The sequence below is a fragment of the Gorilla gorilla genome, chromosome X (assembly GCF_029281585.2).
Source record: "Gorilla gorilla gorilla isolate KB3781 chromosome X, NHGRI_mGorGor1-v2.1_pri, whole genome shotgun sequence".
NCBI classification, from domain to species: domain Eukaryota; kingdom Metazoa; phylum Chordata; class Mammalia; order Primates; family Hominidae; genus Gorilla; species Gorilla gorilla.
In genome coordinates this window covers 57,954,389-58,095,876 of record NC_073247.2, presented here as the reverse complement: position 1 = coordinate 58,095,876, position 141,488 = coordinate 57,954,389, and the positions used below count along the sequence as shown (strand labels likewise).

Below are 141,488 nucleotides of genomic sequence, written 5' to 3'. Positions count from 1 at the left end.
CTGAGTATATCCCATTAGTCCTTTATAGTATTGAGCCATATCTGCTTGCAACAAAGTAGAGTCTAAAATAAGGGATGTGATGTCCAATTTCATTGGTCTGGCTGTAACAAGTTCATAAGATAACAATCTATGTTTGCCAGAAGAACACCAGATGGTCAATTGGGCTAATTGGAGAACCTTAGTCCAAGGTAATTATAAGTCTTCAGAGAGTTTAGCAAGTTTTAATTTTAAAGTACCTCTCCAGTTTTTTCTGAGGATTAGGGATGGTAAGGAAAGTGTAATTTTTGGCTAATAGGCAGCACCTTACAAAGTTCCTTAATTATGGTCCCCATAAATTTAGTATCTCGGCCAGTAAGAGAAGTAAGTAGGGAATTCCCAAGTAGGAAAGACAAAACCTATTGTTTTTAGCCACAGAGCCACTGCTTTTCAACCAGGGGAAGCTTTTGGCCAACCAAAGAAAAGGCAGAAAACAGTAAATATGTATTCAGATCCACATGACGTAGTGATGCAGGAATTCTCTCGACCCCTTCATTGGACTTGTGACGGGGTGCCCCACTTACTCAGCCCACCACACTCAACCCCTTATGAGAGGGAGAATGCTAGCAAGTGAGTGTGGGATCTGGCCAGCTGCTTTGGGCACCAGGAGGAACAAGCTCCATGTGGGCCCTGTGGCAGCACCCAGGTGGGAGTGCCTGCAACCCCTGAAGCCCCAGAGGGCATATTATAATGCTCTCTTAGCCCTGTCATCCATGGACAGCAGTGTGTTATCAGCTCAGTGGTACCTTTGCCTCATCACATGGGGTGGCTGTCCTCTGCCAGCAAGAGCAAAGGACCATTGTGACAGCCTTTTTCAGGTACCTGCACTCGGTGAGTCCCAAGATTTTGTCCAGTGCCCAAGAAGAATGAGGTCACACTGACAAATTGAGGGACAGTGAATGCAGAGAATTGCTTTGAGTGATGAAAGTGGCTCTCAGTGGGAGCTGAAAAGGGGACAAGACAGACAGGTAATCTTCCCCCATAGTCTGGCTGTCTCTGGCCAGCTCTTCTCTGAAGTCCAGCCATCCCTCTGAAATCAGGTTGCCTCTCTCTGAAATCAAATTGTCTCTCTCTCTTCTACCAGCTGAGTCTGAGGTCTTTATAGGCACAGGACTGCGGGGGTGGGGCGGGCCATGGCTAATCTTGGAAAAAGCAATATTTGATTGGTAAAAAGGCATTATTCGGAAAGAACCAATTGGGAGAGAGTGGGCGAACAGGGATAGAAGTTTTCACTTTAGGCCATGGGTTTCAGGCTTTTCAGCTCAAAGGTGAGGTTTTTGGCAGGGACCCTACCTTGCCTGCCTCTATCAGTAGGAAGTTATATAAAGTCCATTTGTCAATGTTCAAAAAGTCCTCAAGACTGTAGTTCCTATGTCCCATTTTTATAGTTTTTCCAGGGCTGTGAGTCTGGCAGGCGGAATGTTCATTGGAGACCTCATCTACTACCTGATTAAAATTTCCCCACCAATGTTGCCCCAGAATAGTTTTACATTTTCTTGACTATGATGGGCCACAGTGTGCAAATTTTTACCAACTCTCATCCCAGAGAATGGATAACTTCTGGAGAAATCAAGCAACTGTTTTGCTGTCTCCATAAAGAGCACATCCAGTTCTCTCCCAATATCTTTTTTTTCTGAATCTGTTACTTATTTGCGACTGCAATTTGCTGAAGATTTCGTAGAAGTAATCTGGAGTTACCCAGTCATCTTTAATTTGGTGAACTAACTGAATTCAGGTGAAATGAATTCCATGGGGAGGAGAAAGACAACTAGAAATGCTCAAATGTGCTCACTATGCTTAAGAGTACCAGCAGCAGTTAGGAAATCCTGTTGTTGCCATATCATGTGGCAATCATAAACCACACCACACGTATACCTGCAATCTGTGTATGTGTTAGCTCTTTTATCCCTTGCTCACTTCCAGGCTGAAGTCCAGCCTGTAACTTCACTTCCTTTTGCTGACTTGACTTCAGGAAGGGGATTGAATTTAATAGGCTCTTAGAAAGTTGTTACAGCATATCCAGCTTGAAATTATCCTTGTTCAGTCTTAGATATGACCCATCTACAAAGAATTCTAAGTCTGAGTTCTGTAGAGTAGTCTCAAGGAGGTCAGAGTGAGGCATGAAAAGTTATTTGGTTAAAGTCATAATGTTCTCCTAACTTTGGTGGAGGGAGTAAGGTAGCTATACCTATTTATGGTAAAATAAGCTGGGAATAGAGCCACCAATTCATAGGAAGTGAGGCCAAATTAAAATATAGAGAAAATATTTGAACACACATTTCACCAAAGAAAATATACAGATGGCAAATAAGTACATGAAAAGATGCTCAATATCATTAGTCACTAGGAAAATGCAAATTAAAACCACAATGAGATAACACTATACCTGTTTGAATGGCTAAAATTAAAAAGACCAACCATACCAAGTTTTGGCAAGGATGCAGAGGAGTGGAAGTCTCCTACACTGCTGGTGGGAATGTAAAATAGTACAACTTTGGAAAACAGTTCGGCAATTTCTTTAAAGGTTTAACATATACCTACCACATCACTTAGCCATTCCACTCCTAAGTATTAACCCAAAAGGAAAGGAAATATGTATGCATACAGAAGCATGCATGCAAATGTTCATAGTAGTTTTATTTAGAACAGCAAAAACTGGAAACAACCCAAATGCCCATCAACAGGTAAATGGATAAACAAATTCTGGTATATCCATAAGATGGAATACTACCCAGCAATAAAGGAATGACTTCTTGATGTACGCAAGTTTGATGAATTTTAAAATAATTACGCTAAGTGAAAGAAGTCAGACTCAAAAGACTACATAATATATAACTCCCTTTATACACACATCTAGAAAATGCAAACTAATCCATGGTGACAGAAAGCAGGGCAGTGGTTGCCTAAATATGGGGAGATAGGAAGAATCTCAAAGGCATATGAGAAAACTTTTTGTGTTGATGGATATGCTCTTATTTTTACTGTTATGGTTCCACAGGTATATACACATGAAAAAATATATCGAATGTACTTTACATATGTGAAGTTTATTATATATCTTTAAAAGATACAGAGGTAGAGATCTATTCATTCCAAGAGGATGATAGGCCCCTAAAGAAAACTACACCAAGGCCCACCATAATTAAAGTGTAGAAACAAGTGATTGAAAATAGGAAATATTTAAGGAAATCAAAGCAAAAAGATACACTATCTACAGAGAAACATAGATAAGAAAAACAATAGGCTATTTATCAGAAATAAAGCAAGCCAGAGGACATCTTGAAAGTATTAAAGCTCTCGACCTAGAATTCTATGCCCCATAAAAATATCTGTCATAAATTAAGATGACCAGCATTACAAGAAATATTAAGTGAAATCAGAAGGCAGAAGGAAAATGTTAAATAGGTGGGTGTCTTCACTTGGGCTGCTGTAACAAAATACCATAGATAGACTGGGTGGATTAAAAAACAAACATTTAATTCCCAATTTCTGGAGGCTGGGAAGTTCAAGATGAAGGCACCAGCAGATTCAGTGTCTGGTGACTCTCTGTCTGATGGCTGCCTTCTTGCTGTATTTGTGGTGGAGGAGGAGAGGAGGAGAGGAAGAGGAGCTCTCTTCTTATAAGGGTGTTAATTTCAGCATGAGATCTCTACCCTCATGACCTAATTACCTCCCAAAGGCCCCATCTCCAAGTACCAACATACTGGAGGTTAGGGCTTCAACATGACTTTTAGGGGAACACAGTTCATTCCACAGCAGTGGGTAAATATAAAAGACATCTTTATCATGTTTAAATTCTTTTAAAATAATTGTTTAAAGCAAAAATAGTAACAACGTTTTATGCAAAAATTACACTCCTCAGTTAAAAATTGTTTCTATGTCTCCTGTCTCAGATTCAATAAGCAACACATAAATGTAGAAATGAAAAGTCATCAACCTGTAAAAATAATTGTGTATATGAGCTTGAAGCCACAAATTACCGGAAAAATTGTCTTTAAAAATCTAGTTTTGGCCAGGTGCGATGGCTCACGCCTGTAATCCCAACACTTTGGGAGATTGAGGTGGGGGGATCACTTGAGGTCAGAAGTTCAAGACCAGCATGGCCAACATGGTAAAACCCCATCTCTACTAAAAATACAAAAATTAGCCAGGCGGGGTGGCACATGCCTGTAGTCCCAGCTACTCGGGAGGCTGAGGCAGGAGAATTGCTTGAATCCAGGAGGCAGAGGTTGCAGTGAGCTGAGATCATGCCACTGCACTCCAGCCTGGGTGACAGAGCCAGATTCTGACTCAAAAAAAAAAAAATCTAGTTCTTTACCAAATTCAGTACAGATGGTCCCCGGCTTAGACTGGTTCAACTTATGATTTTTTTTTTTACCTTATAATAGTGCAAAAATGATATGCATCCAATAGAAACCATACTTTGAATACCTATACAACCATTCTGTTTTTCACTTTTAGTACAGTATTCAATAAATTATAAGAGCTATTCAACACTTTATTATAAAATAGGCTTTATGTTAGATGATTTTGTCGAACTGTAGGCTAATATAAGTGTTCTGAGCACATTTAAGGTAGGTTAGGCTAAGCTACAATGTTCAGTAGGTTAAATGCATTTTCAACTAGTGATATTTTCAACTTATGATGGGTTTATAGGGATGTAACCCCCATCATAAATGGAGAAACATCTGTATTAAGTACACATCCTCTTTCCCCATGAAGCTTGCATTTTTCCTATTATGTGTTAATACAACATTTATATGTGCTTCACGGAGCACAGAAGTGTCCGTTGCTCTAAAAACTAAATTCCAACCTCACTACCTGTCTAGGGAGATATAATTTGTGCATTATGGAAAAGCAACAATTATAGTATACAAAACTTACAATATATTCTTTACCAAACTTACCAATAATTTACATTTTACCCCATTTGCTTATATACGTATAATTTTTTCTGAACCATGAAAAAGGGAACATTGTTTCCTTTTATTCATAAATATTTGAGTGTGTATCTCCTAATAACAAGAATATTCTCTTAAGATAAATGCAGTAAAATTATCAAAAGCAGGAAATTTAACATTGATACAACACTATTACCGAATCCATATTCCATAATGAAATTTTGCAATTGTCCCAAATTGTCCTTTATACCTACCTTTTTCATACCATTAAATTAGGCCTATTGTTAAATACCCAATGCCATAAAAGGAGGCAAGAGAAGGCCGGGCACGGTGGCTCACACCTGTAATCCCAGCACTTTGGGAGGCCGAGACGGGCAGATCACGAGGTCAGGAGATCGAGACTATCCTGGCTAACACAGTGAAACCCCGTCTCTACTAAATATATATATATATATATATATAAAATTAGCCAGGCGTGGTGGCGGGCACCTGTAGTCCCAACTACTAGGGAGGCCGAGGCAGGAGAATGGCGTGAACCCAGGAGGCGGAGCTTGCAGTGAGCCGAGATTGTGCCACTGCACTCCAGCCTGGGCGACAGAGCGAGACTCCATCTCAAAAAAACAAAAAACAAACAAACAAAAAGGCAAGAGAAAAATCCAGTCCATAGAGAGCTGTTGCAGAAAATCAGGAAATGAAATTTCATACATAACTAAGGAAAGTTCTTCCCAACAATCATTAAGTGGAAGGAAATTCTAAATCAACATCCCAAACAGAATGAAACCATGGCTTTCAAGTCATCATGAGAAAGTATCTAACTATGACTCAAAATCCACAGGCAATCAAAGATGAATATATTTGACTACATTAAAAATTGTTTAGTGTGCACAGAAAAGTATAAACAAAGTCAAAAGACAACTGACAAACTGGGAGAAAATACTTGAAATATATATACCTCAGACAAGGGCTAATCTCTAATGTATAAAGGAGGGATCAACAAACTTTTCCTGTAAAGGGCCTTTTGTAATGGTCTAAATGTTCCCCAAAATGTATGTGTTGAAACTTAATCTCCATTGTGGTGGTATTAAGAGGTGGGGCCTTTTGGGAACTGATTAAAGTAATGGATTCATGACTTATAAAAGGGCTGGAGGGAAGTCACTTAGGCCCTTTTATGCCCTTCAACCTTCCCCACTGCATGTGGGGAATGCAGCAACAAGTCACCATCTTGGAAGCAGAGACTGGGCCTTCACCTTGATCTTGGACTTCCGGCCTCCAGAACTGTGAAAAATACATTTCTGTTGTTTATACATTACCCAGTCTGGGGTATTCTGTTATAGCAGCCCTGTTAAGACAGGGCCTGATAGTAAATATTTCTGGTTTTGTGAATCATATGATCTCTGTCATACCCAATCAACTCTGCAGTTATAATGTAAAAACGGTATAGACAATATGCAAACAAATGAGTGTGTGTGTGCAACAATAAAACTTTATTTATAAAAACTGGTGGGTGGGCCAGGCGTGGTGGCTCACGCCTGTAATTCCAGCAATTTGGGAGGCTGAGGCAGGCAGATCACGAGGTCAGGAGATTGAGAACATCCTGGTTAACACAGTGAAACCCCATCTCTACTAAAAATACAAAAAATTAGCCTGGTGTGGTGGCATGCACCTGTAGTCCCAGCTACTCGGGAGGCTGAGGCAGGAGAATCACTTGAACCCAGGAGGCAGAGGTTGCAGTGAGCCAAGATCACGCCACTGGACTCCAGCCTGGGCGACAAGAGCGAAACTCTGTCTCAAAAATAAAACAATAAAATAAATAAATAAATAAATAACTGGTGGTGGGCCAGATTTAGCCTATGGTCCCTCATTTGCTAACCCCTGATATAAAGGGCTATTAAAATTGAGAGACAAGGGCCTAAAAACATTACAGACAAGCGGGAAGAAGACATGAACAGGCAATTCACAAAAAAAGATATATGATGGTCACCAAACATACTTTTTATTTTTAAAATAAATTTTATTGTTATATTTGAGGTTTACAACATGATGTTATGAGATACATATAAATAGTAAAATGGTTACTGTAGTGAAGCAAATTAACATATCCATCATCTCACGTAGTTACTTTTTAGTGACAATAGCAACTAAAATCTACTTATTTAACAAAAATCCCTATTACAGCACAATTTTATTGCCTATAGTCTTCATGTTGTACATTAGATCTCTAGACTTGTTCATCCCACATATCTGCTTCTTTGTGTCTTTGAGCTACATCTCCCCATTTCCTCCCCACCCAACCCCATCCCTGGTGATATGGTTAGGCTTCGTGTCCCCACCCAAATCTCATCTCCAGTTGTAATCCCCATAATCCCCATGTGTCAAGGGTGGGACCAGGTGGAGGTAATTGGATCATGGGGGCGGTTTCCCCCATGCTGTTCTCGTGATAGTGAGTTCTCATGAGACCTGATGGTTTTATAAGCGTCTGGCATTTCCCCTGTTTGCACTCACTCCATCCTGCCTCCCTGGGAAGAAGGTGCCTGCATCTCTTTGCCTTCTGCCACAGTTGTAAGTTTCCTGAGGCCTCCCCAACAATGCGGAACTGTGAGTCTATTAAACCTCTTTCCTTTATAAATCATCCAGAGTCAGGCATTTCTTCACAGCAGTGTGAGAATGGACTAATACACCTGGTAACCACTGTTTTATTCTCTTTATCTGGATATTTTAAGTTTTGTTTGTTAGATTTCATACATAAGTGAAATCATGCAATATTTTTCTTTCTGTATCTAACTTATTTCACTTAGCATAATGTTCTGCAGGTCCATCTATGTTGTGGCAAATGGCAGGATCTCCTCCTTTTATATGGCTGAATAATATTTCACCACCTAGTGAAAATATCTGCACTCCCATGTTCATTGTAGCATTTTTCACAATAGCCAAGATATGGAAACAACCTATCTGTCCATTAATGGACAAATGGATCAAGAAAATGTGATATATATATATACACACAATGGAATATTATTCAACCAAACATATTTTTAAAGTTCAAACTCATTTATAATTAGAGAAATGCACACTAAAACAACATTGAGATTTCATTTCTCATCTTTTGGACTGGTAAATATTAAAAGTATGATAAGATATTATGTTGGTGAAGCTGTAGGGGAACAGTCACTCTTGCATATTTCTGTTGAGAATGAAAACTGGCACAGTCCTTCTGGAGGGGAATTGGAGAATACTTAACAATATCTTGAAGATACATCAACAATAGCAAAATACAATGCACAAAGTTATTCATTACAGCATTGTAATTACAAAATATAAATATCTATACATAGGAGAGTAGTTGAACAAACTAAGGTATATACACACAATGGAGTACTAGGTAACTGTTAAAAAGAGGAATATCATGAATTAATACAGAATAATTTCTAGGACATATCTGTAAGTGAAAAAGCAAAGCTCTAAAGAATATCTACTGTATGCTATCCTTCACAGAAAGAAGGGATATAAGAAGACATACATGTACCTGCTCATTTGTGCAAAAGAAATACAGGTGAATAAACTATAATAGAAACTAAAGAGATTACTTATAAGGGGATGGTGGGAAAGGGACAGGATAGTAGGGATGAGATAAGTGGCACTTCTTTGAAGAGACCTTTTGTGCAGCTTTTTCTCTTGGAACCATACTGTTTCACATACCCTAAAAAAATCAAATTCAAAATGGACTATGATGTGGGGGAAACTCTAAATGGCATACAAACTAACAAATGAACATACATGTATTAAAAATGAATAGCATAGTGACACTGAAGAACATGGGAAACAGAAGAATTCACCTAAATGTTCCAATTATCAGTAGAGGGCACTAGAAAGACTTTGGAAGAGGAAGAGATTTCTCTTCCTGGTTCTCATGAGCTCCCCTCATCAGGCTCCTGCAGCATCTGCAGCTTACACAATGCATCTCTAGGTGGCCAGCAGTGCCCAGTGGCCAGCAGCATGTGGCACATCCCTATGAACAGCTTCCCCCGGCAGCCCTCTAGTGACTTTGCTGTGAGTTCCAAAGCATGACTCCTGCCCATGGACAGCTTCCTTCTGCATTACAGAGAGCAGATTTCAAAAGCACCCCAGCAATCTTCTCTGCCATCCAGTAGGTCACAGTGGAGCTCTTTCCAGTGAGGTCTGGTTCTGAGAGGGGGTGGAAAGATGGAGAGTGGCCTCTTTCTTAGGCACTGGGGACAATGGCTACTCCCTAAATCTGATATTCCTCCTTTGTTTTGGGAGCAGTGAGGGTTCTTCTTACCTCTTACTAGCCAATCCCCCATTTCTCCAATCTCCTGTTATAGTTAATAGTTATATTAAACATTCTCTATTTAAACTACCATGTGGTTTCTATCTCTTGATTGGATTCCAGGGATACATTAAAGTAACAGTGGAACACAAGTTGAACACTTAGTCCCCAGATCTTGGCTTCTCAATACCATTCTCTAAGAAAAAGAATCAGAGGTTCTTGGAGAAGTGGCTGAGTCCAGGACTGGAGCAGGGAAACTACAAGATGAGCCTGAAATGTCTTGTGGGGTCAGAAAGTAAGACAGTGCTCACAGAAGGACAGGGCATGTCTGAAGGATGCAGGAACCAGCATGAAGGAGCTCCCCATGGCCAAAGCTGGAATCTGAGGAACAAAATAAACAGTGGTAGTACTGGCTTATAACCCACAGAGTAAAATAAATGTCCATGAGTCCGTGCTGTTGTAAACACAAGATTGAATAAATTAATAAACAGGAGAGATGAGACAAATCCTTTGGAAAATTCCAAATAACTTGTGTAAATAGATAACCCCCCTTCCAGGAGGTGGTAGTTAACCTCCCACTCCTCCCCCAGATATGTGTGTGCTTAGTGACTTGCTTCCAAGGAGCAAAGTATGAAAAAGGGAGAACAAGGAACGTTCAGTGGAGAAATCTGGCAAATGCCTGCCAGGTGATCAGGGTTAATATTGTCAGTGCTAAGTCATGTTGATGGCATGTACCCCTGATGTGAAGTGATGAGAAGGGTACTTCACTTCTGTGGTATTCTTCCCAAAATCCAAAGCCCCAGTCCAGTAATGAGGGAAATAGCAGACAAATCTAAATTGAAGAATATTCCATCAAACACCTGACCAGTACTCCTCAAAACTTTCAAGGTCATCAAAAACAAGAAAAGTATAAGCAATTGTCACAGTCTAAAGGAGATTGTGGAGACCGAAGAGATGTGACAACTAAATGTAATGTGGCATCCTGGATGAGATCCTGGAACACAAAAAGGACATTATTTTAAAACTAGCGAAATCCAAAGGATGTGTGTAGTTTAGTCCACAGTAATGTACCAATGATGGTTCATTACTTGTGATAAATATACCATAGCAATATGGAAGGTTAACAATAGGGAAAACTGGGTAAGGGGTATATGAAAACTCTCTGTACTATCTTTGGAACTTTTCTATAAATTTAAAACTCTTCTAAATTAAAAGTTTATTTAAATATTTTAAAAGGACACGGGAGTCAACCTTAAGGAGCTCCCAATTACCACAGATGGAATAATTTGAGTAACACAATAAATAATGATAGTATTGAAGAATAACCTGTACAATAAAATAGCCACACGTTTATAGTGATGTAAATTTAAAAGTTGAATAAATAAATCAGAGAGAAAGAGAAGGGGTAGCTTTTTTTTTTTTTTTTTGAGACAGGGTCTTGCTCTGGCACCCAGGCTGGAGTGCAGTGGCACAATCTTAGCTCACTGCAGTCTTGACCTCCTGGGCTCAAGAGATCCTCCCCCTCAGCCTCTTGAGTAGCTGGAACCACAGGCGTGCATGACCATGCCTGGCTAATTTTTGCATTTTTTTTTTTGTAGAGACAGGGTTTCACCATGTTGCCCAGGCTGCTCTTGAACTCCTGGGTTCAAGCGATCCACCTGCCTCAGCCTCCCAAAGTGGTCAGATTATAGGTGTGAGTCATGGCACCCAACCAGGATAGCTTTCTCTTATAGAGGAATTCCAATTAATAAATGTAGAAGGAATGAGAAAACATAAAATTGCTATTGGGCAAGCATCACGGTAATAATTGTTGCAAGCATGATCTACCAATGGATGCTAAAATTTGCAGGCAAAAGTTTGAATAGAAACAGGATATTTGCATAATCTCAAAGTATCTCTTCCAAGATATTTATTAAATACAACAGGAAAAATAGGAACTTTACAGTGGAGAAACTGGCAGACATTACTTTAACCAAAGGATCAAGGTTAACATCGACATCACATACCTCCCAGTAAGATGCCCTAAGAACACTTCTGCAGCATTCTTGCTAAAACGTGTAACCTCAGTGTAATCATGGGAAACATCAGACAAACCTAAACTGAGAGACATTCTACAAAATACCTAAATTGTATTCTTCAGTAGTGTCAAGGTCATGAAAGGCAAGGAAGGACTGAGAAACAAAACATGGGAGGAATTCCTGAAACAGAAAAAAGATTAGTGGAAAAACTGGTGAAATTTGAATTAAGTCTATAGTTTATTTAACAGTACTGTGCCGGGGAGCAGGAACGGGGCTCTGGGGGGATCAGCTGATGTCTGTAAAGAACCGATGAAAGGGAAGGGTCCCTGCTGGGGTGGGGGATAGCATCTCCTTGGCTGTGGCCAGTGGCTGTTCCCACCCGGACCTCCCCCTCAGACACCCTGCAGGGAGCTGCCTTTTCCTTCTTTCCTAGGCCATGGAGCTAGACCCTCCACATCCCCTCTTCTCCACCAGCTGAGTCACACAGTCCATTGAAACACGCAGGGCCCTGGACGTGGCAGCATCAGCCATGTGGCGCTCACTCTCAGTGGGAGGATCCTAATCTGTCTCCAAGGCAGCAGGTCCAGAATCTGCTGCTTCCTCTGACTCACCTGTTCCTGCCCTGAGGCTCTGGGGACAGATGTCAGGTACCTCATTTAATTTAATCACAGCGACTCTGTCAGCTTGATAACAATGATTATCATTTGGCCCGTTATATAATAGTAGCAGCTGAAACGCCATATGGAACCCCATACAGAGTCGGCTCCCAATAAATGGTATTTCTATTTTCCGCTGTCTTCTAAGCAAGCGTTCCAGCTGAGGGATGATATCTTGTGCACACGAACAGATCTTTCACATATTTCAGTGCACATTCAGGGAAACCTACACAGCTCTCTCTGACAAAGACAAAAAACTCAAACTTACCTTCCCCATCCCCTTCTTTTGGTGATGGACACAAAACATCTGGTGAGCATCAGGTCCACCTATAGCTGACCAACTTAGGACTGTTGATCTTTGGTAACCTCAGGTCCCAAATCCCTGGAACCATGACCCTGATTCCTCTGGCTGCCAATCACTGACCAGCAGAATCCACCCATGGCTGAACTACAGGGACTGCAGTGGGCATTTTAAGGTCCCCCAATCACTGGCATGGCCCAGGTTCCTCCTAACATTTATCCACAGTAATAACCAATTACTATGTCCCAGAGTGGGCCATTAGCAACCTTTTATGAGAACCTTGAATAATGTCCAACAGAGGCTCCCCAATGCCATGCCCCCAGCAGGTCTTCAACCACTGATCTTTCAGATTGCCAATTACTAATCCATATAGTGTCTGAAACTGACTCATGGAGAGGAGAAACACTGACCACTCCTGAAGCAAGTTATGGTTTCCATTCCAGGAATCAACCCATTGGCCCTCATGAGTGTTCATAGCAACTTTATTCATAATAACCCCAAACTAACCATCGGCAGGTGATTGGATAAAAAACCTGAGGAACATCCATACAATGGAATAGCATTCAGAATAAAAAGGAACAAAAAATTGATACATGCAACGGCATGGAGGAATCTCAAAAGCAACGTGCCCAATAAGGCCGGGTGTGGTAGCTTACACCTGTAATCCCAGCACTTTGGAAGGCTGAGGCAGGAGGATCGCTTGAGCCCAGGAGTGTGAGACCAGCCTAGGCAACACAGCAAGACCCTGTCTGTACAAAAATAAAAATACAAAAATTACCAGGGCTTGGTGGTGCACCTGTAGTCCTAACTACTTGGGAAGCTAAGGTGGGAGGATCGCTTCAGCCTAGGAGGTTGAGGCTGCAGTGAGCTGTGATGGCACCACTGCACTCCAGCCTGAATAACAGAGCGACACCCTGTCCCTCTAATATATATAATTTATTCAGTATATATATATATATATATGTATGTTTATGTATATGTGTGTGTGGGGGGGTGTGTGTATTGAATAAAAGAAACCAGAAAGAAAATAGTACAATTGTATGGATTCCATTTACATGAAGTTTTAGGACTGGTGAAGAGGACTGACTGGGAAGAGACTATGATGGAACTTTCTGAGGTAATAGAAGTATCTTGGTAGAGATGAAGGTTATTCACATGGGTCTATACATTTGTAAAAACTCAACGTGCTATATACCCAAGATGGAAGCATTTTGTTGCATATAAATTATACTCCAATAAAGGAAACAATCAGAAATACTGTGGGAATGTGCGTTTCAGATCAGTTTGTACCAGCAAGATAGTTACTTGTATGCTTGTCTATGTGAAATGCACAAGGACACTGACTCTTGGCAAAGGTCCACTAGGAACCAGATAAAGATGGAAATTAAGGGAGCAGAGCAACAAACAGCCCCTACTGCTCCACCCTATTGCAGCCCTCCCTCCCTGAGAAAGGATTTTTCTTGCACATAAACCAAATAAGTCATAAAGAGCCACGCACCTCAAAAAAAGTCCAGGAGATGAAATGACTTCTTGGAAGCTGAGGGAGACCTACCTTCATACATTTGGCACATATTTATGGCACTAACCTCGGTCCAGGCATTGTAGTATGGAGAGAGAGCATCAAACAAAATTTATCAGTCCTCTGTACCGAGGCAGCTGCTATGTCCCTAAGCCTTTCGGGTGGGACTTCAAGCAGGGAGAGGGCCACAAGGGAGGATCCCTGCTGGTGCTAAGGTTAGAAAAGTAGAAAGAATCTGTGAAAACATTGATAAGTTTGGGAAAAAACACACCTATGTTTCTTTGCAAAGGCATGGGCTGGTATTTTTCTGAGGTAAATCCTGTGTTCTACGTTTCTTGGTTTTTGTTTTTCAGTGCCACGATTCTCAAACTTTAGTGTGTATCAGAATAACCTGATGGGTTTGGTAAAACACAGATAGCTGAGTTCAACCCCCAGAGTTTCTGATTCAGCCTGTCTTAACTGGAGTCCAATATTTTCTTTTTTTAATTTAATTTTATTTTAAGTTCTGGGATACATGTGCAGCATATGCAGGTTTTTTACATAGGTAAACGTGTGCCCTGGTGGTTTGCTGCACCTATCAACCTATCACCACCTAGGTAGTAAGCCCCACATGCATTAGCTATTTATCCTGATGCTCTCCCTTCCCCCACCCCCACCCCCACCCCCACCCCCAACAGGCCCCAGTGTGTGTTGTTCTCCTCCCCGTGTCCATGTGTATTGTTCAGCTCTCACTTATAAGTGAGAACATGCAGTGTTTGGTATTCTGTTCCTGCATTAGTTTGCTGAGGATAATGGCTTCCAGCTCCATCCATGTCCCTGCAAAAGACATGATCTCGTTCCTTTATATGGCTGCATAGTATTCCATGGTATATCTGTACGTTTTTTATTTTAACTTTTCTCTTATTGGGGGATAAAATACACAGTGAAGTATACAGTGTGCTCAAACATTATAAGTGTAATGCCTGGTTTTTGACAACTCATTCAAATCCGCATATAGAATACTCCCCCAGAAGGCTCCCTCATGCCCCTTCTCGTCTATATACTGTCTCCCATCACAGGTAACCAATGACCTTCTTTCTTCCCCTAGAGACTAGATTTGCCTGTTCTAGGGTTTTGGATAATCATACAGTACAGAGCTATGCATATGGAGTCACATAATCACACAAAATAGAGTATTTTTTGTGTGGCTTCTTTCACTCAGCATAATGCTTTTTAAATTCATCCATATTGTATTAGTCAGTAATTTTGTTTCTTTTTATGGCTGTGTAATAAATAAGTCCATTGTATGGATGAATCACAATGTGCTGACCCATTCACAAGTTGAGAGATATTTGGATTGTTTCCCGATTTTCCCAATTATGAATGAATCATAAGATTTACCAGACACATTACGACCCCATTCCCAACTTCTTTCTTGTATTTCAGATGGTCAAGAAGGGAAAACAAGAAGCCCCAAAGCCGCTGAAAGAGAAAGAAAAGTGCAACTTGGAAAGGGGTATGGTTGTGAAACTGGCTGTGATCCTCGTGGCTAACACAGCGGAGCTAGCAAAACAAACAAACAAACAAACCACATGGCTTAACAGTTTATTTTACCAGCCTCAGGAGGGAAGAGTGGGGACTTTCCAGAACAGGCTCCCCCAAACCAAGTGCCAATGTGAAGGGATTTCTACACCCCACAGAGCAAGGCTGTAGTGAATTCCTAGAATTTTATGACATCCAGTCTGAATATAAGTTGGACTTTCTCATACAAGAAAGAAGCAGGGCTTAGTCACCCTTGACACAGTCTCCAGTTATCCACCTGTTCCTCAATGTGGTCGACCCAGATAACTGCTTATACAATCACCTGCTGGTGACCACCTCCCCCAATGGACAGCTAGACGCAACCCACTTGACTCGCCCCTCTGATCCCCACACCCCATGTGGACTGCACAGATATGCCGCAGTGACCACCTCCCAGTGACGGGGTGACTCCATGGAACTTGCGCCTGCTTAAAGCGCTCTACACCCACCAATTAGAACTCTTCATGGGAAAGCTGCTCAGGTAATGCCCTAGGCCCCCAAAAAGGCTTCACCCCACAGGTCCGTCCCCACGTACCCTTCTCTGTCCCCACTCGCTGGCTGAGCATGTGTGTCGTGGACAGCTCTCTGCATCCCCTTGGCCCTGTGAGGTGTGCTGCCCTCTTCCGTCTGGACCTGAAATGAATGCGCTGCCTCCATGACTTCATGTGTTCTGTTGAGTTGCCTCTCTGCGTCTCACCTGCCCCACACACCCAAACCTAACTTCTCTCCCGGTCAGAGCTCTCCTAGAGTGGCTATCTTGGTAGGAATAAGCTGGACTCAGGTCTGACAAGAGCCACAAGGGCGTCTGCCAGAATGAACAGGTTTTCTGGGAGAGGGACACCTGGTCATGCATCAGACACAGGCACTAAGCCGCCCACCAGGACAAAGAATTCTCTGGAAGGCCCATTGTAAACACCCACAACCACATTCCCTGGAGCCCCAACAGGATGGGGTTAGAGTTTATGGCCACTCTCAGGAGACAGACCTCAAGACCAAATTAGAAAAAAAAAAAAAAAGAATGGCTTTTAGGTAGGTGATACATTATGGTTGGGTTGGGCAGGGAGAAATGTTAGGTCCAGATTCTTGTTCAGCTGATGAGAATAGAAAATGTTTAGAAATGGCTTCGTGACCAGCTTGAGCAGCAATAGCAAGACCTCATCTCTACAAAAAAAAAAAAAAAGGAAGAGGAAGAAGAGGAAGGAAGGAAGAGAAGGGAGAAGGTGGATGGGAGAAGGAAGAAGAAGGGAAAAGGAGAATAAAAGAAGAAGAAAAAAAGAAAAACAAAAAGAAGAAAGAAGAGAAGGAAAGAAAGAAGGAGGAAGGAGGAGGATGAAGAGGGAGAGAAGAAGAAAGAAGAAGAGAAGGAGGAGGAAGAAGAGGAGGAGGAAGGAAGAAGAAGGAAGAAGGAGAAGAAATGAAGAAAAAAGAAAGAAAAGAAAGAAAGAAAGAAAAGAAAAGAAAAAGAAAGAGAAAGAAAGAAAGAAGAAAGAAAAAAAGAAAGAAAGATGAAGGAGGAGGAGAAAAAGAAGAAAGGAGAAGAACAGGAGGAGGAGGAAGAAGAAATGGCAAAGGGGCTGAGAACCTAGGTGTGAGGGCTGAGGTCCCAATGAGGGCATGTTCATATCCAGTTTTTCCCAGGGTTTATGGGGCATAGCTCATGGAGGTGACAATGAGGAGACATTTGGAGCATCTCATCCTGCATAGTTGGCCACAAGTGAACACAGTATTAAAATTCTGCTAAAACAAATATGTCATTCCACTGCACATATTGTAAAAACTTCATGTGAAAACCCTATTTTCAATGGCCCAAAACTCTCATAAATCCCTTATAGAAGAACAGTGACCTTCTGGGCACCTAGAAGGGAATGACACTTTGGAAGGGAAATTACCCTGAACCTTGTCATCTGGTCCAGACAGAGCCAGCTAGGGAAACAATGGGGGAGGGGATCTTTCTACCACATGCACTATATGATTTATTCCTCACCACATCTCAAAGGGGTAGGGATTTTTATTGCCATTTTACTGATTAGAAAACTGTGACTTAAAGAGTTTAGGTTACAATGCCTGGATTTGTATAAAGTCTGTGGTAGAGTTCATGCCAAGTTTACAACCTGGATTTTTTGGCCCCAACTCTACTCTTTTGTCCTTGATTGGAAAATGATATCTGTAAGTGGTGTAGTGATACCTGAAGGTACTCACTAGCAACATAAAATCTGAGTTGTCCTCCTACATCCCAGCAAGTAGAAGTGCTCTGTGGTATCATGATAGATTTCTCATTTTTAATTCTAGAAGTTCTATCAACTTTTGTCTTGTATGTTTTGAGATCATTATATATTAAGTGCATATGATTTTTGCATTAAAACTTCTTAGTGTAATGAATTTTTTATCATTATGTAGTTATTCTTGTTTTTAGTATTTTTGGCCTTAAGATCTATTTTGTCTGCTATTAATATAACTACACCATCCTTTGACTTTCAACCTTTCTGACCTTATCTTTTAGATGCCTCCTAAAAACAGATTATAACTTGCATTTTTTAATCCAGTGACAATATTTATCTTTTAGCTGATGAGCTTAATCCATTGCATTTATTATGATTATTAACATATTTGAATTTATTTCTCCCATCTTATTGAATGTATTCTATTTGTCCTACCTTTTCTATTTTTATTTTTTTCTTCCTTTCTCGCCTTTTTCTCTGTCAAATTTTTTGTTTTTAATTTTCTCTCATTCCATTTTCTCCCTGCTCTAATTCATTTGTTCTGTATCTATTCTTGTAAAGGCTAGTTGAGCTTTTAAGCATCCAAAACTACATAAATATTTGTAACTATTTTTACCCATAGTGCAAAGGACTAGAGCATTTTAAATCCTGTCCTGAGTTTTCACCTGTTTACAAAAGGCACAACAAAAACTGAAGTTCCCAGAAGGTTAAAAATAAAAGAATGGAAAAGTAAACATGGTTAAAATTGTAAATTTTATGTTATGTATATTTTACCACAATAAAAAAAATTGAAAAAGACATACCAGGCCAGGCGCAGTGCCTCACGCCTGTAATCCCAGCACTTTGGTAGGCCAAGGTGGGCGGATCACTTGAGGCCGGGAGTTCGAAACCAGCCTGCCCAACAAGGTGAAACCCATCTCTACCAAAAATACAAAAAATTAGCCGGGCCTGGTGGTGCATGCCTGTAGTCCCAACTACTGAGGAGGATGAGGTGGGAGAATCGCTTGAACCCAGGAGACAGAGGTTGCAGTGAGCTGAGATCATGCCACTGCACTCCAGCCTGGGCAACAGAGCAAGAACCTGTCTGAAAAAAAAAAAAAAAGGAAAGAAAGAAAGAAAGAAAAGGAAAGAGATATACCAAATAAATACTGACCCAAAAAAGGCTGGTATAGTTATATTAATATTAGATAAAATAGGCTGTAAGGGCAAAAGAAATGCTGTCTATCCTTGCTGTCTCCAATTATTATCCTTCCACTTTCTCTCTGCCCCACTCCAATGAAGATTCTGCGCCTTTCACTATTCAATCGGTTTTTGACAATCACCAGTGACCTTCAGGGTGTGAAATCCAATGGTAATTCCTCATCTTACCCGACCTGTCGGCATTTGATAGAATTGATCCCTCTCTTCTTGAAACATACTAATCACTTGCCTTCCTAGATTCGCTTCTCTTCTTTCTCCTACCTCACACGCCACTCTCACAATCCCATTTGCTGGTTGCTCCTCATCTCTGCCACCTGGAAAAGGGGGAGTGTCGCAGAGGTGAGTTCTCAGCCTCTTCTTTTTGCTCCCTCTATGCGCTCCCTAGGTGACAGTATCCAGTCTTGTGACTTTAAGTACGATTTACATACCCAATACCCGCGGATTTATATCTGCAGCTATACCTCTACATCCAGATTCATGGAAAACAGCACACAGACATTTTCCACTTAGATGCCATGCAGGCAATGTCTAACTTAATATCTCAACAACCAAATTCCTCTCCCCACCACCAGCCAAGTCTCCTCCTTCCTCAGTGTTTCCACCTAAGGCAATGGAAACTATGATGTTTTCATTTGCTCATGTCAGAAACACTTGGCTCCTTTCTTTTGTGTCATTATTATTATTTTGAGAGACATGGTCTTGCTCTGTCACCCAGGCTGGAGTGCAGTGGCATGATCAAGACTCACTACAGTCTCAACCGGCCAGGATCAAGCCATTCTCCCACCTCAGCCTCCTGAGTAGCTGGGACCACAAGCATGCGCCACCATACCCTGCTAATTGTTTTATTTGTTGTAGAGATGGTATCTCTCTATGTTGCCCAGGCTGGTCTCGAACTCCTGGCCTCAAGTGATCCTCCTGCCTCAGCCTCCCAAAGTGTTGAAATTACAGGCATGAGCCACCATGCCCAGCCTTGTCTCATTCTTCACTTCTTTTTTTTCCCCCTTATATACCAGCCAACCCATCAGAAAATACTGTCAGTTCTCTCTTGAAATTATATCCAGAATCTGACAACTTACTGCTCCCTCCATTGCTGCCACCCTGGTCCAAACCAGTATTATCTCTCATCTGGATTTCCTAGCAGTCTCCTAACTGGCCTTCCTGCTTCTGCCCTCATCCCTCTATAGCCAATTTTAAATATGATAGCCATAAGGATTCCTCAAAAGCATAAGTGATATCACTGATATCTCTGATCAAAGCCCTCTAATGCATCCTACCTCGTTGGTAGAAAAAGGCAAAGTCCTTACAATGACTTATAAGGCCTTATCAGATCAAGACCTGCTACATCTCTGATTTCACCTTCTTCCATTCTTGCCTTTATGTGTTCAACTTTGGACTCACTGATGCCCTTGCAGTTGCTGGAACATCCCACGCACAGCTTCAGAGACTTTGCTCTTTCTCAACTCACATGGCTCTCTTTTCAGCTATTCGTTAACTGAGAGGTTTTCCTTGCCCAACCTGTACAGAATAGAAACTCCAACCTCCACACTTTTCTGTCTCCCTCTACATGCTCTTCCGTTGCACTTGCTTGTTGGTTTATCATCAATCTCCCACCCCACCCCACCACTCCTGCTACTAGAATGTAAGCACCATGAGGTCAAGGACTTTGTCTTATTCACTACTGTAGATCCATTGCTTTGAACAGTGCCTGGCACAAAGGAATTGCTCAACAAATTGCACATTAGTGAAGAGCATGGACTATGGGGCTAGAAACGCAGCTCAAATCTGGGCTCTATCACTTAGTAGAGTGGCCTCAGTCAAGTTGCCTCATTTTTCTCTGCCTAATCTTCCTCATCTGTAAAATGGGGATCATAATTGGGTTTTTGAGGGGATTCAATGAAATAATACATGGAAAGCCCTTGAAACAGTTCCTGGCAAATACTTTCTTACTACGAATGAATGAAAATTTATTGCTGGTGTAAAAATATGATTGCTACATAAGAATAAAAGGAACAAATAAAAAAGGGAAAAAAGAATAAAAAGAACAATTAACCAGAAAGAAATAAAGTGTCTAAACTTTTATTTATTTAGTCGCATTGCCTCAAAAAAAATAAAGAAAAAGATATCAGGATTATCTAGAGAATTATTTTTAAAATTTAACAACTCATAGTCATTAGAGAAGATTCTAACATGTCTAGCAGTAAATTACACGTATGTCTTAAACCATGTGGTCATTATATTGTATGTTCTGTGTTCTAAATAATCCTATTTGTATTATCCATAAGCAAACTTGCTTTCAAAGAATATTTGCCAGTAATCTGAAATATTTTACTTTATAAAGTCAAATAATTGCTATTTTTGTGTTTGCACAAAAACTAAATTTTAAAAGTCATTTGGCAAAATCAAATTTTCAAATGAGTGCACTGGCAGACTTTTTTAAAAGTAATTTTTTGATGAATTAACCAAGTGCTTAGTTTCAAACATAACAAAAACATAAATAAAAATAATAAATCAAAAAAGAATTTGTGTATAACCATTACAGATGGCAACATTTTAAAAAGGAAACAAATTATAAATCATTTATAAGGCCATAAATTGAAACATTTGTATACAATCAATGTCCATCAAGGCATTTTCAGAACTTAAACATGTTGAATAGACTATTTAATGAAAACAGAACTAAGATTCTAAAATTCATTAGCTATGAATTTTAAATATTATAAGATAGATAAGGAAAATCTGAGCCAGATATTTGTGGTGACAGGAATTATATTTGGCTGAGTGTAGTGGCTCATGTCTGTAACCCCAACACTCTGGGAGGCTGAGGTGGGAGGATTGCTTGAGGCCAGGAGTTCAAGACCAGCCTGGGCAACACGGCAAAATCCTGTCTCTAAAAAGAATTATTTTTTTTAATTAGCCAGGCATGGTGGCATACACTTTTAGTCCTAGCTAATTGAAAGGTAGAGGCAGGAGAATTGCTTGAATCCAGGAGGTAGAGGCTGCAGTAAGCTATGATCATGCCACTGCGCTCCAGCCCAGGTAACAGAGCAAACCCTTGTCTCAAAAATAAGGGAACATTTAACTTCTATAAAAACAAAAAAAATCACCTATGTTAGTAGGAGAATCATTTTAGACAAAATCATTTTAGAAATAACTATTTTTTAAAAATTAGCTGAGTGTGGTGGTATGTGCCTATGGCCCAAGCTACTTGGGAGGCTGAGGTGGGAGGATTGCTTGATCCCAGGAGGTCAAGGCTGCAGTAAGCGGAGATAGCACCACTGCACTCTAGCCTGGGTAACAGAGGGAGACCCTGTCTCTAAAAACGAGAAAAGAAAAGAAAAGGAATGACAACTTTTAACATTAAAGCCTTAAAAAATTTCAGAACATACTAGAATGGGATATGACTTATTCTTTCAGTTGGTTATAGAAAAATAAAACAAAAAAATTATTCCTGTTACATAATGTAAGGTAACTAAGAAATAAGTAGTGCAGTAAGCTTAAAGTGATGTCTATTTATGTAAGTGTGAATATATTTTAAACACCATCTGACTATGTTTGTCAAGTTACACCAATGGATTAACCACAGATGTCCATGGTAAGGATGCAATATTTCATCTGCTATGAGGGATATTGTATTAGTCCATTTTCACGCTGCTATAAAGAACTGCCTGAGACTGGGTGATTTATAAAGGAAAGAGGTTTAAATAACTCACAGCTCAGCATGGCTGGGAAGGCCTCAGGAAACTTGCAATTATGGCAGAAGGCAAAGGGGAAGCAAGGCACTGTCTTCACGAGGTGGCAGGAAGAAGTGCCAAGTGAAAGGGGAAGATCCCCTTATAAAACCATCAGATCTCGTGAGAACTCACTCACTATCATGAAAACAGCATGGAGGAAACTGCCTCCATGATTCAATTCAATTACCTCCACCTGGTCTCTCCCTTGACACGTGGGGATTATGGGGATTACAATTCAAGATAAGATTTGGGTGGGGAACACAAAGCCTAATTCTAAGAATTAAAGAAAGAGGAAAGAAACATGAAAGGTGGCTCAACAGTCAAGGACAGGTTTATTTTAGAGAAAACAAACCTGACAGGGAATTCTGGCCAAGTTAGATCAGAGCCCACTCTCTTACAGACTAAGAGTTTTTAAAGATTTAGGGTGGGAGAGTTTACCAGAGGCTTGGACTGCTTCTGTGTCTCTTCATTTTGCTTATCTGGGAGGGAGAGTTTTGTGTCTGTTCCCATACATCTTCCTGCAGCTGCAGGCATACCCCCCCCAGTCTACTTTTAGCTTCCCTATCTTAGTGCACCTGAAGGGAAAGGAATGTGCTTAGTAAGGCCCACTGTTTCACTGGGGTCCATTGTATGAGGGTGAAGTTCGGCAGTTACCCAGGAGACTTCCTCCCCGCCTCCCTCTGTGCCTGAGCTGTCTTATCTGTGTTTTACTGTCTGCTCTTTTCTGGCTGCTTGTAGTTAGAAAAGAAGTGATTTCCTTGAAATGCATGAAGCTAGAAAGGGAGCTTGAACTTAGAGTGGCGGTGTTTGTCCAAGATGACGGTGCTCCTGCTCTGTCATTAACCATATCAGATATTAAAGAAGAAACACATTTTTTTCTAGAAGTGAGGAAAGAATATTAAACAAAAGTGATGGGCAAAAAAGAGAACGTCATCACTGAAATAAGGGCACCATTAATAGGGAGAGCAATAATAGTACTCACTTATTGCTGCTTCAAACCATTATCTTCTATTGTTGGGAATAATGCAATAACCATTTTTATGTGTCACAATCATCACATATATACAAATACACATGTGAAAATACAGATACTGCATGGTGACTAAGCATGTTTGGAATAAATCAAGAGTCTAAGTCACGACATACATAAATCATTTATATCTAAACTGCTAATTCAAGACAGGCAGCGTGGTGTAATGGTTAAGAACATGAATGCTGGAGCCAGATATGTATTCAAATCCTGCCCCTTAATGGTTTCTCAGATATGGCACAAAAAGTACACATAAAGAACTCTTACACTTTGCTAAAACAAAATAAGTAAATAACCCAACTAAAAAATGGGCAAAGGCTGGGAGCAGTGGCTCACGCCTGTAATCCCAGCACTTTGGGAGGCTGAGGCGGGCGGATCACCTGAGGTCAGGAGTTTGAAACCAGCCTGGCCAATATGGCAAAACCCCACCTCTACTAAAAATACAAAAATTACCCAGGCGTGGTGGTGCATGCCTGTAATCCTAGCTACTTGGGAGGCTGAGGCAGGAGAATGGCTTGAACCAGGGAGGCGGAGGTTGCAGTAAGCCGAGATTGCACCACTGCACTCCAGCCTGAGCAACAGAGCAAGACTCCGTCTTAAAAAATAAACAAACAAATAAATAAATAAATATACTGCTAATTCATACTGGTACACATTTTTGTGAAACATACTAACACTTTTTAAGTGATGCAATCAAAACTCTAGTTACAAGGAAGGGAGAGACATCTGGAAAGGTTGACTAAGGAGCTTGGCAATCCTCTCCACAAAACGCCATGACAAAAGTGGACAAAATTGCCAAAAACAACCAGTTAAAGACTCTGGAAATTTACCAAGGTAATATAACAAATTGGGAAGTGGTTATTCAAGAAAATCTACTGAGGCTTGGAAGCAGAGCAAGATGGCCAAATAGAAGCTTCCACTGATTGTCCCCCGACAGGAACACCAAATTGAACAACTACACACACAGAAAAGCACCTTTATAAGAACCAAAAAGCAGGTAAGCAGTCACAGTACTTGGTTTTAATATTATTTTAAGGAAAGAGGCACTAAAGAAGGTAGGAAAGACAGTCTTGAATCACCTACACTACCCTTCCCTCACCATCTGGCAGTGGCCACGTGGTGCAGAGAGAGAATCTGTGTGCTTGAGGAAGGGAGAACACAGTGAATGTGGGACTTTGCATTGGAACTCAGTGCTGCCCTGTCACAGTGAAAAGCAACATGGGGCAGAACTCAGCCGGCGTCTATGGAGGGAGCATTTAGATGAGCCCTAACCAGACGACATCCATCCCAGCAATCAAAACCTGAGTTCCAGCAAGCTCTGCCATCACTGGCTAAAATACTCTGAGGTTCCTATTTCTCCACAGCCTCACCAGCATCTATTGTTTCTTGACTTTTTAGTAATCACCATTCTGACTGGCGTGAGATGGCATCTCATTATGGTTTTGATTTGCATTTCTCTAATGATCATTGATGTGGAGCTTTTTTTCATATTTTTGTTGGCCACGTAAATGTCTTCTTTTGAGAAGTGTCTGTTCATATCCTCTGCCCACTTTTTGATGGGGTTGTTTGTTTTTTCTTGTAAATTTGTTTAAGTTCCTTGTAAATTCTGGATATTAAACCATTGTCATGTGGGTGGATTGCAAAAATTTTCTCCCATTCTGTAGGTTACCTGTTCACTCTGATGATAGTTTCTTTTGCTGTGCAGAAGCTCTTTAGTTTAATTAGATCCCATTTCTTTGCTTTTGTTGCAATTGCTTTTGGTGTTTTAGTCATGAAGTCTTTGCCCATGCCTATGTCCTGAATGGTATTGCCTAGGTTTTCTTCTAGGGTTTTTATGGTTTGAGGTTTTACATTTAAGTCTTTCATCCACCTTGAGTTAATTTTTGTATAAAGTGTAAGGAAGAGGTCTAGTTTCAGTTTTCTACATATGGCTAGGCAGTTTTCCCAGCACCATTTATCAAATAGGAGATCCTTTCCCCATTGCTTGTTTTTGTCAGGTTTGTCAAAGATCAGATGGTTGTAGATGTGTGGTTTTATTTTACACTTTTGGTGGGAATATAAATTAGTTCAACCATTGTGGAAGACAGTATGGTGATTCCTCAAGGATCTAGAACAAGAAATACCATTTGACCCAGCAATCTCATTACTGGGTATATACCCAAAGGAATATATATCATTCTACTATAAAGACACATGCATGCATATGTTTATTGCAGCACTATTCACAATAGCCAAGTCATGGAACCAACCCAAATGCCCATCAATGATAGACTGGATAAAGGAAATGTGGTACATATACACCATGGAATACTATGCAGCCATAAAAAGGAATGAGATCATGTCTTTTGCAGGGACATGGTTGAAGCTGGAAGCCATCATCCTCAGCAAACTGACACAGGAACAGAAAACCAAACACTGCATGTTCTCACTCATAAGTGGGAGTTAAACAATGAGAACACATGGACACAAGGAGGGGAACATCACACACCAGGGCCTGTCAGGGGGTAGGGGACAAGGGGAGGGAACTTAGATGACAGGTCAATAGGTGCAGCAAACCACCATGGCACATGTATACCTGTGTAACAAACCTGCACATTCTGCACGTGCATCTTGGAACTTAAAGCAAAATAAAAAATATAAATAAAAACTCTGGGGTTTTAAATAAACTTGAAACGCAGTCTAGGCCACAAGGACTGCAATTCCTAGGCAAGTCCTGGTGCTGTGCTGAGCTTAGAGCCAATGGACTTGGGGTGCATGTGACCTAGTGAGACAGCAGCTGGGGTGGCCAAGGGAGTGCTTGTGTCACCCCTCTCCTAACCCCAGGCAGCACAGCTTGGAGCTCTGGGAGAGACTCTTACCCTCTGCTTGGGGAGAGGAGAGTGAAGAGTTAAAGGGACTTTGTCTTGCAATTTGGATACCAGCTCAGCCACAGTAGAATAGGGTATCAGGCAGAATTCTGAGGCCCCCATTCCAGGCCCTAGCTCCCAGGCATTTTAGACACACCCTAGGCCAGAAAGGAACCTGCTGCCTTGAAGGGAAGGATCCAGTCCTGGCAGGAGTCATCACCTACTGACTAAAGAGTCATTAGGCCCTGAATACTTAGAGGTGATAGCCAGGCACTACTCACCATGGGCATTGGATGAGATTCAGAGCCATGCTGGCATCAGGTGTGACCCAGCACATTCCCAGCTGTGGTGGCTATGGGGAGCGACTCCTTCTGCTTGAGGAAAGGAGAGAGAAGAGTGAAGGGGACTTTGTCTTGCAGCTTGGGTACCAGCTTAGCCACAGTGGGGTAGAGCTCCAACTAGGTTCCTGGGGTCCCCGATTCCAGGCCTTGGCTCCTTGACCTGCCCTGGGCCAGAGGGGAGCCCACTGCCCTGAAGGAAGAGACTCAGGACTGGCAGCATTCACCACAAGCTGACTGACAAGCCCTTGGGCCTCGAATGAACATCAACAGTAGCCAGGCAGTACCTTCTGCAAGCCTAGAGTGGTGGTAGCCACAGGGAGAGATGTCCTTGCTTGAAGAAAGGGGAAGCATGAGTAGGAAGGACTTAGTCTTACAACTTGGGTGCCGGCTCCACCACAGTAGAATAGAGCACTAGGTCGATTCCTAAGGTTCCTGACTCCAGGCCATGGCTCCTGGATGGCATCTCTGAACCTGCCTGGGGCCTGGGGGAACTCACCGCCCAGAAGGAAATACACAAGCCTGGCTGGATTCACCACCTGCTGACTGTAGAGTCCTTGGGCCTTGAGTGAACATAGGCGGTACCCAGGCAATGGACACCACGGACCTTGGGCAAGACCCAGTGCTGTGCTGGCTTTGGGTCTGACCCAGCGAAGTCCTAGTTGTTGTAAACACAGAGGTGCTTGTGTCACCCCTCCCCCAGCTACAGGCAGCTCAGCACAGACAGAGAGACTTCATTTGTTTGGGGAAAAGTAAGGGAAGAGAGCAAGAGTCTCTGCCTGGCAATACAGGGAATTATCTTGGATCTTACCCAAGATCACCAAAGAGGTACCTCTACCATTCTGCAAAAGTCACAGCATTACTGAGCTCAGGGTGCTCTCTAATGCAGATATGACTGCAGTGGCCAAAGACTTAGATCACAAAACCCAAGTTCCTTTGAATACTTGGAAAGCCTTCCCAAAAAGGACAGGTATAAACAAGTCCAGGCTGCAAAGACTACAATAAATACCTAACTTTTCAATGCCCAGACACCAGTGAACATCCTCAAGCATTAAGGCCATCCAGGAAAACATGTCCTCACCAAATGAACTAAATAAGGCACCAGGAACCAATCCTGGAGAGGCAGAGATATGTGACCTTTCAGACAGAGAATTCAAAATAGCTGTTTTGAGGAAGCTCAACAAAATTCAAGGTAACCCAGGGAAGGAATTTGAAATTCTATCAGATAAATTTAACAAAGAGATTGAAATAAAAAGAATCAAGCAGATATTCTGGAGATGAAAAATGCAATTAACATACTGAAGAATGCATCAGAGTCACTTAAGAGCAGAATTGATCAAGCAGAAAAAAGAATTAGTGAGCTTGAAGACAGGCTATTTGAAAATATACAGTCAGAGGAGACAAAAAACCTTACAGGCCAGGAGAGAGTGGCATGACATATTTAAAGTGTTGAAGGAAAAACACCTTTTACCCTAGAATAGTATATTCAGTAACAATATCCTTCAAACATGAAGGTGCAAAACTCACTGGTACTAATAAGTACACAGAAAAACACAGAATAGTGTAACAATGTAACAGCAGTATGTAAACTATCTCTATCTTGAGTAGAAAGACTAAAAGATGAACCTATCAAAAATAATAATACCACAACTTTTCAAGATAGAGACAGTATAATAAGCTATAAATAGAAACAACAAAAAGTTTAAAAGCTGGGGAATGAAGTTAAAGTGTAGCATTTTATTAGTTTTCGCTTCGATTGTTGGTTATGACAAAAACCATATGATCATTTCAACTGATGCTAAAAAGCATTTGATAAAATTCAACATCCCTTCATGACAAAAACCTTCAAAAACCTGGGTATAGAAGGAATATACCTCAACACAATAAAAGCCATATGTGGCAGACCCACAGCTAGTATCACACTGAATGGAGAAAAACTGAAAGCTTTTCCTCTAAGATCTGGAACAAGACAAGGATACCCACTTTCACCACTGTTATTCAACATAGTCCTGGGAGTCCTAGCTAGAGCAATCAGACAAGAAAAAGAAATAAAGGGCATCTGATTTGGAAAGGAAAAAGTCAGATTATCCTTGTTTGCAGATAATATGATCTTACAGTTAGAAAAGCCTAAAGACTTCATCCACCTTATACAAAAATCAATTCAAGATGGATTAAAGACTTAAACGTTAGACCTAAAACCATAAAAACCCTAGAAGAAAACCTAGGCATTACCATTCAGGACATAGGCATGGGCAACGACTTCATGTCTAAAACACCAAAAGCAATGGCAACAAAAGCCAAAATTGACAAATGGGATCTAATTAAACTCAAGAGCTTCTGCACAGCAAAAGAAACTACCATCAGAGTGAACAGGCAACCTACAAAATGGGAGAAAATTTTTGCAACCTACTCATCTGACAAAGGGCTAATATCCAGAATCTACAATGAACTCAAACAAATTTACAAGAAAAAAACAAACAACCCCATCAAAAAGTGGGCAAAGGACATGAACAGACACTTCTCAAAAGAAGACATTTATGCAGCCAAAAAACACATGAAAAAATGCTCACCATCACTGGCCATCAGAGAAATGCAAATCAAAACCACAATGAGATACCATTTCACACCAGTTAGAACGGCAATCATTAAAAAGTCAGGAAACAACAGGTGCTGGAGAGGATGTGGAGAAATAGGAACACTTTTACACTGTTGGTGGGACTGTAAACTAGTTCAACCATTGTGGAAGTCAGTGTGGCGATTCCTCAGGGATCTAGAACTAGAAATACCATTTGACCCAGCCATCCCACTACTGGGTATATACCCAAAGGACTGTAAATCATGCTGCTATGAAGACACATGCACACATATGTTTATTGCGGCATTATTCACAATAGCAAAGACTTGGAACCAACCCAAATGTCCAACAATGATAGACTGGATTAAGAAAATGTGGCACATGTACACCATGGAATACTATGCAGCCATAAAAAATGAAGAGTTCATGTCCTTTGTAGGGACATGGATGAAATTGGAAACCATCATTCTCAGTAAACTATCGCAAGAACAAAAAACCAAACACCGCATATTCTCACTCATAGGTGGGAATTGAACAATGAGAACACATGGACACAGGAAGGGGAACATCACACTCTGGGGACTGTTGTGGGGTGGGGGGAGGGGGGAGGGATAGCATTGGGAGATATACCTAATGCTAGATGACGAGTTAGTGGGTGCAGTGCACCAGCATGGCACATGTATACATATGTAACTAACCTGCACATTGTGCACATGTACCCTAAAACTTAAAGTATAATAATAATAAAGAAAGAAAGAAAGAAAGAAAAAAAAGATAATTCAAAAGATCAGTCTGAATGGAAGAACAGTAGTTGTAAAAATCAAAGGAAAATAATCAGAAGAAGTCAAGTTTTACTTAAAATGAAGAGCAGAACAGTTCATTAGAGACTATTACAATTTCCTACCTGTGTCAATCCTGATGCTTTGAATAACTCCTGTGGTGATCTGCTTCCATAATAACTATTTGGAGAATGAAGTGACAACAGTCTGCTATATATTTTGTTTCTAACCTATAAAAAACAGCATTTTATACTTTAAAAATGAATCAAGACAAACTTGGAAGATTATGGTAGTCACAATAGCTGTATTGAGAGACAATTCACCCTTTTAAAGTATACAACTTAGTGTTGTGTGTTTTGTTTTGTTTTGTTTTGTTGAGACAGTCTCTGTTGCACAGGCTGGAGTGCAGTAGTGTGATCTTGGCTAATTTTTTTGTATTTTTTGTAGAGATGGGGTTTTACCATGTTGCCCAGGCTGATCTCAAACTCCTGGGCAACAAGTGATCCTCCCACCTCAAGCTCCCAAAGTGCTGGGATTACATGCATGAGCCACCACACCTGGCTTCAGTGGTTTTTTTTTTTTTTTACTATATTCAAACAGTTGTGTGACTATCACCATTATCTAACTTCAGAAATTTTTTATCACCTCAAATAGAAATCCCATAGTCACTAACAGCTACTTCTCAATTCTGCCTCCTTCCCATTCCCTGACAATTAGTAATCTAATTTCTGTCTCTATGGGTTTGCCTGTTCCGGACATTTCATATAAACAGTAGATTATGGTTTTAATTTCTCTATTGTACTTGCTGAAATCAAGCCATGTATGTTTACAAAAGTTATCATGTATAACGGAAATATTATTAGACTTGGAATTAGAAAACTTGCTCAAGTATACTTCAAATTTAGTTATGCAATTTACTAATCATCTTGGCAAATAAATTAAATTAAACAAAAAAAAAGACTTCACCAAAAAACTACTAGAACTAATAAACAAATTCAGTCAAGTTGCAGAATACAAAATCAACATACAAAAATCAATAACATTTCTATATGCCAACAACAAACCATCTGAAAAAGAAGTCAGCAAAGTAATCCCATTTACAATACCTACAAATAAAATAAAATATCTAGGAATAAACTTCGCCAAAGAAGTGAAATATCTCCACAATAAAACTGTGAAACAAAGAAATTGAAGAGGACACAAAAAATAGAGACATATTCCATATTCATGGATTGGAAGAATCAATATGGTTAAAATGACCATACTACCGAAAGCAATCTACAGATTCAACGCAACGCCTGTCAAAATACCAATGACATTCTTCACAGAAATAGAAAACATAATCCCAAGCCTGGGCAACATGATGAAACCCATCTCTAATATATATATATAATATATATATATATAAATTATTATATATATATAAAAATTAGCCAGGCATGGTGGCACATGCCTGTAGTCGTAGCTACTCAAGAAGCTGAGGTGGGAGGATTGTTTGAGCTTAGGAGGTCAAGGCTGCAGCAAGACAAGATCAAGCCATTGCACTCCAACCTGGGTGACAGAGTGAGACCCTGTCTGAAAGAAAGAAAAGAAAAAAAGAAAGAGAGAGAGAGAAAGAAAATCTGTATATTGAAGAGATATCTGCACTCCCATGTTTATTGCAGCACTGTTCATAATAGCCAAGATTTGGAAGGAGCCTAAGTGTCCGTCAACAGATGAATGGATAAAGGAAATGTGATACATATGCACAATGGAGTGCTATTCAGCCACAAAAAAAGAACGAGATCCTGTCATTTGCAACAACATGGATGGAACTGGAAGATATTGAGTGAAATAAGCCAGGCACAAAAAGACACACTTCACATGTTCTCACTTATTTGTGGGAGCTAAAAATTAATGCGATTGGACTCATGGAGATAAAGAATAGAATGATGGTTCCCAGAGGCCAGGAAGGGTAGTGGGGTTGCAGGAGAAGTGGGGATGGCTAATGTGTACAAAAATATAATTAGATAGAATGAATAAGATCTAGTATTTGATAGCACAACAGGGTGACTATAGTCAACAATAATTTATTGTACATTTCAAAATAACTGAGACTATAATTGGATTGTTTGTACACAAAGAAAGGCTAAATGATTGAGATGATGGATACCCCATTTACCCTGATGTGATTTTTATACATTGTATGCCTGTATCAAAATATGTCATGTACCCCATAAATATATACACCTATGTACCCACAAAAAATAAAATATTTTTAAAAATCAATATATTAAGTGTTCTGACAAGCTCTGATAGGAAAAAGTAAAAGAAAATCTACTGAAGCTCAGATCTCAGTAAGAATAGTAGGTGCCTGTGGTGTTTTAATCTAGAGCTGTTACTATCTCCTCCAGCTCTGAGGCACAAAAGCTCCACCAACAAAGGGCAGACCCAAAGAACCAGCAGCTCTGCTGCAGGAGAGGGCTGACTTTATTTAGAGCAGTGAGGAAAATTCTATGCACAAGAGCAACACTTAAAACAGTGATCTCAGGCTGAGGCAGGAGAATCGCTTGAGCCTGGGAGGCAGAGATTGCAGTGAGCCGAGATTGCGCCAGTGCACTCCAGCCTGGGCGACAGAGACTTAATCTCAAAATAAAATAAAATAAAATAAAACAAAACAACACAACACAACACAACACAACAGTGATCTCAGGCGGGGCGTGGTGGCTCACACCTGTAATCCCAGCACTTTAGGAGGCCAAGTGGGGGTGGATCACTTGAGGTCAGGAGTTCAAGACCAGCTTGGCCAACATGGTAAAACGCTGTCTCTACTAAAAATACAAAAATTAGCCAGGCGTGGAGGAGCACGCCTGTAATCCCAGCTACTCGGGAGGCTGAGGCACGAGAATTGCTTGAACTCGGGAGGCTGAGGTTGCAGTGAGCCAAGATTGTACCACTGTACTCCAGCCCGGGCAACAGAGTCAGACTCTGTCTTCAAACAAACAAACAATAAAACAACAGTGATCTCAGTGGCTAACAACCAGGAAGGGTCAATATCAGAGACATTCTGAGGTCTTGATACTGACTGGGGTTAAGTAATAAATCAACAGTTCAGTAATAAATTTAACAGGGAGATACAGGGAATGAGACAGGCAAAAAAGGCCTTGATAAGATCCTACTTATCCCAAGCGGTCTGGAAGACAGCACATAAGCAAATCTGCATGCATGTTCAGGAGAAAATGGAGGGGGCCTGCTATAGTCTGAATGTATCTCCCAATATTCGTAGATTGGAACTTAATCCCTAATGTAGCAGTATTAAGGGGTGTGGCCTTTGGAAGGTGATTAGTTCATGAGGGCTCTGCCATCATAAAATTTCCAAATGAAAATTTTAGAACTGAAAAATACTGTCAACTAAAGAAAAAAATCAGGCTTTTAAAGAATTAAAGTTATTTATTTATTTTTTTTGAGACAGGGTCTCTGTCACCTAGGCTGGAGTGCAGTGGCACAATGTCGGCTCACTGCAGACAGACTCCATCTCTTGGGCTCAAGCGATCCTCTCACCTCAGCCTTCCGAGTAGCTGAGACTAGAGGTATGCGCCACTGTACCCGGCCAATTTTTGTATTTTTGTGGAGACAGGGTTTGGCCATGTTGCCTAGGCTGGTCTTGAACTTCTGAACTCAAGAGATCCGCTCACCTCAGCCTCCCAAAGTGCTGGGATTACAGGTGTGAGCCACCGTGCCTGGCCTAAGTTAATTTTATTCAGAACTCTTACTGAAGATTGCAACCGGAGAGAGTCTTTCAGAGAGTTTCTGTTAAACTGCTCCAACTGTTTTAGGCCACAGTTTATACACAGGTGGTGGCAGCTCTGCATGTAGCTTAGAAGTTACATCAAATGTGCTCAGAAGTTACATTAGAGCAAAATCACATCAAGGCTTGGGTATGAGGGCACATCTGGTTATAGATTACAGAGGCCTAATTATTAATCCGGTCAGATAATCCTGTTATCTTCTGTATAGGAAGAGGCCAGGATTAGGATCGCTGAACTTATCCTTTCTAAAACTGCTGTGATTCACACAAGGGACACGGCAGGCTGTCCTCCATACTGCTGATCATCTTCAGAACATTCTTCCAGTGGGTGGTGCTGAGTCGCTGAGTCACTGAGTCAGGGGCTTTGTAAAATTCCACTGATAAGGGATTTTGTGAAATTCTGCTGGTAAGCCGAATGAGCAAACATAGCTTCTTACATATGGTACTTTGTCTCACAATAACTGAATCGAAAGCTCAATGAATGGGTTCAAAGGCAGAATGAAGAGGACACAAGAAAGAATCACGAATCATGAAGATAGAACAATAGAAATTACCCAAACAGCAGAGAAAAGTAGACTGAAAACCAATGAATAGAGCCTCAGGGACTAGTGGAACCAAATATTCGATCATTTGTGTTATCAAAGTCCAGAAAAGAGAGAAGAAAGAGGAAAGAGCTGAAAAAGTATTCAAAGAAACAATGTCTGAAATTTTGCCATATTTGGCTAAAAATATAAACCTGTTGAATACAAACAGATTCAAAAGGCTAAGCAAACCCTAAACAGGATAAACGTAAAGAAATCCATGCTGAGGCACATCAGAGTCAAACTTTTGAAAACTAAAGTCAAAGAAAATTTTTTTCTTTTTTTTTCTTGAGACAGAGTCTTGCTCTGTTGCCCAGGCTGGAGTGCAGGGGCATGATCTCGGCTCACTGCAACCTCTGCCTCCTGGGTTCCAGCGATTCTCCTGCCTCAGCCTCCTGAGTAGCTGGGATTACAGGCACGTGCCTCCACGCCCAGCTAATTTTTGTATTTTTAGTAGAGATGGGAATTTCACCATATTGGCCAGTCTAGTCTTGAGCGCCTGACCTCAAGTGCTCTGCCCACCTCAGCCTCCCAAAATGCTGGGATTACAAGCCATTATGCCTGGCCTAAAGACAAATAAAAATTCTTGAAAGCAGGAGGAAATGACATCTTATCTACATAAGAAAAATAATTTTAATGACAGTGAATTTCTCATTGGAAAACACGGAAGCCAGAAGGAAGTGGCACAACAGTTTTCAAGAGATGACATAAAAGGAATACCAACCAAGAATTCTTTAGCTGGCAGAAATGTCCTTAGGAATGATGGTGAGATCAAGACATTCTCAGATGAAGGAAAACTAAGAGAATGTGTTACCAGCAGACTTACCTTGAAAGAATGGCTAAAGAAAATCCTTACAACAGAAGGGCAATGATATAAGAAGGAATCTTGGAACATCAGAAAGGAAAACAACAAAAGGAGCAAAAATATCAATAAATAGACTTTATTTTCCCTCTCAAGTTTATTAAATGGTGCTTGATGGTTGAAGTATAAATTACAACATTGAGATGGTTCCCAATATAGAGAGAGGAAATATTTATTTAACATTTAATGTTATAAAGGGGGAGGAAAAGGGACTTAAAAGGAGTAAGGACTTTACATTTTACTGAAATTGGTAAGAGAAATAAACAAAATGTGGCATATATGCACAAGGGACTATTATTCAGCCATAGAAAGGAATAAAGTACTAATAAGTATTATAACATGGACAAATGAAACTTAAAAACATTATGCTAAGTGAAAGAGGCCAGGCATAAAAGGCCACATAGTGTATATGATTCTATTTATTGAAATGTGCAGAATACAAAAATTTTTACAGATGAAATTAAATTTGTGGTTGCTTAGGGCTGGGGTGGGGAGAACACACTGAGGAGTGGGTACAGGAGTTCTATTTGGGGTGATGAAAATACTCTAGATTGCTGGGCGTGGTGCCTCATGCCTGTAATCCCAGTACTTCAGGAGGCCGAGGTGGGTGGATCGAATGAGCTCAGGAGTTCAAGACCTGCCTGGGTAACACAGTGGAACCCCATCTCTACAAAAAATACAAAACTTAGCCGGCGTGGTGGCACATGCCTATAGTCTCAGCTACTTGAGGGGGTGAGGCAGGGAGGATCACTTGCGTTTGAGAGGTTGAGGCTGTAGTGAGCCAAGATCCTACCACTGCACTCCAGCCTGGGTGACAGCGTGAGACCCTGTCTCAAAAAAAAAAATTATTAAAAAAAAAAGTTAGATTGTGGTGATGTTTGTACAACTCTGTGAATATATTAAAAACTGCTGAACTGTATACTTCAAATGTGTGGGTTTTATTGTATGTGAATTACATCTTAATAAAGCTGTTTTTTAAAAACGGATCACAGATTTAAATATCAAGCATAAAATTAAAAAACCTTAAAAATAAAACACAGGAGAACGTCTTTGGGAGCTACGGCTTGTGAAGAGTTCTTAGACACAACAACAAAAGCATGATCCAAAAAATGTTTTTAAATCAATAAACTAGACTTCAAAATTAAATGTGTTTGCTCTAACAAAGACCTTGTTAAGAGGACAAAAAGACAAACTACAGCCTGGGAGGAAATATTTGCAAACCACATATCTGACAAAGAACTCATACCTAGAATATGTAAGGAACTCTCAAAACTCAAGTTTTTTTTTTTTTTAAAGCAATCCATTTGGTAAATGAGCAAAGAATGTGAAGAGACATTTCACCATAAAGGACATGTAGATGACAAATAAGCACATGGCAAGATGTTCTACATCATTAGCTATCAGGGAAATGCAGCCTCCCCTGGGCCTTAGTCATTTCTTGCTCTTCTTGGGAAAAGGCAAAGACAGAGACCTATGAGTCAGAGCTGGGGGCAGGAAGTTGGATGGAAAGGAGAGAAGATGCAAATGCAGACATAAGAGACACAGTCCATCTCATATCTTGGAGCTGGAAACAAGCTGACTGTGTCTCTCATATCTCCCAGAAGCACCAGCCTGAAAATGTGCACCCATAAGCCAGGTTAAGAGGTTGCCAGTGGAAGCCAGGGAGACCCACCTGGTTAGAGCCCCAACCTCTGTATTGGTGACAGACATTGTACAGAGCAGGGGTTGGCAAACCTTTTCTGTAAAAGGCCAGATAGTAAATACTTTAGGATGTCCATACCATGTGGTCTCTTTGGCAACTACTCAACTCTGCCATTATAGCGTGAAAGCAGTAACAGACAATATGTAAACGCATGAGTGAGACTTGTGTTCCAAGAAAATTTTATTAATGGACACTAAAATGCAAATTTCATATAATTTTGATGTCACAAAATATTAGTTTTACTTTTCTAAAGCCCTTTAAAGATGTAAATAGTATTCCTAGTTTGCAGGCTATAGGAAACTGTAAAGGGTCAGCAAACCAGGGGCCATAATTTGCTGACCCCTGATATAGAGCTTAGATGAGGAGGTTCACTGTTATGCATACCACTGTCACTCAACACTTGATTTACAATGCAGTGACCTCCCTTAAATCCATAAATTCGGCCGGGTGAGGTGGCTCATGCCTGTAATCCCAGCGCCCTGGGAGGCCAAGGTGGGCAGATCACTTGAGGCCACGAGTTCGAGACCAGCCTGGCCAACATGGTGAAACCCTGTGTCTATTAAAAATACAAAAATTAGCTAGGCGGCATGGTAGTGTGTGCCCATAGTCCTAGCTACTCCAGAGGCTGAAGCAGAAGAATCACTTGAAACCAGGAGGCGGAGGTTGCCATGAGCAGAGATCACACCACTACACTCCAGCCTTGGCAACAAAGTGAGACTCTGTCTCAAAAAAAATCTATAAATTCTACTTCTAGGAACTTATCACAAGGAAATAATCATGGCTCCGCACAAAAATTTGACAGCAAAGACTTATCCCATCCTGGTTATAACAACGAAAATATCTGAACACATTCAAATATCCAGTGACAGAGGAGTGGCTCAAAAATCTGAGGCCATCCAAAGAATGGAGTGCTATGCAGCCATGTCAACAATTATCCTATGGTCTGGAAAGAAAGCAAATGTGATCAAATATTAACAACGAGTGAATCCAGGCCGGGCATGGTGGCTCACGGCACCCTGGGAGGCCGAGTTAGGCGAACTGATTGAGCTCAGGCATTCGAGACCAGCCTGGGCAACATGGTGAAACCCCATTTCTACAAAAAATTAGCTGGGCATGGTGGCTCATGCCTGTAGTCCCAGCTATGCAGGAGGCTTAGGCGGGAGGATTGCTTGAGCCCGGTGGCAGAGGTTGCAGTGAACCGAGATCACACCACTGCATTCTAGCCTAGGCAAGAGAGCAAGACCCTGCCTCTAAAAAAATTTTAAAAATTCAAAATAAAACAACTGGCGAACTTAAGTGCAGGGTATATGAGTGTTCACTGTCAACTTTTCTGTAGGTTTGAAATGTAAAAATAAAGTTGGAAATATATTTTTAAGTAAAAAATTCTTTTTTGTGAAATATAAGTTAATAGACTTACACAGACTCATCTCCAGCCCATCAGAATTGTGTTCTCTTTTAAGTAAATATAAGTGTCTTCTTTTCTCTCTTTTCACAGGAAAGTGGTATAGATTAACTAGATAATATTTTTCTACCTAGTATCTATTCCAATCACACTCAATGTAATTTAAACTATATGTAACATGAGATTTACAGACCAAAAAAACTAATCTCAATGTTTTCATTTTACAATTATCTCGTTCTAAGGGCAAAGAAAAGCTTAACTTGGCCAGGTGTGCTGGCTCATGCCTATAATCTCGGCATTTTGGGAGGCCGAGGTGGGCAAATCACTTAAGCCTAGGAGTTTGAGACCAGCCTGGGCAACACAGTGAGACTTTGTCTCCACAAAAATTTTTTTAAAAATTAGATGGGCGTGGTGGTGTATGCCAGTAGTCCCAGGTACTCTGGAGGCTGAAGCGGGAGGATCACTTGAGCCTGGGAGGTTGAGGCTGCAATGAGTCATGATCATACCACTGCACTCCAGCCTAGGGGACACAGACCCTGTCTAAAAAAGAAAGAAAGAGAGAGAGAGAGAAAGCAAGAGAGAGAGAGAGAGAAAAGAAAGGAAGGAAGGAAGGAAGGGCTTAACTTGCTTGGGTTTTGAGCATTTGAAAAAAAAAACTTGCTTTTACATGTGAAACACAAATTATCTGGGAAGACTTCCTTGGTAGGGGTGGGTGCTCTAGGCTCTACAGATGGAAATAGCATTTGGGGATTCATCCCATGGTCTGGATTCTTCTCCAGGCAAAGGCCCATTCTTGCTGGGTTATAAGTTCTTGTTTGAAAATCTAACCTGAAAAATAAATTCACTCAGTCACTCTAGTGCATAAGAATAAATTCACAAAAACCTTACCATTTAAATAAAAACATGGGAACTATGCCTAACTACAAGATGGCCAATCTTCGGCAGAGGACTTCAGCCACCCTCTCCATTTGACTATCAAACGAGGTGATTAGACAGAGAGTGTTGTCAATTTCCATTTGAGCCTCACTTATGGGTTGCGGGTGCAGAGCTGCAGTTATCAAAGATGAATTTTAGAAAATCTGTCTCTGTTTAAAACCTTTTAAATGCTCATACTCAGTCCCATTGCCAGGAGTGAAATCCAAACCTCCCGTGTGAAAAATCAATATCCAGGCCGACAGATCACACGGGATCTTCCTTATTTACCAGAACCATAGTCAATTTTTAGGTCCTTTTAAATATTAAACTCTTCACTTCCTCTCTCTACCTCCACCTGGGCGTCGCGCCTACCTTAGAACCCACCAAATCCCATTAAATCCCACCCCCACCAGCCACACACGGTCTCCATAGGCTCCAGGCGCCGCTTTTGCAGTCCCCCATTGGCCGGTTTATTGCCAGACGGCCCCTGCTCGCACGCCCTAGTCTTCTTTGATCTCCTCGGATTCCGTGAAGCCCCGCCCTTCTCTTCTCCCCTTTGGCCCGTCTTCTTCCACTCAGGCCCGCCCCTCCCCAACTGGCTATTTGGTTGGCCAGCGCGCTTGCCACTTACGTCATTCACCCGCGCCACCCGGAAGCCGCGGTTCCTACCAACCGTTCTTATTGCTGGCGGCCTGAGGTAAAGGCCGCGCTTGGGTGTCCCTGGGTGGTCGGGTCCCCGAGTTGGGAGGGGCGGAAGGCTGAACCTCCAGCTTGAGCCGGACAAGCCGATTCCCAGCGTTGAGAGGGTAGAGATGAACTGTGTGTGAGGCCAAACTGGATCGGTCAACATGGTCTTCCCCCTCCCCACTCCCCAGGAGCCCATCATGGCGACGCCCCCTAAGCGGCGGGCGGTGGAGGCCACGGGGGAGAAAGTGCTGCGCTACGAGACCTTCATCAGTGACGTGCTGCAGCGGGACTTGCGGTGAGTGACAGTGCGGGGGGCGGGGCGTTTGGAACATTCCACGTGGTGGGTGGGGCGTTCAAAGTTAGGGCCAACCCTTTGGATTGGCGGGCGAGGCGTTCAGAGTCCGGCCCCGCGCTCCTTGGAGCGAGAAGTGGGGACGACATCCGGGGTGCAGTTTGGCTGGGACGTGGCGTTCATGGCAGGGGCGTGTCAGCGCATGCGCGGCCTCCGATGTTTAACGGATTAAGGCTTGTTTTCTGGAGCCACAGTTCTCGGGTTCGAATCCTGGCTCGGCCATTCTTCATCCTTGTGAATACGTCCTACCTCGCCTTTCTGTGCCCTATAAACTTTACTCTTCTGTGAAATGGGGAGTTTTCTGGAACCTTCCCCATGCAGTGGTTTTGAGTTTTTGATGTGTCCCATCTTTGTAAAGAATTTAGCATGGATGCCTGAAACATAGTCGAGATTCAATGAGTATGAAGAAATATTATTGCAATCTTTGTTAATCTAAGCAGGAAATAAGGTGTTCAGAACTAGGCCTATGAGCATCCTAAAAGGGATGGAGGATTTTTCTAGGGTGAGGATGGGACATTATGATTGGAGTTCAGTATTGGGAGTGTAATAATAGTAATAATAACTAACATGTATATAGAGAGTTTACCATTTGATAGGCATTATTCTAGATGCTTTGTAGTAAATGCTCATTTAATCCTAATGACTCTACAAGGTAATACTGTCATCTGTATTTTATAAATGGGGAAACTGAGTCCCAAACAGGTTATTTACTTGCCAAAGTCACACATCTATAAAGGATAGAGCCCAGATCCAAACCCAGGCAGTCTGACCCAGAGCCCAAAATTAACTTATGCACTAAAAAGCCTTTTCAATGTATGGTGACATGAGAGTCTCAGAGGGTCATGATATGAGGTATACTAGGAGGAATGGGGCTGCCTATTGGTCACCATTGTACTTTCGTCCCATCAGAAAGGTGCTGGACCATCGAGACAAGGTATATGAGCAGCTGGCCAAATACCTTCAACTGAGAAATGTCATTGAGCGACTCCAGGTAAAGACTATGGGATTGGGTACCATTTTTTTGGTATGTGTGGGCAAGGGAGGGAAATGGGAAGAGAGACTCCAGACCCAACCCTGTCACCTGACCTAAGAGTTCACCACTGACCCCTACCTCTTTTTCCCTGGCCCCACAGGAAGCTAAGCACTCGGAGTTATATATGCAGGTGGATTTGGGCTGTAACTTCTTCGTTGACACAGTGGTGTGAGTGTCTACCCGCCCCTCTGAGCCCACAGGGTTCAGCTTACCCCTTCCCTCATGCAACATATATTTTTTTGAGTATCTTCTATGTACCAGGCACTATGCGAGGTTTTATATCCCAGTAGGATATAAGCTAGGTGCTGGGGATGTGACAGTGAATAAAATAGGACAAAATCCCTGCCTTCCCAGAGCCTCAATTTGGGGAAGGGTGGGGAGCAAAACATAAACTATGCTAAACAGTGATAAGGACTTCTCCCCACTTCCTCTAACCTCTCTTTCCTCAGCCCAGATACTTCACGCATCTATGTGGCCCTGGGATATGGTTTTTTCCTGGAGTTGACACTGGCAGAAGCTCTCAAGTTCATTGATCGTAAGAGCTCTCTCCTCACAGAGTAAGTCCATTCCATGAGGATAGTGTGTAAAAACACCACCATTTCCAACACTCTTCTCCCTTTACCCATGGCTGCCTGGAATGATACTTAAGGACTCATCTCCCCTCCTCTTCAGAGCTGGGGCTGAAGAAATGGGGTTGCAAAGCCCATGTGTAGCACATAATAAGCACTCAAAAAATGATCTTTGTATTGTTCATTCACGCAAACATTTATTGGGCATCTTCTGTATGCCAGGCACTGTGCTTAGCAGTGGGAATGCAGCAGTGAACAAGACAGAAGAGTTCCTTGAAGGCTTACAATCTAGAAGGACTATACTGTTATACATAAATACAATTATGACCAGATCCATGAGGTCTCAGCCTGTTAGAATTGGTAACAAGAAAACTAGTTACCTATGATTTCACTTCCTGCTAATTTTACTATTCATTCACTGTGTTCCTGCCACACTCACCTTCACATGCTTCTTTCAACACCCCAAGAATGATCCCACCCCAGGGATATTGCCGTAGCTGTTCTCTCTGCCTGCACTGCTCTTTCCCCCAGTACCCACATGGCTTCCTTTCTCCTCACTCACTCGTCTTGCTTAAATGTCACTTCCTCAACGAGGCCCTCTGTAACCTAACTTTCAAATTACAGCCCCTGGCATGCTTGATTCCCCTCCTTCTACTTTTTTTCTACTAACACTTATCACCCCCTAATATTTACTATGTAATTTCTTTCTTTCTCATGTTGTCTCCTCCAATTAGAATGTAAGTTTTACAAAGGGGGAGATTTGGTTTATTCCCTTATACCCAGGTGACTAGAGTAGTACAAGCATATAGTAGACACTCTGTGTTTTTGTTTTTAAGAGATGGTGTCTCGCTGTGTTGCCCAGGCTGGAATGCAGTGACTGTTTACCGCTGCGATCATAGCATACTACATCCTCAAACTCCTGGGCTCAAGCAATCCCCTTGCTTCAGCCTGCCAAGTAACTGGGACTACAGGCGCACCGCTGTACCCGGCTTTGTGTTTGTTGAAATAATTTGAAATGGTATGCTGGAAGCATATTAAAGTGGTTATTGAAGCAGATCTGTGTTGGGGGTGATGGGGAGAGAAAGTGTGGGCTCCAGTTGAGTTTAAGGCAGGAGTGTCCAATCTTTTGGTTTCCGTGGGCCACATTGGGAGATTTGTCTTGGGCCATACATAAAATACACTAATGCTAATGATAGCTGATGAGCTAAAAGAAAAAAGTTGCAAAAAAAATCACATAATGTTTTAAGAAAGTTTATGAATTTGTGTTGGGCTGCATTCAAAGCCGTCCTGGACCGCATGTGGCCCACTGGTTGCGGGTTGGACAAGCTTGATTTACGGTTTTGTGCAGGGAAGGGCAGTTGGGAGCATAGATGAGGGATTTGAAATGTAGCTAGGGAAGGCCTCCCAGAGGAAGGGACATTTGAATCATTTGACTGAGTGACAAAGCCATGGGGCTATCTGGCGAAGAGCATTCCTGGCAAGAGGAATAGTGTGCCTGGCATGCTAGTGAAACTACCAAGAGAGGTGAGCTTGGTTTCAATGGAATGAGCATGGGGGCACTGAGCAATACACTTAGATTAACAACATCTCACAAGTGTGAGTACCATTGATTTAAACTTCTTTGTTGGTTATGTTTATGTCTGTTCCTACATTCATTTTTTCCAGAGTTGCCTCCCTTAGAGTTTCAGTAATTTTTATCTTTTCAAACCTTTCCAGCCATGGGAAGGACTAGCAGGTGCTAGTGGACCCAAAAGAACCTCAGACCTGCTGAGATTTCTGATTCTTGGTGTTCAGACCAATTAGCAAATAGTTTAATTAAACGGCCTGCTTTCATGGTCAACACAGTTCTGAACTGGTGGTCATTTAGACCAAGTCCACTTTGTTTTTGAGATGGAATTTTGCTCTGTCGCCCAGGCTGGAGTGCAGTGGTGCGATCTTGGCTCACTGCAACCTCTGCCTCCTGGGCTTAAGGGATTCTCCTGCCTCAGCCTCCCAAGTAGCTGGGACTACAGGCACCCACCACCACTCCCGACTAATTTTTGTATTTTTAGTAGAGACAGGGTTTTGCCATGTTGGCCAGGCTGGTCTCAAACTCTGACCTCAGATGATCTGCCCACCTCAGCCTCCCAAAGTGCTGGGATTGCAGGTGTGAGCTACCGCGCCCAGCTAAAGTCCAGTTTGTATAAGAAGGCTTTCCTTGTTATGTCACAGGATTCCTGAGCCTATCAAATAGATTTTAATGTTTTGAGACTCCACGTACTTCCCCAAAATGAAGTATTTAAATTGTCAGTGCCTGCCCCCTTGCCTGGTCTTTTTGATGTACTGACCTGGTCTATTAGTGTGATGAAAAATATGGTTGACTCTTACTGCTTTATTGTAATTAGTAGGACTGTCTAGAAGTTTAATTTTTCTAAGAGATGAAGATTTGAGTCTATGTAGCTGGCTGTCCTTTAAAATATTTGGTTACTTGGGATATACTTTGAACTAACTTTCTGGTCATTTTATGTGATCAAAAGTGTCAGCTCTTCCTGTTCTTAGTATATTTCTTTGGGAAGTGGAAGGGATGAAATCTCTGTATATTCTTTCCTGATGACACAGAAAGGAGTACACATCCACATCTCATGAATAGACATGTAATTATAGAAGAAACAGCCTAACGGCCGGGCGCGGTGGCTCACGCCTGTAATCCCAGCACTTTGGGAGGCCGAGGTGGGTGGATCACGAGGTCAGGAGTTCAAGACCAGCCTGTCCAAGATAGTGAAACCCCGTCTCTACTAAAAATACAAAAAATTAGCCGGGAACGGTGGCAGGCGCCTGTAATCCCAGCTACTTAGGAGGCTGAGGCAGGAGAATCGCTTGAACTCGGAGGGTGGAGGTTGTAGTGAGCCGAGATCACGCCACTGCACTCCAGCCAGGGCGACACAGTGAGACTCCATCTCAAAAAAAAAAAAAAAACAAAAAAACAAAAACAGCATAACCATATGACTATTCACACTGCCTTACATACTAAATCAGTAGTAATTTGCTTCTCACATAGCAAATAAAAATAAATCAGCAGTAATAAACATATCCCTTTTGTGTTACAGCTAGCATTTGGTGAACTCTGTATTTTTCTCCCTTTTAAAGTGTTGAACTCATAGGTTTTCATAAGGTAAGCTTACACCATTAACTAATTTTGTTCTCTTTTTTGATGTTAAAATTGTCCCTTAGGAGCTGATCAGGTTCATTCTTCTGTTCTTTAAGCATTACCCCCAGAATATTCTTGAAAGTATTCTTGCTCTCTGGCAACAACACCCATACTTCATTTATTTCCTGTCCCTAAACATACACTCAACCAACTTCAGGTTCCTTTGAATGGAGTAGTCACTTATTCATTCAACATACGTTGGGTGCCTCCTCTGTGCCACACACTGTTCTGGTCCCTGGGGATAGAGCAGGAAACAAAAAAAACCAAAATCTGCCCTCATACAGCTGACATTCTAGTCAGGGGAGACAAACAATAAACAAATGAATGATGTAGTATGTCAGATGTTGACAGTGCTATGGAGAAAGCATATCATGGAGATCAGAAGCATTACCTGCAATGGAACAGTCATGATTTTAAGAAGAATGGCTGACTGGATGTGAAGTGTGAGAGAGAGGAGTCCAGGTTTTTGGCTGAGCAACTTGAGGGATGGAGTTGCCATTATCTGAGATGGAGAAGTTAGGGGAGGAGTAGATTTGGAGGGGAAGGTCAGGAGTTTAGTCTGGAACCTGTTAAGTATGAGGCACTTATTAAACACTGAAGTGGATTTTTAGAAGATGTCATTAAAACTAGTCAAGTTCAGGAGAGAGTTCTGGGCTAGAAATAAAAATGTGGGAGATATTGGTATATATATGGGTTCATACTACTTTTTTTTCCAATTTAACATCCTATCTTATTGCTCTCTACTTTTCCAACAGTATTTAGTTTCATTTACCCCTCAAACTGACTCGTACATTGACAGCACAATAAAATCCACATTCCTTATTATATTAAGACCCTGTGTGATCTAACCTCCTCCTATCTCTTGGACCTTGTCTTAGGCCACTTTCCCTCCCCACTCACTTAATTTCTAACACTCTGACCTCACTGCTTCTCAAACAGCTCTTTGTTGCCTCTTGTCCTTTTTGTGGAAAAGGCCTTCCTACTGCTTAATTAACCATTAGGCATTCTTCGATTCCTTCTCATTCTTCATTCTTGAGAAAGGCCTTCCTTGACCCTTTATATCAATTAGGATTCTTTTGGGCGAGATCTGATCCAAACTGGCTTAGAGAAAAGGAGTCAACTGACTGGTTCATGTAATTCAACCTCCTTCCTCCGCTGCAACCTTCCCTTGGCTCCCATCTCACTTAAGGTCAAAGCCAGGGTCCTTACCATGGCCTTGTAGGCTTCACACAGTCTGTCTCCCTCGTTACCTCTCTGACCTCACCTCTTACATTCCCCCTTCACTTATTCTTCTCCAGCCAGAGTGGCCTCTTTGCTGCACCTCAAACATGCCAGGCACACTCCCACCTCAGTGCCTTTGTGTTTGCTGCCCCTTGTGTGTGGAACACATCCTCCATATAGCCACACTACTCAGAATTCACTGTCTTTAAGTCTTTACTCAAATGCTTCTCAGTGAAGCCATCCCTGAGCCCTCTATTTAAAATTGCAGCCCCCCACTCCTGTACTCCTTATTGTCTCTCATTTTTAATTTTTGTTATTGTAGTTAGAACCATCTGACACATAGCTTTTATTCCACTGGTTTTTTGTTATGTCTTTCTTTACAAGAATTTGAAGTCCATCAGGCCGGGAGTTTTGTTTGTTGTGTTTGCTGCTATCTCCCAGTGCCTAAAATTGCCTGGCATACAGTAGGCATTTAATAATCTCTGAATCAGTGAAAACCAGATGGTGGCTTGGCATTTCTGCATAGGAATGAGCCAGGTGGAAATCATCCAGGATATAAGTAGATCTTGAAGTGATAAGGAAGGGTCATCCTCATAATCATAAGTGGGGCCCATTTTGCCCTTTCTTGTTTCTTTTCTCTAGGCTCAGCAACAGCCTCACCAAGGACTCCATGAATATCAAAGCCCATATCCACATGTTGCTAGAGGTGAGAGCAGCTCACCCCACTACCAGACTCTGTGTTTAGGGTGGTGACCTGAAGAAGGGAGAGAGCGAAAGAAGGGAAGGACCATCTTTCCCTCTAAACTGGAGTCAAGGGAGGGAGGTCAGAGCAAGCCTGGGGGCGTAACCCAGACCCAGTCTTTGTTCAATCTCTTCTGTCCTCTTTTTCAGGGGCTTAGAGAACTACAAGGCCTGCAGAATTTCCCAGAGAAGCCTCACCATTGACTTCTTCCCCCCATCCTCAGACATTAAAGAGCCTGAATGCCTTTGAGTCACATGGCCCTTCTTTTTCCCCATAAACCCTGCTAGTTGCCACGGGGGCCTGTTCCTAGGGCACAAAGTTACTGAGAGACCCAGAGATCCAGTCGCTCTGTGGAACCTCTAAAATGCCCCAGCAGTCCTGCCTCCAGCCTGTTGCCTGGCAGTATTTGCCAGTTGACCTTATGCACTGCCCTCTCTTCTGTCATCTTGGCAACCTGGGCCCCCCACCTCACCCTTTCTTCCATTCCTTTTCCTAGACGCCACCCTTTGAATTGCCATAGAGAATGGGCCAATTCATGGTGGAGGTTTGTTCGTTCCCACAACAATCAAAGGGCCCTAAGGTTTACCCTTTCACACACCCAATCATTCCCCAGGTACCCTAAATTACACCCAAACCCTAACTCAGCCCTACCTTGTCTTAGCCCCTGCTTGTAAGTGTTCCAGCTTCCAATGGGCACAGACCTGGATCCCGCTCTCCCTAGTCGGGCCCCTATTCTAGGTTGAGTCCAGCCACCGCCAATCAACGCAGAGCCAGATTCCTCCCCTTTTTAACTCTGGCCGCAGTTCAACCCTGCCCTCTGAAAGCATTTCGTTTCTGCCACTCAATGCTCTTTCGTGTGCCTGACAGCCATCCTGCCCTCCTACCTCCGCTGTGTTCTAAATTCGTCTTCTACCCAGCTCTATGGTCTTGTCTAACCGTAGAGCTGCCCTGCCCGCCTACGCGGAGCCCAGTCCGACCCACTCCCGCCGGCTGCTACGCCCATTGCTATACAAGTCCTACTTCCGCTGAGCAGCATGGCGTGCGACACCGCCCCCTTGGTGTTTTGGCAGGGGTCTAGAAGTCCTTGTCCGCCAATCAGAGAAAAACAGGGCCACCCACCCCCGTCCTTGGGGGCTGTCTTCCATCAATCCCATGTAAGCCAATCAGTGTGAGGCAGACCCCCGCCCCCCCGACACAGGCCCCGAGCCTCTTCAGTTGCTCACAGTCCGTCAGTCCTTGAGCCAATCGGCGTGGAGCACCGTGAAGGCCGAACGCGCCTCCTCGGGACTCCAGGGGCCGTGAGCGTTCCATCATTTCCCCTTACGCCAATCACGGCACAGCTCTGTAGGGAAGGGCCCGTCCCCCAACCCCTCGAGGCCTTGCGGCCGATTAATAGCGCTTTGGCCAATCAGCGAGCGGCGGGACATTGGGCTCCTCCTCCTCGGGCCCACGTGAGCTGTAGGGAAACGCAGGGGCGGCTTCTAGGTGCTGCCGCCGCCGCCGCCACCGCCACCACCACCACCACCTCCACCGCCGCCTCGGAACCCAGGCCTGGGGGGCGGTGGGGCCGCGTATGGAGCCCCCGCCCCCCGGAGCTGCCAACATTGCCAACGCCACCGCCACGCTACACACAGGTGAGCTCTGGGCCTGGAGGGTGGAGGGCCCAGTCCGTGACCCCACGTATCCTTCCCGCCCCCGCGCAGAGGATGTGGCTTGGCCGGTGGCCTGCTGGTGTTCGACTCCCCGCCGCCACCACCACGGCTGGTGGACCTGCGTGTGGCATTGCTCAAGCCCTTCGTCCCTTATAGTGGATCTGACCGTGGCCTAACCTCCCCCTCCCGTTGTATAATGGATCGGTCTGCGTGCTTATGTTTTTCCCCACGCCAACTTAGGGTGGACTCGTCCATAGGCTTTCCCCCTACCCCTACCCCCACCCGCCCCCCACCCACCCCCACTTATAGGGAGCTAGCCTGTGACAGTGTTCAGCCCCCTTAATAGTAGGTGTATCTGAGTGTTTGGATTTCTCCTAGCCTCAACTTTCAGGAGACCCGTCCGTGGCCTTATTTATTCCACCCTTCCTGTACATCGTAGCGAATCAATCCGTGGCGCCGCACTCCTCCGCATCCCTCTTTAACAGTGAGTCTACCTGAGTTTGTATTCCTGCCTCCTCCAGTCCCCCAATGCATCAGTCCATGGCTTTTTTCAAAACCACCCCCCCCCCCACCACCACCACCATTTTATAGTGGATCAGTCTTCATGTTTGGATTCACGTCCCTTTAGCTATCAGTCCATTGCCCTATCTGTCTTCTCTTTTTCGTAGACTGTCGCTCTAGCGCTTGGGGTTCTCTCCTTTTTAATAGTGGGTCAGTTTAGTGCTTTACATCTCCCTATTTTCAGTAGCTCAGTCCATAGCCTTTTCCCTCTCTGCTTTGAATCAGTCTGTGTGATGGCTTTTCTCTCCTCTCACTGTGGTGCAGGAGTCTGTAAGGTTTTCTGCTCCCCTTCCCCTCAGACGATGAGCCTCATCACCCCTCCCTTTGCAGTGGATCTGTTCATTGGCCTTCCTCCCCCACACCCCTGTATGCTTGCACAGTCCCCCGCATACCCTCCCGTGAGTCCAGTGCTTTGTAATTGGGGGAAGATCGGCCGTGTACTTTCAATTTCCTTCTTTTTTTTTTTCCCTTCCCAGAAGAGAACGTGCTGATCCTCTTTTCCTTGTGATGGAGCACTGTACGGCCTTCCCTGTCCTCCACCTCTTAATAGTGGGTCAGCCTGGTCACACTCGTAACCACAAAGACGTTCTGCCTTACTACAATAAGTGAATACATTAGCGCCAGTGATGATAGTAATGCCAATAGGAGCTAGCGTTTATTGAGCACCTGCCGTATATCAGGCAGAGTGTTTCATATGAATAAGTTCCTTTAATCCTCACCACAACCCCATGAGATAGGTAGTGAGGGAGTTGGGCCATAGGGAGGTTAAATTCCTTACTCAAAGGTGGCCCAGGAAGTACTCAGGACACAGGATAATTTTTGAGGCTCCCCTCTTAGATCCCATCCCACCCCACGTGAGGCCTCAGTCCTTAAAAACCAAATTAGTTCTCACCTCCAAGCTTTTGTTCTTGCTGTTCCCTCTGCCTGCAGAGCAGTCTTCATTCCTCACCTTCTCTCAGCACCCACCCACCCCCCAATCCCAGCAGCTGTGTGACCTTAGATGAGTGATTTAACCACTTCCTCTCTGTGCCTTTTTCTTCATTTGTGAAATGGGGGATCAGAACTAGAATCCCTTCCAGTGTAAATAAATATTAACTGTGAATTAGTGGTAAAACAAGTAACCTTTCTAGCATTACTGCCTATACCTTCCCACCCCCTTACTGTGCTCCAACCACACTGGTTCCACCACACAGCTCCTCAAACATAGCAGGCATGGACCAGCCTCAGGGCCTTTGCATTGGCTGTTCTTTGTGCCTTGAACACCACCCCCAGATCTCTGCATGGTTCCTTTCAGCACTCTGTTCAAATACCAACCCCCAAAGGATGTTTACCACACTGTGGTGTGTGGAATGCAGTATAAAAAGATACATGTATGAAAGATGTTTCTAAGAATGCCAGTTTATATATGAGTAAGGGTTTTCCTCCTTTTCAAAAGGATGTGTTCACAAGACTGAGGTACGTAATATGCTCTGTAAAGGCATAGGTATAAAAGCTGTTTCTAAGAGTGCTAGTTGTATATGTGAATAAGGACTGTGTTGTTGCATTGAAAGAATGTGTTCACAAAACTGTGGTGTGTAGCTGGGCACAGGGGTGTGCACTTATAGTCCCAGCTACTCGGGAGGCTGAGGTGGGAGGATAGCTTGAGCCCAGGAGTTCCAGGCCAGCCTGGGCAATATAGCGAGATCCCTGTTTCTAAAAAAAAAAACCCAAAAAACAACCACTGTGGTGTGTGTAATACACTCTCTTAAAGGCACAGGTGTAAAAGATGTTTCTAAGAGTGATTTGATTTTGTTGTACCTGGGTAGTGTTATTTCATTAAAGGTTGATTGTCACACCATGGTACTTAGAATATACTATACAAAGGCACATGTATAAAAAAGAAGTTCCTAACAATGCTACTTGTAAAAACAAAAAAAGTCAACCCCTCCCTGACCATCTGAAGCTGCACACCCAGCAGGGCTCAAGCCAGGTCCCTGCTTTGTCCCGTTGCCCTTTATCACTGTCTGACACACTGTGTGGGTTACTTGTTTGTTGTCTGTCTCTCCTCATTAGAATGTGAGTCCCATGAGGACTCAAGTTTTTGTCTGCTCATTCACTGCTATGTCTCCAGCAACTGAAAATGTACCAGGTAAACAGCAGATGCTCAATAAGAATTTATCCCATGAATAAATGGGAAAAAGATAATTTGAGACACCAGTGTAGGGGTCAGATGGGGAAGAAGAAGGGATATGAGAGCTAATTAGTTGGGACTGTTCCTGCAACCAACCTTTACTGAGCCCCTTGTGAGTACCAGGCACTCTTCTAGGTGCTGGAATATGGCAAGGAACGAAACAGGGCGAAATATTTGTGCTTGTGGAGCAGACATTTATTAAAAGTTGGGGAGGCTGGGCACGGTGGCTCACACCAGTAATCCTAGCACTTTGGGAGGCTGAGGTGGGTGGATTGCCTGAGCTCAGGAGTTCGAGACCAGCCTGGGCATCACGGTGAAACCCCATCTCTACTAAAATACAAAAAAATTAGCTGGGTGTGGCGGCGTGCGCCTGTAATCCCAGTTACTTGGGAGGCTGAGGCAGGAGAATTGCTTGAACCCAGGAGGCGGAGGTTGCAGTGAGCCAAGATTGCACCACTGCACTCCAGCGTGGGTGACAGAGCGAGACTCTGTCTCAAAAAAAAAAAAAAAAAAAAAAAAACAAGTTGGGGAGACAGACTATGTGAACAAAATAAATAAGTAAAATTAGCATAATAGACAAATGCTGAGAAGAAATAATGAAATAGGGCAGGTAGGAATCGAGTATTGGGGGTGGTTGAAATCTTAGGCATAGGGAAGGTGACTCTCGAATTAGGGCCTCACGGTGGAGACGGAGAGAGCCTTAATGTCTAGGGGAAGAGCATACCAGGCAGAAGGAAGCGCCAGTTCAGAGGCCCTGCGGTGGGATGGTGCCTGCCATGTTCAAGGAACATCAAGGCGGCCAGTGTGGCTGGAGCAGAGTGCGGGGAGGGGTAGAAGGTGAGGTCACACAGGTGATGGGAGCCAGATAGTGCAGGTGATACATAGGATAGGATTGCAGGGGCAGGGGGAGAAGGATGACACACTAGCTAATAGCTAATATCTGTGGAGTATCTGCCACACATCAGAGGCACTTTTCTGTTCAAATACCAACCCCCAAAGGATGTTTACCACACGGTGGTGCCTGGAATGCAGTACAAAAAGATACATGTGTCAAAGATATTTCTAAGACTGCCAGTTTATATATGAATAAGGATTTTCCTCCTTTTCAAAAGGATATGTTCACAAAACTGAGGTATGTAATATGCTCTGTGAAGGCACAGGTATAAAAGCTGTTTCTAAGAGTGCTAGTTGTATATGTGAATAAGGACTGTGTTGTTGCATTGAAAGAATGTGTTCACAAAACTGTGGTGTGTAGCTGGGCACAGAGGCTGAGGTGGGAGGATCACTTGAGCCCAGGAGTTCCAGGCCAGCCTGTGCAACATAGTGAGATCCCCGTCTCCGAAAAAAAAACCCAAAAAATAACCACTGTGGTGTGCGTAATACACTCTCCTAAAGGCACAGGCGTAAAAGATGTTTCTAAGAATGATTTGATTTTCTGGCACCTGGGTAGTGTTATTTCAGTAAATATTCATTGTTAAACACTATGGTGCTTGGAATATACTATACAAAGGCACATGTATAAAAAAGAAGTTCCTAACAATGCTACTTGTAAAAACAAACAAAAAAGTCAACCCCTCAAGTCTTTTACAGAAGTATTTTACAGAATTGACACAGTTAATCCTCACAGAAGCCTTGGAGGGTAGGTGTACTTTTGAGAATATTTGACTTTGAGAGTAAAATATCCCCATTTTACAGATGAGGAAACAAGCAAAGAGAGGCTGAGTAACTTGCTCAGGGTAACCTTGAGCCAGAATAGCCAGAACAGGGGCAGAGGAACATAAGGCTGAAGACTCAGAAAGAAGAACAGATTTGCAAGGGCAGGCAGGTTATTTGGCACCTTTGATCACGCAGAGGAAGAATGAATTCTTCCTGGAATGCGATGATTGTGTAATTGAGTCCATGAAGTGAGGGAAGAGCTCTCCCTGCGGGGAGAGCAACCCGTGCTTACCCTCAGAGGTTGGAACTGTCTCAGGAACGGTAGATAGTTCAGGGTGGCTGCCTCAGAGCCTTTGTACATGCCGTTCGCTCCGCCTGAAGGCCCTCCCCCACAGAGGGCAGCCTGGCTTGCTACCTCCCCTCCTTCAGGCCAGGTGTCACTTCCTTGGGGAAGAACTCCTTGTACACCCTGTGTAAAAACAGCATTCCTGTCACTCTCTAGGATCTTACCCTTCTCTGTTTCTCTTCATGGAGAACTGGTGGTGTAAGGTGATTGCTCACTAGAGCCAAACCACTTAGGTTTTGAATTCCGGCTCTGCCAACTTCCAGCTGTGTGACTTGGGGCAGGTTACTTCTCTGTACCTCCATTGCCTCATGTGGAAAATGGGGGAAATGATAATTCCCCACCCTTTAACAGTGGTTTGAGGATTCAATGAGTTAAATGATTCAAAGAGTGTGCAGCCCACGGTAAGGATCGTATGCCTGGCTTGCATTTTTAAATGATTAAAATGTATTCATAGCATACCCGTAGATGTCTGACAGGCCTCTGAAACTGACCATCTCCAAAACTGGCGTGACCCCCCTCAAAACTTACTCTCCTGCAAGGCTCCCACCTCAGCTGACCACAATGCTGTCTTTGTGGGTGATTAGGCCACAAACCTAGACTCACCCTGGACCCTTCTCTCACCTCCCCCGGGCATGCTATCTGTCAGCAAGTCCTATTCTGTGTTCAGGCTTTCTCCAGACCCCAGCTACTTCTCGCCAGCCCCACTGCTACCACCATCATCTACCGCAATGGCTTCTTCAGCCCTGACAGTCTGTTCTTCTCACAACCGCCAGGGGGATCCTGTTGAAATCTCAGTCACAGCCTGTCATCCCTGTGTTCACAACCCTCTTGTGGCTCCTGTCTCACTCAACATCCTGACAGCACCCAAAAAAGCCTGGCTCAGTCTGGCCCCCGTCACTCTGTTCTCCTCTCCCGCTGCCTCCCTCCTCTCCCCCGAACCCATGTTGGCCTCCTCTCCCCATGTCACCTGCCAGGCACTCTCCAGCCTTGGGCCCTTCACACCGGCTGCCGCTTCCACCTGGCTTGCTGCTCTCAGATACTCACGAGCTCAGTTCCTTCACCTCCTTTTGGTCTCTGCCCAGTTGTCCCCTCCTTGGTGACTACTCTCCCCTGACTCTGCATGTAAAAGTAACAGCTCTCCCCTGCTTGATTTTTTTCCCATAACCCTTACCACCATCCGATGCACTCTTGTACATGTTTACCTTTTTTCTCATCTGCCTTCCCTGCTAAGATGTGAGCTCCTCTGGAGCAGGGATTGTTGTCTGTTGCGTTCTCGACTGTATCCGCAGCACCTGGCCCACAGTAAGCACTCACCAAATGCTTGCTAAGTGAAGGAGATGGAAAGAAGTAAACATATCTAAGCAAGGCAGATTACTAGAACTCTTACGAGGGGTCAAGTGGGAGAAATAACAAAATACAAAGCCCTGTGTGCTGTTGAAGCTGGAAGCCCACCATCACCTTTCACTCAGCTGATAGGTTCTGTTGCAGCTGAAAGAAGAACTGGTAAAATTGCCTGTCTTTGCCACCAGGAGTCACTCTGAACTCCTTGGACTTCTGAAACAAACCTGCCTGCAAAACAAATTCAGTGAGGTCTCTGGTGACAGGACTCTCTAATCGGACACTTCATGGCTTTGTGACTTGTATAATTGAACAGGAAGCTCATGTTTATTTCCAGTTTGCTCTCAGGAAAGAAAGCAGTAATGGGGTGACAGGGAGGATCCTGTTCTTTGAAGGACATGCTGAGAGGGAGCAGTCGGTGTGAGGGGCTGTTTAGCCTAATGGTGAAATGCTTAGTCAACTGGAACCTGACTGCCTGGCTCCAAATGCTGGCTCTGCCACATGTGGCCTGTGGAAGGTACGTAGACATTTGTGCCTCCGCTGCCTCATTTATGGGTTAATGACAGGAAGACTACCTACTTCTCAGAGGCATGATCAGGGATAAATAAGTCAATGCCCATTAAAAAAAAATAACAGTACAGGTGTACATGCCCTTACCCAAAACCCCTGGGGCCAGATGTGTTTCAGAATTTCCATTTCTTCACATTTCAGAAAGGTAACATGATGCATATACGATGTTACATAACACCCCTTAGTAAGCTCTGTAATCGGCTGTGTTCATATTTCTTCAGTGAAATGTATGAACACTCGCAATAAGTGAGATTCAATAAAGACCAGAAAGGGCCTTGTTTCATTTCAAATCAGGTTTTGCCACCAAAAGAGTTATAAGAAGCTTTCTGCCCTTAGAGCATTTTGGATGTTGGAATGGCAGATAAGGGACTATGAACAAATCAGAAACTAATATTTAGAGCTTATCATACACCTCAGGCATACAATATTTAATCTGTACAATATCTCTGTGAACTAGGTATTGTTATCCCCATTTTACTAATGGGCATATCATTATCCCTGTTTTACACATGAGAAAATTGAGGTACAAAGAGGTTAAAGAATATCAGCCAAGCGTGGTGCCTCATGCCTGTAATCCTAGCACTTTAGGAGGCCAGAGAGAGAGGATTGCTTGAGCCCAGGAGTTCAAGAACAGCCTGGGCAACATAGTGAGACCCCATTTCTTAAAAAAAGAAAAAGAATATGCCCAGGGTCACACAGCTAATAAGTGGCAGAACCAGGATTCAAACACTGGCAATCTGGCCCTAGTGCCTGGGCAGTTGTCCAGCAGGCCATATTGCCTCTCTGCTTAGAAGAGTGCCTGATGTGTATTAAGCTCTCAATAGATGTTAATTATTGCTGTCATCAAGAAAGAGAATATTCAGGGCCGAGCACGGTATCTCACACCTGTAATCCTAGCACTTTGGGAAGCCAAGGTGGGAGGTGGGTGGATCACTTGAGGTCAGGAGTTCAAGACCAGTCTGGCCAACATGGTGAAACCATGTCTCTACTAAAAATACAAAAATTAGCCGGGCGTGGTCGTGGGTACCTGTAATCCCAGCTATGCGGGAGGCTGAGGCATGAGAATCGCTTGAACCTGGGAGGCAGAGGTTGCAGTGAGTCAAGATTGTGCCACTATACTGCGCTTCAGCCTGGGCAACAGAGAGAGACTCCATCTCAAAAAAAAAAGAAAAAAAAAAAGAACGAGAACATTCAGGGACAGTAACAGGACAGAGAGATCAGGCATTCATTCAGTTTTAGGACGGCTTCATAAAGGAAAGGACCTTTGGGCTGGAACTTGAAAGATAAGAAAGACTGCTAGGCGGAAGAAGGAAGCCCCACGTGGAGTGAGCAGCCTTTGCAAGGGTCTGGCAAAAAAAAAGAACCTCCTGAAAAACTTGACATTGATATGGTAGAAGATACAGATAATATTCAAATGAGGAGGATGGAACTAGTTTTCTATTCTTGCTGTAACAAATAATCACAAATTTAGCTGCTTAAAACAACACATTTGTTGTCTTACAGTTCTGTAGGTCAGAAGTCCCACACTGGTCTCAGCTGAAATCAAGGTATTGGCAGGGTTGCGTTCCTTCTGGAGGCTCTAGGGGAAAATCCATTTCCTGCTCATTCAAGTTGTTGGCAGAATCCAATTCCTTGAGATTGTAGGACTGAAGTCCCTGTTTCCTTACTGTCTGTCAGCTGACAGCCATTCCCAGCTTTAAGAGGCTGCCCACAGTCCTTGATTCTGAGCCTCCTTCCTCCATCTTCAAAGCCAACAATGGCAGGTTGAGTCCCTCTCACATTTTGAATCTCCCCTGCCTCTTCTGTCATCACATCTCTGAGCTACCTTTCTTTCTCCATCATCTGCTTTTCAGACCTCATATGATTAGATTGAATTTCATCAAATAATCCAGAAATAATCTCCCTGTCTTAGGGTTTGTAACCTTAATTTCATCTGCAAAGTTCCTTTCTGCTATGTAGTGTAAATAACATACAGGTTCCGAGGATTAGGATGCGGAGCAGGGGTGGCATCATTTGGCCTACCACAGTCTGCCCTCTGACCCCCACAGATTCACATTTGTTTCACATGCAAAATACATTCACACCATCCTAAGATACCCATGAGTTGTATCCCATCACAGGGAGCATCCCAAGCAAGACTGGGGAGCTAGAAGTTAGTCTGGGAAGGTTTAGGGAATGATGGTAGGGTTTGAGGACAGAGATGGAGAAAAGATGACAAAAAAAGGAATCCTCCTCCTGCTGACCTCTGCCCCTCCTATGTCTGCAGCCTCTCAACTCAGCTGTTTGCTCTCCAGGTACCCCTGGGATGGCGTGAGCACTCCCCCAGCGATGGACCCATCTGTGACGCTGTGGCAGTTTCTGCTGCAGCTGCTGAGAGAGCAAGGCAATGGCCACATCATCTCCTGGACTTCACGGGATGGTGGTGAATTCAAGCTGGTGGATGCAGAGGAGGTGGCCCGGCTGTGGGGGCTACGCAAGAACAAGACCAACATGAATTACGACAAGCTCAGCCGGGCCTTGCGGTACTACTATGACAAGGTACAGTCTCTCAGACCAGGGCTGGGAACCCCCCTGACATTTATATCAGAGATTTTATTTTGTTTTAATTGCCATAGCTATGACTTTGAAAGCAATGTTAAAATTTATCAGTTTTTAACCCATCCATTGGTACCCTCAGACCAGTATTGGGCCCCTAAACACTATCTCACCTACTTTCTTGTCTTACTGCTTGGGCGAAAACCATCACTGCCTTATTAATACTGACTCTTTCTACTCCCACTCTGAGATCCCCAAAGTGATGCTGCCCTGCCATGCACAACGTTTCATTTTCCTGCCGTATTCCGATAGCCAACATCTTGAAAACACGGTTAATAATGGCTGGTCCTCATTCTGTCCTCTGGAACCCCTGGACCAGTGCTGGGCTTCCCTAGTTATTTCATAGTCTTCTCTTATTCCAGAATATTTCATATTCCTAGAATCAAAACCTCCCTGATAGTATTATACCAACTTTTGCTTACTTCGTCCTCTGGGACCCCCAACATTTTTAACTAATTATTTTCTTCTCTTATTCCTTAAGCTAAAACCTCTGAAACAACATGTTTAATGCCAACTTCCACACACTATCTTCTTAAATTCCCAGAGCAGCACTGGTCTACCCCAATATTTATATCAATTGTTTTCATTATCTTATTCCTACAGCTAAAATTTAAAATTTCCCCCATCCTGCCCTCTCAGACCCCCAGGCCACTGCTGGGTTTCTCCTCCCCCCAATATTTATACCAGTTATTTCATTTTCTTAATCCTTCTACTGAAATTTCCCAAACAATATTCATGAATATCCCTTTTTATTCCTCTTCCGAGAAACACAGGCCCACCCTGTGACATATCTGACCAGCACTAAGACTTCCACAGAATGCCCTAGTGCCTCCATACTCCCAGAACTGCCCTGGTCATATGCTGCACACCCTTCATAGTTTATGGCATTTATTCCATTTTCATATTTTATTCCTGGAGCTCAACCCTCCAGAGCAATGTTAGTAATGAGGCTATCTCACTCTGCCCTCTGGGAACACTAGATCATCTCAGACCTACCAGACCTGAAAAACCCCAAACATGCTCTGTGACCCAGCAAAGCCAGCCTTGATATAGGCCCCCTCCCAATATTTATACCAGTATTTTTAATATTCTTGTCTAATTGCTGTTAGTTACTTCATTTTCTTACCGTTTTAGCTTCAACCTCCACAGTGGTATTAATAATGAGGCCTCCTCACCCTCTCCTCTGCAGTGACCTTGCCCTGTTCCACTTCTGTATCATTAGCTTCAAATAATCCTCTGTATTAATAATTCATCACCCCATCCATCTACATTAATTTACTTTCTTCCAACATTTATATCAGTTACTTCATTTTCTTGTCTTATTGCATTTGCTAGTCTCCAAAACTGTGTCCTGACAGTCACCCACAAGGCCTGGCCCTGTGAACCTCTGGTTCTTGGAGCCAGGAAGAAGACCTGCTCCCACACCTACTGCCTGCCCTTCATGGGCCCCATTGTGAAGAGGAGCTACAGTGTGGAGGGAGTGGGAAAATCAGATAGACGGACCTGGAGAGTGACAAAGGGAGGCTTGGAAAGGGGTGGATGGGAAGGGGCTTAAAGAAAAAATTATTGTGGAGAGAAGAGAGAAAGGGGAGGAACTGGGGAGGGATATAGATAAGGGGAATCTTGGGGGAGAGGAAAGAGGTAGAAACCAATGGGAGAGGAAATGGGCTGAGAGAGAAACTTACAGAGGAGGGACGGGAAAGCCGGAGAGGAGCAAGTGGGAAGAAAGCCACTAGGAGAAGAGAAATGCCACTCCACCCCCTTCCTGCCCCCTGACACCCTGCCTCCAGCCTGCCCCTTTCCTCTAAGGCCCTCTGTTCCTCTCCTCCCTTCCTAGAACATCATCCGCAAGGTGAGCGGCCAGAAGTTTGTCTACAAGTTTGTGTCCTACCCTGAGGTCGCAGGGTGCTCCACTGAGGACTGCCCACCCCAGCCAGAGGTGTCTGTTACCTCCACCATGCCAAATGTGGCCCCTGCTGCTATACATGCCGCCCCAGGGGACACCGTCTCTGGAAAGCCAGGCACACCCAAGGGTGCAGGAATGGCAGGCCCAGGCGGTTTGGCGCGCAGCAGCCGGAACGAGTACATGCGCTCGGGCCTCTATTCCACCTTCACCATCCAGTCTCTGCAGCCGCAGCCACCCCCTCATCCTCGGCCTGCTGTGGTGCTCCCCAATGCAGCTCCTGCAGGGGCAGCAGCGCCCCCCTCGGGGAGCAGGAGCACCAGTCCAAGCCCCTTGGAGGCCTGTCTGGAGGCTGAAGAGGCCGGCTTGCCTCTGCAGGTAAGGACTGGAATATAGAAATTCAGTAAGAGGAGGCAGTAAAGAGGAGGGATGTGTAATCCCCGGATGACGAGGGAGGCTGGTAGAAGAGACATAGCTGTCCCGTTAAAGGAGATAATGGTGGAAGGAAGACATCCTCTTAGAAGGAGGGGTGGGGCAGAGAGCTACACAAATCCTGAGACAGAAAGGGGAGAATACTGTGCTACAGTTAGTAGCTGCCGAACATGTAGGTGCCTGGAATATGTTTAGTGCACTGGTTCTCACACTCTAGTGCTCATCAGAATCACCTGTAGGTCTTGTTAAACCACAGATTGCCAGGCACACCCCCAGAGTTTCTGAATATGTGGGGCTGGGGAGGGGCCCAATAATTTGCATTTTTAACTTGTTACCAAATGAGGCAGATATTGCTGGTCCAGAGGAAGGTAAATTTTTGAGAACCACTGTTTTAATGAATGAGGATGGTATCCCTCAGATTCCTACCCGCTTCAGGTTGTCTCACCCCAAGTCCCCTGTCCCATAGGAGGACCTGCCCCAGAGGAAGCCCTACTTCCTTGACGAAGTCCTATGTCCTGTTGGAGGACTTGCTCTGATGTGCAGTCATGCCCTGAGTACCAAGTGCCACCTTCCCGGGGAAATCACTGGGTGGCCCACAGGAGAATCCTGTGGTCCCACCAATCCTTACACACCCTTTTTGTGCCTGCTCCTCTCCCAGGTCATCCTGACACCGCCCGAGGCCCCAAACCTGAAATCGGAAGAGCTGAATGTGGAGCCGGGTTTGGGCCGGGCTTTGCCCCCAGAAGTGAAAGTAGAAGGGCCCAAGGAAGAGTTGGAAGTTGCGGGGGAGAGAGGGTTTGTGCCAGAAACCACCAAGGCCGAGCCAGAAGTCCCTCCACAGGAGGGCGTGCCAGCCCGGCTGCCCGCGGTTGTTATGGACACCGCAGGGCAGGCGGGCGGCCATGCGGCTTCCAGCCCTGAGATCTCCCAGCCGCAGAAGGGCCGGAAGCCCCGGGACCTAGAGCTTCCACTCAGCCCGAGCCTGCTAGGTGGGCCGGGACCCGAACGGACCCCAGGATCGGGAAGTGGCTCCGGCCTCCAGGCTCCGGGGCCGGCGCTGACCCCATCCCTGCTTCCTACGCATACATTGGTGAGTGCCTGCGGAGGGGTGGGGTGTGTGGGCGCCAGCACCAATGGGATTGGCATGTGGCGGGTGACTGACAGGAATCAGAGGAGGGTGAGTGTGGTTGTCCCTGAAGAGGGTGGAGCCTTTGAGTGTGATTGACTGGGCTGATGCTGGGCTGGAGGGATGGGGTTTGATTAGTGAAGGGCAGGGCTGGGGACTTTTGTGGGTGGGACCGAGGGTCTTTCTGTGGGACTGTTTCTAGGTTGGGGTGTGGCTTAAGGAACCTGAGCAGGGCTTTTTGGTCTGGGATGTGCATATGGGGTTTCATGGGTGGGACATGAGTTGGAAGTTGACCCTGAGCTGTTGGGATGGTGAGTTGAGAGGTTTGAGAGCAGCATTTGGATAGGGTCTTGTGGGTGGTCTTGACCAATGAGGTCTCAGCAACTGAGAGTGGGCTCTCGGGAGTGGGGAGTGGGGGGTGTCTGCAGAGTTTGAGAGATCATAGGCATGGCCTCCATGGTTACCATCTAGGTGTGTGCACTTTGGGGAGTGACCCTGGGAGTGTGAGTGGGAAATCTGTGGTGGGGCCGGGACCAAGTCCCTTCCAGCGTCCCACACCTACTCTCTACTCACTTGAGCTCCGACCACCCTCTCCCCACAGACCCCGGTGCTGCTGACACCCAGCTCGCTGCCTCCCAGCATTCACTTCTGGAGCACCCTGAGTCCCATTGCGCCCCGTAGCCCGGCCAAGCTCTCCTTCCAGGTAGGATCCTCTTTCCCCGTTTTGGACGGGGTGAGAGACCCAAGAATGGCCCCCATCTGTGACCTCTCCCTCTTTTTGCCCCCAGTTTCCATCCAGTGGCAGCGCCCAGGTGCACATCCCTTCCATCAGCGTGGATGGCCTCTCGACCCCCGTGGTGCTCTCCCCAGGGCCCCAGAAGCCATGACTACTACCACCACCACCACCACCCCTTCTGGGGTCACTCCATCCATGCTCTCTCCAGCCAGCCATCTCAAGGAGAAATATAGTTCAACTGAAAGACTCATGCTCTGGTTGTGGTGGGGTGGGGATCCTTGGGAAGAATTACTCCCAAGAGTAACTCTCATTATCTCCTCCACAGAAAACACACAGCTTCCACAACTTCTCTGTTTTCTGTCAGTCCCCCAGTGGCCGCCCTTACACGTCTCCTACTTCAATGGTAGGGGCGGTTTATTTATTTATTTTTTGAAGGCCACTGGGAGGAGCCTGACCTAACCTTTTAGGGTGGTTAGGACATCTCCCCCACCTCCCCACTTTTTTCCCCAAGACAAGACAATCGGGGTCTGGCTTGAGAACGACCTTTCTTTCTTTATTTCTCAGCCTGCCCTTGGGGAGATGAGGGAGCCCTGTCTGCGTTTCCAGATGTGAGTAGAAGAGTTAGTTTGTTTTGTTTTATTATTCCTGGCCATACTCAGGGGTCCAGGAAGAATTTGTACCATTTAATGGGTTGGGAGTCTTGGCCAAGGAAGAATCACACCCTTGGAATAGAAATTTCCACCTCCCCAACCTTTCTCTCAGACAGCTTATCCTTTTCAACCAACTTTTTGGCCAGGGAGGAATGTCCCTTTTGTTCTTCCCCCTGAGAAGCCATTCCTTTGTCTGCCAACCTCCCTGGGGTCCTGCCTGTTTCCTCCCAATGGAGGGTTTTTTTGGGGGGTGGTCCCCGTCTGGGGGGCCCCTCCAGCCAGTACTCCAGGTCTCCCTGTCTCTCCCCCGCTGCCATTTTGATAGTATAATCTATTTTTAAATGGGGCTTTTCAATAGGGGAGAGGGAGTCATCTCTTCCTATATTTGGTGGGGTGGGTGGGAAGGAAGGGATTTGGGGGGGAATCTTCCTGCCGCCTCCCCCACTCCAAGTGTTTATTTTTGATACCAAACGTGAATTTTCAGTTCCCTCCCTCCCAGCCCCCCAATTTCCTGCGGGCGGGTACAAAGGACCCTTTCAATGTCCCTGGAGTTGGGAGGGAGGAATGGGGGACATAAAGCCTGTCCTGTCTCTATTCTAGGCAAGAGAGAGTGGGTTCAAAAGACTCCTGGGCTCACCTGTTAGCACTGGCCCAGCCCAGGCCTTGGGACCTGGGGGTTGGTGATTTGGGGGACGGTGCTACACTCGTCTCCACTGTTTGTTTTACTTCCCCAAAATGGACCTTTTTTTTTTCTAAAGAGTCCCAGAGAATGGGGAATTGTTCCTGTAAATATATATTTTTCAAAGTGATTCTGGAGGCTGCTGACACTTTTTCTCTGATGTTGTCAGGACTAGCTGAGCGTGACACGCATGACTGTGTGTGGAGGGTGTGAGGCAGAGGTCGATTGTGAGAGAAACGGTGTGATGGCATGTATGAGAAACAGTAGTAGGGACTGCATATCGGTAACCATGTGTGTGTCAGAGACGTGGAAAGCTGTGATTGTGTGTTAGAGTGTGCAGAAGTTGTGACCACAGACTTTTGATGGTGTGTCTATGTGGGAAATTGTGGCTGTGTTTCAGAAAATAACTGAGCCTGGATGAATAGTCAAGGTACTGTACAAGAACCTGTGATGGTATGCACAAAATAATGTCTATGAGAAGGGAACGGGGACTGCAGCCCTGTCACTGTTTGATGGCGAGCAAGACAGACTGGGTGACCAAAACCACATGTGAGAGACTACGTGGGCATGAAACTACAGTAGAGGTTGTCAGGGATTGTGGCAAAGATTGTGTAGGTGACAAACCTCACTGTAGGCGACTCAACGTTTGAGAAATAGATGATGTGCAAAACTGTTTACTTGAGGCTGTAGTGTCAGCTAAAGCTGTAAGACTGTATGGGTGCGAACTTGATTGTACGGGAGAGAATGGCTGGGAGACCAAACCAGTGACCGAGACCAAAGATACAAGAAGGTGCAATTGTGTGTATGAAAGCAGGCGTGAGAGACTGCAGCAAAGACTGAGAAAAACGAATGGCTGTGACTGGGAGAGTGTGACAGGCTGTGTGTGTGTGTGTGTGTGTGTGTACACCTGAAACTAGTTGCAAATCGATTTACCATTACTACCACAGTCTATCCCACAGGTTCAGGGACTGTGAGAAAGTGGGAGAGAAAATGACGGTGAGCCGGACGGAGTCACTGACATGGTGTGAGAGACCATGTCACTGGGCATGCAAGGGAGAGGGACAAGGAACTGTTCATGAGAGACTTGGCAGTAGCAGTAACTGGAAGTCAGAAACTGTGGGAGAGGAACTTGACAACTGAGTGATGTCAGAGCACCAGGGGGTCTGTGAAACAGTTCATAAGAAACCATAAATCAGGGGCCATACAAAAGAGCTGAGCAAATGAGACATGCCAAGTGACCACGTGACGGTGTGTGAGAAACTTGTAAAGCTGTGCACGTGCGTCCGTGATGAGCTGACCATATGAAGAAAATGATGGTGTGCACGACTGAGACAGGGCATGGGTGACTGTGGGTGACTTATCGAGGGCCTAGTGGTGATTGTGAAATACTGACCGAGTATATCAGAAGCTGACTGAGGGACAGTGATGACTGAGACAGTGGCTGAGAAACGGATTGTGTGTCCATGGGTAAAACCCTTTGCAAGAGACTTTATGAAAGGCTGTAAATCAAGGACTGAGGGTACTGGAAGCTGATTGAGAAGAAACGTGAGACTAGGTGACGACAGTGTCTGAGATACTGTGTCATTGTGTATGCGTGTGAATGTCTTTGTGGGAGAGGCTGTAATCAGGGATCGTGGGTGTGTGAAAAAGTGGCTTGAGTGAGAAAGGGGTAGGAGAGGTGATTTTTGTGCATGTGTGGGAAACTTCATGAGAGACTAGTTAGTGGTGACTATAAATCAGTGACTATTTGTGTATGTGAGAAAGTAACAGGCCAAATGAGTGGCTAAACGTTTCATGAGATTGTGTGACTGCACGTGTATGTAAGGAACTGACTGGTGAGAGAAAATATTGGCAATATTGACTGAATGAGACAGGCTGTTAAACATGATTGTGTGTGTGAAACTGTTAGGAGACTGTAGTAAGGCTGGAATCCATGACACAGAAAATGACTATGAGTGACAGAATGTCTGAGAGGCTGTGTGATTAAGAGAATATAGTAGAGGCTGTAAATCCGGGCTGGGTGCGGTGGCTCATGCTTGTAATCCCAGCACTTTGGGAGGCCAAGGTGGGAGGATCACTTGAGGCCAGGAGCTTGAGACCAGCCTGGGCCACATGGTGAGACCCCGTCGCTACTAAAAATTTAAAAAATTAGCATAACGTAGTGTTGTGCACCTGTAATCCCAGCTACATGGGAGGCTGACGTGGGAGGACTACTTGAGGCCAGGATTTTGAGTTTGAGACCAACCTGGGCAACATAGAAGGACCCTGCTGCTACCAAAACAAAAAACAAAATTACCCAGGTATAGTGGTGCATGCCTGTAGTCCCAGCTACTGAGGACACTGAGGTGGGAGGATCGCTTCAGCCCAGGAGTTTGAGTTTGAGACCAGCCTGGGCAATGTGGCAAAACCCTGTCTCTCCAAATAATTTAAAAAATTAGCCAGGTGTGGCGTGTGCCTGTAGTCCCAGTTACTCGGGAGGCTGAGGTGGGAGGATGGTTTGAGCCCAGGAGGTTGAGGCTGTAGTCTGCGATCACGCCACTGCACTCCAGCCTGGGTAACAGAACCAGACCCTGTCTCAAAAAGAAAAGAAAACAAAGAAAAGAAAAACAGAACTGTGTAGATAGGTTTAAAAAAAAAAAGAGAGAGAGAGAAAATAACAGACCAAATGAGACTGTGTGAGAGGTCTAATGCCCTGCAGACCCTCGAATGTTCCAGGCCCTGGAGAAAAACCCTCTTCTGTTTTTCCTGTTCCTCCACAGGCCCCTCCTGCTCAGTCTGCTGGGCTGGCTTCTCCTACTTCTCTAAAACTTGAAATGCTGGGGTTCCCCAGGGCAAAGCCCTGGGATTCCCTTCTCTCTTCTCACGCATCCTCTCTAGGTCATCTTATCCAGGTCTTCACACTTGAAATACTACTTATCCTCCATGGGATGCCCACATTTTTACCTCTAACTCAGACTGTCCTTCTGGCATTTTATCAGAATCTCTAAAGTTTTGTTTATTTCATTGATTGATTCATTTAGCAGATGTTTATTGAGCATCCACTGTTTCCTGGTGCCTATCTAATGCCCTGCAGACCCAGCAGTTAACAAGCCAGACAAAAATTCCTGCCCTTGTGGAACTGATATTTAGGGAGTGAGAATAACAAGAAGCAGGCAAATACATAGTAGCAGGTAGGGATGTAATAATTAAATAAGACAAGACTCTCACTCTTTGTTTAAGGAATCTGCAGTCATTTTATTGCCTAAATGTGTGGGAAAAGATAGAGTGCTGACAGTCCTCTTCCACAGGGAATCCTATGAGTATTTATACAGTTTAGAAACAAAGGAAATATTGTTAATATTATTACCAGGGCAACAGGTGGTTAAATAAAGCAGCCAGCCAGAATTTCAGGTTTCTTTCTTTCTTTTTTTTTTTTTCTTTTGGAGGGGGGGACAGAGTCTCACTCTGTCGCCCAGGCTGGAGTGCAGTGGCACGATCTCAGCTCACTACAGCCTCTGCCTCCCGAGTTCAAGCGATTCTCCTGCCTCAGCCTCCCAAGTAGCTGGGATTACAGGCATCCGCCACCACGCCTGGCTAATTTTTGTATTTTTAGTAGAGACGGCGTTTCACCATGTTGACCAGGCTGGTCTCGAACTCCTGACGTCAGGTGATCCACCTGCCTCAATCTCCCAAAGTGTTGGGATTACAGGCGTGAGCCACCATGCCCGGCCAATTTCAGGTCTCTTGGAGAGTATTTTCACAGGATAACACAGCAATGATTGTCTTGAAGTCGTAGAATCTTAATAAGACTCCTTTGTTCAAAGCACATTTTCAAGGATAGCCTTATGTTATCAGAGAACAGAGTATGTCTGTAATGGATACAGATATTAACACATACTTTACTGCCCATAAAACAAGTGTTCCTGAAGAACTTCTGTTTTAACAGCTGACCAAATTATTACATTTGAATTTGCAGAATGGTGTCTCTCCCTGCCTCCCTGAGAGCAGAGGAAATTAGGCATTGCCTTCCTATCTTTCTTGTGCTTCTTTTTGTTAATTAAAAGCAAAATAAAAAATTTAAAGTGGGCCCTGGAGTTTCATTAGGGTTTATAAAAAAAAATAAAAAAATAAAAAAAAAAGAAGGGCTGGTGTGATGGCTCATGCCTGTAATCCCAGCACTTTGGGAGGCTGAGGTTGGGAGAAAATATTGAAGCCAGGAGTTTGAGACCAGCCTGGGCAACACAACGAGACCCCATCTATACAGAAAATAAAAACATTAGTTGTGTGGTGGTGTGTGCCTGTAGTCCCAGCTACTTGGGGACGCTAAGGTGGGAAAATCACTTGAGCCCAGGAGTTTGAGGCTGCAATGAGCTATGATCAGACCACTGCACTCCAGCCCAGGTGACAGCAAGACTCTGTCTCTTTAAAACAAAACAAAAAAAACAGGTTTGGAAGCTACTGGGCTAGAGAGTGACAGGGATGCCAGACAAGGGTATGGGGAAGGCCTCTGTGAGGAGGGGCAACATTTATTATCCATCTTCTCAAGGGCCAGGATTTTTTTCTGTCCTATTCTCTGCTCTAATGCTAAGAACCGCATCTGGCATCCAGTAGGTGCTCAATAAATGTTGAATAAATTTATCAAACACAGAGCACCTACTATATGCCAGCCACCGTTCTAAAGACTTTCCAAAAGCTTAACTCCTGGCCGGGCACGGTGACTCACGCCTGTAATCCTAGCACTTTGGGAGGCTAAGGCAGGTGGATAACCTGAGGTCAGGAGTTCGAGACCAGCCTGGCCAACATGGTGAGACCCTGTCTCCACTAAAAATACAAAAATTAGCTGGACATGGTGGTACACAGCTATAATCCCAGCTACTCAGGAGGCTGAGGCAGGAGAATTGGTTGAAATCGGGAGGCAGAGGTTGCAGTGAGCCGAGATCGTGACACTGCACACCAGCCTGGGCGACAGAGTGAGACTCCATCTCGACAAAACAAACAAAAGCTTAACTCGCAATCTTTGCAACACACCCTACCTATGTTGTAGGTGCTGTCTGTGAGCACATTTTACAGAGGGGAAACAGGCTCCAGAAGGGGGGTGTTATCTGCCCGAGGGTTCTCTGATGGAATATGGCCCAGCTTATTCCCTCCTAATCACCCCAGACCCTGGTGTTGTCCCCAGCTGGGCCCATGGAACAATGGATAGACCCCATTCCCCTCCTGAATCCCTCCCCAGGCTCCTGCCACTTCCCTTTCTCACTTCCCTTGTGCTGACCTCCCCGACCACAAGCTGACCACAGGGAACCTCTCAGGAAAGGAGGGCCGAGGTTAAGGGAGGGTGGAAGGTGGAGCAACTGCCTCGATGCTCCCTTCACCCCCACGAGCAGGAACATACTGAGCACGGCACACTCACTTCACCCTGGTTCAACACCCCCACGAGGTTGACCCTGTCATTATGTTAGAGATTATGCATTTTCCACATAGGGAAACTGAGGCTCAGGGGTGTTAAGTGACTCACCCAAGGTCACACGGCTAGGAAGTTGCTGCACGCTCCTATGCTCCATTTCCTCTGGGTGAGAATTTGTCCTAGGAGCTTCTATTGAACACTGTGAGGTTGCTGGGAGGAGCGCGAGGTGCTGGGGATACAGTAACAAACAGAACAAGACCAAGAGTAAGACAGGAAATGGGGAGGGGAGAGTAGAGAAGGAGGCAGAGGGGACAGGGTGGGGTCAAAGCAGGATGCCCTCCCAGTTCCTCCTGCCTCTAGGTTCCTCTTTCCCTGCTGATTCCAGGAGCCTATCAACCCAGATAAAGCGGGACCTCCTCTCTGGTAGAGGTGCAGGGGGCAGTACTCAACATGATCACAGAGGGAGCGCAGGCCCCTCGATTGTTGCTGCCGCCGCTGCTCCTGCTGCTCACCCTGCCAGCCACAGGTGAGGGGGTGAGGGCCCAGCTGGCCCCAGGGGTGTCCAGGCCCACCACATCCCTGACTGAGCCCCACCCACCCATCCCCCGGCCCTGTTACAGGCTCAGACCCCGTGCTCTGCTTCACCCAGTATGAAGAATCCTCCGGCAAGTGCAAGGGCCTCCTGGGGGGTGGTGTCAGCGTGGAAGACTGCTGTCTCAACACTGCCTTTGCCTACCAGAAACGTAGTGGTGGGCTCTGTCAGCCTTGCAGGTTAGGGGGAGCCTGGGGTGGGGGATGGGGGGGAGGGAAGGACTGTCGGGGGGGGTCACCCAAAACTGGGCACTTTCTTTCTCTGGGACTTCCAAGGGTGGCCCTGAGGCCCTGATCGTGACCATACCTCAGGGTTTCTCAACCTTGTTACTATTGACATTTGGGGCTGGAAATTCTTGGCTGGGGGAGGGGATTGCTTACCTGTGTATTGTGGGATGTTTTGTAACACCCCTAGCCTTCCACTAGATGCCAGTAGCAATTCTCCCCACCAGCTGTGACAACCAAACATGTCAGCAGACATTGCCTAATGTCCCCTGGGGGTCAAAATCACCCCTGATTGAGAACGACTGACATAGCTCACACATATTGAGCACCTCCTGCACACTGGAAGCATTGCAGGTGGGGTGCAGCTTGGTATTTCCCTAATTTTGATGACAGCTCATGTTTATTGAGTGCTTACTGTATATGGACACACTGTGGGGGCGGGAAAGTTTGGGGAATTCAAAGGGCAGCTCTAGGCCCCTAATTATGATGACACTTCACATTCATTGAGCACTCCCTGTATACCAGCTGCATGGCAGGGTTGGGAGATGAGCTTGAGGATTTCTGAGGGTAGCTCTAGTCTCCTGATCATGATTTCCAGCTTGCATGGATTGAGCCCTTACCGTATGCCAGACCTGTTTTCTACTTGCTTACTATATATCCCAGATACACCGTGGGCATGGGGAGCTTGGGGATTTTTGAGGGCAGCTCTGGGCCCCAAGTCATGTCAACAGTTCATCACATCTATTTGGCATGAACAGCATACCTAGGGCTATGCAGTGGGTTGGGGATAGATCTGGGGTTATTTCTGAGGAGGCCTCTGAGGTCATAGGGATGATGGCTCAGGTTTATTAAGCACTTTCTATTTACCTACTACCATGTAGTGTGGTGATCTGGTGGGTTTCTGACAGCAGCCCTTGGTTCCTAGTCCTTACCTTTGCTTACTGCGGACCTGGTGTTGGCCTTGCCAGCCTTCCAATGGTAACTCCAGATGCCTGATTGTGAAGGTAAATGACATTATCAAGCACTTATTGTATATCCACTGCTTCCCATTCAGTATCCCAATATCCCTAAAAGGTAAGGACTTGTCAATCCATCGCACACGCACTTGCCTAGCAACCCTTCGTGTCTGCCCACACTCTGGAGTCCCACATGCCATTCTTGTTAGCTCATGCCAGGATGGGATGTGTGTGCTCTTCTCCACAGGTCCCCACGATGGTCCCTGTGGTCCACATGGGCCCCCTGTTCGGTGACGTGCTCTGAGGGCTCCCAGCTGCGGTACCGGCGCTGTGTGGGCTGGAATGGGCAGTGCTCTGAAAAGGTGGCACCTGGGACCCTGGAGTGGCAGCTCCAGGCCTGTGAGGACCAGCAGTGCTGTCCTGGTGAGGAGGATGAGCAAGGCGGGCAAGCACTCCCTGTCACCCAGCACTGGTGGGAACGATCGGTACAGAGGTCCTCAGAGTGGACCCGTCCCCAGTGTTTGTAAGGACCTAAGGAGGAGAGTGGCGGGAGGTGAGGTCAGAGAGGTGAGGAGGGTCCATTGCCTGGGGGCCACAGAGAGGACGTTGGCTTTTCGTCTGAGTAATTTGGACTGTGGGCAGAGGAGGAACGTGATCTGACTGGGGTTGGGAGGAGAACAGACTGTGCACGGTGAGGGTGAGAGGGGAAGCGGAGGCACCCATGTGAAGGCTGCTGCGGCAGGCCCGGTGAGCGGGGATGGTGGGCCCAGAATGGTGGCAGAGGATATAAGGACAGGATTAGCTCATGTGGGGCACTCAAGGAAGCAAAGAGCCCTGAATGACACCCCACCTCCATCCCATTACCCTCTCTTCTCTCCCACAGAGATGGGCGGCTGGTCTGGCTGGGGGCCCTGGGAGCCTTGCTCTGTCACCTGCTCCAAAGGGACCCGGACCCGCAGGCGAGCCTGTAATCACCCTGCTCCCAAGTGTGGGGGCCACTGCCCAGGACAGGCACAGGAATCAGAGGCCTGTGACACCCAGCAGGTCTGCCCCAGTGAGTGAGGGAAGCCACAGGATGCTGATGGGTGCACCCAGTCTGCGGGGTTACAGCAGGGAACTGCCAGGCTGAGAGGACTTTAGCATGCATGACCACACCTGCATCCCTCCACCTCCCAACCCACCACAGCACACGGGGCCTGGGCCACCTGGGGCCCCTGGACCCCCTGCTCAGCCTCCTGCCACGGTGGACCCCACGAACCTAAGGAGACACGAAGCCGCAAGTGTTCTGCACCTGAGCCCTCCCAGAAGCCTCCTGGGAAGCCCTGCCCGGGGCTAGCCTACGAGCAGCGGAGGTGCACCGGCCTGCCACCCTGCCCAGGTACACCAGGATGAGGCCGCTGATGTTGCTGGTGGGGCTCTTGATTGAGGGCATAGATGCTCTGCCATTTCTAGAGTTCCTAGGCCATGTGACCATGCAGCCCTTCCTTTGGGGACAGTCTGCTTCAAGGGTCTAGGGGCTGAGAGGAAGGATTGAGGAGGCCTTTCTCCTCACTCCCTTTCCTCTTCCAACAGTGGCTGGGGGCTGGGGGCCTTGGAGCCCTGTGAGCCCCTGCCCTGTGACCTGTGGCCTGGGCCAGACCATGGAACAACGGACGTGCGATCACCCTGTGCCCCAGCATGGGGGCCCCTTCTGTGCTGGCGATGCCACCCGGACCCACATCTGCAACACAGCTGTGCCCTGCCCTGGTCAGCATCTCAGGGTTCACGATTTGCATGCCTAAGCCCCCCTTGCCCTTCTCTGCTGCCCAGCTCCTGCTGCTGAGGCCTTGTTCCTGTCTCTGATTCCTCCTTTCCTGGCCCTGATACCTTGTTTCCACCCCTGGTCCCCCATTCACACATCTGATCACCTCTACTCCCTCCTACCACCCTCATTCCTTCCTCTGAACCCCCTTGCTGATTCCCTGCTTTGGTCCAATCCCCTGTTGCCCTGTCTCTGCAGTGGATGGAGAGTGGGACTCGTGGGGGGAGTGGAGCCCCTGTATCCGACGGAACATGAAGTCCATCAGCTGTCAAGAAATCCCGGGCCAGCAGTCACGCGGGAGGACCTGCAGGGGCCGCAAGTTTGACGGACATCGATGTGCCGGGCAACAGCAGGATATCCGGCACTGCTACAGCATCCAGCACTGCCCCTGTGAGTGTCCCACAGACTGTGCTCTGAGGGTGGGGTGGCCCATGCAGGATAAGGGGTTTCCAACTCTCTGCTGTGGACCTCACGTCTCTGCAGCCTCCCTCTCACCTTCCCACCAAGACCTCCAGTTCTGACTCTGTGACCCCTACCCCTCATTGCAGTGAAAGGATCATGGTCAGAGTGGAGTACCTGGGGGCTGTGCATGCCCCCCTGTGGACCTAATCCTACCCGTGCCCGCCAGCGCCTCTGCACACCCTTGCTCCCCAAGTACCCGTGAGTGAGAGGGCTAAGTATGCCTGGGAGGGGGTCATGATATTACAGGCGGGAGAGTCAGCTACCCCAGGAAACCAGGGTTTCCACTGCTGAATCTAAGGTATCTGCCTTGCCGAGTGCCACCTCCCAGCTGCAGGAAGTGGGGAGAAACTAAAGAAGATGAGAAAGAAGTTCTTGGAGGATAATTCGTAGCCTCTGTGCCCCTCAGTCACTTGTTCAGTCACTCATCCACTCTCCCATTCACTTAGTCCTTCATGTGTCATTGACTCCGACCTTCAGTTACCCATGCTTTTAGCTGCCATCACTCAGGCCTCCATTCACCGCCTGCCTCCCACAGTCACTCATGCCTCCATCCACTTTGTCAGCATCTCACTGAGCCAAGGCACTCCAAGACTTTTTCAGCAACAGTTGCAGATACACACAGCCCAGATCCTGTGGATCCTCCAAGGGACCCAGCTGAGCAGGCCCCTGACAGGAGGCATATGAGGAACAGCTGGTGCATGCAACAGGTGCTGCCACCTCAACCTAGGTCCAGGAAGCTGACTGGGCCTCCCAGGGCAGGTAGGGGTTGGGAAAGGCATTCCTGGCATCAAGACTGTGAACGGAGCCTTGGAGCTAGGTGATTAGCCGCTATAAGTGTTTCCAGGTGCCAGAGGGGCCCAGGTGTTAGAGAGGGTTAAAATGTTCATCCCTTTTCTTCCTTCCACATACATCAAGCTACTAGATTAAGTGAACTATTCCCAGCTCGTGGAAGGGCTGCCATCTGGGAAGGGATCTCCCGGCTGGGGGGGTTAGAGTGGGGCCTGAAGATGAATTAGAGGTGTTGAATGGAGGCACAAAGGACTTGAGTGAGCGAGAGACTGAGTGGAGGAAGAAGCAATTGAGAGAACTGGGATGGGAGTGAATGGAGGGCTTTCCTAGTGGGACAAATAACCCAGGTAAAGACCTTTCTGGACATGGACTGAGCTTGAATAAAGTGGAGGAGACAGAGAGAGAGATTGGCTTGGGGCAGGGATTTGGGCCCAACAATAAGGCCTTGAATGTCAGGACAAGGCATTGGGTTTTTTCCTGGAGGCAGTGGAAAGAGATATAAAGGGTAGATATTTCGGAGGTAAAAGAAAGTAGCTCATGCCAACAAGTAACATTAACCAGCATTTATTGAGCACTTGCTGTGTGCCAGGCACTGCTCTGAGCACTTTACCTGAATTAACTCATTTATCCTCATTCAGCCCCGTGAGGTGAGTATTAATATTACTATTCCTACCATTCTCATTTTGCAGATGAGAGAAACCGAGGCACAGGGAAGCTAAAGAAATTGCCCAATATCCTATAGCTAAAAAGTAGTGTTGGGAGGCCAGGCACAGTGGCTCACGCCTGTAATCCCAGCAACACTTTGGGAGGCTGAGGCAGGAGCATCACTTGAGCCCAGGAGATTGAGGCTGCAGTGAGCTATGATTGCCCCACTGCACTGCAGCCTGGGCAACAGAGTGAGACCCTGTCTCAAAAAAAAAAAAGAAAAGAAAAGAAAAAAAAACAAACCAAAAGTAGCCCTCGGCACATAGCAGGCACTCAATAAGAATTGAATGCATTCTTGCCTTCCCTGAGATTCTCCCTTCCGTTCCTCCCCACCCCTAATGCCTCAGGCCCACCGTTTCCATGGTCGAAGGTCAGGGCGAGAAGAACGTGACCTTCTGGGGGAGACCGCTGCCACGGTGTGAGGAGCTACAAGGGCAGAAGCTGGTGGTGGAGGAGAAACGACCATGTCTACACGTGCCTGCTTGCAAAGACCCTGAGGAAGAGAAACTCTAACACTTCTCTCCTCCACTCTGAGCCCCCTGACCTTCCAAACCTCAATAAACTAGCCTCTTCGAGCTCGTCTACGATTCCTTAAAGGAGGAAAAACAACCTATCCCCTTCCCCAAAAGTAGGGTGATAGCATCTCATAGGGCAAACAGCACAGCACGGGCCAAGACACAGCAGCCTGTTGCGGAAAACAGTATTTTCCACTGTGGTCGCAGGTTGGCAGGAGTGAAAGCGAGTGTGCAGTCCCAGCCTCTCCCCGCCGCTGCCATAACCCCAATGTCTGGGCCCTGCGCAGCCCCCTTAGAGCCTCAGGGCCGCCCGGCACGTTCCTCTGCAGAGCTCCGCGTTACGGGTTTCCTGATTGGCTACTTGTCCTGGCAGGCACTTCTTGATTGGCCGGCGTGCTTGTTCGTTGTCTCCCCGTCTCCTGGACCTCCCTAGATTCCCACCAGCCGGAACCTTGAAGGAGCCTCTGCCGGCCGACTCCGACTCCGCGTCAGTCGAGGATGAACGGCAGAGGCGTGGCCGAGGCTGGCACCCTGCCGCCCGAGCACCTGCACCCACCCACTCCCGACAGCCCAGCTCCAATGCCACAATTACCAGCGACAAATAGCTCGGCGAGGTGGGGGGCGGGCCAAGGAAGTGCCTGTGTTGCGCTCTGAGCTGAGGAGGGGCAAAGAAGCTAGAGTCAGTATCCGCCCGGAGGAGCCCCCAAGACAAATCCAGACACTTTCCTCTGGTAATTTGTTCATTCATTCGACACTTATTAGCGCCTGCTGTATACTAAAGCTAAGTCTGAGCATCTAGGGTGGAGGAGGGCTGGTAGAAAAAGGACATCTGAGCGAGGGAACAGACTCAGAAGGTATTCCTTTCGTGTGAACATCTATTCAACACTTAACGCCTACTGTATACTAACAATAGTGCTGGACATCACGGAGAATAGAGAAGAAGAGGAATCAGAGCGTTACGTGTCTCCGCAGTAAAGGGAACAAAGCCAGACACCAGTGCTTTTAGCATTTGCTCATTCATTTACCACTTACTGAATGCCGGGCCCCTTGTGAAGAGACGCATCATAAGAATCATAATAATCATGGTAATAGCTACTACTTAGAAAGTACTTACTGTGTGCTTAGTAGTGTCTTAAGGCTTTCCATAGCATGAACTCATTTCGTCCACAGCAAACCCATGTGGGTCAGTATTATTATCCCCATTTTACAAAGGAAACACGCACAGAAAGGTAGTAGGCTGGACATTTTTGAAGCATCATGGATTGTGATGAGGTCTTAAATGTCAAGAGTGCTGTGGGTGGAGGGGACCCGTCTGTGTGGGAAGGTTCGGGTAGGAGGTTTGTGACATGCACACCCAGAGTATATCGGTACACTTACTTGACTTCTCTGGTTCGTTTTCCCCTTATTCAAGCGGACCAGTCAATGAGTTGAAGTGAAGATGAAGTTGATGAGTACTTACTTGGTCATCTTGGGAAGACTGAGCCAAAGTGAGGGGTTCTGGTTGCTACTACAGGGTATGAGAGAGGTATACGTTTACAAGAAAGTGGGAATTCAGCTGTGTGTGTGAGAGAGAGATGCAGACCTTTGGGGCTGTGCAAGAATTAAGGATGTATTGATATGTGGCATGTGTGTGAGGTTACAGTTGTATGTATGCCATAACAATGCGGGAGTCCCGTGTGTGCACATACACATTAAGGTGCCATGGACATGTATGTGTGAGTCACAAACATGGGTACAATACTGAATGTGAACATATGTCAGGGGTGTGTGTTTGAGAGTCGTTGCTCACCAATGTACAGCAAAATCATTCTTGGGGCCCCTTTTGTACGCCTATTCCTGCTGAACAAGATGGAGACAGTTTGGGGGAGCCTAACCTTTGCCTTAGTGAATTGAGGCACTCCTGAGGTGAATCCTCATTCCTCTACAAAACAATCTACAAAAAATTAATTTCTGGAAATTGAGCCACGTGGAAAAATGAAATGGTGCTGGGGCCACAAGTACTAGGAACCTAGGAATGGGGACCCTAGGAAGAGGCGCAGCCTGGAGATAGATTCCCGAGGAACCTGAATTCAGACCTAACGGAGCCAGAAAGATCTGTAGACCTGCAGCTGTTCCTGTCCCCAAAGAGGGCACCGCGCCCTGCACAGCTTGTTTGCTTCCGTTACTGGGCAAAAAACCAGGGAGCACATACTTCAAGACATTGGAAAATATCTGATTTGCGGGGAGATCCCCATCTGGGTAACACTAGGATTTGGAATGCCAGAGAAGGAATCCTGAAGGGAGGAGAAAAGAGTGGCCAAATCAAAGGCCTGGAGGTGGGACTGAAGCTGGCTGGGTTGGAGGAGGGAGTAGAGGATGGTTTGGGAAGTGTTTGACTTGGGTACTGTGGAAGCCTAGGGGAGGAGGGGATAGAATCTGAGACCTGGGGGTGAGGGGTTCCTGCAGACAGTGGCCAAAGGCAGCCCTCGAGAGAGAAGGAGAGGACATTCCTGGCAGAAGTTACAACACATGCAAAGGTACAGAGGTTGCCCCCTTCCTACCCCTCTCCTTAGAGGTGGGTTAGAGATGTATCCTTTTTACAGATGAGGAAACCAAATCTCAGAAAGATTAAGTCACTTTCCCAAGTGTATGGTGGAGGCCCCACTTGAACCCAGGCACTGTGTCTCCAGACCCCACACTATTACTGCCTTGTTTAAACCAGCCAATGATTTAATGAATAAAGGATGAACAAATGAATAAGTGGATGAGTCACCTGAAAATTCTGCAGGCGAAAGAGACTCCATATCTACTTACTTCTTGCCTATCTTCTGCTACCTCTCCTAGTCCACCATCACTGCTCACTATGGTCAAGGTCCTACCCAATCTGGCCCCTGCTACCACAACCCCCTTCAGCTTGTTCCAGCCACATTGGCACTGGATGTTTCCTCTTCCTGGCACATTCTTAAAAGAAAAAAATGTGTTGATCATAAAGTGAACATGACCCTTTGGGAATTAATTGGAGTTCTTGTATTCCCTCATCTGTAAAATAGACATTATATTATCCACCCCACTGGATTGTTGTGAGGGTTGGATGAAATGATGCATGTAAACAGCTTAGTTAAGAGTTGGGTACAATCAGTGAACAAATGATTATGAATTAGTGCTTTTATTGTAGTCAGAATCATAAAGATTTGACAGGTTCCCATATCCCACCTCTGCTTGGACTACCTCATTTGCTCATATGCAAACATTATTTGGTACCTACTGTGTGTGCACCATGGGATGGGCCTGCCTCTGTGGAAAGTTCTTGGGTGCAGGGGGAGACAGCCATGGGCACTGATGACATCAGGTAGTTATCGTAAGTTTTGGCTGTGTCCAGAGCAAAGGGATGGTGGCGTATATACCAAGTGTGTTCTGGTGTGGGGGTGGACACGCACCAGGGCTAGGGCTGCAGAGAATGTCTGTGTTGCAGATCTAGGTTTCTCCATGATCATTGGTGGGAATGTGTTTTGTCTGCGAGTGTATGCTCATATGAGTTTCCCTGGGTCTCTGTGTGTCAGTGTGTTGCCTGTGTGTGTGGGGGTATGGGTGTATGCATGCGTGTATGTAACATGCCCATGTGTGTTACCCTGGACTTGTATGTCTGTATGTATACCTAGATTGGCATGTGTTCTCTGTCTGTACATGCCCTTGTATGTTTCCTCACTTTTGTGTGTGTTTATATGTGTGTCATTTCTTGTGTGCCTCCAGGCCCCCCTTGCCACCTTGGGCAAGGGTGTGTACACCACCAAAGTGTCCACCTCCGCTTGTCTGATGCTGTCTATGACGCCCCCGCTCACTGCCTAGCTGAGCCTGTGTGGATGTGGGAGACTAATCTCCCCGCGGGCACTGCGTGTGACCTCACCCCCCTCTGTGAGGGGGTTATTTCTCTACTTTCGTGTCTCTGAGTGTGCTTCCAGTGCCCCCCTCCCCCCAAAAAATGCCTTCTGAGTTGAATATCAACACTACAAACCGAGTATCTGCAGAGGGCCCTGCGTATAAGTGCGAGTGGGTTTTAGGACCAGGATGAGGCGGGGTGGGGGTGCCTACCTGACGACCGACCCCGACCCACTGGACAAGCACCCAACCCCCATTCCCCAAATTGCGCATCCCCTATCAGAGAGGGGGAGGGGAAACAGGATGCGGCGAGGCGCGTGCGCACTGCCAGCTTCAGCACCGCGGACAGTGCCTTCGCCCCCGCCTGGCGGCGCGCGCCACCGCCGCCTCAGCACTGAAGGCGCGCTGACGTCACTCGCCGGTCCCCCGCAAACTCCCCTTCCCGGCCACCTTGGTCGCGTCCGCGCCGCCGCCGGCCCAGCCGGACCGCACCACGCGAGGCGCGAGATAGGGGGGCACGGGCGCGACCATCCGCGCTGCGGCGCCGGCGACTCAGCGCTGCCTCAGTCTGCGGTGGGCAGCGGAGGAGTCGTGTCGTGCCTGAGAGCGCAGCTGTGCTCCTGGGCACCGCGCAGTCCGCCCCCGCGGCTCCTGGCCAGACCACCCCTAGGACCCCCTGCCCCAAGTCGCAGCCATGAACTACCTGCGGCGCCGCCTGTCGGACAGCAACTTTATGGCCAATCTGCCAAATGGGTACATGACAGACCTGCAGCGTCCGCAGCCGCCCCCGCCGCCGCCCGGTGCCCACAGCCCCGGAGCCACGCCCGGTCCCGGGACCGCCACTGCCGAGAGGTCCTCCGGGGTCGCCCCAGCGGCCTCTCCGGCCGCCCCTAGCCCCGGGTCCTCGGGGGGCGGTGGCTTCTTCTCGTCGCTGTCCAACGCGGTCAAGCAGACCACGGCGGCAGCAGCTGCCACCTTCAGCGAGCAGGTGGGCGGCGGCTCTGGGGGCGCAGGCCGCGGGGGAGCCGCCTCCAGGGTGCTGCTGGTCATCGACGAGCCGCACACCGACTGGTAAGCCACTGCCGCGGACGTCTCCCGTGGGCCTGGGTCCCCAGATCGTTCTTCTGCGAATGAGCAATTATCGAGCGCCGCTTGTGTGCCTGACACCTAGCCCTCTCACCTAAATCTTTTTCCTTTAAATTATTAAGCTGGATGCTTCCTCTGTGCCCCGCCCTTGTCGCCCCCCCTCCGTCCCTTACACCTTGATGGATCCAGGGAGCAATTATCAGGCACCTGCTGCGTACCTGTTCCCTACTCCCCCTCCCCCAAAAGTCTTTGGCTTCAATATATCCTATGAGCCTTCGAAAACCGAACGTGTCCTTCCTACCCTCCCCAACCCTTGCCCCATAGGCCTTGTCCTCTAATGGATCTTGTGAGCACTTATCTAGTACCTGCAGTATGCCTCATCCAAGAGCCCTTCCCCAAGGCCTTTGATTTCAATGAGGTTTGTGAGCATTCTTTGAGAGCCTGATACTGTACTGTTCTCCTCAACCCTTGCCCTGAGGCCTTCTCTAATGGGTCTTGTGAGCATGTGTCCAGTCTATGCTATGTGTCCCACCCCAGCTCCGTCCTTAAAGTCCTTTTAAACTATTTAGTAAACATTGAGTACCTGCTGTGTATCCCACCCCAGTTTCTCTCCAAAAGCTTTGCCTTTCATGGATCCTGTGAGTTTTGATTGGATGCCTTCTCTGTGCCCCAACTCCAAGCCCTCTCTCTGAGGGCCTTTTCTCCAAAGGATCTAGGAAGCATTTGTTAAGTGCCTGATACGTGCCGCACCCCCAAACCCCTTCTCAAACAAATCATTTTCCTCCAGTGAGTTCCATGAGCAGTTTTGAACCTTCTTTGTGTGACTCATCTTCAGACCGTCTCCTCAAAGACCTTTCCCTACAGTGGATCTAGAAAACATTTATTGAGTGCCTCTTGTATCCTCCGTTCTCCAGCTACTTCTTCAAAGACTTTTCCTTTGGTGGATCCATCTAGCATTTATCAACTGCCTGCAGTGTGAGCCTTCTCTAAAAGTTCTTTCCTCCAGTGTATTCAGCAAGCATGCATTGACTGGTGCCTGCTGTATACCCCACCCTCAAACCCTTTCTGCAATACCCTTTCCTCCAGTGGCTTCAGTCTGCATGTATTGAGCACTTTCTGCATGACCCAACCTTAGACCTCTCCATAAAGGCCTGTGCCTCCAGTTAATACAGTGCTCAGATATCTGGCACTTGCTGTGTGTACCATTCCAGTCACTCTTTCCAAAGACCTTTTCTTTTAACCACTCCTTGGAGTATTTATGGAGCACCTACTGTGTACCTGATTGTGTGCCTTCTTCACAAAAGCCTTTTCTCCTATGGATGAAGAATCGAGCTCCCATAGATCAACTTTCTGCACTCCCATTTCCCCTCCCCATAGGACTTTTCCTTCAGGGATGCAGTGAGCCTTGATCAGGTGACTATATGTCCATCCCCAGCCCCACTCCCCAAAGGCCTTTTCTTCTAATGGATCCAGTGAGCATTTATTCCTTGTCTGTCGTGTGCTCCATTTTAATCATCCTCCCCCAAAGACCTTTTCTTCCAATGGCTCCCCTGAGCATTTATGGAGTGTCTTCTGTGTGTTCTGTATATTCACACCTCCTCCCCAGAATTGTTTTCTTAACAGTAGATCCAGTGAGCACATATGCTGGACCTGTTGTTTTGGGGAGTACATTCTTCTTCCTTACCCCTAGGAGAGCCTGCTCCAATCACAAGGCCTCTCCCAAGGTCCTTTCCTGTGATAAATCCAGAGCTGAGTTTATAATGATCACCGCTTTCCCACTCCCTTCAGTACCCCTAGGATTCCCTCTACCAACTTTAATTCATACCCCCAAAGGGCTTTTAGTCTATTTAAGTAACACTTATTTAAGTAAACACTTTTGCTTAATAGTTTTACTATTAATAGTTTTACTATTAATTTACTAAATAAATTTAGTAAATTTACTAAATTTACTATTTACTTAATAGTTTTACTATTTAAGTAAACACTTATTGAGCACTTACTGTATAAGTCACTTTCAACTTCCTCTTTCCAAGTCTCTGGAAATCCCTGACCCTGCCTCAAGAGCTCTCTCTCTAGGGGTCTACTTCAGCCTAAATGTATTGAGTACCAGCTGTTTACTGGTTAGATTACCTCTCCCCCAGGAGCCTTTACCGAGTAGCCTTTCTCTCTATTCAGAGCAATTTATTCATTCTGCAGATATTTATTGCATCCTTTCCATGAAAGTGTGGGAGGCATTTATTATGCACCATTATATACTAGGAATAACCCTTCTTCAGCTCCCCTTCCTTCTTTTTTTTCTAAATGCAGGTGTGCTTGAAATCCTCACCTGCCAGCTGGCCTTGCTATACCTTTTCCTCCATGCAACCCCACAATCATTTAATGAGCATTTATCGTATACTACTAAGAACCCTGCGGTAAATGCCTCTTCTCCCCTTTTTGTAGTCCCAATTCCCCCTTCAACAATCTCCATCCTGCCTTTTACACAACACAATCCTGAAAGCTCACAATGTGCACTGTTTTCCATTTATTCTAGCTAGGCCTCTTCCTCCACTTAGTAGCCATCTCCCCAGCTGCCTTTTTCTCCCCCGAATTAGTCCAGAAAACACTTATTAATCTCTTACTGTATTATTTTCAAACAGCCACATTACCATCCCTGCAGCAGGCTTCTCTGCTTTTTTCTCTATCAATCTGTAAAGCATTTATGGAGCACGTGCTGTAATTCCTTCACCAACGTCCACTCACCAACGTGTTATCTTCCTGGTTAAGTTTGCTCCATTGAAGTCAGCAAACATCAATGAGGCCTCTGCTGGATATAGGTAATCACCCTCCTTTAGACTTCCGGTCTCCACTCCAGCCCTCCATGCAGGTCCTTTGCGTCTGCTTCCTTCTTTCCATCAAGCATTTATTATCTATGGAATACTGACAAGTCCCTTCCCCTTTCCATAATCACAAATCCAATGTTTTCCATTTTTTCTTTGTCCAGAAAACATTTATTGAGCACCTGCTGAATTCAGTGAAAGATCCATCCCTTCCCCTTCTGCATCTCAGAAGCCCCCCTTTATCCCAGCATCCCCTCCAGTCTTTTCTTCCAGGCAATCTAGCAAATATTTATTTAGTGTCTACTATATGTGGGGTGGGGTGGACAAAGGGACAGAGCCTATGTATGTACGCCAGGATCAGTGTGGGGAACAGAGACCTGTTTTACCAACTTGCAGACACTCGGAACCACACTAGCTTCAGGGATTTCAGCCCCAAATGAAGGAGGAGTTGTGCAAACTCTGTGATGGAATGTACACCCGAATACAGTCTGACGCCTTTTCCACCAAACCTCACCACCCTCATTCCTTCCTGGGTCTCAATTCCTCTGTGGTTTAAAGTTGAAAACTCTAAGTTGAGACTCATCTCCCCCATTTTGTGGGTAATTTTGTCCTGTGTTTTTCTTTTTTTTTTTTTTTTTTGAGACGGAGTCTTGCTCTGTCGCCCAGGCTGGAGTGCAATGGCACGATCTCGGCTCACTGCAACCTCCGTCTCCGGGGTTCAAGCGAGCCTCCTGAGTAGCTGGGACTACAGGCACATGCCACTATGCCTGGCTAATTTTTGTATTTTTCGTAGAGATGGGGTTTCACCATGTTGGTCAGGCTGGTCTCGAACTTCTGACCTCGTGATCCACCCGCCTCAGCCTCCCAGAGTGCTAGGATTACAGGCTTGAGCCACCGTGCCCGGCTTTCTGGTGTTTCTCAAACTATGGGTCACCTATTGGCTTATGACCAGCATTTCACTTTCTTCTTGAAGTAGGATAAATAAAAATAGAGAATAACAGAGCATATTGCACATAGTAAATGGAGTTGTTGTTTAGCAAAACATATAATGTTATTCCATTAAGATATACAATCTATAATGTATATTATATATGACATACGGTATATAATACATGTGTTATACAACGGCTTTACAGTACATAATACATCTATATGTATATGTTCTTCATCATGAAATGAAATAAAATAGCATAGAAAAATCAGACTGCATTACACATAGTAAAGGTAATTATCTATTGAAACTTTAATTCCAGTTATGCATATGTATTTATATACATTCTAAATACATATACACATAATATGTAATATACAACATTTTATATGTTACATAATATATAAGACATTCTATATTCTCATATTTGCTGTACAACATATGTGTCTTATATAATACATATATAGGATGGGTTATTATGCAAATACATATATAGTGGGTTATATAAGCTTTATTTCTTACTGTGGCTTCTTTTCTCAGATATATTTCCCTGGAAGCAGACCCCGAGACTCTGAGATTTGCATGCGGATTTACTGGGGAGAGCGCTTGGGAATAACACCTGTGGGGGAGGTTGCGAGGGAAGCAGGATTGTGCAGAGGGAAAAGTTGAGCTGTGATGCAACCACAAAAGAGGCCTCAGCCAATCCTCTGGGGAGCTCTGGCACTGGAATGACCCTTCAGAGTTGTCCCAGTTGAAGCGGGGTGGCCAGGCTTTGAATTCCTATGTCAGTCATTGGCTGTAGGCTGCCGCCTGGGAGGAGGCATAATCTTGGGTGAGGCAAATCCCTGTTGCAGAGGCCAATGCCCAGTGAGGGACACCTATGAGCCATCAGCAGCAGATAATTCCAGAAGCTGAGGATAGATGCAAAGGTCTGGAGCAAGGAGGTAAGGATCTGGGGGGAGCATATAGTCCACACCTTGCACTGCTCCGATCCACTTCCTTCTTATAGTAAGTTCACCCCATTGGGGAACGGCATTTCCAGAATTCTAATCGGTCTTGTTTTCTCAGGGACACTTGAAAGAGCACGGTAGTGAGATGAGCCATAGTCTCTGCTGCTGCAGTTGATTTCAATGTCATAAATGATACTTATCCTCTCCTTCTTTTGTTACCCATTCTAGATTCCCCCCACCCTCAGCTAACATCACTCTTGGTCTGGGTGGCTCCCATCCTACAGAGATCCCTGAGCCTTTAGTCCCCATGCCCTTCTCAGGCTGTAGCTGCTGTACAAACAACCACATTTCCCATTTACTATCAAAGTTGAGCAAGGAGTACCAACAGATGCCCAAGTGGATCCCCTGGGTGCCAGACATACTCCTCCCTGCCTCCACTGTGTACCAGCAGCTCTACCTCCTCCTGAGGAGCAAGGTTGGTCACGTCCCCTGCCAAGACAATGACTCCTTTTTATGTCCCTTGGCATGAGAAACACGAAGTGCCCTGAGGGCAATCATAGCTTACAGTTTAATGGGATTCTTGCTGTGTCCCCTGGTAGCAGTGTTCCCCCTTGGAGAACCAGGACCTCTAACCTTGCAGAGCCCTGAGGGAACAGGAAGCACAATTTCAAAAGTGGATCACTGGGATTGCTGGTAAGCTGGGCCACTCCTTCCTAACCTCTGTGTCCCCAAACCGGTGTATTCTACCTGTTAGGAACACAGCACCTACAATGGCCATTGATTTAGGGTTGACACTGTTTTGGAGGATGGTGCCCATTCTTGCATGATCTCACCTTCAACCTGGGATCTTAGCTGTGGCTGCACCAAATTGTTCCATCATTCCGTCAGGCCAGCAGCTCCCGGGTGGCGTGGTGTGTAATACCATCAGTTAATTCCATGGTCATGGGCCCACTTTTGCACCTCCTTTGCTTTGCATTCCTTTACTTTGCTATAAAGTGTGTCCTTTGGTTTGACGCAGTGTTATGCGGGGTCTCGTGCTGGTGGATCAAACGTTATGTAAGCCCTTAGACAGTGAGCTGGCTGAGGTCCTGCAGTAAGAAAAGGCAAACTCAAATATGGAATATTCCAGTCAAAATCGATTACTGTTCTTTGCAGGATGGAAGGGGCCCAATCTAATCAGCTTGCCACAAAGTGGTTGGTTGGCCTTCTGGAGGGATGGTGGCGTGTCACGGATTCAATGTTAGTCTCTGTTGCTGGCAGATTGGACATTCAGCAGTAACACTGCTGCCCCCACACATACCTTCTCTCTCTGCTGCTATTGCCACTTATTCATGTGCCCATATGCTAACACTGGGGTGGCTGATTAGAGCCTGGCTGACATCATCGGGCTGACTCATGCTGTCTACCTGGTTGCCTAGTGTCACTTCCATGGCGCCATGGCAGATGCTGTCTGGTGGGTGTTAACACACGATCCAAAGATCCTCACTCCTCCCTTTTTTTTTTTTTTTTTTTTTTTGGAGACGGAGTCTTGCTCTGTTGCCCAGGCTGGTGCTGTGGTGCGATCTTGGCTCAGTGCAACCTCCACCTCCCAGGTTGAAGCAATTCCCCTGCCTCAGCCTCCCAAGTAGCTGGGACTACAGGTGTGCGCCACCACGCCCGGCTAATTTTTGTATTTTTAGTAGAGATGGGGTTTCACCACGTTGGCTAAGCTGGTCTTGAACTCCTGACCTCAGGTGATCCGCCCACCTCGGCCTCCCAAAGTGCTGGGATTACAGGCGTGAGCCACCGCGCCCGGTCTCACTCCTCATTTCTTGCCCACTCCTAGGTGTCTGCCCACATTTCTGTATCCCAGACCTCTTTGTCTGGATCTTCCAGTCTTTTTATTTCCAGGCCCCTGACCAACCAGCCAAACCATTTACCACTGCCCATAAGTGGACATGTGTATTCTAATCTTGAGGCACTTCTCTTTCTGCACAAAGGAGATGAGCAGGTGCACAGCCTGAAGCTCTGCCCACTGGGAGCTCTGCCACTGTCTTTCAAGGCCATTCCAGTTGGGTTATAGTGCAACCACTGCCCATTTTTGGCTTCCACCCACATACTAAGACAACCCATTTGTGAACCAGGCTTAGACCTTTCCCTCTTTCATCAGCTAGTTTTAAGGAGTCCCCTTAGTGAGACAGGCACTAGCACAACAGTGTGGAAGACATGGGGATCAGGGTTACTTACCTGCTCATGCACCTTGCTTGGTTCTGCTTGGGCTCAATCCTGACTGCTGGGCCCACCTGACTTTATTATTTGGCGGGCCCAGCAGGACCCAGCTTATAATGGGAACTTCTGGATGCACAATCATTTGGTGCCTGGTCAAGCATTCTGTCTCTATCAGGGCCCAGCACCTCAATGGGGTGTCTTTCTCAAAAGGCGTAAAATTCTCTGCTGCAGATGGCATGGCTTTGCTCCAAAACCCCAAGGGCCTCCCACTCAGGCTTCCCATAAGCTCCTCACTGCATCTTTCCCCACTACTGACACCTCCAGTATCATAAGATCTGCCAGATCATCTGGCCTAAATGGCAGGACTGCTTGTACCACAGCCTGGACCTGCTGCAGAGCCCTTTTCTGCTCTGGCCCTCACACAAAGCTGGTAGCTTTACATGTCGCCTGGAATATGGGTCAGAGCATTATTTGTGTGTGGGGGATATGCTGCCTCCAGAATGGGAAGAGGCCTCCTAGGTATTGTGCTTTCCTCTTCATGGTGGAAGGTGCATGATTCAATGCTTTGCTCTATTCTTTGGAGGGGCTGTCCTGGTTTACTGCCCTGGACCACTGGATTCCTAAAAATTTTACTAATGCAGCAGTCCCCTGAGTCTTTGTGGAGTTTATCCTCCACCCTCTGTAGTGGATGTGTCTTACCAGGGCAATATGCTCACCCTCTCTTGCTCATCTTGCACAATCAGTATGATGTAATCCATGTGGTGGTCCAGTGTGCTATTCCATGGGATGTCCAGATAGTCCAGGTTTCTCTGGACTATATTATGACACCAGGTGAGAGAGATAGCATAGCCCTACAGCAAGACCATCTACGAATATTATCATCAGTCTCATGTGAGTGTGAACTGTTTCTGATCCTTTTTTCTAATCAGAATAAAAAAGAATGCATTCGCCAAGTCAGCGGCCACCTGCTGTACCTGAGGTCTTATTAATCTGCTCTGGCAATGACAGCATGTCCAGTATGGCAGGTACAACTAAGGGTACTACTTGATTGTGCTTGCAGTAATCTGCAAGCATTCTCCAGGACCCATCTGACCTCTCCAGGGGCCAGACTGCTCAACTCGATGGAGATAAGATGAGACCAACACCCCTGCATCCTTTAGATCTTTCAGTGTGGCATTGATTTCCATCATCACCCATAGGATGCACACAATATTGTTTGTGGTTTATTGTTTTGTTCAGGGCATGGGGGTGTGCGCCATTTTAGAAGCTTCTATTTGGACTTCCCTACTGAAACAGCTCTTATCCCACAGGCTGAGGAGCCCATGTAGGGGTTCTGACAACTACAAAGTATGCCATTGCAATTACGCATTTGTGAACTGAGGAAGTGACCACTGGGTGGGTCTCTGGACCCACCAGACCCACTGTAAGCAGGACCTGGGCCAGGACTCATTTATCACCTTACCACTACTGTGCTTCTCAGCGTGACTGGTACCACCCTCACCAGCATATTTCTTATTAATTTCATAAGTTGAGTGTATCCTCCAGGCCTTAATCAGCTGGTGGGTTTTCCAGACTTCAGTAGTATATCTACTCCAACATGTCTGCTTCTTTGAGCCCTTTAATCCTTCCCTGTGCAATCTGCCATGGAAGTTCTGCTTCACTTAGTGTGGGCCATTGTTTACTCCAGGTTTCCAAATACCAGTGTGTTAGTAACACTTCCTAGAGTCCTCGCCAGGGTTTTAAGTTCCGTATCCTGGGAGAGCACACCAACTTCCTGTTCTACCTCCTTCGCCCATTGTCCTCAGGATCCAGTCTCATGCATACCTTCCCAGCACCTGCCAATACGTACTAGCCAGATTCTTTAGGTTCTTCTACAGATCATTTCTCTCCCTTTGCAAGCCTAGAACCTGTCCAGTCAGGTTTCACTAGGATTTCACCCTAATTTTTGGTCTGGTTTCCAGGAGGGTAGGTGGGGGGTAGACTCTGAGGGGGGCAGGCATTGTCTTACAAAGCACCTGCATCATCCAAGGCCTCTGCATTATCTTCAAGCAGAAGGTCTATATTCTAACTCAGGGGAGTAGTCTACTTCAGCAGGCCCAGTGGATGCAGGTGAGTCTGTAAGTTCAAGGTGTTTAACTGCATCTGCCCAGATATCCCCATCTCAGAGTCCTACTCCTGTCCTATTAGGGACATGAGCATGGCCCAGGAGATGTGCTGGGCCTGGGAAGTCAACTTTCTCTGAAGCTCCACCACTACGTAGAATTAAATTCTGAGCCTGGCCCTCCCTTCTGTCTGCCCTCTGACTGCAGGAGATGAGGCTTTCCTTAAATGCAGTCAGGGAGATCCTCTGGCTTTCACATTTTGCCTTGAATTCACCCTGAGCATCTCAGGTCTTTCTTCAGCTACTCAATGGCGTTTAGGGAATAGTCACCCAAGTCTGGTTACCATTTCCCTGACATCACTCAAGTTCCAGGGATATTTCACCATCCAGTACATTGCCTTCCACCAGAATCCCATTACAGCCCACCATCAGGAAAAGTCATCGCTACTCCAAAACCCTGGGGGCCTGCACTGTATTCTCCCACCTGGGAGAAGAAATTCCACACAGCATCTTTTCCTACTACTGACACCTCCAGTGTCATAGGATCTGCTGGATCATATGGCCTAAGTCACATCCTGCTTGCACCACAGCCCGGACCTGCTGCAGAGCACTTTGCATTGCTACAGCATATCGGAGGCTATCTATGCCCCACCTCCCACTACTGATGGGTCCTCACTGCCATCTGGCTGCTGGGTAACCCAGCTCCAGAATTGCATTAGACCACCCTTGTAGTTTGACTTCCATGGCCCACTGTTTTAGGTTGGGTTCCCTGGAAAAAGACTTTGAGGTGGAGATTTGCATGCAGGAGGCTTACTGGAGTGTGCCATTGGGATCAACGCTTGTGAGGAGGGTTGGGTTGAGCAGAGGAAGAGGCTGGCTCAAGATGTAGTTGCCTTAGCGGCCTCCGCTGCTCTTAGGGGGAGCCCTGGGGCTGGGAGGGTCCTTCAGAGTCAGCCCAGATTGAGGCAAGGAGGCTGGCCTTTCTTTCCCTTCATAGACCAGACCATGGGGATGCCCTCGTGAAGTAGGTGTAACCTTGGACAAGGCAGTTCCCTGTGACAAGACAATTCCCAGTGGGGACACAGCCATGAGCTGTCAGTAGCTGCCATTCAAGGTACATTGTCCCTGAAGAGGAGGCCTGAGCAGACCACCACAGTATCCAACTCCACTTATGGTCAGAAAAGTTTTAGAAACAGTGATACACCCTCATCATCCCCACTCATCAGTTTATAGATGAAAAATGTGCAGGGCTGAGAGAGATTCTCTCTCAACACTTCTGAGGGGATAGTGTCAGCGATGGTGTGTGTGTGTGTGTGCGTGTCAGAGAGAGAGCAAGGAAAAAGAAGTAGCTGTACTTGGGGTCTCTTGCATATGTCAGTCAAGTCACCAGGGTCCATTTGTGCCGTGTGTGTGTGTGTATGTGTGTGTGTGTGTGTGTCTGTCCAAGACCCTGATTGTATGCGTGTCAGTGACCAGTAGCCCTGAAAGTGTCTCTCCCCTTCATCCCCCTTCCATGATAAACCTGATTGAGGATGAGCTTCCATCCCTGGAGCAAGCAGCCTGTTGGCTAGAAATCTTGAGCCTGGGGGAGGAGGCCACCGGAAACCAAGCCCAGCTGGGGATGGGCCCGGGGACAATGACATAGCAGTTCGTGATGTTCCTACTGCTGCTCCCACTCCCCCTCCCTCCTGTTGCTCCCTCTCCTCCTCAGCTGCATTCCTCCCTGCCCCCCATCATTGCCAGCTACACTGGCTTCTCTAGAGCCACCCAGCCTGCACCACTCAATCCACTCCTCCTTATCGGATGCAGCTGCCCACCTATGGCCATTGTGTTTCTCACAGCACACAACCACACATGGTGAATGTGCTCCTCCCTGCGAAAGGGCCAGAGAGCAGAGAGATGCTTCAGGCCACACAGCCAGGCACAGGCACTGACATATACACAGGCACTAAAAAATACACAAAAACAGGCACGCTTCAGAGAAATGTAGTTTCTTTCTCTCCTTCCTTCCTTCCCTCCTTCCCCTTCCTTCCTTCCTTCCTTCCTTCCTTCCTTCCTTTCTTTCTTTCTTTCTCTTTCTTTCTTTCTCTTTTTTGCCTAGGTCTTGCTCTGTTCCCCAAGCTGGAGTGCAGTGGTGCAATCACGGCTCACTACAGCCTCGACCTCCTGGGCTCAAGCCATTCTCCTGCCTCAGCCTCCCCAGTAGCTGGGACTACAGGCATGCACCACTATGCCTGGCTAGTTTTTGTTTTTTGGGTTTTTTTGAGATGGAGTCTCGCTCTTATTGCCCAGACTGGAGTGTAATAGCACCATTTTGGCTCATTGCAACTTCCGCCTCCTGGGTCCAAGTGATTCTCCTGCCTCAGCCTCCCAAGTAGCTGGGAATACAGGCATGCACCACTACACCTGGCTAATTTTGTATTTTAGTAGAGAAGGGGTTTCACCATGTTGGTCAGGCTGGTCTCGAACTCTTGACCTCAGGTGATCCACCCACCTTGGCCTCTCAAAGTTCTGGGATTATAGACGTGAGCCACAGCCCTCGGCTTTTGTTTGTTTTTTTTTTTCAATTTTTTTTGTAGAGATGGGGGTCTCTCTATGTTGTCCAGGGTGGTCTCCAACCCTTGGCCTGAAGCAATCCTCCTACCTCCAGCCTCCCGAAGTGCTGAGATTACAGGCGTAAGCCACCGTACCTGGCCAGATAGGTGTTTTCTAAGGTTCTTTGCTGTTTACCGGTCTCCATGCAATTTCAAAGTATGTTCTAATTTACATAGTACTGCTAATTTTGTGAAGTTTTTTAAAAAAATTTACAATGGCAATGTGATGAGCAGACTAAATTTTGGGAAATACCTGCTCTCTGCAGTGTAAGGCCACATTTTACAGTTTGCAATGTCCTTTAATATTTTTGCAACTCCATGAGGATTACAACAGACATTATTCACAAAACATTCTTGATTTTTTCAAAATATTTCAATAATTATAAGGCACTTTGTGGTTTCTTTAGTAGCATTGAAGGGGCAAAAGGGTCAAGGGCCTGTGTTTTGTCTTCCCTTCTGAGATTTTATCATTGACAGATGTGTTCTGTTTTTCCTCTCCAGGGCAAAATACTTCAAAGGGAAAAAGATCCATGGAGAAATTGACATTAAAGTAGAACAGGTAAGTTGGGACATTTGGACCTGGGGGTCAGTTGTCCATACTGCAAACTGAGTGGCCATTTTTGTGTGATGTAGGTGAATCACCAGTTTTTTTCTCCTTCCCAGGCCGAATTCTCTGATCTCAACCTTGTGGCCCATGCCAATGGTGGATTCTCTGTGGATATGGAAGTTCTTCGGAACGGGGTGAAGGTCATGCGGTGAGTATAAAAAGGGTACCTTGGTGTTATGAGCAAGGCATAAGAACTCTCCCTTAGAGCTGGGGGAAAGTTCCTACCTCCCCACCCATCCTTCTGTGGGCAAGAACTTAGGCATGGAATGTGGGGAGACAACTTTTCTTCAGAAAAAGAGCCAGGGACCCCAGGATGCCACAAGTCAGAATTTAAAAAAAAAAAAAAATATATATATATATATATATATATATTTCAGACAGGGTCTTGCTCTGTCTCCCAGGCTGGAGTGCACTGGCACAATCATGGCTCTCTGCAGCTGCAACCTCTCAGGCTCAAGTGATCCTCCCACCTCAGCCTCCCAAGTAGCTGAGACTACAGGTGCGCACCACCATGCCTGGCTAATTTTTATGTTTTTTGTAGAGATTGGGGGGGTCTCACTATGTTGCCCAGGTTTGTCTCAAACTTCTGGGCTCAAACAATCTACCTGCCTTGTCCTCTCAAAGTGCTGGGATTACAGGCATGAGCCGCCACACCCAGCCTTCAATTATTAATTAAATAAACATTTGCTAGACATCTGCTGCATGCCAGATGCTGCTCTCAGGACTTCATATTCAATAAATATTTATTGTACACCTACTGTGTGCCAGGAGATATTCTACATGCTGAAAGGCCAAAAAAAAAAAAAAAGAAAAGAAAAAGAACGTGAGCCTTATGAAACTTACATTCTACTGTGAGATACACACAATACACAAATAAATAAGAAAATGTAAAAGTGCTAAGAAAAAACATAACAGTGGCCGGATGTGGTGGCTCATGCCTATAATCCCAGCACTTTGGGAGGCCAAGGTGGGTGGATTGCTTGAGCCCAGGAGTTCAAAATCAGCTTGGCCAACATGGTGAAACCCCGTCTCTACTAAAAATAAAAAAATTAGCCAGGCGTGGTGGCAGGTGCCTGTAATCCAAGCTACTCGGGAGGCTGAGGCAGGGAAATCGCTTGAACCCGAGAGGCGGAGATTGCAGTGAGCCATGATTGCTCCAGCGCCTGGACAACAGAGCAACACTCCGTCTCAACAAAAAAAAAAAAAGAAAAGAAAAGAAAAGAAAAAATATATATATAGCACTAAAGCAGATGTAGCAATTGTTGGATGATGGTGGGGTCTGCAGTTGGGATAGGGTGGCCTGGTTGCAGGAGAGACATTTGAGGAAAGACCTGATGGAGGTGAAGGAGTGATCCATGCAGATATCTAGGGGGGAAGTGCTTTAGGCAGATGGAACAGCCTTGGTAAAGGTCCCGAGGTTAGAATTTATTCTGGGCAGAACACTGAAGACAGCTTGCAGTCTGAGAGATGGTGACCAGGGAGTTGTCAGAGCTGTGTCGGTAAGCTGCAAGCTGACCTTGCTGAGAAGGGAACAGGTAGGAGAGGCTTAAAGGGGATCACCAGGTGGGCAGAGGGTAGAAAGGGTGCACTAGGCAGAGGGAACAGCTCACACATGTGTGCAGAGGTGAGAAACCACTTTGCAATTTCTGGGAGCTATGGAGATTTAAAAACTTGGTCTTTGTTTCGAGAGTGATTGGGAGCTTCTGGGGGAACTCTTAACACTCCTACCCCTGCCACACTAGGTCTCTGAAGCCAGATTTTGTGCTGATCCGCCAGCACGCCTTCAGCATGGCACGCAACGGAGACTACCGCAGTTTGGTCATTGGGCTGCAGTATGCTGGAATCCCCAGTGTTAACTCCTTGCATTCTGTCTACAACTTCTGTGACAAGCCCTGGGTGGTAAGTAACAGGAAGGGTGCCACTGGCAGAGGGAACAGCTCATGCGTGTATGTGGGAGCTTGAAACCACTCTGCGATTTGGGGAAGTGAGGGTGTTCAGAAGCTTACAGATTCGTGGTGAAGTACTCACTGACCCAGCTCTCCTGGTTCTCATAGTTTGCCCAGATGGTTCGACTGCATAAGAAACTGGGGACAGAAGAATTCCCTCTAATTGATCAGACCTTCTACCCCAATCACAAAGAAATGGTGAGTTTGGGGAAAATAGAGTGGGCAGGAGGGAAGAGTCATAACTACTGCAATAATATTAAATATTGGTATATTATCAGCGGTGCGATATCAAGAGTGTGGCTGCTGTGTGCACGTGGAGTCATGAAGTTGCTTTGTGATAGGGTCTACCATGAATTTCCTTATGCTTACAATGAAAACTAAATCATGATCCATTCTAATATTTATCAGATCCTGTTACTCATGTTATCTATTTTTGCCAGTATTAAAAACCTATTTCTAATGTGAATTGACAGAATTAATGTAATGAATCAGAATATATTACATATAGAAATTAAGTCATTATTACTAACATTATCAAATATTCCTTCTGATAGAAATTTTACCTATATTCAAATTAGGATTGCCAATAACATTTATCAATAATAATGTTATAAATTAAATTGTTGGCAAGGCACGGTGGCTCATGCCTGTAATCCCAGCACTTTGAGAGGCTGAGGTGAGCAGATCATGAGGTCAGGAGATCAAGACCAGCCTGGTCAACATAATGAGACCCCGTCTCTACTAAAAATACAAAAATTAGCTGGGCATGGTGGTGCGTGCCTGTAGTCCCAGCTACTTGGGAGGCTGAGGCAGGAGAATCACTTGAACCCGGGAGTTGGAGGTTGCAGTGAGCAGAGATCACGCCACTGCACTCCAGCTTGGGCAACAGAGTCCCACCTCAGCCTCCCTCCTATTAATTAATTAATAGAAATTGAACTTTTGGTTACTATTATGAAATATAATCACTGGCCGGGCGCGGTGGCTCATGCCTGTAATCCCAACACTTCGGGAGGCCGAAGTGGGCGGATCACCTGAGGTCAGGAGTTTGAGACCAGCCTGACCAACATGGAGAAACCCTGTCTCTACTAAAAAAATACAAAATTAGCCCGGCGTGGTGGTGCATGCCTGTAATCCCAGCTACTTGGGAAGTTGAGGCAGGGGAATCGCTGGAACCCGGGAGGCGGAGGTTGTGGTGAGCCAAGATCGCGCTATTACACTCCAGCTTGGGCAACAAGAGCGAAACTCCGTCTCAAAAAAAAAAAATATATATATATATATATAAAATCACTAATATTACAAATTATCACTAATATTATAAATTATTTTTACTGTTGTAAATTATGAGTACCTATGTCATGAATTAAATTATAGTTTCTAGTAGAAATTGAAGAATCATTACTAATAGCTTCAAAGATTATTGCTGTTATTACAAATGATTATTGCTATTACAAATTATGCTCTAATATAAATTATAAGTACCTGTTTTGGCTTACATAAACATGGCACGCAGTGGAGACTACCACAGTTGGGTCATTGGGCTACAATATGCCAGAATAAAATATGCTGAACGTTTAAATAATAGAAATTGAATTATCATTGCTAATATCATCAAATATAACAACTAATATTACAATGCATTACAGTGTTACAAATTAAGTTTATTAGTATAAATGATTAGTACTTATGTTGTAAATTGTTATAATTATTTTTTAAAAATTTAAACCCAAAGTGGGAGGATCTCGTGAGCCCAGGAGTTTGAGACCAGCCTGGGCAACATAGTGAGACCCCATTTCTACAAAAAATTTAAAAATCAGCCCGGTGTGGTGGCATACACCTGTAGTCCCAGCTACTTGGGAGGCTGAGGTGAGAAGATCGCTTGAGCCCTGGAGGTGGAGGCTGCAGTGAGCCATGATAGCACCACTGCACCCCAACCTGGGAAACAGAGTGAGACCCTGTCTCAAAACATTAAATAAATAAGTAAATAAAATTAAACCATTAGTACAAACAGTGTAAAAATTTTTACAGATATAACTATTACCAGTGTTACAAATTAAGATTACTAATATAACCCATGAGTACCTGTGTTTTGAATTATCTTGTAGTTCCTAATAGAAATAATTACTAATATGGTTAACATTCTAACTGCTATTATAAAAAAATCACTAGTATTAAAATTTTGATTACTAATATAAATTATGAGTACCACAGTTATGAATCAAATTTTAGTTACAAATAGAAATTAAATAATTGTTACTAATGCAATCAAATTGTATAAGTAATTTTGTCAATTTTTACCAATATTACAAATTATGTTTACTCATATAAATGATCATCACCAATTTTATGACTAAAATTACAATTAAATATAAATGTTGACCCAACACTATCAACTTGATTAAATAAACATTGCTACTAATATTAGCAATTCTTACCAGTATTACAAATTATGATCACTGATATACGTCAACAGTGTTGTAAGTTAAGTTTACTTACAGATAAAGATTGAATCATTAGTTTTTCTTTTTTTTTTTTGAGGAGGAGTCTCGCTCTGTCGCCAGGCTGGAGTGCAGTGGCACAATCTCGGCTCACTGCAGCCTCCGCCTCCTGGGTTCAAGCGAATCTCCTGCCTCAGCCTCCCGAGTAGCTAGGACTACAGGTGCGTGCCACCACGCCCAGCTACTTTTTGTATTTTTAGTAGAAAAGGGGTTTCACCATGTGGGCCAGCATGGTCTCAATCTGCCCGCCTCGGCCTCCCAAAGTGCTGGGATTACAGGCGTGAACCACCATGCCCGGCTTGAATCATTAGTTTTAAGGAAACCCAATTTGTTTATCATTATTACTAGTCTACATTCTTTGAGAGACAGTAGAGCAGAATGTGATTAAGAGCATGGACTCTGTAGCCAGAATTTCTGTATAAGAATCTTACCTCCACAACTTATTAGTTGCTTAACACAGGAAAAGTTACTTAAACGCCCTGTACCTCAGTTTATTCATCTGCAAAATGTAGGTAATAATAGTTCCCGCCTCATATAGTTGGTGTGAGAATGAAATTACTTGGTAAATGTAAGGTGTCTAGAACAATGCATCTGGCATATATTAACTGCTACCTCAGTGTTGACAAATTTCTCCTTCTATTCTTAGTTGGTTGAGTATTTTTGTCGTGAAAGGATGTTGGACATTGTCAAATGCTTCTGTGTTTATTGACATGATTGTGTGAATTTTGTCCTTTATTCTATGAATATGGTATATAGTACATTAATTGATTTTCATGCAAATTGATACATTCATAAGTTTGTTTATGATGTGTCTAGGTGTAGACATTTGCATTCCTAGGCTAAATCTCACTTGGCCTTGGTATAAATCCTTTTTGTATGTTGTAGGATTTAGTTTGTGATTATTTTGTTAAGGATTATTGTGTCTATATTCGTAAGAGACATTGCTCCTTAGTTTTCTTATGATGTCTTTTTCTGGTTTTGGTATCAGGATAACACTGGCCTCATAGAATAAGTTGGACAGTGTTCCTTCTTCTATTTTTGGGAAGATTTTGTGAAGATTGGCATTAATTTTTTTTCTTTTTTTGAGACAGGGTCTTGCTGTGTTGCTCAGGCTGGTCTTGAACTCCTGGGCTCAAGCGATCCTCCTGCTTTGGCCTACCAAAATGCTAGGATTACAGGTGTGAGCCACCATGCCTGGTCGGTATTAATTCTTTTTAAATGTTTAGTAGAATTCACCAGTGAAGACATCTGGTCCTGGGTATGTCTTTGTAGGAAATTTTACTTATTCCTAAATCAATCTCTTCACTTGTTATAGGTCTATTGAGATTTTCCATTTCTTACTGAGTCAGTTTTTGTAGTTTGTGTCTTTCTAGGAATTTGTCCATTTCATCTAGGTTTTCTAACTTATTGGCACATAATTGTTCACAGTACTCTCTTATACTGTCTTATAATATTTTTTATTTCTGTAAGGTCAGTAGTATGTCCACTCTTTCATTCCTGATTTTAGTAATTAGAATTTTCTGCCCTTTTTTATTATTAGTCTAAAGATTTATCAATTTTATTGATCTTTTCAAAGAACCAAATTTTTGTTTTATTAGTTCTCTATTTTTAAAATTCTTTATGTCATTTATTTCTACTCTTATTTTATTATGTTTTTCCTTGTGCTTGCTTTGGACTTAGTTTGCTCTTTTCTTTCTAATTTCCTAGAAAAAAATGGAAGATTAGGTTACTGATTTTGTTATCTTTCTTCTTTTTAGATATAGGCAGTTACAACTATGAATTCTCCTTTAAGCACCACTTTAACTGCATCCCTTACATTTTGATATGTTGTGTGTTCATTTTCAATCATCTCAAAGTATCTTCTAATTTCCCTTGTGATTTCTTGTTTGACCTATTGGTTATTTAGGAGTGTGTTACTTTCCACATATTTGTAAATTTTTCAAATTTTCTTCTGTTTTTGATGTCTAATTTCATTCCACTGTGGTCAGAGAACATATTTTGTATAATTTCAGTCCTTTTCAATTTACTGAGATTTGTTTTCTGGCTTAACATATGGTCTGTCCTGAAGAATGTTCCATGTGCACTGAAGAAGAATGTGTATTCTGCCATTGTAGGGTGAAGTGTTCTATAGATGTTTATGAGGTCTAATTGGTTTATAGCATTTTTCAAATCTTCCTTATTGTCCATGCACAGTAGCTCACACCTGTAATTCCAGCACCTTGGGAGTCTGAGGCGGGTGGATTGCTTGAGTGCAGGAGTTCAAGACCATCCTGGGCTACATGGCAAAACCCCAACTCTGCAAAAAATACACATGCACACACAAAAAACCACATGGTGGCACACACCTATAGTCCCAGCTACTCAGGAGGCTGAAGTGGGAGGATCACTTGAGCCCAGAAAGTGGAGGTTGCAGTGTGCTTAGATTGCACCACTGCACTCCAGTCTGAGTGAGACCACGTCTCCAAAAAAAAAAAAAAAACTTCCTTGTTGGTTCCCTGTCTAGTTGTTTTATCCATTTCTTTAAATGAGATATTGAAGTCTTCAGCTATAATTGTTGAATTGTCTATTTCTGTCTCCAATTCTGCCTGTTTTTATTTCATATATTTTGTGCTGTGTTGTTAGGTGCACATATACTTATTATTGTTAAATCTTCTTGATGGATTGACCATTTATGCTTATAAAATATTTTTCTTTATCTCAAGTAACAATTGCTGTTTTAAATTCTATTTTACCTCATATTAGTATAGCTATTCCAGCTCTCTTTTGGCTATTGTTTGCATGGTAAATCTTTTTCCATCCATTTACTTTCAACTTATTTGGGTCTTTGAATCTAAAATGTGCCTCTTACAGATAGCATATAATTAAGTCACGTTTTTCATCCACTGTGCCTATTAACCCTTTACCATTTGTGCTGAGAACACTCTCTGATGGCACTTGCGGCTGCAGTGTTTACCCCGAGATAACTTTGCCACAAACTGTCTCATTTTTATTATTATTTTCACATCACTCTAGTATATCGACTTTGGAAACAAAAGACATCATTCTATTTATAGCATTCTGTTTTTAGGAGTGGTATTTCCACTTACAAAATATAGTAATTCTCAATCACTGAAAATGTCAAATCCTAGAAAATGTAGCATCCCTACAAATGATGTTAACATCGTTCTTGAACAGTTGCTGGATGAAGAATCATTTGATGAATCTGATTTTTCCAAAATAGATGGTTCTGATGATTCAGATGATTCTGATGATTCTGATGATTCAGATGATTCTGATGTTAGTTCAGCTTAGAAATAACTCCAAGAATAGTTTTTATATTTTGTTTTGACATTGAAAATCAGTTAGCTTTGCTTCAGCCTCAAAGAGCATGTTTATGTAAAATCTAGTGAGCACAGGCAGCAAGCTGCACGTTTTTTTTTCCTAAACAGGAAAAGGGTTAATCGCAGTGTTTAATTAACTTATGTTATTGTAATTCCTGATAAGATAGGGTTTATGTTTGCAATTTTGCTATTTGTTTTCTATATCTTATTTTTTGTTCCTGTATTCCTCTAGTAATGCCTTCTTTTAAGTTAAACAGATATTTTCTAGTGTACCATTTTTAATTTTTCTGTTATTTCTTCCCTATGTCTTTTATTCATTTTTTTAATTTAAAAAATTTTTATTTTTTTTTTGATACAGGGTCTTGCTCTGTCACCCAGGCCAGAGTGCCATGGTAGGAACATGGCTCATTGCAGCCTCAACCTCCTGGGCTCAAGCTACCCTCCTGCCTCAGCCTCCTGAATAGCTGGGACCACAGGCATATGCTATCATGCTCAGCTAATTTTTAGTTTTTATTATTTATTTATTTATTTATTTATTTATTTATTTATTTATTTTGAGACAGAGTCTCACTCTGTCACCCAGGCTGGAGTGCAGTGGCACAATCTCGGCTCACTGCAACCTCCACCTCCTGGGTTCAAGCAATTCTCCTGCCTCAGCCTTCTTAGTAGCTGGGACTACAGGCGCCTGCCACCACACCCAGCTAATTTTTTTGTATTTTTATAGAGGCGGGGTTTCACCATGTTGGCCAGGCTGGTCTCGAACTCCTGACCTTGTGATCCGCCCGCCTTGGCTTCCCAAAGTACTGGGATTACAGGCGTGTGCCACCGCACCTGGCCAATTTTTAATTTTTTTGTAGAGACAGGACCTTGCCATGTTGCCCATGCTGGTCTCAAACTCCTGAGCTCAAGTTACCCACCTTGGCCTCCCAAAGTGTTGTGATTACAGGCATGAGCCACTGCACTTAGCCTGTTTTTTTTTTCTTAGTTGTTTCCTTGGGTATTACAATTAACATCATTATTTATATTACTCCAATTAGAATTAATACCAAATTAAGCTCAGTAATACAAAGAAATTGCCTCTATATAACTTTATTCCTTCATCCCTCCTTTGTGCTATTATTGTCAAACAAATTACATCTTTACACATTGTGTGCCCATGAACATAGTTATAGTTATTGCTTTATGCAGTTGTCTTTTAAATCAGGAGTAAAAAAGTGTTACACACAAAAAAATGCATTTATACTGTCTTTTATATTTACCTATGTAGTTAACTTTACAGGTGCTATTTATTTCTTTATGTAGATTTACATTACTAGCTAGTATCATTTTATTTCACCCTGAAGGACTCCGTTTAGCATTTTTTGTAGAAGTGTGTTAGTGATGAATTATCTCAGTTTTTGTTTATCTGTGAATGTCTTAATTTCTCCTTCATTTTTGAAAGATAATTTTGCTGGATGTAGAATTCTTGTTTGGCAGTCTTTTTCTTTCAGTACTTTGAATATGTTGTCCTACTGCCCTCTGACTTCAAGATTTCTAATGAGAAATTAGCTGCTAATCCTATTGAGGATTCCTTGTATATGATGAGTTACTTCTCTCTTACTTTCAAGATTCTCTCTGTCTTTAGCTTTTATAAGTTTATGATGTGTCTGGGTGCCTATCTCTTTGAATTTATCTTAGTTGGAGTTCAGTGCACTTCTTGAATGCATAGATTAATGCTTTAAATCAAATTGGGGGGATTTTTAGCCATTATTCCTTCAAATAGTCTTTCTTGCACCTTTTTTTCTCTCTTTTCTCTCTCCTTTTGGGACTTCCATTATGTGGGTGTTTATATGCTTCATGGTGTTCCACAGACCTCTAGGACTGTGTTCATTTTGTTTACTTTTCTTCTTCCTGTTCCTCAGATTGGGTCATCTCACCTGACCTGTCTTCAAATTCACTGATTCTTTACTCTGCCAGCTCAAAGCTACTGTTGATCCCCTCTAGTGAATTTTTCATTTCAGTTATTATGCTTTTTATCTCCAGAATTTCTTTTTTTTTTTTTTTTTTTGAGATGGAGTTTCACTCCTGTCACCCAGGCTAGAGTGCAATGGCACAATCTCGGCTCACTGCAACCTCCACCTCCCAGGTTCAAGCAATTCTCGTGCCTCAGCCTCCCGAGTAGCTGGGATTACAGGCACACGCCACCATGCCTGGATAATTTTTGTATTTTTAGTTGAGAGGGGGTTTCACCGTATTGGCCAGGCTGGTCTCAAACTCCTGACCTCAGGTGATCCACCTGCCTCAGTCTCCCAAAGTGCTGGGATTACAGGCAGGAGCCACCATGCCCGGCCCAGAATTTCTTTTTTATGTAATTTCTCTTTATTGATACTCTCTACTTATTAGGATATCATTATATCCTTTCCTTTAGTTCTTTAAACATAGTTTCCTTTAGTTCTTTGAAAACATTAAAAATCACTGATTTACAGTTTTTGCCTATTAAGTCTAACATCTGGGTTTCCTCAGGGATAGTGTTTGACTGCTTTTTTCCCTGTGTTTGGGCCACACTTAATTTTGTTTCTTTGCATCTCTCATACATTTTTGTTGAAAACTGGACATTTAAATAATATAATGTGGCAACTCTGGGAATCAGATTCTCTCCCCTCCTCAGGAGTTGTTTTTATTGCTTTGTTTTGTTTTGTTTTTAGTGACCTTCCTGAACTAATTCTGTAAAGCCTGTGTTCTTTGTCATATGTGACTACCCAAGTCTCTGCTCCATTAGCTTAGTGGTCAGCTAATGATTGGACAGATATTTCTTTAAATCACCTGAAACCAGTAAGTCTCCCAGACTTTGCTGATGGGCTCTATGTGCATGTCAGGGTGTGCCTTTAATGCAAAGGCAGGCTGTTTACAACTTTGCCTTATCCTTCATTTCCTGCTTGTGCAGAGTTTTGAGGTCAGCCAGAGATCCTAGGCATACATACAGCCTTATGCGTATTTGTGGTTTTCTAGATTCCCAGGTATATGTCAGAGCTTTTTAAAGCCTAATAATGGACTGATAATGGATATATAATTACCTAGATTTTCCTTTTAAGTTTTCTTGAAAAGCTTGTTGTTTTTTCCTAAATGTTATCACTGCTGTGTTAAACAGTTGCTGCTAATTGTTTCTGAAAAGCACCCCCAGAGAAAGCTGTTTATACCAGATGAGCCCCATGAGTGGAGTATTCAGGATAGTGCCAGACAGATCAAATAAAGACAGTTCTCTGGAAATGAGGTTTTGGAGGAACTCCAACCCTGTTCTGCCTCCTCCAGTGGTTGCTAGTCTGCTGGCTTTCACTGGAATTGCAGGGCTGTTGATTTTCAAGGCTCTTGTGGAGGTGAGGAGAAGGGGATGTGTACAGGAGAAGTTCAAATGCCACAGTTTCCTGTTGTTACCAAGATTCAGCCATTTTCTTGAAAAAACGCTTTCTGAATTGTAAACCTTGGTCAATTTCCAGAGTTCTGATAAGTTTGTTTTGACAATTTTTGCCTGTGTTCTCATTGCTTTTAAGCAATTTTAAGGAGGAGAGGACAGGCTCTTACATTTCTGCTGACATCACCTCCAGGCATATCTTGTTCTTTCCCGGCCCCAGCCCAAAGATAATAGTATTTCAAAGCCAAGATCTGGGAACTAGATTTACTCATTGCTACTGGAATGTTCTTGCTTCAAGGCCCTCTCATTGTACACAGCTAGGACATTTCATTTCTTTATGTATATATATATATATATAATTTCATATATGTGTATATATAAAATTGTTATATGTGTGTGAGTAGAAGAATCAAACTGTTTTTTCTTCTGCTCTCACAATACAATGTGTGGAGGCTTTTACACACACACCAAGAAGCAATTAATTCTGCAGCAAATTAATATACCAGCTGGATGTCCTGCAATTCAATTCTGACACTATCTACCTGGAGGATAGCATCAGATCCCACAGGTTAAGGATGTAGTCCCACAGGACTAAGCCCTACTTCTAATGCTGATGGCAAGCCCCAGGTTATTTTACCTGTGCTTCTGACCAACTAGCTATAAATCGGGGTCCACAACCCCTTCCTCAGGTTCAATTAGTTTGCTAGTGTGGCTCATGGAACTCAGGGAAACACTTATTTACATGATCAGTTTATTGTAAAGAGTATTACATTACAAAGGATACAGATGAAGAGATGCAGAGGACGAAGCATGTGGGAAAGAGCACAGAGCTTCCATGCCCCACCCCCAGGTAGCCACCCTCCAGGAACCCCACATGTTCGGCTATCCAGAAGCTCTCCAACTCCATCCTCTTCAGCCCTTCATGGAGACTTCATTGCATAGGCAGGATTTATAACTGTATAGAAATGTGATGGGACAGCCGGGCGCAGTGGCTCACACCTGTAATCCCAGCACTTTGGGAGGCTGAGGCAGGCGGATCACCTGAGGTCGGGAGTTCTAGACCAGCCTGACCAACATGGAGAAACCCCGTACCTACTAAAAATACAAAATTAGCCAGGGGCAGTGGCACATGCCTGTAATCCCAGCTACTCGAGCGGCTGAGGCAGGAGAATTGCTTGAACCAAGGAGACGGAGGTTGTGGTGAGCTGAGATCACACCATTGCACTCCAGCCTGGGCAACAAGAGCGAAACGCTGTCTCAAAAAAAAAAAAAAAAAAAAAAAGAAAAGAAAAGAAAGAAAGAAATGTGATGGGACAAAAAGGGTATGATCTTGTACTAACAGACTGAGTGGGGAAACCCAGCAAGGCCTGTCTGTTCAGAGCCTTAGACTCTCTCTGCAACATCCCTTCCTTCTGGGTATTGGGCAGGACCCCTTCTAAAAGGGAGGTCTTTTTTTTTCTTTTTCTTTTTTTTTTTTTTGAGACAGAGTCTCACTTTGTCGCCCAACTGGAGTGTGGTGGTGTGGTCTCGGCTCACTGCAGCCTCTGCCTCCCGGGTTCAAGCAATTCTCTTGCATCAGCCTCCCAAGTAGCTGGGACTACAGGTGTGCGCCACCACACCCAGCTAATTATTTTTGTATTTTTAGTAGAGACGGGGTTTCACCATGTTAGCCAGGCTGGCCTTGAACTCCTGGCCTCAGGTGATCCACTTGCTTCGGCCTCCCAAAGTTCTGGGATTACAGACGTGAGCCACTGCACCCAGCCTTTTTTTTTTTTTTTTTTTTGAGATAGAGTCCGTGACTCTGTCGCCCAGGCTGGAGTGCAGTGGCGCAATCTTGGCTCACTGCAACCTCCACCTCCTGGACTCAAGCAACCTTCCCACCTCAGCCTCCTGAGTAGCTAGGGCCACAGGTGCGTGCCACCATGCCTAGCTAATTCTTTTGTATTTTTTATAAGAGATTGGGCTTCACCATGTTGCTCAGGCAACTCTCAAACTCCTGAGCCTGAGCGATCTACCTGCCTTGGCCCCCCAAAGTGCTGGGATTACAGGCATGAGCCACCACGCCTGGTAATGCTGATTTAATTTTATATTTTTAAATGTAAGACGTTAGCGTGGTTCTAAAAGTCAAAATATAAAAAAGGCATCCACAGATAAAATAGAAAACCTAGATGAAAATAAGTAATTTCCTGGGGAAACACAGTTTACCAAAATCGACCCCATTAGAGGTTAACAAACCAATTTCCATAAAAGAAATAGAGAAAGTTTTTAAGGAACTTCCCCATAAAAAATCATCAGGCCCAGATGATTTCACAGGGGAATTCCACTGAAATGCTAGAGACCAGTTAATCCCAATGGCCACATAAATTGTTCCACAGAATGGAAAATGAAGACAAACTTCCATATTACCTTTCTAAAGCAATTATAACATTAATAGCACAAAGAAAAGCATAGACCTGGTGCAGTGGCTCACGGCTATAATCACAGCATGTTGGGAGGCCAGGGCAGGTGGATCACTTGAGATCAGGAGTTCGAGACCAGCCTGACCAACATGGTAAAACCCCATCTCTACTAAAAATATAAAAATTAGCTGGGCGTGGTGGTGTGTGCCTGTAGTCCCAGCTACTCCGGAGGCTGAGGCAGGAGAATAACTTGAACCCAGGAGGCAGAGGTTGAGTGAGCTGAGATCATGCCACTGCACTCCAGCCTGGGTGATAGAGCGAGACTTTGTCTCAAAAAAAAAAAAGCATAGACCATTTTTACTATAAATATCAATGCAAAAATCCTAAATAAAATATTAGCAAACAAATTCAAAACCACATTAAGGGTGAGCACGGTGGCTTACATCGTAATCCCAACACTTTGGGAGGCCAAGGCAGGAGGATCACTTGAGCCCAGGAGTTCAAGACCAGCCTGGTCAACATGGTGAAACCCCATCTCTATCAAAAAAACAAAACAAAACAAAACAAACACAAAATTAGCCAGACATGGTGGTGCACCCTTGTAGTCCCAGCTACTCGGGAGGCTGAGGCGGGAGGATCACTTAAGTCCAGGAGTTTGAGGCTGCAGTGAGCTATGATCCCACCACTGCACTCCAGCCTGGGTGACAGAACGAGACCTTGTCTCAAAAAATAAAAATAAAGAAGAATGCAGTAACAGCAGCATATGAAATCAACATGCAGAAATCAGTAGTTTTTATATACACAAATAACCAGATAGAAGGTATAATAGAAGAGAAAACATATACAATAACAACAAAAAAAAATAAGATATTTTGGGATAAGATCAACAAGGGATGTGCAAAATGATATAAGGAAAAGTTTAAAACACTCCTGAAAGGCAGAAAGGTAGACTTAGGCAGATGGAAAGACATTCCTTGTTCTCGGGTAGAATGAATTAACATCATGAAAATGGCAGTTCACCTTCTCACGTCCTTATTTAATTTATATATTTAATGTGATTCCCAAAAATATACCTACAAACTTATATCTAGAGCTAAATGAGTTGATAGTAAAGTTCATATGGAAAAGCGAACATGCAAGAAAAACTAGGAAAACCCTGAAAAAGAAAAGTGATAATAAGGACTCATACTCCCAGCCCACAGGGAGTCTGATGCCTCTGCCACCAGACATTTTACGAAGATTTCATTTATTTATTTATTTGTTTATTTGAGACAAAATCTTGCTGTATTGCCCAGGCCGGAGTGCAGTGGCATGATTGTAGCTCACTGCAGCCCCAACCTCCTGGGTTCCAGCAATCCTTCCACCTCAGCCTCCTGAGTAGCTATAATTACAGGTGCATGTATAGCTAATTTTTTTATTGTTTATTTTGTAGAGGCACGGTCTTGCTATGTTGCCTAGGTTGGTCTCAAACTCCTGGCCTCAAGTAATCCTCCTGCCTTGGCCTCCCCAAAACTCTGGGATTATAGGCGTGAGCCGCCATGTCCAGCCTGAAACTTTTATAATTTAAATAGTATGATGCTGACCCATGAGTAGACAGGCTGACAGATTAAAGGAAGAAAAACAAAAGTCCGGTTATAGATCCATGTACATATGGAACTTTAGTGTATGATCAAAGTAGTGACTCAAGTCACTAGAGCAAAGAGGGACTTTTTAGTAAAGTTTCGTTTTTGCCATCTAAATTCTTCATTCTTCTGAAATTCCTTTTCATATACAGTGTGAAGGAGGTAGGGATTGAGTTCATCTTTTTCCTTATAGGTAAGCCCTTGTCGCCCACTGAGCTTGTATGCCACCTCTGTCATATATATACTAACTTTTTTTTTTTTTTTGAGACAGGGTGTCTCTCTGTTGCCCAGGCTGGAGTGCAGTGGCGCAATCTTGGCTCACTGCAGCCTCCGCCTCCTGGGTTCAAGCAATTCTCCCACCTCAGCCTCCCAAGTAGCTGGGATTACAGGGGCATCCCACCACACCCAGCTAATTTTTGCATTTGTAGTAGAGACGGGGTTTCACCATGTTGGCCAGGCTGGTCTCGAACTCCTGACTTCAGGTGATCCACCCGCCTCGGCCTCCCAAAGTGCTGGGATTATAGGTGTGAGCCACCGCGCCCGGCCTATACTAACATTTCATATCTCTGTCCTGCAGGTTCAGAACTCTATTCTGTTCCATTGGCCACTTTCTGTAAACCTGTACCAAAGCCATACTACCTTAACAGCAACTTTTCTCATTAATTCCTGGTGCCTGGTAGGGCAGCAGCACCTCCTGGCTGTTTTGTAACTATGTAGTTCTGACAAGAGTAGAAACAGAAAGGGAACCACGAAGAGTGGGAACAGGAGCTGGAGCAGGGCTTGATAGTAGGGAACATGCAGGCGGAGCCTGATGGCCCACGCCTGTAATCCCAGCACTTTGGGAGGCTGAGCTGGGAGGATCGCTTGAGCCTAGGAGTTCCGGACCAGCCTGGGCAACATGATGAAACCCCGTCTCTACAAAAAATTAGCTGAGCATGGTGGCATGTGCCTGTAGTCCCAGCTATTTAGCTGGCTGAGGTGGGAGGATCACTTGAGCCCAGGAGGTTGAGGTTGCAATGAACCATGATTGCACCACTGCACTCCAGCTGGGGCAACAGAGTGAGACTCTGTCTCAAAAATAAAATAAAATAAAATAAAATAAAATAAAACATTTTACAAAAGAGTAGGGAATATGTAGAAGGACCAAGGGATAGGAAGTAGGCAACGAGGACAAGGAGCAGGGAATAGGAAGAAGAAGTAGGGGAGCAAGAGGCAGGAAGAACAGGGGCGAGCCACAACACAAAGGGGACGCCTGTGGCTGTGGGAGTCCCTGAGGGACTCACTCAAGGCCCCATCGCATCCTTTCCTATAGAAAGTCAGGAAGCCCTTTCTGGGCTCCTCCCTGAGCCCCTTCCAAGGATGCACCCCCCATCTCGCAGAGTGCAGACTTCTATCCCTCAAAGGACCTGGAGGGACAGAGGCCATGTCCCAAGGACCAGTGTAGCATGACCATATGTCCCTTGGCTAGGACATGCTATGATCCCCAAGTCTCAAAGACTCAGAACACTACGGACTGGGGACAGAATTTGCTGTGACGGGCTGAAGTTGGGAACATAGTATTGTGAGGCGGGGGTTCTTCGTGGAGAGAATGCTCCAGGGATGGGGACTTTTTGTTCCAGGGTGGTGCAGAGGGAGACCTGAGGGTGAGGAGTCCACACAGGGTGGGGACAGGTTGGCTGGCCTGCCGTTAGGAATCCCTAAAGGGGAACCTCTCCTCATGGTGTCGCCACAGTTGTTGTGGGTGGGCGTGTAGAAGGATCTAACCACATTGCTCTTTATTTTCAGGTGCTTCTGTGAGCCACAGGTTCAGGACTCCACTAGGAAACTGGATTGTCTGTGAGGGGGAAAAGAGAGAGGGACACTGGGACTGAGAAACATTTATGGCGTAAAGAGCTGGGATCTTAGTATCACATCAGGAGCTTTTGGGTCTCGGAGACCTACCCCATTCCTTCAGGCAGAGCAGGGTCAGGAGCTTGTATTTTGGTGAGGAGACTGGTGTGGGGGAGAAATGGACATTAAATTATTGGTACTAATCATACACATTATTTCCAATATTGTATATTATCATGCCTAATATCAAACATTGTTTGCAATATTATAAATAATCACTACTAAAGTTATAAGTTAAGTTATAGTTATCATAACTACTTCTAGTAACTAATGCTTGTAAGTGCTATATGCCTAGCACTGTTCCAAGTACTTCACATATACAACCTCATTTAATATGGACATTGTCTCTATGAGTTAGGCCTTCTTTTTATCCCTGTCTTACAGACGCAGGAACTGAGGCTCAAAGAGGCAATATGATTTATTCAAGGACACAGAGCTAAGACATGGCAGGGGCAAGATTTGAATGCAGATGATCTGGCTCCAGGGTTCCTGCTTTTTTTTTTTTTTGAGACGGAGTCTGGCTCTGTTGCCCAGGCTGGAGTGCAGTGGCTTGATCTCAGCTCACTGCAAGCTCCGCCTCCCAGGTTCATGCCATTCTCCTGCCTCTCGAGTAGCTGGGACTACAGGCGCCCACCACCATACTCGGCTAATTTTTTTTTTTTTTTGGTATTTTTAGTAGACACAGGGTTTCACCTTGTTAGCCAGGATGGTCTCGATCTCCTGACCTCGTGATCTGCCCACCTTGGCCTCCCAAATTGCTGGGATTACAGGCGTAAGCCACCGTGCCCGGCCTTTTTTTTTTTTTTTTTTTTTTTGAGACAGTCTCGCTCTATCCCCCAGCCTGGGGTGCAGTGGCATGATCTCAGCTCCCTGCAACTTCCGCCTCCTGGGTTCAAACGATTCTTGTGCCTCAGCCTCCCAAGTAACTGGGACCACAGGGCATGCGCCACCACAGCTGGCTAATTTTTGTATATTTAGTAGAGATGGAAACCATGTTGGCCATGCTCGTCTTGAACTCCTGACCTCATGATCTGCCCACCTTGGCCTCCCAAAGTGCTAGTATTACTGGCGTCAGCCACCGTGACTGTCCCATTTCCTGTGTTTTGACCCCCCCAAAAATATCCAAGGGGCAAAGACACCCCGTAAACATCCTCCAACCCCACCACAGACCTCTGAAGGATTCTGGGCCAGGACTGTGACGCCCATGTTTAAACATGGCGAGAAGGACTGAGGCTCAGGTGAGAGAAGGACTGGCCCCCAGGCTCCCCACTGAGCTGGGTCCCATGCTGAATACCACACATGGCTGTGACCCCTACAAGCTTCCTCTCAGCTGTCACAGAGTCTCTCCCAGAGATTCACCCACAGACACCCCGAATGCTGGGGATAGAGGATGCTCACTTGACCTATTTTAACGGATGTTCTACAAGAGCAATGGGGGATGTAATGAGCCCAGGGTTACAGATCCTGCCAGGAGCTCATGCCAGGTCTCTGGGGGAGGTAGCCTCGTCTGCTGTTCTGGACTCTGTGTCCCCTGAGACCTGTTCTGGTCTCCGGTCCTCCCTGTCCATTCTGCATTGCACTTGGCGAAGGGCTGACCTGCAGGGTAGACAGGTCGGCAGGAGAACGACCTCCACCCTGGGTTCCATCCTTCCCCTGCTACTTCACCTTCCCCCTAGGGCTTGGAAGAGCTGAGGACTTAGGAAATGGGCCCTGAGGCCGGGGAGCAGCTTAAGAGTGCAGGTAGCTGACACTAAGGTTTGGCGAATTGCCAGGAGCGGTCAGCCTCTTGCAGGCAGCTGAGGGAACATTGACAAGGTCACCAGGGATGAACCAGGGCTCGGGCCCTTACCTTACAGTTGTGCCCATCAGCAAAGGCTGCGGTTGGCCCCTTCGGTGGACAAGGTTCAGACCCTCCGAGGGCGTAACCAAGGTGTAGATGTTGATGTAGAAATTGTTGCTGCATGCGCATTCCCTGCTTAAGTGGCTGAGTACTGTGTGTTCAAAATCTGCCCATTCCCATCCGGGACATAATTTGGGCCGTGAGGTAACCTCCCAGGAGTGTAAAAGGCTCTGGGACAGGACCACAGAAGATCCAGGGGGCTGTGCTTGGTGACCTAGAATGCCCTGGAGGAGACCTGGGTTCTTACTGGTAAGAGCAGTGGGTACTCTGATGAGAGGGAATTTGGGGGTCCTTTTCTTTACCAAAGGAGATATATTGGGGCCCTTTTCAAGCAGGTTCAGGTCAGGAGGACACAGGTGCTCCATTGAATGTTTGCACCAGTCTGAAATTCTAGTTCCCAAGGGCCTCACTTGAGTATGAGGCCTCATACTCACTTTGGAGTATGAGGGGCAGGAGCCAGGGACTGGACCCCGCTGTGGAAGCAGGAAGGCCTCAGAGGGGAGTATTTGGAGGTTCTCTCACTCAGTTTTTCTAGAGAAAGGATGATTCATAAAGGTGAGGGTCGAGTCTAGAGACCCTAGTTTGGGTGAGGGGACAGTTGGGTTGAGGGAGGTGTGTGGAGGGTATGGGCCAGCATATCTGGCTGGTCTTAATTTTGAACCCTACCTGCATTTCATTGCTGTCAGTATTTCCTTCCAAGTTGGTCAGAAGAGTGAGGGGAGAAGTAGGGGAGGGAGAATGGCAGAGCTTGGGGATTTTTAGCTCATACCTTCTCTCCATCCCACCTCTCCTCTGCCCCAAACAGCCCCTTCCAAGGAATGTCCTGCAGCCATGGCTGGGGAGCCAGGGCCACCCCTTCTTCCCAAGTCCCCAGCTGGGTTACTGTGGGACTCTGGGTGCCCTGGGTCCCCTTTCACTCAAGTCAGACTCATGGTACAAAACCTGAGGGTGAGGACAGTAACACCCACGTGTTTGGATGGGGCATCCTCACTGGACAACATCAGGACTGTGCTTGAGGCAATGACAGTCATTTGCCAATTGGTAGGGCATTTGTCAATGACTCTGTCAGCTGGCAAGATGTGTGAATGGGGAATTTCCAGTAAGGCAGTGATTTGTCAGCTGTGGGATAATTTATAACTAGAAAGCCCTGGGCAAATAGCAATTAGGAATCAGTATAGGAAAATGTTTTAAAGTATTGGCTGGAGAAATTATTCAGAGGTTACGGTTGATAATGCAGGTTCAGTGACCATTACTGCTGTTGCAGATCATCAGTGCTAATGCCAATGTTGAGAATTACTACCAGTACATCAGAATTTAAGTAAAATATAAAAACCCAACATTTGGCATCCCTCATCCCCACTGGTCCCAGGGTGCTCACACCAGGTCATCAGCAACATGGGTTTGTTCCCAGGCACTACACAGAAACAGTGTCTGCTGGGTGGTAACTCTTTATTTCATTGTCCGGAAGAAAGATGGGAGTGGGAACAGGGTGGACACTGTGCAGGCTTCAGCTTCCACTCCGGGCAGGATTCAGGCTATCTGGGACCGCAGGGACTGCCAGGTGCACAGCCCTGGCTCCCGAGGCAGGCAGGCAAGGTGACGGGACTGGAAGCCCTTTTCAGAGCCTTGGAGGAGCTGGTCCGTCCACAAGCAATGAGTGCCACTCTGCAGTTTGCAGGGGATGGATAAACAGGGAAACACCTGGAAGGGAGGAGGGAAACACTCTGAGGGCTTCTCACTGCCTCCCCCATGGAGCAGAACTTCCTCTCCTCAGCTTTCAACACTGAGCCGCTGGGGAGACTTGCTCTCACCCCACCTAAGTACATACCCCAGGACAGCCCCTCCCATTGAAGGAAATGTCACTGGGTCCTGCAAGGTAACAGTAAGCCAGTAAATCAGTGTCCTGGAATGGTGGCTGGGGAATAGGCCCTGGGGGTCAGTCAGGCAGGTCGCCTGTGGAATTGTCCCAAAGGACAGGGAAAAACTGGCAGTAGTAAGGGGCCCCACCCGGTTGGCGGCTAAGGAGTTTAAGCACAGGAATAGCCAGTGGGGCTTCAAGATAGTCATTGGGCTCAGAGGCCATCAGGAGCCATCAGGGAACAGGCTTGGACTAGCCAGGAGGTCAGTGTAACACCCTCTGGTGTCTGGAATAGTCAGAGCTGCAGAGCAACAAGCAGATGTGCTGAGGAAGGGTCAGTGGGATTAGGGAACAGCACTTTGGGTTCTTGGAGAACATTCTGGGGAACCAAGAAACAATCCCAGGGGCTCAGGAACGGGGAGTGGGATTACAGAATAGTCACAAGGGAGAATTAGAGGGACCAGGGAGGGATAGGCGATCACACGGTATTGGACACAGGGCAAGGGAGCAGCCAGAATTTGTAAGGGAGCAGTCTCGGGCTTGGGGAAATAGCAAGAGAGATCAGGGACAGCCCTTAGGGTTGGGGAGCAGCCACAGGGACACAGAATAGCCAGAGGGAGCAAGAAACAAGCCCACGATTTAGGGAATGGCCCCGGGAAGGATCTCCCGTTGGAGGTCAGGGTCCAGGCACTCACTGTGCATTCCTCACAGCCAACAGTGTAGGTCTTGGTGAAGCCCCGGCGCTGAGCTAAGCTCAGGCTGTTCCAGGGAGCCACGAAACTGCAGGTAGTGATGTGCAAGAGTCCGTCCTGCAGTTTTCCTAAGGAGAAAGGGTGGGGGGGGGGCCGACAAGCAGCTTGTGATTGGCTGAGCCGCCAGGCTGGCAAAGGCCCGGCCTCCTGATAGACTGAAATTGGGGTGGTCCCCATTTCCAGTGGGACCATTCCCATCAGAGCCTCGCCCCCTCGTGGTTGCTAGGCCGCGCCCCAGGGACTGGTTGGCGTGGCACAGGGCGCGGGGAAGGTGCCTCACCAGCAATGAGAAACTCCTCGCTGCGGTTGTGGGACCTGTGGAAGTATCCGCAGACACTCTCCATGGCGGGGGTGTAGACGAACCGGATGTCAGCGGCATCCCCTAAGGCTTGGAACCCTTTATACATCTGTTGATGGATGAGGGGAAGTGTCTCTTTTACTGACATAATCCTCCCACTCCAGGTTCTTCCCTGAAGTCATATAGCATCCCAAGATCACAGCCAACTTTCTCGCACCAACCAGTGGCCAGAAGTTTCTGTTTTGACCAGGAGGAAGATGTTAGAAAATGCTGGGAAAGAGGCGGGGACAGGGGATACCTTGGTCATCTTGATCTCATAACGCTGGTATAAGGTGGTCTGGTTGACTTCTGGTGTCCCCACGAACTTGGCCCTGATGACTGCAGGAGAGGAGGGAAATATGAGTCAAATGGACTGCATGAGCCAATAAAAATAAGATCATCATCATCATCATCATCATCATCATCATCATCATACCAGCAAAGCGCATACATAAATAGGGGTTATTGGATGCCAGACAGCACACAAAGTGATTTACACATTTGTTCATTGATTCATCTGTATGTTGAGTGTCTCTCTTTGCCAGGCACTGCTTAAGCCATTTTCATACATTGATTTGTTCATTTACTCCTCAAATATTTGGGAGTGCCCACTGTGTGCCAGACATTGTTCTGGGTGTTAGGGACACAACAGTGAACAAAACACAGAAATCCCTTTACTTGTGGAGTTCACATTCTAGCCAGGAGGAGACAGGCTAAGAACAAACAAAATAAGGATATGGAATGTTAGATATTAAGTATAATGGGGAATTACAGACCTGGGTAAGGGGCTGACAAAGATTCTTTGCTTGACCAAACTTTACTCAGGCTCCTGAACCTCCTCCTAGGCCCATCTGTGCACTTCCTTGTAAAATCCAGTTTTAGCCGAGAGCCTTGCTAAGTCAGTTTAGCAAGAACCCCTATCTTCTATATCTGATCATCCTCAATCTCTGATCATCCTCAATACCTGATCATCCTCAATCTCTGATCATCCTCAATACCTGATCATCCTTGCTGTCTGACTGGGTTCTTCATCTTCCACCATCCCCCAGGTGATGTCTGATTCCCCTTGGCCTGCCTTCAGCAAGAATCCTGTTACATTGGTTTAGCCAGAATCCCCCTTACCCCTGATGTTTCTTCTTAGTAATTTCCACCCACAGACCCTCACACTGCTCCTTAGCTACACATTCCCACTGGCCCATGCTATATTCAGTGTTGAGCCCAATCTCTGCCACCGACTGCAAGATCCCATTGCAGTGGTTCCTATACCCATCACCATGGTCCTGAATATGGTCTTCCTTACTGTGTTATAACAGTATCACTGAATATTTTTCTGTTTAACAGGAGATCAGGAGTACTAAGGGGCAGGGGTTAAAATTTTAAACAGGATGGCCAGGGAAGGCCATCCTGAGAAGGTGACGTTTGAGGCAGCCACCCATGTGGATACCTGGGGGGAAAGTGTACCAGGCAGAGGGAGCAGCCAGCATGCAGATCCTGTGGTGGGCTTGGGCACAGAGTACTCAAGGAAGTGTGAGGATGCCAGTGTGGCTAAAGCAGAGGAAGTGCAGGGGCGAGTGGAATCATTCTAGAGGTAAGTGCCATGGTGAGCCCCACTGGACTGAAAGGGAAACCAAGGCAGAGTGTGTGGGCTGAGTGGGGTGAGGACTCACCGAGGTCAGAATTGCAGAAGGCCGTCTGTGGGTGGGGTGGGACACAGGTGCAGGCCCTGCTGGGGGCTATCAGCCACAGCAACAACAGGATGCCGGAAGCCAGGGGCTCAAAGGGGGCCATGGTGGGTTCTGTGGGGAAGGGGGATGTCAGGCAGGCCCCGGCCCAGCTGATCTGCTGACCTGGGCAGGTCATCCACCCCATCTTGCCCCGGGGCAGCCTATGGGGGAGATTAGGGGGCTGGATTTGGGCTTGAGGGGTTGGTAAGCTTGGGGATTTTAAGGGGATTGGGGAGCGCAGAGGAATTTAGGGTTTAGAGAGTTGGGAGAGTTTAAATTATTGAGGGACTGAGTGAGTTGCGGGGTTATGGGGTTGTGGCACTTGGGGGAGAAGGGGGCTGAGGAAGTTTGAGGAATGAGGGGATTGGGGAATTCTGGAGTTTGAGGAGTTTGGGGGTGAGGAATTTGGGATTGGGGGCTGGAGGAGTTTGGAGAAGGCAGAGTTTAGGGGTTGTGTATATTAAGAGATATAAGAGGCTGGGGGAATTTAGGGAGGTTGAGGAATTTGGAGGAGGTTGGGGGTTTAGGGAGCTGGGGGAGTTTGGAGGTTGAAGGGGTTGGGGGAATTTGGGGGCTTAAGGCAATGGGGATACTTGAGGAATTTGAGGGCAAAAGAAGTTTGGGAGCTGGGGAACTGGGGATTGGGGAGCTGGGGGAGTTTAGGGAGCTGCAGGGGTTAGCGGTGGGTATTTAGGGGGCGATGAGGGAAATTGCGGGATGAAGGAATTTGCGGGGGGATTTGGAAAGCATTTGTGATATTAGGGGGTCATGGGTTTGGGGGAATTGGGGGCGGATGTCAGGGGTTCTAGGGAGTTTGGAGCCTCGGGGTTGGGAAAGCAGTTCCAGCCTCCGACCCTCTTCCCCCTAGACTAGCCCAGGGTCCTGGTACCCGCAGGCCAAGCTGAGTAGACAGGCATCTGGCACGAGAGTGCACGGGCCTGGTGGCCAGCACCCAAGCTGCAGCCCAGCTCCGGTCCCTGCTGGGCCACCCCGGGCCCTGCTTACCTCTGGTGTCTCTCTGGGCGCTGGATCTGCGGCGATGGCGGCAGGGCCTGAGCGCTAGAGGATAAATGTCCACGCTAGGGGCGGGGGTGGCAGCGGGTGCGGAAACCACAGGCCTCCAGGCTTCCTGGATGCATTACTCATCCACCCACCATCAGTGCAGAAGCCAAGGGGCGGGCCGACGAAAGGAGATACACCCTCCTCCTCTCCCACCCGCCTCCTCTCCCTCTCCCTGGGCCTCGCCCGGGCCAGCCCCCTCCCCCACCTCCACGTCAGTCACTATTCCTTCCAAGCCGCCTCAGCGGAGAGCTTAGAGGCCGCATTTCCCCCGGCCCAGTCCCCTAAAGTCTCCAGAATCTATCCAATCACCCACATCCCCCAAGCTCCCTATGGCTCAAACCCAAATTAGTTCAGCCCTTCAACATTTATTGTGCATCTACTGTGTGCCAAGCACACAAAAATCCCTTGTTTTGTATGTCTGACATGCTGGTGAGGGGTGGCAGAGAGGAAACAAATTAAGTAGCAGCAGTGGAGTGAGATAAGGCAGGTGAAAGGGGAGGAATACAAAATGGGGAAACTGAGGCACGGAGCGGTTAAGTGACTTACCCAGGATCACAGAGTCAATACATGGCAGAACTGAGATTGGAACTCAGGTGGCCGGGAGCCAAAGCCAGGGTCTCAAATAACACAGGCAAATAGCCGGCATTTATACAGCACCTACTGTATACCAGGCACTCAGCATAGTTTATCTCACTCAAAGCTCACAACAAATCTCTGAGATGGGTACCGGTTATTATTCCCGTTTTACAGATGAGGAAATATGGGGCGTAGAGGAACTGTAGAATTTTCCTAAGATCACAGGGCATGGCCGGGATTCAAACGGAGGCTACCTGGCACCAGGGTTGTAACTCAGGAGTGGCACCGTTCTAGCAAGCAGGGAATGGTGCGGGTGAATGAATGAGCATTGGGAAGGGGGTGGCCATGAATGATGGTGAAAGAAGCAAGTGAGTGGGTCAGTAGAAAACTAATCCCCACCCCATCCTGCCCTGCCCCTTCCCCATGGACCTGTACCCCTGGTGGGGGCTGGAGTGGGGCAATCCTTGCCCACCAGCTTTTTGACAATGCAGGAATCTTCCCTGGGGTTCTGATTAACATCCTTAATTCGAGGAGGATAGATCAATAATAATAATTGTAGTGATGATGGCAGCCACTTATTGAGCACCTTCTGTGTACTATGTGCTAAAGTGTTTGTATAAATTATCTCATTCACTCACCATACTCCCTTGCTAATTAGGTTTGATTAACTCAGGGATGTTAGCCCAATAACAAGAACACAACAAAAACTACCAGCAGCCCTTATGGAGTGCTTACTGCGTATCCAGCACTATTCTGGGTGGGAGGAATGTGAGGGATGAGAAATTGCCTAATGGGTACAATGTACACTATTTGGTTGATGGGGACACTAAAAGCCCAGACTTCACCACTATGTAATATATCCATGTCACAAAACTGCAGCTGTACCCTCTAAATCTATTTTTTTTTTTTTTGACAGAGTCTTGCTCTGTCACCCAGGCTGGAGTGCAGTGGCGCGATCTCAGCTCACTGCAACCTCCGCCTCCGGGGTTCAAGAGATTCTCCTGTCTCAGCCTCCTGAGTAGCTGGGATTACAGCCACACCACCACCATCCCCAGCTAATTTTTGTAGTTTTAGTAGAGACGGGAGTTTCACCATATTGGTCAGATCTCGAACTCCTGACCTCAGGTGATCCACCTGCCTCGACCTCCCAAAGTGTTGGGATTACAGGCGTGAGCCACCACACCCGGCCTTCTAAATCTTTTTTTTTTTTAGACAGAGTTTTGATCTTGTTTCCCAGGCTGGAGTGCAATGGCAAGATCTTGGCTCACTGCAACCTCCACCTCCTGGGTTCAAGCAATTCTCCTGCCTCACCCTCCTCAGTAGCTGGGGTTACAGGCACACGCCACCACGCCTGGCTAATTTTTGTATTTTTAGTAGAGACGGGGTTTCACCATGTTGGCCAGGCTGGTCTCAAACTCCTGACCTCGGGTGATCCGCCCACCTCAGCCTCCCAAAGTGCTGCAATTACATGCGTGAGCTACGGCACCCAGCCTAAATCTATTTTTTAAGAAAGCACTTGGCTGGGCATGGTGGCTCACACCTGTAATCCCAGCACTTTGGGAGGCTGAGGCAGGCAGATCGCTTGAGCTCAGGAGTTCAAGACCAGTCTGGGCAACATGGTGAAACCCTGTCTCTATTTAAAAAAAAAAAAAAAAAAGCACTGTTCTAAAGTCTTTTTACAGACATTATCTCATTTAGTCAATCCCAATTGCCTCTTTGTTCATTAATGTTAGTTAAGGAAGAGATGTTAAGCCAATAATAACGGTACCCAACACTTCTTGAGGATCGAGGCTTACTGTATGCTCGATACCATGTAGAGCATTTTTCCCAAAATAACTAACTTATTTCTCACAATATCCCTGTGAGTTAGATATAGCTCATGTTCTCATTATACAGATGAGGAAACTTAGACACAAAAGGGCTGAGTGACCTACCCAGGAATGAGAATGAAGAAATGGCTCTGTTGCGGGGTGGCGGGGGGAGGGGGGGGGACAAAAACAGGGAGGAAGGGAAGTAAACCAAAAAAATCTGTAGGAGCTGATTATGAAAGTGGGACAGTGAGAGTGAATGAGACGGGGCTGAGTAACCTGGTGCCTCTGAGGGAGAAGTGAGGGCAGGGGAAGTCCTGCCTTGGCCCCTCGCTGACTCTGGTTCTGACGCCAACTCTTTGAAACCTGAGTCAGCACAGAGTTTTGCCGACTGTTTACATGAGGAGTCGTGTGGATCCGGTTATTGTGCAGTTTTGAAATGGAGAGTGGGAGGGGTGTTCATGGAGGGGTGTGTGACCATCTGGGGAGCTGGATGGGTGTGGGGGCCCATGGGGGTCCAGAAGGCGTGTGCAAAGCGGACACCTGACAATGCCCACAGCATACCAGGTGCTTGGGCCTCATTGTGCTCTTTGTGCAGATGGGGAAACTGAGGCTCAGGGAGGGGTTGTGTCCTTCATGGCCTTAGGAAGAAGAAAGGCCAAAATTCAGACCTAGGGCTTTCCAGGAGCTCCCAGAGTCAGAGTTCAAAGCACTCTGCATGCACACATGTACGGGCACACACACATATACAGAGTGTTGTGTTCAGGCTCAAGTCCAGAGAAAACAAGGACAGTTAACGAAAAGAGGCACCTAGAAACCTCAGGGTTGTTGGGGGAGGTATGGGTGTGTACGCACAGCTCTCTGGTGTGTTGTGTGTCCATTCCTAAGAGTCGAGCATGTGCCTGTGTGTTTTGTGTGTTACTTCTGGGAGTTGTCTACCAGCCTCGGCAAAGCAGATCTGGGTTGCATATGTAACTGTGAGTGCATTATGCACTTCTGTGTGCTGTGCGCACACCTGGGTGGTACTGTATGCATCCGCCTCGGCATCGTTTCCCTGGCCCGCTGCCCAGAGATGCCCCAAACCCCCGTCCCAACATCGTGCCTCTCAGCCCACCTCATAATGACGCCAGTCATTTGGGAAATGAGGAAGGGGGGTGTGCAGAGGGAGGCCTTAAGGTCAATCGGTCACCCTGAGTCTGCGGGCTTCCTGTGCCTGTCGGGAACTGGGAACCACCACCGCCCCAGCAGCCCCTCCGGGAATGCCATCTCTCTACCTTGTCAGCGAGAGGGAGGGCCACCAGAGGGGCACTGTGCAGCTGTGCTGTGGGGGTGGGGGTGGAGGGAGCGGGGAGCCTAGGGCCATCCAACCTGGTTTCCTCTACCCCATCCAGGAGCGGGGGAGACTTGAGGTATCCCTCTCGCCTGAATGTGTGACTGTATGTGTGTTGGGGTGGGAGTGCCCAGGAATGTTTTCTGCAAACTGAGTTGTGGATGTCTCTGGTTGTGTGTAGCCTCTCTGTATTGTATATGTGGCAAGGCATGTTGTGTGTGTGTCTAGATATACTTTTTGTATGCCCAGGAATGTGGCGTGGGTCTCTTACGGGTCCCAGTGGTGATGTGAATACCTAGAAGTGCATACACCTCTGTGTGTTGTGTAGGGCCTTATTTGCTGTGCATTTGCCTAGGGGTGTTTTATGTGTGCCTGTGTGTTGAGTATGTGCCCGGTTCTGTGGAGTGTGCCTGTGGAGTTGTGTGTCTCTTGATTGGACGGGTAATCTTTTGTGTTGCGTGTGTTCCCCTGATGGTGATGTGGGTTTGGGTGAGGGGAGGGAAACTGGGTGTGTGCCCAAGTATTGATTGTGTGCCTAAGGGTGTCCAGTGTGTGCTGCCCTGGAGTGCTGGCTGCTGACCCACGCTATGGGCACCTGGCTGGCTGAATGAATGTGTGAGTGTCTGTGCTGCTCCAGAGCTCATGTGCTTTGAGCCTGTGTTGGCTGTCAGTCTCAATGTCACTGGCATCTCTGGGTTTGGCGATGTACATCTGAGTTCCAAGGGCTCATGCCTCTCAATAGTTTATGTGTGCAGGTGAGGCTTCCATACAAGGTTTGGCTGAGGGGTTCAGTCACTACATGCTCACCACAACTCCCCACCCACCCCCCACCCCCACACACACGCACTGGCACACACTTGCCTCACTATCATCCATCCACTGTAAAAACAAACTTTCTTTTTACTGGAACAGTCCCCCACGCTCATACCATGCCTCTGCCCGGGAAAGCAGGGGCGGGACGTCTGGAACTTGGTGGGGTGGAGTGAGGGACAGACAGACAGGGCTCTGGGTTCAATTCTGGGCCCGGAGGTGGAGACACTGTGTGACCCCCAGCTGCTGCCTGCCTGTCTCTGACCCGTGTGTCCTGGGAAGTGACTCATAATGCAGTTCCCACTGGCTGGGATCCCCTCAGTGCCGCCCCACCCCTGGAGGTCACCCTTTCTGCCCTGAGCATGTCTCCTCTGCCTTTTCCCCACCAGCTCAGCAGTACAACGTACCCCGTGGTTGTGAAGATGGGGCACGCACACTCTGGGATGGGCAAGGTGAGTCTCTGGCTGGGCTGTGCATAGGTAGATGTGTATTTGTGCAATGCACACCAGTCATTCTGTGTGATCGCGTGTCCTGGGGTGTCGTTATCTATCAGGTTGGTGCAAAAGTAATTGCGGGTTTTGCCAGTTCTTATGGTAAAAACCACAATTACTTTTGCACCAACCTAATAGATTTTTGTTTTCTCACATTCAGCTGACCTCATCGACCCCTTTTTCCTCCTGCATTCAGCCAATTTTGTGTGTCCTGTTATTTTGCTTGTCTCCAGCATCGTGTCTGTGTGTACATGCATGCCTGTGCCGAACACACATGATGTGGTGTGATCTTTTATGTTCCAAAGTCTTGGGGTCCTGTGTGCTTTACATCTATCTGATTTTGTCTCTGTGTACGTAGAAAGTAGACTTGTAATTTGTGTCCGAGTTTCTGTATCTTAGCATGTTGTGTGTACAATTGATTTTGTGTCTGGATGCCTATATTAGTATATTGTACATACACAGTTTTTTCACAGCTTTAGTGAGAGATAATTCACACACCCTACAACTCACCCATTTAAAGTAGACAATTCAATACATTTTGGTATGCTCAGTGTTCTACACACCCAACTTTGTGCCTGTGTGCTCACGTACAAAACAGGAGACCCATGATCGTGCCTGCTTGAGCGCCTTGGCATGTCCACCCAATTTTTGTGTACTTGCCTCACCTGTGTGTCATGTATACATGCTCCCCCAGGCACCCCCACTCCCCACAGCTGCCCTATCCTGACCAGGCCCTGATCCTTGCCCTCACGTCCACAGGTTAAGGTTGACAACCAGCATGACTTCCAGGACATCGCAAGTGTCGTGGCACTGACCAAGACGTATGCCACTGCCGAGCCCTTCATCGATGCCAAATATGACGTGCGTGTCCAGAAGATTGGGCAGAACTACAAGGCCTACATGTGAGTGGAGAGACCAAGGCCCTGGGAGGGGTCCCCTGCCTTGCCTCATGCAGCTGAGGCACCCCTGAGCTTCTGTCCCCTTGTCCCCCAGGAGGACGTCAGTGTCAGGGAACTGGAAGACCAATACTGGCTCTGCGATGCTGGAGCAGATTGCCATGTCTGACAGGTGGGCAGCCCGAACTCAGGGTGTGAGGGGAAGGGGGGGTGGGAGCACGGCAGCTCAGGTGAGAGACTGACAGGCTTCCCCACCCTTTGTCTTGGCAGATACAAGCTGTGGGTGGACACTTGCTCAGAGATTTTTGGGGGACTGGACATCTGCGCAGTGGAAGCGCTACATGGCAAGGACGGAAGGGATCACATCATTGAGGTATGAGCACCCAGGGGTAGGTGGGGTAGAGGGAGGAACAGGTGCCAGGCAGCAGCAGTGCAAACTGAAGCACTCCATGGCACAGAGGTCCTCAGCCAACAGCAATGTGCTTAGTACACTGTAAGGTGCCTGACAAACTTTCGAAGGGGCCATCCCTTGCAATGGCAGAACACTAGACTGAACTTGCACGTCCCTGGTGACTAGCAAAACCCTTATTAGATTGTTTAGTGCTCTGCGAATCGAGACATCTTGGTGAATGGCGAGGCACTTAGTAACCTTTAAAGTATTCTGCGAACTGGACCAACAGCAAAGCATTTTGGAAAGGACAAAGCACCTAGAAAACCGTGAAGCAGGGATCGGCAAACATTTTCTGTAAAGGAGCAGACGGTACATATTTTAGGCTTTGTAGGCCATGTAGCCTCTGCCGTAACTACTCAACTCTGCAAAAGCAGCCATAGACGATATGTTAAAAAAATAAGTGTGGCTGTGTTCCAATAAAACTTTGTTTATGGACATTGAAATTTAAATTTCATGCCATTTTCGCATGTTATAAAATCTTTCGATTTTTTTCAACTGTTACAGAATTTAAAGACCCATCCTTAGCTCTGGGTCATACAGAACCAGGTGGTCGGCCAGGTTGGGCCCATGGGCCCTAATTTGCTGAGCCCTGCTCTGACGCACCTTCTAAGCTGTAAGGTACCTTGGAACAGACAAGCCTTCCTCACCGTGCACAATCAGTGCCTCAGACACTGGGGCTCAGCGGCGGCCATGCCCTTGGCCAACTGAAAGCACGGTGTTACTGCTGCCTCAGGTGCGAGGCCTGCCTCTCCCCTCACGGATCCTTTCCTTCCCCCAGGTGGTGGGTTCCTCCATGCCGCTCATTGGTGACCACCAGGATGAAGACAAACAGCTCATCGTAGAGCTTGTGGTCAACAAGATGGCTCAGGCCCTGCCCCGGCAGCGACAGCGGGATGCCTCCCCTGGCAGGGGCTCCCATGGCCAGGTCAGGCCCCTGGCGCTGAGCTAGTGGCTTGAGCTAGTGTGGGGAGGCCAGCCCTGGGTCATGCTGTGCCATGAAGCTGATAATCTGTAGGCTCACAGCATCACCTTTGCACACATGTGGCTGCGATTGCCAATTGTTTAAAACATTGATAAGCAGCTGCTGCCCTGACTTCCCTGAGCACCTCCCTGCCCCGCCCCTGGGAACAGGTCCCCCACCCCACAACCCAGAGTACCCTCAGCTCAGCCACAAGTGGGGCACCACCCAGCGCACAGGGAACCTGTGTCATCACTGGCTGATGCTCCACTGGCTGGTAACTATTTTTAACCTCTCCTGCTCCATTCCTCTGCCGCAGACTCCGTCCCCAGGGGCCCTGCCCTTGGGCCGCCAGACCTCCCAGCAGCCCGCAGGGCCCCCGGCTCAGCAGCGACCCCCACCACAGGGTAAGCGAGAGGCTGGCGGTCGCAGTCCCCTCCCTCAGCCCGCCATCTCTTACCCGCTCACTCTCACGTGTGCTCTCTCTCTCCCTCTGTCCCCCAGGCGGCCCTCCACAGCCGGGTCCAGGCCCCCAGCGCCAGGGACCCCCATTGCAGCAGCGCCCGCCCCCGCAGGGCCAGCAGCACCTTTCAGGCCTTGGACCCCCAGCTGGCAGCCCCCTGCCCCAGCGCCTTCCAAGTCCCACCTCAGCGCCCCAGCAGCCCGCGTCCCAGGCCGCGCCGCCGACCCAGGGTCAAGGCCGCCAATCCCGGCCAGTGGCGGGAGGCCCCGGGGCGCCTCCAGCAGCCCGCCCGCCCGCCTCTCCGTCTCCCCAGCGCCAGGCGGGCCCCCCACAGGCTACCCGTCAGACATCCGTCTCTGGCCCGGCTCCGCCAAAGGCCTCTGGGGCCCCACCGGGCGGGCAGCAGCGCCAGGGCCCGCCCCAGAAACCCCCAGGCCCAGCCGGCCCCACACGCCAGGCCAGCCAGGCGGGTCCCGTGCCCCGCACTGGGCCACCCACCACGCAGCAGCCTCGGCCCAGCGGCCCGGGCCCCGCTGGACGTCCCAAACCACAGCTGGCCCAGAAACCCAGCCAGGACGTGCCGCCACCCGCCACCGCCGCTGCAGGGGGACCTCCGCACCCCCAGCTCAAGTAAGGGGACCCCTACAGCAGCCCTCGCCTTGCTGCTCACAAAGCGGGCCGCTGCCCCAGTAGAGCAGCCCTAGCTCCCTTGCTCCTCAGACCCAGGTCCTATGCAGGGGTCCCACGAACTCTCTCCAGCCTGAGCCAAGCCCTTCCCCCAAGCTTTCGCTCCTCCCGGCCCACCAGAGGCTCCGCACCCCCACCCCAGGAATTTGGTGCCAGAATCCCACAGAAACTGCACTCAGTTCGAATTCCTCCTCAAAGGCCCTGGGAAAGTTTCCTCCTCCAGGGCCTCCCAGGCACCTGGCTGACCCACCCTCTGCAACTTCCTGCCCAGCCCAGAGCCTTCCCTGCCAAACTGGCCCCCCCTCCTCCCAACCCATCCCTAAAACTCCTGGCCCGAGTCCTAGTCCTCTTATCATCTGGCTCTTCCCACTCCATCCTCATACTTTTCCTCCTCCTTCACATCCTTCTGGCCCATCTCAGTCTCCCCGCGAATCATCACCCATCTGCCTTTTCTGGTCCATTCCAACTCCCATCCCAGCTCAGACGTCCTCCCTGCCCCACCCAGCTGCTCTGCCTTAGGCTGACTTGCCCAACAGCCTGTCCTTGGTCCAAGCCCTTTCTATGCCCTCCTAGACACCTCACCCTTAGATTGGAAACCTCCCTGCTCATCTTCCCCTTTGTATCAAACTAGCCAAGAATTCACAGAGAAGGTTCTGCCCAGGACTCTTGCCACGAATCCCACACTTCACCCTGGATCCAAGTCCTCCCAGCCTGTCCCAGATCTCGCCTCCCTGGCCCAGGACTCCACCCACTCCACCTGAGTGCTCCTAGCCTTGAGAACCTGTTAGGGTCCAGGCCCATGGTGGCAGGTGGGGAGGTCACAGGCACAGCCCCAGGATCAGAGGGGCAGGGCTGGGGCTGGGCCTGGGGTAACATTGTGTTTCTCTCCCCTTCCTCCCCTTCCTCTTCCCCCTTCCTCCCACGCCTCCACCTTGTCTCTCTCTAGCAAATCCCAGTCTCTGACCAATGCCTTCAACCTTCCAGAGCCAGCCCCGCCCAGGCCCAGCCTTAGCCAGGACGAGGTGAAAGCTGAGACCATCCGCAGCCTGAGGAAGTCTTTCGCCAGCCTCTTCTCCGACTGATACCCCACTCTGAGAACCCCAAAATCCCTGGGCAACCCTTCTCTGGGCCCTGAATCCATTTCTCACTTTTGGAGTCTCCAAATCCCTTGAGAACCCATCTCCCGGTTCTCCAAGATTCCACCTCTCATTCCTCAAGATCCCCGAGTACCTTGAGAAACCTGACTCCTCCTGGCCCTAAATCCGGTTCTCACATGTGGAATCCCCAAGTCCTTTTAGAACCCCACTCGTGGTCACTTCAGGATCTACTTGTTTTAGAACCTCCACATTCCTGAAGACCTCCGCCCCTGGTTTCCCCAGAGGGCGTTTTCCTTCCTGGAAGTGCCCAAATACCAGGCAACCCATTGCAGAATCCCTTCCTGGAGCCCTGAAGTTCCTGGAAAACCCTATTTTTGGTCCCAAATCTCTCCAGCACACCTATTTCCCATCATAATTTTCCAAATCCTCAAGAAACCCCTACTGTTGAGCCCCTTCCCATGGATCTTCCATCCCTCTGAAGATCCACATCTTCAAATGCCACCCAACACCTAGCCCCACAAGGATTTCCCTTCACCAGCTCCCCTCAACCTCATTCAATACCTTGGGAGCTCCTCCCACTTCCAGGACCCCTCGGTTCCCCCAGGGACCCCCTCCCCAGTTTCCTGCCTCTGACAGCTGTCTTTAAATATGCAAACTCCACCCATCTTCCCAGAATCCTTTGCACACGGAAGGCCAGTGGTCTCCGCTTCCCCACCTTTGCTGTGATGTCTGTGTCTGTGACTGACGTGGCCTCCTTTTGTGCCGTGCTTGGCATATGTGGTCCTCGTTCATCGTGCCGCCTGTGGTGATGCGTGCAGTGACGCTGTTTATGTGGTCCGCACCTCCCCCTGACCTTCACTCCTTGCCTGGACTCACCCCACCCCTCAGCGGCTCTGAACCCCAAGAGAAGAGTCGGGAAACAAAATAAACAAGCAAAGGCCCAGCAGAATTCTGTGCTTCTTGGTGAAGAAAGAGAGGAGTCCTTGAATGGCGGGGGAGACACAAAAGGGACCCCCCAAAATCCACATGGGGTGCTGGGAACCCCAAAATCCAGTGGAAGGCACATCAGGCACAAATTCCAGAGAGGTTCTGAGTGGAATCCCTGCCACAAATCCCAGCCATTGGAGATGGAGGAGCTCCCAAAATTTAGAAGTATCCCCAAAGCCAAGAGGAAACCAAATGATGGAGGAGACAGGGGGCTCAGTCTTTGGCGGGGGTCCCCCAATTCCAGAAGAACTGGAAAAGCACATGGGGACCCCCTCATCTCCCAGGGTGGGGAATGGGGGATCCTGAGGCAGCATCAGGGCAGAAACGAACATTGATTGGCTGGTGGGCAAGGCTCCTTGGCGTGGAGGGCTGAGATTGGCTCCCTGGTGGCTTGGGCGGGGCCTAAGGCACAAGGCGGGCTGCGCTGAGTAGGCAGGCAGGCAACTCATCGGCCTGGGTGCGGTGCAAGGAGGGTTCCGAGGCACTCCGCTCAATCTTGGGGAGTGACCGTTGCAGCAGCTCAATTGTGGCCAGGATCTGAGGGCAGGTGGGGGTGAGGAGGGGTGTCCAGAGCCCTGTGGGCATCCCAACAGCCCCAGCCTCATGGCGAAACACACACACACACACACACACACACACACACACACACACACACACACACTATACCTCTGAGCTTACACACACACACACACACACACCTCTGAGCTTTCATATTCACATCTGCCTCCATCTCAGTCTTCCTCTATCCCAGAGTCACCCACCCAAGGTGTCCAGCCCCCCTACCCAGCCCACCTGGGGGAAGAGGGGCCGCTCCTCCCGCTGGAACTTGAGGCAGTCAGATAGCAGGCGCCGCATGGCCTTGGGGCAGTTGCTGGAGATTTTGCTGAGGTCCGGGGACAGATAGCCACGGCCCACCATAAAGATAATCTGGGGGCAGAGGGGGGCAGGAAAGGGGTGATCTGGGGTCAGGGGCTGGGAGGCCCAAGGAATTTTGTATTGAGGGACTTGGAAGGTTCATTTTTAGCGAGCTGGGGTACTGTCAGTATCAAGGCCCAGAGGATTCTCTGTCCTTGAGGACTTGGGAGGATTCTCTGCTTTCAGAACAGAGGGATTTAAATTTGGGGTTGTCAAGGATTGTAGGTATCTGGGGCTCAGAGGATTATAGGCCCACGGGTTTCCAGGAGGCTTAGGGACCTGGAAAGTACTGAGTCTCGGGAAAACATGGAGTTCTGGGTCTGGGGGAGCTTGTACTTCTGTGGGGGTCTGGGGCCTAGAGGGTTCTAGGTATCCCGGCCCTGGGGCCTGCTAGATACCCAAGGCCTAGGTGACTGTGGGTGTCCATGACTATTCCAGAAGCACAAAGGGGTTCTGTTTCTGGGGAGAAATGGGATGCTGGGAGAAATGAGATCTGGGCTTTGAGGATCTGGGGGATTTTGAGTACCCAGAGCAGATGACTATAGGCATCTAGGGATACAGAGGGCTTTGGGGTATTTGGGGGCCTCGGGGGATTCTAGGTATAGAGATTCGAGGCATTTTGGACTTCAAAGATTTTTGTCCCAGAGGGCTGTGGATGTGAGAAGAGGGAAGTTGGGGTAGGGGAGACCCAGAGAATTTATTGTAGGTGTCTGGAGCCCAAGGGATTCTGGGAGTCCTTATCCTAGAAAATTTTAGGTTTCTGGGGAAAGTGTGGCATTTATCAGTGCAAAGGAGGGGATGTGGGGTATGGATGCCTGAGGGGATCCCTCAGCCCAGGGAACTGTGGGTAAGGTGTGGGGCTCACCTGGTCACGGCAGCCAATGTGGCTGTAAGGCAGTGAGCCAGTCATAAGCTCGTAGAGCACAACCCCGTAGGCATAGACGTCTGACTGGAAGCTGTAGGGGTTCGGGTCCTGCATACGGATCACCTCAGCTGCCTACAACAGGCCAGACCGGGCAGGGGGACCACGGAGGTCAGCAAATGGCTGGTCCACAGTCCCAGATCCCACTGGCCACACAGGGTACAACTCAGAGCCACCCACACGAGGTGGGACATGAGGAGTCCAGACACCCACATCTGGCACAGGCATCCCCGTCCCCACTTGGCCCCACACACCCCAATCCCGGAGCCCACGTCCCCACGTGCCCCCCATCCAGCCTGGCCCAACTCACCATCCACAGCACAGATCCTGAGGGCTGCTCCAAGGGCTGGGCCCCGCTCCATCGAGTCTTCACTGTGGCCAAGCCAAAGTCACCGATCTTCACCGTGAGCCCCTCATGTAGGAAGATGTCCGCCAGGGTCAAGGACCACTACAGGGACTCCTAATAGCCATGCCTCTCACCCTGCCTGGGAGGTTCCCATTGGTGCCCCTATACCACTCATCCCTCTGATCCTGACCAGGAGCCCCTTAATATCACGCAAACTATCCACAACCTTGACGTGGGCAGGGAACGCCTGCTAATGTCCCCCACACTCAGCCTCGCTGTGACTCCTGAACAGGAAGCCCCTCGGAGGGCACCCGAACCCACTATGCCTCTGATGTTGACCATAATGCCCTCCACAACTGTCAGACATCAGACTCTAACCAGAGTCCCCAAGAACAGTACCTGAACCAGCCACACCTCTGACTTCTAAGAGACTGCCATTAAAGCCCCCTGGCTGGCCACAGCTCTGCCACCTGGCAAGGAGCTCTGGGACACATGCCCCTCCCTTGTAATTCCCAGAACCCCCACAAGAGGCATCCTTCTAAGCCCTTGACACCCCCACTCAACCCCAGCCCAGGGACAGATAGATACTGTTAGACTTGAGATCTCGGTGGATGATGTTCTTGGCATGGAGGTAGCTGTGGGGGTGGAGGCAGGTGGCGGATTGGCTGGGGGTTATCTCATTTCCCCCACCCTTTCCCCCCACCCCTCCCCAGGCTGGGAGGCTCACTCCATGCCCTGGGCAGTCTGCCGGGCCACGTCGATGAGCTGGACCATGTCGAAGCGTGTGTCGGCCACATGCAGGTGATGGTAGAGGCTGGAGCCCTCACACCACTGTGTGATGATGGCAAATCCCGGCCGGGTCATGAAGCCCATAAACAGCAAGATGTTGACATGTCGCGTCTTCCTGCAGGCAGGGAGGGCAGTGTCAGAGGTGGGGAGGAAAAATAGCAACTGTCACTTACCGAGCACCAGGAGTGGCACTGTTCTTTACCTTCCTCGGTCATTTATTTTCACCCTGTCTTTTGGGGCACTCAGGACCAAAGCATTGCCAGATTCCATGAATTTGTGAGATGTGTTTACTGGGCTATGATTCTCTGCTGTGGGCTTATATGCGGAGCTTCCCCATCCGAGTCTCCCAACAAAAGCAGGAGGGAGGAATTGCTGCCCCTCCCCCTCCCTGCCTACAGCAGCATTTCTAATCATTAACATCCCCCACCCCTCTGACTCTGACCATTACCTGGGTCTGTGACCATCTCACAGATGAGAAAGCAGAATGCCAACCTTCCTCACTGATGTATCAATATAATATGGATAGATGCAGGATTAAAACATTGGTGATATATGATGATTAGAGCCTGTTCAGCAGCATGAGAAGCTTAGAGGTAAAGAGCTTGGAGTCTGGACTCATGTTCAAATCTAGGCCTCACCAGGTACTCAAGGTACAACCTTGGGAAGGACATTTAACCTCTCTGGGCCTCATGTTCCTCAACTGTAAAACTGATCATTGCATTAGCTACCTTATTCTCTGTAACATAATTGTGCCCATCTGACACAGAGGAAAAGCCAATGCCAACATCCCCAGGGTTGGTAGACGCTATCCAGTACTACCTGTAGTATATAGGTATACAGTACTATGCTACATAGTAACTACAGCAGCAAAAAGGAGACACCTGGCTTTCTTAGCATGACTAGATGAATACTGTATTGATTGCATATTACAGCAATTATAATAATTAAGCAATGATTAGATTATGGTGATGATGATAATATTGTTTAAATCAAGGTATTAGAATTAATGAATAACAAGAACCAACACTATAAACAGAACATTACCATTGTAGCCCAAGCAGAGGGGAAGGAAAGATGGAAGCCTTCCTGGCAATGCAGTAACAAGAATGGTGGCCCACACACAGACCCAGTTCGCAGCAGGCAAATGAGAAGACCCACATTTTGGAGGCAGAACCATTCATTAATAACCCAAACACAAACAACTGCATGATCACAGGTCCTCTAAACATACTCATTTCCCAGAGGGGAAAGGGACGCCCTTCAGAGAGAAACAACTTCTGATGATGGTTTAACAACACAAACACAGGTGATGTCCAGGAAGCACTCCAAGCATGGCCTTTTCCCAGAGAGATGCCAAGGCCGGGCCTGCCACCCCCATCCACGCACACATGCCACCTCACCTGAGCACCTGCATCTCATTCTTGAAAGCCTGGGCCTGCTCAGCTGTGGGCTGGGACACCTTGAGCACCTTCACGGCCACATCGCCATGCCACCGCCCTCGAAACACGGTGCCAAACGAGCCCGTCCCGATCCTCTTCAGCAGCTGCACCTCACTGGGTGGTACCTCCCAGTAATAGCCTGAGTCCCGGTACCCCAGGTTCTTCTGTGGGCCAGATGGGTGGCATCTAAGAGGCCTGCCCACATCCCTCATCCCACATCACTCAGCCTTGGTGGCCCCAAAAGGATCCCCCTCAAGCATACCACTTTCTTCTTGTCATCGGCCAAGGACTTCCGCTCGCGCTGCTCTGCTGGTGACTTGGAATGTGGGGACTTCCTCCCCGAGGACACGCTGGCTGGGCTGGGGCTCCCCCGGGGGGTTCCATCACTACCTCCTCTACTACCGGCAGCTGCAGTTGCAGAGAGGATGTGAGTGGAGGTAAGTGGGGCGGCGGGGGTCAGGGTGCAGGCACAGGGGACTCACCATCAGTGCTGAAACTCTGGCCAGTGAGCTAGAAGAAGAGGGACAGGAGTCAAAAAGAGGGCATGGAGGCCAACAGGGATGGCTCTCCCCTCTGCCCTGTGGTCCCCGGCATTGTCCCCCACAGCACCAACCTGGATGAGGTTGGAGTCCATGGGGGCCGTGGTGCTGACCATATGGACGTTGGGAGTGGACGTGGAGCGGATGCGCTGTAGGGGGGCATTGGCTGGGGCAGGGAAGGGGAAGTGCTCCGGGTCACAGTGCTGGGTGCGGGGGCTGCCAGGGGAAAGGCTGTGAAATCACTGCCAGGAATCAGAGAACCGAGAAAGCCCCCCACCCCACCCCCAGCCATAAACATGCATTTAGCTCACACAGAGCGAATGTCCACTGGCAGTACTATTATTCATTGCTTCAAGAAACATTTATTGAGTGCCTGCTGTGTGCCAGATACCATTCTAGGTGGTGGAGATAAAACTGTAAAACAAAATAACAGTTCTTGCCCTGGTGGGGCTGAAATAAAAAACAAATATATAATATGCCTGATGGTGATAGGTGCAATAAAGAAAAATAGTAAAGCAAAATAAGGAGACACAAAGTGTTCCTAGAAAGTGTCAGGAAAGGTTTCTCTGAGGAGGAGGTGACAATGGAGTAAACGCCTAAAGGCAGAATAGCAGGCCACACAGATAGTGGGGAAAGGGGAATGTATCATATTTTATAATTACATATTATAATTACATGTACTCTTCAAATGTTATATAATACGTATCATCTATATAAAAATGGCAATGTTTTAAAATATACATATTACCATATTCTGTTATACATACATGTTATACATATGATATATGCTAAACATATTGTAAAGTTACAAAAATATGTTAATGTTCCCTTCACTATCCTGAAATGAAACTCAAAGGTAATTAATGCACATACACTCATAATTTAAAATAATACCCTAACTTTATTTTATGTATCATATAAACATGTATGTTCTACATTATATAAAATTATGTAATACAACATGATACAATAACATAAATATACCATAAAATATGCACATCATAAAATATATATTAGAGCAATAATATATTTTAATATAGCTATAGTTTTATATAATATTTAACATAAAAAAGCAATAAAAGGGAAGTAATTTATGATAAAATAATACGTATTTCAAAATGGAAAGGCTTGAGTATGATTATACTAGAATTAGCAAAGTAGTTAGATGCTTATAAATATATTTATAATTAATAATAAAAAAATTGATTATTTACACTGTACCAGATCCTGTTCTAGGCACTGAACATGTCTTAACTCATTTAAGCCTCACCAGAACCTTATATGGTAGAAAGTATCATCATCCCCTCTTTACAGATGAGAAAACTGAGGCCCAGAGAAATGAGGTGACTTGCCCAAGGTCCCAGTTTCATGCCCTTACTCACACTTGTAGGTGCTCAATAAATGTTTGTCAAGTAAACAAATGAATAAAGTATGGCTCGTGGTCTACAAGAGCCCCAAGATCTTTTTCTCCCCCAGCAGCTCTTCAGCTAAGGCATCCCTACCTGGGACCCTGGGGGGTTAGCAACTCATTCAGGGGGCGGTTCGAGGGAGCCTCATGCTGTCTGGAGCCTCCGGACAAATCCTGGACACTGTGGTAGAACCTTGAGGGCATGAAGGGTATAAAGCAAGGGGACACGGGTCAGCTGTCTGTAAGGGCCTTGTGGCTGGGCCTCTGTGCTCCCCATCCCCCCACCCACCCCAGGCTGGGCTCACTGTTGGCGGTTGGTACTCATGTCAACACAGACTGTGGGGACCTTGGAGGAACAATGCTGGTGGAACTTGTAGCCACAGGTTTGGCAACGGAAGCCATGGAACAGAAACTTAAGGCAGAAGTCACAGAACGCCAGGCTGAAGAAGGTCTTCCGTACCTGATGCCACAGGGAAGTTTGAGACCTGGTCAAGGACACCCCCCACCATGGTCCACCCCCACCGTCCACCCTGCACTCACAAAATTGTGCATGGTCAGCGGGACATCTTCAAGGACCTCGACAATGAGCTCCTCGCCATCCAGGGGAGCAATGGCTGTGTCCCAGGCAGTGACCGTCTTTCGTCTGCAGGGGGCATGGAAAGGAATGAGTGGGAGGTTGGGCAGGGGCCATGGGGAGGCAGGGAACCCCCACAAGTCCCTCCAAGCCTGCTACCCACAGGGTCATGTCTGGCATGTTTAATTCTCATCACAGCAACTCTAGAAATTAGTCACTATCCTTGCCCCAACTTTACAGATGGGGAAACAGGCTCAGAGAGATAAAGTGACTGGCCCTGGGCCACAAGGGTAATGAGAGGCAGGACGGTGTGAAGAGTCCATGCTCTGAAACGGAAGGGGAGAAGCAAATGAAACTAAACAACTACATCTTAGAAGTGCTAAGCCAGCCCCTGAAAAGGGGGCTGAGGAGGCACTGAAACAACAAATAAAGTGCAGTGTGTGAACTGCATCATAAATTAAGGAGCCCCACGAGAGAGGAATAAATAAAGTCAGCAAGACCCAACTCAGCAGACAGAGAATGGGGAAAATGAGGAAGAAGAGAGCTGATGAAGTCATGACATCGTGAAAGGACAAAATAGATGAAATCTGGGCAGAAGTGATGGACCAGGGTGAGGACTTGGGGGCCAGGGGAGAATGAGTTGCTGACCTTACAGGCCAATAAACCAGTGAAGTAACAAAACAAAAGATGGATGAACTCATAGATTACTTGAACTACAGTAGTCCTCCCTTATCTGTGGTTTCACTCTCCATGGTTTCAGTTACCTGTGGTCAACTGGGTGGGAAAGTATTAAATTGAAAATTGCAGAAATAAACAATTCATAAGTTTTAAATTACGTGCATTCTGAGTAGCGTGATGAAATCCTGCACCATCCCACCCAGGATGTGAATCATCTCTTTATCTAGCAGATCCACACTGTCTACGCTACCGCCCATCACTTAGTAGCCTGCTCAGTTATCAAACAACTGACTCAATATCATAGCGGCTGTCTTCAAGTGACCGCCATTTTACTTAATAATGGCCCAAAAGCACAAGAGTAGTGTTGGTGGCAATTCGGACATGCCAAAGAGAAGCTGTAAAGTGCTTCCTTTAAGCAAAAAGGTATAAGTTCTTGACTTAAAAGAAAATCATATGCTGAGGTTGCTGAGATCTACTGTAAGAAAGAATCTTCCATCTTTGGAATTGTGAAGAAGGAAAAATAAATTCATGCTAGTTTTGATGTCATACCTCAAACTGCAAAAGTGATGGCCGGAGTGCATGATACGTGCTTAGTTAAGACGGAAAAGGCATTACATTTATGGGTAGAAGACAAGAATAGAAACATGTTCCGACTGATAGCAATTGGGTTCGGTACTATCTATGGTTTCAAGCATCCACTGGGGGTCTTGGAACATGTACCCTGCAGATAAGGCGGGACTAAAGACTAAGGGAAGACTAATGGAAGACTCTGTGATAAAGTACAGAAGGAATCAAATGACTGAGGAGGGGATGGGAGGTGGGACACCCAGTGGGTGGCCGTGGGGCTGCCACACTCACCCCTTGATGAGTCGGTAGACCACACAGCAGTCCTGATTTAGACCCCGCACCTTCAGGGCCTTGTCTAGAGAGTCGTAGACACTCATGCCATCCCGGACAGTCACCTGTGTGTATGTGCAGATGTAGGGGTCCTCAATGCCCAACAGAAGCCGCAGCTGATGTTCCCATCCTTCTGCAAAGGCCTCCCCCAACCGTTGTCACCCTTTTGATCCCAGAGTTACAACTGGGTCCATCCACAGCCCCTGCCATTTCGCTTCCATGACTCACCACCGTGCGTTGCTTGTTGGGCAGGTATACTTTGACGGTGCCCACTGCCCGGGATGGCTCGGCCCCATTGGCAGGGGGGCCCCGTGGTGGCTCCATGGAGCCTTAGATTTTGTCAAGATGGGCTGAGGTGGGGCTGGGCAGGTGCCATGGGGCTCCTACAAGAAGGCAGACAGAAGAATTCAGAGGTCCAATAATGATAGTCTAGAAGCAAAGTGGCAGGGGACAAAATAAAATTCAAAGTCCAGGCTCCTGTCGCCCCCTGCAGCCTAATTTTCACACGACAGTCCAAGAGATCCTGCTCACATCTGAAGTCCTTCCAGTTCCTTCTCTGCTCAGACCCTCCTGTTGCTTGTCTCACTCTTGAGTGCCAAGGTCTCAGCTTCACTGCACAGGGTTGCGGGGGAGAGAACAGGGAAGGGGGACAGAGCATACTGTCTTGGAGGGTACAGGAGCACACAAGACTCTGTGCTGGGGACCAATGGGGAAGTCAGTACACACTGCACTGAGCTGTCAGGTACATAAGAAGCACGAACAGAATGTCCTGGTTTTGTTTTGTTTTTTTTTGTTTTTTTGACGGAGTTTCGCTCTTGTTGCCCAGGCTGGAGTGCAATGGCATGGTCTCAGCTCACTGCAACCTCCACCTCCCAAGTTGAAGCCATTCTCCCGCCTCAGCCTCCTGAGTAGCAGGAACTACAGGCGTGTGCCACCACGCCCGGCTAATTTTTTGTATTTTTAGTAGAGACGGGGTTTCACCATGTTGGCCAGGCTGGTCTCCAACTCCTGACCTCAGGTGATCCACCCGCCTCAGCCTCCCAAAGTGTCCTGGTTTTTTAACAGAGAACGGGGGAAATGCCAGATACTGTGGTGAGGGAGGAGTCGCAGGCAGGGTGATGGGAAAGAGAGGATTATCAGATACTGTCCTTAGTTTGGGGAAGATGGAGTTTGCACCAAACATGTCCTTAAAGGGCACTGTGGACATCCCTAAGCCCTGGGGTGTAATGTTGATGTTAGGACCACAGACACCGTTGTTAGGTGGCTAATGGAAGTCCCAAGCCTCTATGATGAGGAATTCATGGGGGGGGGGGGTCACTACATACTATGCGGAAGAGAGATGTAACAGGCGTCACTAGGGACTGTAATGGGGAGAAGGGTGGAAATGGAAATGACCAGACATTGAGCCGAACTGGGGAGGTAACGGTGGACCACCAGACATTGTCATAGCAAAAGGAGAAGGAAGGTATGGTGTTGCGGGGAGAAAAATGGAGGTAAAGAGGGAGTTCCAAAATTCTCCTTGACAACCTGTGAGGGGTCACAGGCATATTACTGGTCTAAACTGAATGAGGGATCACGGAAGGCGGTTACAGAGGCGAGAATCCTGACATTCTCCCGGCGGGAGCGGTCAGACACTGATCCAGAATAAGGAAACCGGGGAATGAACCGCGTTTCCACACACTCCCCGCAGTTGGTTAGGAAAGGTCATTGGACACCTTAGCGGGGGTTAAGACGGAATCCCGGCACCACTCGGTCGGGTCCAGCCTACCAAAGGGCTTCCGGCTCTGCGCAGGCGCACCACCACTAGCAGCGGGCGAAACCATCACCCGCAGCCTTGCCCGCCTATTCCTGTTACCCACCCCACCCCCGCTGTCGACGATGGTCTCGCCCCGGGTCAAACCACTCCTCCGGTTCCGGGCAGGGAACGCCGGGGCCCAGGCGCAGCCATCCTGGAGCTGAGCTTTCGGTCCGGGCTCCCTGCCCGTGCCCGGCAGCCGCTCCAGAAACCGAGCCCTCCCGGGCCCGCCCTCACCTGTCACGCCGCTACAGCTGCCACCGCCTCCATCTTGGGCCTCTCTTCTTGTTTCCTCACAGAGTCCACCTCCGTCGCCTCTCGGACTCTCGTTATTGGCTCTGCGGGACTCAGCCTTCCACCCTTATTGGATCAGGGTCACGTCTGTCAAGGCAAGACCAACGGAATGTGAGTCGTGTTCCGGATTAGGAGGGGCCGCCTGAAACGTCAAGATCTGGGGCAAGCGCACGTCCTGACTCGCGCAGGCGCAGTTGAGGCAAGACCTGCGTACCTAGGGCTTTAACCCCAACAGTGGCATAGACGTATAAAGCAGAACACAGGTCATTTGGGGCTGACCTTAGGGCTTTGGCATCTGGGCGGAGAAATCCTTAAGTACCCTTTTTGGGCCAGTACCCTAAGCACCCTTTTATGATTTTCCCGTGTCTCAGTTTTACCATCTTTGAAATGGGTTGGAGTCAGAACAAATGATCGGCGATGTTCACCAGCTCTAGGAGACTGTAGTTCATAGCCTTTGAGGACAGCGGGTCTCTGGTGTGGCGGGGGCTGGGGGACTGGGCCTAGGAGGGGCGGCCTGCTGTCTGGGAGGCTTCCTTTAGGAATGGGGTTGATTAGGACTATGAAAAACTAGTCACAGGTGGCCAGGTGAAGAGGGAAGTGCGGACCTGGACGGGAGCACGATGCCAGTCAATGTGTGGAGGTATTGTGGGGTAAACACAAATTTTTAAAGATCGAATTTTCCCTGGCGTCAAAAGAGAAAGACGTCTCTTTTAGAGCATTTCCTTTAGAAAACTTGTAACTGTAAAATTTTCTCTGTCCCTTTGAGATGTATGTAAGTCCTTTAAAAAGCTAAATCTCTTGCCAGTTTTACATCCTCGGAATGTTTTTCTTAAGAGCCTTGTAGCCATCTCTTTGAAATGTAAACATCAATGAAAATAGCACCCCTGTCTTTCCCTGTCTTCGTGGGAATTTGATCTGCGTGCCTGGCTTCAAGTTATTACCTGCTTGTCATAGAGATATGAGTTTTCGTTTTCCTTTGGATAAAGGCAATTAACTAACACAGATAGCCACCCTAATTACCAGGTGAATTTGGGATGAAGTATGTGTACCAAATGGTGCCGTCAAGTTTCTTGAGCACAAGTTATTGTTTGAGAATATGTTTGTAATGGGCTGTATCTGCCTGCTACATAAACGGATGAGATTTCTTTCTGTCTTTGAAACCTCTTTAGCAGATTGTTTGTGATGTGCATCACAGTCTGGTGTAATGCTTATTCAGTTATAAAACTTTCCATTCCTGCCGGGTGCAGTGACTGATGCCTGTAATCCCAGCACTTTGGGAGGCCAAGGCGGGCGGATCACTTGAGGCCAGGAGTTCGAGACCAGCCTGGCCAACATGGCGAAACCCCGTCTTTACTAAAAATGCAAAAAAAAAAAAAAAAAAGTCAGTTGGGCGCGGTGGTGCGCGCCTGTAATCCCAGCTACCTAGAATGCTGAGGCAGGAGAATCACTTGAACCCAGGAGACAGAGATTGCAGTGAGCCGAGATCACGCCACTTGCCACTTGCACTCCAGTCTGGGTGACAGAGTGACCCTGTCTCAATAAAACAAAAAACAAAAAAAAACTTTTCATTCTTGTCTACTTTGTGGAGAGGATTCATTGGGTTGGCACGAGATTCTCTTTTTAATTATTTCCCCAACACCATGAATGGCCTGTTGTGTTTCAAGTGACTGCATTCTCCTGTTTGGAGATTTAACATCCTTTGGCAATGTAATGGGAAAGATCAGAGGAAGGTCATAGGTGAGGGGGGGCCTCAACATATTTCAATCTGTATTTATCACATGGCTTTCTCTGTCTATAAGAAGGAAGACAGAAGTTCTGCCTACTGGCCTCCCATATAATTTCCATTTCCCAACTCCCCTTTTCTTTTCTTTTCTTTCTTTCTTTTTTTTTTTTTTTTTTTTTTGAGACAGAGCCTTGCTCTGTCACCCAGGCTGGAGTACAGTGGCAAGATCTTGGCTCACTGCAACCTCCGCCTCCTGGGTTCAAGTGATTCTCCTGCCTCAGCCTCCTGAGTAGCTGGGACTACAGGCGCCCACGACCATGCCCGGCTAATTTTTATATTTTTAGTAGAGACGGGATTTCACTATGTTGGCCAGGCTGCTCTGAAACTCCTGACCTCCAGTGATCTGCCCACCTCGGCCTCCCAAAGTGCTGGGATTACAGGCTTGAGCCACCACACCTGGCCCCAACTCCACTTTTCTATTCGGATCTTCACCATTTAATGGCTAAAAAAAATTTTTTTTTTTTTTTTTTAGAGACAGGATCTCACTATGTTGCCCAGGCTGGTGTCGAGCTCCTGGCCTCGTTCTCCCAACACTCTAGGATTACAGGCATGAGCCACCATGCCCAACTCCAATGGCTAAAATTAAAAAGACTGACAATACTATGTATTGATGATAATGTAGACCAATTGGAACTTTCATACATTGCTATTGGGAGTGTAAAGTGGCACAAGCACTTTAGAAACAGTTTGGCAGTTTCATATAAAATTAAACATAGACCTGCCATGCAATCAATCCAGCAATCTCACTCCTAGGTATTTACTCTAGAGAAATGAAAACACATGTCCAATGGTGTGCTGGTAAATGTTTAACAACCAACGCTCCAGGAAGAAAATAGCTCTAATTTGTACTGTCCCCATGGCTTATTTCAGGCTACCAATATGACAGTCGCTGAACCAGATTTAAAAGAGATGCACAAAATCCGCTCTCGTGAGCCAGCTACAACATGCTACTATTACAATATGTCTGCACAAAAACTTGTATGCAAATGTTCAGATTAGCTTTTTCTTAATAGCAAAAAACTGGAAACAGCCCAGGTGTCCAGAAACAGAACTGACAAAAAAATACAACAATGGGATTATAGAATACTACTCAGCAATGAAAGGGAACAAATTACTGACATATAGGAAGAGCATAGATGAATCTCGTAGACATGGGGCAAAATGAAAAAAGCCAGACACAAAAGAGAAATACTGTATTCCACCCATATGAAATCTAAACCAGGCAAAACTAATCTATAGTGAAGGAAATCACATTAGATGTTGTTTTGAGGGAGAATGACTGGGAAGTGCATTAAAGAACTTTTGCAGGTGATTGGAATGTTCTGTATGCATTTGTCAGAACTCATTGAACTCTATTTTTATTATTATCTTTTTTTATTTTTGAGACAGAGTCTGGCTCTGTCACCCAGACTGGAGTGCAGTGGCACGATCATGGCTCACTGCGCCTTGGCCTCCTGGGCTTAAGTAATTCTCCCACCTCGGCCTCCCAAGTAGCTGGGATTACAGGCATGCACCACCACACTCAGCTAATTTTTAAAATTTTCTGTGGAGATGGAGTCTCACTATGTTGCCCAGGCTGTTCTTAAACTCCTGGGCTCAAGTGATCCTCCCACCTCGGCCTCCCAAAGTGCTGGGATTACAGGCATGAGCCACCTTGCCCAGCCTCATTGAACTCTACACTGAAAATGGATATATTTTGCTTTATGTGTAATATACCAGAATAAGAACTGCATGGCAAAAAAAAAAAAAAGAAGGCCACAAACATAATTCTAAACATTTGTTTCTTACAAATTCTTATTGGTTAGAGAAATTATTTTGAAAAAATTCTTTTTTCTG

General features: G+C 46.5%; 6 protein-coding genes across 12 annotated transcripts; 4 read left to right on the top strand and 2 right to left on the bottom strand.

Annotated features, from left to right (window-relative positions):
* The first annotated feature begins 40,091 nt into the window (after window positions 1-40,091).
* UXT (ubiquitously expressed prefoldin like chaperone) lies at window positions 40,092-47,283 on the top strand. The gene is made up of 6 exons (XM_031006101.2): window positions 40,092-40,225; window positions 41,192-41,273; window positions 41,416-41,483; window positions 41,765-41,872; window positions 46,935-46,998; window positions 47,184-47,283. Exons 1-6 carry the CDS (start codon window positions 40,092-40,094, stop codon window positions 47,235-47,237), a joined length of 510 nt encoding a protein of 169 aa, XP_030861961.1. The 3' UTR covers window positions 47,238-47,283.
* Window positions 47,284-48,457: 1,174 nt separating this feature from the next.
* Window positions 48,458-63,578, top strand: ELK1 (ETS transcription factor ELK1). 3 transcript variants are annotated; one of them, XM_063703061.1, is made up of 7 exons: window positions 48,459-48,668; window positions 49,065-49,170; window positions 57,622-57,865; window positions 59,760-60,203; window positions 60,916-61,347; window positions 61,985-62,086; window positions 62,172-63,578. In XM_063703061.1, the coding sequence occupies exons 3-7, from the start codon at window positions 57,656-57,658 to the stop codon at window positions 62,268-62,270; spliced, it is 1,287 nt and encodes a 428-aa protein (XP_063559131.1). In that variant the 5' UTR covers window positions 48,459-48,668; window positions 49,065-49,170; window positions 57,622-57,655; the 3' UTR covers window positions 62,271-63,578. The 3 variants fall into 3 exon arrangements, with proteins under 3 accessions (XP_004064125.4, XP_063559131.1, XP_055231648.1); XM_004064077.5 differs by lacking the exon at window positions 49,065-49,170 and having other exon boundaries at window positions 48,458-48,668; XM_055375673.2 differs by lacking the exons at window positions 48,459-48,668; window positions 49,065-49,170 and adding an exon at window positions 55,084-55,274.
* A 533-nt stretch (window positions 63,579-64,111) lies between these two features.
* CFP (complement factor properdin) lies at window positions 64,112-74,935 on the top strand. Of its 3 annotated transcripts, XM_004064079.3 has the most exons (9): window positions 64,112-69,357; window positions 69,452-69,602; window positions 70,851-71,026; window positions 71,487-71,657; window positions 71,790-71,981; window positions 72,176-72,349; window positions 72,603-72,794; window positions 72,953-73,064; window positions 74,708-74,935. In XM_004064079.3, the coding sequence occupies exons 1-9, from the start codon at window positions 69,282-69,284 to the stop codon at window positions 74,871-74,873; spliced, it is 1,410 nt and encodes a 469-aa protein (XP_004064127.1). In that variant the 5' UTR covers window positions 64,112-69,281; the 3' UTR covers window positions 74,874-74,935. The 3 variants fall into 3 exon arrangements, with proteins under 3 accessions (XP_004064127.1, XP_055231649.1, XP_055231650.1); XM_055375674.1 differs by lacking the exon at window positions 64,112-69,357 and having other exon boundaries at window positions 69,542-69,602; window positions 70,529-71,026; XM_055375675.1 differs by lacking the exon at window positions 64,112-69,357 and having other exon boundaries at window positions 69,545-69,602; window positions 70,573-71,026.
* A 4,279-nt stretch (window positions 74,936-79,214) lies between these two features.
* SYN1 (synapsin I) lies at window positions 79,215-127,235 on the top strand. 2 transcript variants are annotated; one of them, XM_004064076.4, is made up of 13 exons: window positions 79,215-79,801; window positions 91,921-91,978; window positions 92,083-92,174; window positions 93,769-93,925; window positions 94,081-94,170; window positions 121,633-121,695; window positions 122,494-122,636; window positions 122,728-122,802; window positions 122,901-123,003; window positions 123,860-124,006; window positions 124,359-124,446; window positions 124,544-125,132; window positions 126,174-127,235. In XM_004064076.4, the coding sequence occupies exons 1-13, from the start codon at window positions 79,425-79,427 to the stop codon at window positions 126,199-126,201; spliced, it is 2,010 nt and encodes a 669-aa protein (XP_004064124.1). In that variant the 5' UTR covers window positions 79,215-79,424; the 3' UTR covers window positions 126,202-127,235. The 2 variants fall into 2 exon arrangements, with proteins under 2 accessions (XP_004064124.1, XP_004064123.1); XM_004064075.4 differs by having other exon boundaries at window positions 79,216-79,801; window positions 126,136-127,235.
* On the bottom strand, window positions 112,419-116,924 carry TIMP1 (TIMP metallopeptidase inhibitor 1). The gene is made up of 6 exons (XM_019019260.2): window positions 116,663-116,924; window positions 115,601-115,729; window positions 114,193-114,272; window positions 113,877-114,003; window positions 113,540-113,664; window positions 112,419-112,687 (listed from the first exon to the last, which is right to left on the bottom strand). The coding sequence occupies exons 2-6, from the start codon at window positions 115,719-115,721 to the stop codon at window positions 112,517-112,519; spliced, it is 624 nt and encodes a 207-aa protein (XP_018874805.1). The 5' UTR covers window positions 115,722-115,729; window positions 116,663-116,924; the 3' UTR covers window positions 112,419-112,516.
* Window positions 127,227-137,953, bottom strand: ARAF (A-Raf proto-oncogene, serine/threonine kinase). Of its 2 annotated transcripts, none has more exons than XM_055375672.2 (16): window positions 137,813-137,953; window positions 136,009-136,163; window positions 135,742-135,845; window positions 134,172-134,274; window positions 133,937-134,091; window positions 133,726-133,824; window positions 132,298-132,454; window positions 132,167-132,194; window positions 131,947-132,092; window positions 131,646-131,848; window positions 130,184-130,360; window positions 130,045-130,091; window positions 129,421-129,539; window positions 129,054-129,185; window positions 128,066-128,200; window positions 127,227-127,810 (listed from the first exon to the last, which is right to left on the bottom strand). In XM_055375672.2, the coding sequence occupies exons 2-16, from the start codon at window positions 136,102-136,104 to the stop codon at window positions 127,676-127,678; spliced, it is 1,836 nt and encodes a 611-aa protein (XP_055231647.1). In that variant the 5' UTR covers window positions 136,105-136,163; window positions 137,813-137,953; the 3' UTR covers window positions 127,227-127,675. The 2 variants fall into 2 exon arrangements, with proteins under 2 accessions (XP_055231647.1, XP_004064129.2); XM_004064081.4 differs by having other exon boundaries at window positions 132,298-132,439; window positions 137,813-137,952.
* Between the last annotated feature and the right edge of the window lie 3,535 nt (window positions 137,954-141,488).

Bases quoted from the DNA above. Each gene is read 5' to 3' on its own strand.
- UXT (XM_031006101.2), top strand. From the start codon at position 40,092: ATGGTCTTCCCCCTCCCCACTCCCCAGGAGCCCATCATGGCGACGCCC. The intron at 41,484-41,764 runs GTGAGTGTCTAC...CTCTTTCCTCAG, and splicing joins TTCTTCGTTGACACAGTGGT to CCCAGATACTTCACGCATCT. The intron at 46,999-47,183 runs GTGAGAGCAGCT...CCTCTTTTTCAG, and splicing joins ATATCCACATGTTGCTAGAG to GGGCTTAGAGAACTACAAGG.
- ELK1 (XM_055375673.2), top strand. From the start codon at position 55,156: ATGCTGAGAGGGAGCAGTCGGTGTGAGGGGCTGTTTAGCCTAATGGTG. The intron at 55,275-57,621 runs GTACGTAGACAT...TTTGCTCTCCAG, and splicing joins CCACATGTGGCCTGTGGAAG to GTACCCCTGGGATGGCGTGA. The intron at 62,087-62,171 runs GTAGGATCCTCT...TTTTGCCCCCAG, and splicing joins CGGCCAAGCTCTCCTTCCAG to TTTCCATCCAGTGGCAGCGC.
- CFP (XM_004064079.3), top strand. From the start codon at position 69,282: ATGATCACAGAGGGAGCGCAGGCCCCTCGATTGTTGCTGCCGCCGCTG. The intron at 71,658-71,789 runs GTGAGTGAGGGA...AACCCACCACAG, and splicing joins CACCCAGCAGGTCTGCCCCA to CACACGGGGCCTGGGCCACC. The intron at 71,982-72,175 runs GTACACCAGGAT...CTCTTCCAACAG, and splicing joins CGGCCTGCCACCCTGCCCAG to TGGCTGGGGGCTGGGGGCCT.
- SYN1 (XM_004064075.4), top strand. From the start codon at position 79,425: ATGAACTACCTGCGGCGCCGCCTGTCGGACAGCAACTTTATGGCCAAT. The intron at 122,803-122,900 runs GTGGGCAGCCCG...TTGTCTTGGCAG, and splicing joins CAGATTGCCATGTCTGACAG to ATACAAGCTGTGGGTGGACA. The intron at 124,007-124,358 runs GTCAGGCCCCTG...CCTCTGCCGCAG, and splicing joins GCAGGGGCTCCCATGGCCAG to ACTCCGTCCCCAGGGGCCCT.
- TIMP1 (XM_019019260.2), bottom strand. From the start codon at position 115,721: ATGGCCCCCTTTGAGCCCCTGGCTTCCGGCATCCTGTTGTTGCTGTGG. The intron at 114,004-114,192 runs GTATCCCCTGTC...ATCCATCAACAG, and splicing joins ATGAGATCAAGATGACCAAG to ATGTATAAAGGGTTCCAAGC. The intron at 113,665-113,876 runs GTGAGGCACCTT...CTTTCTCCTTAG, and splicing joins CGAGGAGTTTCTCATTGCTG to GAAAACTGCAGGACGGACTC.
- ARAF (XM_055375672.2), bottom strand. From the start codon at position 136,104: ATGGAGCCACCACGGGGCCCCCCTGCCAATGGGGCCGAGCCATCCCGG. The intron at 132,093-132,166 runs GTGAGTCCCCTG...CTGCAACTGCAG, and splicing joins CCAGAGTTTCAGCACTGATG to CTGCCGGTAGTAGAGGAGGT. The intron at 130,092-130,183 runs GTGAGCCTCCCA...CCACCCCCACAG, and splicing joins CAGACTGCCCAGGGCATGGA to CTACCTCCATGCCAAGAACA.